Source organism: Sparus aurata, chromosome 23 (assembly GCF_900880675.1).
Source record: "Sparus aurata chromosome 23, fSpaAur1.1, whole genome shotgun sequence".
Lineage (NCBI taxonomy): Eukaryota > Metazoa > Chordata > Actinopteri > Spariformes > Sparidae > Sparus > Sparus aurata.
The window spans coordinates 15,919,051-16,059,738 of NC_044209.1; the positions used below are offsets into that span (position 1 = coordinate 15,919,051).

The 140,688-nt window shown below is 43.3% G+C and overlaps 10 protein-coding genes across 16 annotated transcripts in view; 5 read left to right on the forward strand and 5 right to left on the reverse strand.

The window, feature by feature from the left end:
- The window catches only part of hagh (hydroxyacylglutathione hydrolase), a 6,708-nt gene extending 3,441 nt beyond the window's left edge, over nt 1-3,267 (forward strand). The window contains exons 8-14 of the mRNA XM_030407406.1: nt 815-879; nt 968-1,085; nt 1,178-1,286; nt 1,529-1,632; nt 1,905-2,006; nt 2,166-2,245; nt 2,360-3,267. Of these exons, the coding sequence (XP_030263266.1) occupies nt 815-879; nt 968-1,085; nt 1,178-1,286; nt 1,529-1,632; nt 1,905-2,006; nt 2,166-2,245; nt 2,360-2,510 (729 nt within the window). The 3' untranslated portion in view covers nt 2,511-3,267. The remainder of the gene's footprint in view (nt 1-814; nt 880-967; nt 1,086-1,177; nt 1,287-1,528; nt 1,633-1,904; nt 2,007-2,165; nt 2,246-2,359) is intronic.
- A 37-nt stretch (nt 3,268-3,304) lies between these two features.
- On the reverse strand, nt 3,305-7,971 carry narfl (nuclear prelamin A recognition factor-like). The gene is made up of 11 exons (XM_030407383.1): nt 7,823-7,971; nt 6,918-7,013; nt 6,679-6,822; nt 6,468-6,597; nt 6,217-6,351; nt 5,798-5,916; nt 5,403-5,532; nt 5,247-5,319; nt 5,009-5,146; nt 4,193-4,350; nt 3,305-4,012 (listed from the first exon to the last, which is right to left on the reverse strand). Exons 1-11 carry the CDS (start codon nt 7,886-7,888, stop codon nt 3,771-3,773), a joined length of 1,431 nt encoding a protein of 476 aa, XP_030263243.1. The 5' UTR covers nt 7,889-7,971; the 3' UTR covers nt 3,305-3,770.
- A 1,642-nt stretch (nt 7,972-9,613) lies between these two features.
- On the forward strand, nt 9,614-16,375 carry e4f1 (E4F transcription factor 1). Its single transcript, XM_030407364.1, has 14 exons — nt 9,614-9,792; nt 10,064-10,197; nt 10,291-10,372; nt 10,675-10,859; nt 11,009-11,129; nt 11,227-11,379; nt 11,580-11,794; nt 11,962-12,204; nt 12,783-12,894; nt 13,097-13,314; nt 13,409-13,607; nt 13,700-13,863; nt 14,584-14,646; nt 14,812-16,375. The coding sequence occupies exons 1-14, from the start codon at nt 9,696-9,698 to the stop codon at nt 15,181-15,183; spliced, it is 2,358 nt and encodes a 785-aa protein (XP_030263224.1). The 5' UTR covers nt 9,614-9,695; the 3' UTR covers nt 15,184-16,375.
- Nucleotides 16,376-18,046: 1,671 nt separating this feature from the next.
- grid2ipa (glutamate receptor, ionotropic, delta 2 (Grid2) interacting protein, a) lies at nt 18,047-49,130 on the forward strand. 5 transcript variants are annotated; one of them, XM_030407351.1, is made up of 23 exons: nt 18,047-18,524; nt 20,020-20,273; nt 20,365-20,697; nt 20,787-20,941; nt 31,749-32,024; nt 33,381-33,466; nt 33,893-33,962; nt 34,454-34,750; nt 35,198-35,349; nt 35,559-35,720; nt 36,168-36,274; nt 36,369-36,516; nt 37,839-38,164; nt 39,345-41,747; nt 42,402-42,489; nt 43,111-43,200; nt 43,348-43,544; nt 43,660-43,815; nt 44,222-44,338; nt 44,440-44,569; nt 44,773-44,891; nt 45,013-45,177; nt 46,653-49,130. In XM_030407351.1, exons 1-23 carry the CDS (start codon nt 18,443-18,445, stop codon nt 46,731-46,733), a joined length of 5,994 nt encoding a protein of 1,997 aa, XP_030263211.1. In that variant the 5' UTR covers nt 18,047-18,442; the 3' UTR covers nt 46,734-49,130. The 5 variants fall into 5 exon arrangements, with proteins under 5 accessions (XP_030263211.1, XP_030263213.1, XP_030263212.1 ...); XM_030407353.1 differs by having other exon boundaries at nt 44,252-44,338; XM_030407352.1 differs by having other exon boundaries at nt 39,357-41,747.
- A 287-nt stretch (nt 49,131-49,417) lies between these two features.
- Nucleotides 49,418-58,821, forward strand: slc5a11 (solute carrier family 5 member 11). Its single transcript, XM_030407367.1, has 16 exons — nt 49,418-49,675; nt 51,316-51,467; nt 52,347-52,418; nt 52,726-52,830; nt 52,912-52,971; nt 53,057-53,161; nt 53,276-53,381; nt 53,476-53,556; nt 53,635-53,840; nt 54,975-55,110; nt 55,272-55,379; nt 55,473-55,623; nt 56,432-56,600; nt 56,905-57,120; nt 57,998-58,172; nt 58,260-58,821. Exons 2-16 carry the CDS (start codon nt 51,327-51,329, stop codon nt 58,490-58,492), a joined length of 2,064 nt encoding a protein of 687 aa, XP_030263227.1. The 5' UTR covers nt 49,418-49,675; nt 51,316-51,326; the 3' UTR covers nt 58,493-58,821.
- Nucleotides 58,822-58,862: 41 nt separating this feature from the next.
- arhgap17b (Rho GTPase activating protein 17b) lies at nt 58,863-84,453 on the reverse strand. 3 transcript variants are annotated; one of them, XM_030407361.1, is made up of 21 exons: nt 84,024-84,453; nt 77,578-77,617; nt 72,186-72,290; nt 71,700-71,776; nt 71,442-71,553; nt 71,036-71,112; nt 69,759-69,861; nt 69,408-69,476; nt 69,169-69,250; nt 67,874-68,001; nt 67,125-67,236; nt 66,960-67,041; nt 66,676-66,756; nt 65,303-65,416; nt 65,112-65,203; nt 64,690-64,828; nt 63,593-63,871; nt 62,893-63,014; nt 61,572-61,964; nt 60,687-60,738; nt 60,021-60,155 (listed from the first exon to the last, which is right to left on the reverse strand). In XM_030407361.1, exons 1-20 carry the CDS (start codon nt 84,074-84,076, stop codon nt 60,731-60,733), a joined length of 2,268 nt encoding a protein of 755 aa, XP_030263221.1. In that variant the 5' UTR covers nt 84,077-84,453; the 3' UTR covers nt 60,021-60,155; nt 60,687-60,730. The 3 variants fall into 3 exon arrangements, with proteins under 3 accessions (XP_030263220.1, XP_030263222.1, XP_030263221.1); XM_030407360.1 differs by lacking the exon at nt 60,687-60,738 and having other exon boundaries at nt 58,863-60,155; XM_030407362.1 differs by lacking the exons at nt 60,687-60,738; nt 63,593-63,871 and having other exon boundaries at nt 58,863-60,155; nt 84,024-84,451.
- Nucleotides 84,454-88,312: 3,859 nt separating this feature from the next.
- Nucleotides 88,313-90,493, forward strand: aqp8b (aquaporin 8b). Its single transcript, XM_030407408.1, has 5 exons — nt 88,313-88,671; nt 89,295-89,421; nt 89,624-89,838; nt 90,092-90,226; nt 90,324-90,493. Exons 1-5 carry the CDS (start codon nt 88,412-88,414, stop codon nt 90,364-90,366), a joined length of 780 nt encoding a protein of 259 aa, XP_030263268.1. The 5' UTR covers nt 88,313-88,411; the 3' UTR covers nt 90,367-90,493.
- Nucleotides 90,494-92,037: 1,544 nt separating this feature from the next.
- LOC115575371 (meteorin-like protein) lies at nt 92,038-98,738 on the reverse strand. Its single transcript, XM_030407396.1, has 4 exons — nt 98,517-98,738; nt 97,643-98,061; nt 95,450-95,509; nt 92,038-94,277 (listed from the first exon to the last, which is right to left on the reverse strand). Exons 1-4 carry the CDS (start codon nt 98,600-98,602, stop codon nt 93,955-93,957), a joined length of 888 nt encoding a protein of 295 aa, XP_030263256.1. The 5' UTR covers nt 98,603-98,738; the 3' UTR covers nt 92,038-93,954.
- A 2,373-nt stretch (nt 98,739-101,111) lies between these two features.
- On the reverse strand, nt 101,112-104,132 carry cbx8a (chromobox homolog 8a (Pc class homolog, Drosophila)). The gene is made up of 5 exons (XM_030407395.1): nt 103,881-104,132; nt 103,715-103,758; nt 103,224-103,289; nt 102,717-102,783; nt 101,112-102,302 (listed from the first exon to the last, which is right to left on the reverse strand). Exons 1-5 carry the CDS (start codon nt 103,947-103,949, stop codon nt 101,472-101,474), a joined length of 1,077 nt encoding a protein of 358 aa, XP_030263255.1. The 5' UTR covers nt 103,950-104,132; the 3' UTR covers nt 101,112-101,471.
- Nucleotides 104,133-110,335: 6,203 nt separating this feature from the next.
- Nucleotides 110,336-118,689, reverse strand: cbx4 (chromobox homolog 4 (Pc class homolog, Drosophila)). Its single transcript, XM_030408439.1, has 5 exons — nt 118,008-118,689; nt 117,817-117,860; nt 117,123-117,188; nt 115,205-115,271; nt 110,336-113,231 (listed from the first exon to the last, which is right to left on the reverse strand). The coding sequence occupies exons 1-5, from the start codon at nt 118,074-118,076 to the stop codon at nt 111,834-111,836; spliced, it is 1,644 nt and encodes a 547-aa protein (XP_030264299.1). The 5' UTR covers nt 118,077-118,689; the 3' UTR covers nt 110,336-111,833.
- Nucleotides 118,690-140,688: the final 21,999 nt, after the last annotated feature.

A 140,688-nucleotide genomic window follows, 5' to 3' on the forward strand; every position in this document is an offset into this window, starting at 1 on the left:
AATATGTATGATTACAATTAACATCCTGCAGTTATTGAGCTTTAAACTGGTGTTAAGCTGAATGTTTCAGGGGACATCTTTTAATTTTGGCACACATGTTTATGTGTGTGATTGTATGTGTAAAACAAAACACATTATTCCTGATTTTCCTTATTGTTATTATAAGTGATGCACGATAAATATATATTTTGATATATACATGTATATTTTAAAACAATTTTAGAGGGAGACAACATGATTTGTTTGCAGTACATGTTCTGCGAGGTATCCGAGCTGTTGAATATTAAATAATCCGTCTTTGCTCACTACGTCTTAGTGTTACCCTCAGGTTTTCAGAAATTACAGGTACGGATTAAAAAAAATATGTTATTAAAAAATGTAAAGGAAAAGGGTAATTAAATATGGGAACAATCGATTGGTAAGAACAAGGGCAGAAATACTAAATAAATGTATCCATTTTTTATATGTTATTAATATAAATGAGTGTTTTTTCATTGATTAATTACACTGACTGTTATTTTCTTGAATTTTTGTGTATAGTTTAAAATGATCTAATTATACATAACAGCCCAATCCTAAACTACCGATAATGATAAATGTCAATATTAAATAGCCCAAAATAATGTAATGGAATTGCTTGTTTTGTCCCTTTGACAATCCAAAACCTAAAGATATTCATACTCTATGTGATATTCTGATATTACATAGACAAACAAAAGCAGCAAAATCCTCTACATTTAGAGGCTGACACCATGAATGTTGATGCTGATTATTCATCTGCTGTACTTACATTTTTATTTTATTTTTTTTACAGCTGCTAGAAATAGTGAAGAGAGAGGGCTTGTCTCTGACGGCCATCCTCACCACACACCATCACTGGTGAGACTGTCGGGCAGCTGTGACTCAAATCAGTAATACCAGAGCTCCAACACATTAACCCCTGAACTAACCTGTCTTCTCTGATCAGGGACCACGCTCGGGGGAACGAGGCCCTGCTGAAGGAGGTTCCCGGGCTGAAGGTGTACGGGGGAGACGATCGCATAGGGGGTCTGACGGATAAAGTCACCAACAGCCAGGAACTCAAGGTGCCCACTACCAGTTAAGATCACAACGTGTCAGTGATAAGTACATCTGTTTTTTCTCCGTCTCTTGATAGTGTGTTCTCTCCATTTTGCAGTTTAACTCCATCAATGTGAGGTGCCTGTTCACTCCCTGCCATACCTCTGGTCACATGTGCTACTTTGTGTGGGAGGATGAGTGCACTGACGCCCCTGCTGTGTTCACAGGTCTTTGTCTGTAAACATGAAGAGCTGGTGAACCAGTAGTAAAGTACAATCCTTCATACAGCTCATACCTGTGCAGCACACTCACTGTCACGTCACATGGCACCATTTATATACATAATAACGTCATTCTGAGTGACTAGAGATATGAGTCCTCATTGACCAGCACATTGTGCGTTGTTCTTGTTGTGTGGGATGACGAAGACTGACCACCGCCTCCGCTTGTCCTTGATTTTGTTTCTCAGGTGATACGTTGTTTATTGGTGGGTGTGGACGGTTTCTGGAGGGCACGGCAGAACAGATGTACCACAATCTCACCCAGGTGCTGGGCTCCCTACCTCAAGACACGGTGAGTGGGAATAAAGAGACATTTGTCGTAACTCTCACAGGGTTAACAGCAGCTGAGATGACCTCAGATGCGATCTGGTGTAAGACTGAGTCACTGCGATGAGTAAGCACACGTACAATGAAGGGACTGAGTGCAGACTGGCTCTCTTCTCCCTCCTTATTGTACAAACATCGCAAAAAATGGCGCAAAGCCCAGAATGACCAAGAAACTCAAACTCTACCGCTGTGTTTTTGTGCGAGCTAACGAGGTTAAATCATGCTGTTTGTCCGTAGAAGGTGTTCTGTGGACACGAGTACACCATTAAGAACCTGAAGTTTGCCATGCTGGTGGAGCCCGAGAATGAAAAGGTTAAGGAGATGCTGAGCTGGGCCAGGGTGAGCAACACAAGGAAAACTGCTTCGAGAAAAAAAGCTGGAAATATTCTCTATTACTGTCAACCAAAGACCAAAACCTAATTTGTTCACACCAAATCTTTGAATGCTTAAAAGAAATATTTATTTTGCTGAATTGTCTGACAGACTTTGTGTCTGCAGGCCAGAGATGACGACGATAAACCCACCGTGCCATCAACCCTAATAGAGGAGTTTGAATACAACCCTTTTCTCCGCCTCTCGTGAGTTTGGATATTTATACATGGAACATTTGAATGTGTGTGACAATCCATGTCTTGTTACGGTTTTACTTCGTCTCGATCATTTATCTGTCTTTCTAACACTCCCTACTGCAGGGAGGAAGGAGTACAAAAGTTCACAGGGAAGACGGACCCTGTAGAGGTGCTGAGGGCCCTGCGGAAGGAGAAGGACAAATTCAAGAAGCCCAAGGAGAGGCTTCCTCCCCACGCCATGCTGGCTCTAGAGTGGGGGCTTCTCCGACCCTGACGCCTAGCTTCAGAGCGCTGAACATGTGACACACTCAACCATCAGGGAGGAAATTACTGAATGCAGCAAGACACAAGACTGTAGGGTGTTTGTTGCTTTAACATTACATTTAATCAACTTTCGCCGCTGCCCCCCCCTCCATGTGTGTTGTTTTTAGTAATTGTAAAACGATGTCTGCACACAGAGGCCAGTATAAAGCTGTTCTTTTATTTCATAATTCTTAAAATTAATTTGACAGCTGGTCGCCCAAGTCTGTCAGGCACGAACTAACCGCGCCAGGTAACTTCTGTGAATATAAACTGCTGAGATTTTATGTTTCATTTGTATTTAGTGCTTTAAAGAACTGGTTTTGGGAGGGAAATAATTAATTTGTGTTAGACTGTTTCATTTCCTTGACAAACATGTTGATCTCTTTATAGATGTTTATTTTCCGTCCGGTAACCTTGTGACTGCCGGCACTTTTTACTTCAAGTTAACCCTCTTTTTTAAACAATTTTACAATTGATTTACTCTCAACGTATAATTAAGTAAATGTTTCTGTACTTTAAACTGCGCCTTATGCAAAGCACTTCGGAACAGGAGTCTGATGTGTTGCACTATAATGTACAACACGGTTGGAAGAACAATGCAAACGTGTACGTAACTACGATGGTAAACTGCTGCTTTTCATCTCAAAGTTTACATCCTCACTTTGTAAGAGCTTATAACTGTACACCAGAGTCAAGATGCTCAATAAAACATATCAGTATGAATCAATCATCTGGCAGACATATTCTTCACAACTTATGAAACAGTTATAATTAAATAATGTCTTTATTTTTCACTCTCTCTCTATATATATATAATCACATGGTTAAATAAACAAGGAATGATTACATTTTGCTTTGTGCCATTTCAGCTCACATTTTCAAACTGTAACAGGTCCCGTACACATGATTTGTTTGCTGTTTATGCATGCGACAGGACGATCAGAAGTGGAAGTTGTCTCACCATATTAGTTTGGTTTGACTTCAGCATTGTGTCTTTTAATCTACAGCTTGCCAGGCACACAACTTTAAATGAAAAGTGGTTTAAAGGGTTGTTGGCACTCATCACACCTTTATATTCGACTTAACGCTTTTCTCTGCAGAGAGACAGAAATAGTCGCATACTGTATATTTGGACGGTTCATTCATCACTGTCTGAAAAACACTTGTGCAAAAGTAAAACTCTGCTAAAACATCCTGTCTGCTGATCGTGGATTGCGGCAAAGGACATTATTCACCACTTCATAACCAGTCCGTTGGTCATCTTCTCCACAGTGTGGTACTGCGTGTGCAGCAGCTCTTTGGCTCTCTCCTCCCCGACGCTGTGAAGCCACGACTGGTACAGCTCAGCCACACGAGCGTCGTCCTCTGGCGATAGGGGGCGCTCTGCTTTGTAGAGCTCCTCAACCTTCCGGAGAAGCTCCTTCGGGTTCTGACCAGGTACAGGCTTCACCTGTCCACCACCATTTAGACAGCCTGAACATTAATAAAGAGGTGCGTAAAGATGTCAATTAACACAGCTTTTCTGAGCGTCGATAGCATTACATTTCTCTATCTCTGGTGTGGCAATCATGCTATACCAATGGAGCAAAAGCGCTATGGCACACACAAAGAAACACATTTTGAACCTTTATAGATCCAAATATTTAACTTTACCTGATGGACAGGCCATAACTTCCACAAAGTGGTATGGCGACTTCCCCCTCTTGAGCTTCTGCACCAGGTTCTGGATGTTGCGGAAGCCGTATGTGGACGCAAAGCACAGCACAGCTACTCCGTCTTTCTCGAGAGTCGTTTCCTGGAAGTCATTATTCCTGTAGTGGGCGGATTGTTGCAGACATTTTACATGAGGTTTCAGTAAGCTGGCACAATTGAGCCTTTTTAAAAAGCATTCTGGCCCTGCACACTTAAAGCAACAGTTAATGAGCTGAGATCCAGGTTGAGTGACATTATAATTCAACATGAGCTACAAGGGGAGCTATTCTGAGATCATTCGACTAAATTAAATGAAAAGGAACTGTTCTTCAGGTCTGACTCTTCCAGAAGGCATAGTGAGCACAAAGCAGTTTAGCTTCTTAAAGGGGCAGTTCACCTTCAAATCAATATTACATATTTTTCCTCTTATCTGTAGTGCTAATCCATCTAGATCATTTTGGAGATGCCAGCCTTAAAAGTGTCTGCCTTCTCTCTGTTATGATGGAACTAGATGGCATTTGGCTTGTTGCATTCAGTTAGTTAACTTAATTAGAACCATTGCGGTCAAGTTTTTAATTAGTATTTTTGGGGCACTTTGAGCACCACAAGCTGAGTGACCATTATCCTCGAGAGAAGACAGACATCCCCAATACTTTTTAAATCCTGGCAACCCACACAAACACTCTAGTTGGGTACATAGCACTACTGGTAAGAGTAAAAATATGCATTTGTGATTTTTGAGTGAACTGTCCCTTTAAAGCTGCCAGACACACTCACCTGAGGGTCTTGTAGGTGAGCTCCTTCACCTCCTCTCCAAACAGCTGCCTGGCAGCATAGGTGAACACGTGATGGAGGTAACCCCCTGACCCGCTCCCAGCATGGCTCAGGAACTCACCCCCACTCACACTGCTGAACCTGGGTCAAGAATAATACACAGTCTCTGAGCCCATTCCGGAAATGTGTGTCAGGGCTTTTTCTTAAAGGGTTAAAAAAGACAAAATGTCACAGAGCTTACATTTCATCAAGGGGTGCAGGTTCCACATCGCTCAGAGAAACATTTTTCTCCTCCAGCATTTTCTGGACCTCTCCTGCATGAAACAGTGAGAAGTATAAATGAGAATATACTCCACATTCATAAACACAAAGAGCATCATAAGAGTACTTACTGTACCTGAGGTGATGACACAGTCCACTTCTCGAGTCTCAGCTTCTTTCAGGTAGAAGTCTGACCTCGAGGCTTCGAGTTTCTTGTCAAAGCAGGGCATCACCGCCACATGATAGATCTGCTGCGGACTGAGCCTCTGACAATTCACAATAACACAGCTCAGTGGCACGTCACCATTCTCTCTGTTTCGATAACTACACATCAACGCACATTCCTAGCAGTCAACATCAGGAAGGGGTATGTTTTATATCTTTGAAATTATAATAACAGTTGATGACAGGCCACAATGCTGCTATTAAGATGTAAACTCAAGGAAGACATTATAAAAGGGAAACAGTTTTAACCCCTGCGATGGATCACACCGTTTGACTGCAATATCTGACATTCAAGTGTTCCTGTACCTGTTTTTCAGCAAAGTATCCTTTAACCAGAGAACCCATCATCTGCTGGGGGGAGCGAGTGGTACTGATGTATGGAAGAATGAACTCCCCATGGGTCTTCTCTGCATAGCAAATCCAGCCTGAACAAAAACAAACACGTACACACAATTTAGGTTAATGATATTCTACATTTACATTATATTAATCCATGGACTTTCACAATATAAGAATAAAAATATGTCCGTCTACAATTAAAACACTGAAAGCTCGTAATTTATGAAAACTGATTATAATGAATTCATATTTAGCATAATAAGTTGTCGATAAAATAAAACTGTTCCCAATTATTTAGTAGTTAGATTGTTCATTAGAGGTTTTTTGCTTTCTTTAGTCAGTGGACCGTAAACAGCTGACCGGATACTGGGAAACACAAGGAGTACCTGGACAGGCCGATGTCATCATGGGCAGACACTTGCTGTCCTGCTCCTTCCTCTGGAAACGCTCCACAAACTCCCTCTGGCTCTCCAGCAGGCTGAAGGTTCGACTAAAGCTCGTCTCAAACACATGATGAACCCCTGTGTCAATGATAATAACATTCAGATTCAGAAGTGACTCCATCTGCCTCAATACATATCCGCTTTCCACATCTTGTTTTACTTGTATAGAGCAGAAAAGTCATATTTACACTCACCAAGGCCTTTGAAGAAAGACGTAAGCCTCTTGCCAGCTTCTGTGCTGCTGAGGTCATACCGTGCAGCGAGGGAGGCTCTGGACTGCGGTGAGACCGACACCACCACCACCTTCTGCTCTGTAGCACCAGCCTGTAGAGTCCAAATGATGCACAGGTGAATACACAAGGTCCACCCAAGTTATCGCGACCAGAAACTGTTATTCGTGTCTACCTTGTTGTTGTGCAACACTTTAAAGAGCTCCTCGTGGCTCTGCTGCGTGATGAGGACGCTCTCAGCCGAAGTGATACAGCCACTGCAGGCCAGGCAGTCATTCAGCGTGATCTTTGCTTTCTGCAGCTTCTGCTTCCCACCATCCTGCAAACACATGGCACATTAAATCGAGGTAAAGAGCAGAGCAGTACTTTGGTTTTACTCTTACACACAAGTGTTGATCAAGCCTTTATACCCACCTGGTTGACTTGGACGTAACTACCATCGTCTTCTATCTGAATTTTGGCCACAGATTTGCCTTGTTTCTTCTCTACTTTGACAGGTTTGACACATTCCTGCAAAACAGAAACCACACTTGAAAAAAAAAAAAACTAGAAGATAAACATAGCAAATTAATAACAACATCCAAAGGCAGCTGACAGAACTGAGCAAGACCAACAAAGAACAAAGCAACATACAAGACAAGAGTCATTTTTAAAGGTCAACACTGGTGTCATAGACAGACCCATGTCTTTAACCAGCGTCGACAGCCATAGAAGATTTGTTGTCTTTAAATATCGCAAAGATAACTTGAGATGACTAAATTACTCATGGCAAGATAGAACTGAGACGCACATTAACATCATTCAGCACATAGATCTATATATCTAAATAAAGTGGCTAAATGGACATTAAACTTGGGCAATATAGACAATAATTCAAGCTGCAATATCGTTAAGTCTATTGAGATAGAGTAACGTTATAGCTTGATCACATCCACTAGGACCAAGTTATTGCCAGACACAACGCTGCCTCTATTTCACCACAGTTACATCATTGCTAACATTAGCAGCGAGCTAACTGCTAACCACGCATTTAATATTTTGGACATTTTAGCGGGTTTTACAATTAATACCACTTCAACCAATTAGTAAACAGAACATTGTTTTAAGCTTTAGTAAAGATACATCCATGGTTTCGGTTGTTTTTGTGCTGTTCACTCTCACAACAGCGCTCACGGGAAACAGCTAACAGTAAGTGAGCATGTTAGCTTTCAGGACGTTTTCGCCATTCGTTGAATTCAAGCGTAAAGTGAATAATAAGCGAAAACTACGTCATTATGAAATAAATCGGATGCAATAACGTGTTATAATAGTTTCGCTACCTGTGAGGGGGTGATAAAATCATCGAGATCTGTCAACTGCAGCACACCGCTGAAGAGAGAAGCCATAGTTACTGCCGTAAAGTGTTTGTTGTTTACTCTTGTGTCGTGAATAGCTCCTCCTGACTCCGGCAGAGACAAACCTCCCTATCAATCAGGTGTTACTGTGCAAATCTGTAATCTCTTTTAGTATGGATGTAAGTGTATGTTTTGAACGTACTATAATCTCACAATATGGCGAATACAAAATCTTAAAATTCTGATATAAGTCATATTCACTTCAAGCAAAGTGGAATAAACTGTCAGGTAGTGGGAACGAGAGAGGTGACGTCAGGTCTAAAATGAATAGGTATTCTAGGTATAACATTTTATCTATGAAGTATAAGACTTATAATAATAATAATAATAATAATAATAATTAACTTATTTCATACTTTATGTAGCTTCACCCACTCACCCTTGTCAAACTGGGACTAGTTTTACTTTTAAAGTGTCAGTAAACTACTCTATGTAAATTGTGTCCCTCTTTTACATGTTTTGTTTATTCTTTTTAAGTAAGTCATATTTATATTAAATTGCAGCAAGGAATCAATGAAGAAGAAGAATGTAATTTTACCATTCCTACAGTATAGCCTCTTGTTTTTCAAGACAAAATACAGTGCCAACATTAAATAGACTTCTGTAACTGATTTGTCAACTTGTGCTTCTGTGTGTTGATAAATCATGTGCCCTTGTCATTAATTAATGCTCATACATGACCATTTGGGGAGCCTTTTTGAGGAGTAAAATTGACCATGGGCCCCTGTTCTCCCCAAGATATGTCACTGCATGCCATCAAAAGTTTGCTATGTCTGTCCTCTAACGACTTATCTTTTCATGGTTGATTGTTTGCTTTTTTGGCCCTCTCATGTCTTGTAAAAGGGCTGCATTGAGAGATGGGAGAGGGGGTGTGACATGCAGCAAGGGGCCAGAGGTCTCACTTGAACCTAGGGCTGCTGCAGCAAGGACAAATGCCCCTGATAACAACTCATCAGCTGTAAATGCATCTGTTTTAAATAAATATACTATTGTCCAACATAATACAATACAATAAAATACCGCAAAGCAGCAGGTAGGAAGCAGGGACACAGTATTGACAATCCCTCTCCTTAATAGGTGAAGGAAAAAAACTGAGAAGCTTACACCAATTATAATATAATGACGACCCTTGATTTAGCAGAAATTACCATAAAACAGACCTTAAAACAAAATGTTGTCAGACCACAAGAAGCGGTGATGGCTTGAAGGATATGCACATTGAAAGCCATTTATTTATAAGCCTTCACGTGTTGTGATGTGAGTTAGAAAGAGTGTAGGAATTCTTCTTTATGCTCTGTTGCACTAAAATACGTCCCAAAGATGCTCCACCTTGTCCATGGATAATCTAGGAATGGATTACCTGGATTAAATAGATTGACTGATCAATCTAAAGTTGTTCTGTCACTATTAAACTAATTCATTTGAACTACTGCATACTGCTGCACATACAGATCTTGTTTTATTAATACATTAATATAAATAATAATTATGTTTTGGCCGTGAGAGCAAAATAAACATGAACAAACTGTGAATACATTCTTTCTAATAACAAATATGGATGAATGGAGGCCATCTATAAGATTCATATCTTAAAAATATATATATATTTTAGACCGATGTTTCAACATTTCAATAATAGATTTTACACAGGATTCAGCGTATTTTTTTATTTTCCCCTACTCATCAATGAAAACACATACGCACGCGCCCTTTTGTTGTTATGACTACGGGGTCGTAAATCCGCCATGTTTGCTCTCCTTGTAGCAGCGTTGCGACAGAGACGGAGAATTCAAACGACATGAATGTAGAAAATAATCATACGGCAGAAACAGAGAGGGAGCAAACGAAGAACGGCAACGAGACAATCACCATTCAGACCACGTTAGGAGACGAAGGTAAGTCCTCCTCCGAACTGAAACAACCATGAAACATTTATCTAACATTGTGTTTGGGCCTAGCTAACTTCCTCCATCGTGAAATGTTGCTAGCGGCTAGCTGCCGTTAGCAACAACATTAGCTAACGTTAGTTTGCTCGCCGCAGCTTTGCGCAGATTAGAAGTCCAGCCCCGGTCAGCAGTTTTTACAGAAGTTGACACAAGCTAGGTGGTACCCGAGCAGCGCTGTGTGGCTTCATGAAGTTGTCTCACGCTGATATGTGTTGTTCAGATGAAGATGTGCACAAGTGTGGACGCTGTCAGATCGAGTTCTCCACGCTGGAGGCTTTCATCCAGCACAAGTTGCAACAGAGCTGCAGACGCGTGGATGCACGGGAGGCGAGCAGCGAGGACGCCAGTCAGGAGGTACGAACTGGGATGATGCGTGGGTTTATTTCCAGTTACTACAATAAACAGCAAAGGCAGGAAAACTGAATGGTTATTTCTGCGTTTTGACAGGTTACTGCAGCCAATGAGAGTTCATCAGAGGTGAAAACAGCTGCAGGAGCAGCCTCAGATGAGCCAGTGAAGAACTCTAATGGTGGGTCAACACTAGGACTCTAATTAAATACTTAGCATCAGTTAACTTGCTGTCCTTTTTCCTAATTTCTATTATTTTTAGCTCATAAAATAGGGAAAATGGTGATAAGGTGACCATCAATCCTAACCCCAAACATTTCAGATTACTGTGTTATATGTCACAGAAGGGAATAAAATCCACTCATCTCATCTTGATAAAGGATAAAAGCTAAACAACTGCTTTAGCTTTACCCAACATAGTTTCAACCTGTGAATGGAATCTGCAGGAGGCTTGAAATGTAATGTTGTTTGTTTTTCACACAGACCAAAGCAGTGCTCCGTTGGGTCGAGGTCGCAGGAAGAAAATCGTTTCACTTAAAGTCACCGATCAGTCAGATGGGACTGCTGAACGATCCATATCTCAAAGTGCTGTCAGTGACAGGCATGTTTACGAAGTCAACCAGGATGGACGCTACATTTGCCAACTTTGTGACAAGACATTTAAAACAGTGAGTGTCACATTTAATTTGTGTGTGCCTCTTGTATCGAGAAATGAATTTATATTTTCCTCCAAGGGTACCTGACATCATTGGCTGAGTGTTTATCCAAATAATGTGCAGAGTTTTGTCTTTTCTTAACATGTTTTTTCGCCCAACAGACCAACATCTTGAGAACTCACATGAAAACTCACAGTGACCAGAAGAACTTCTCATGTGACCTCTGTGGGACCTCCTTTCGCACGAAAGGCTCCCTGATACGCCACAATCGTCGCCACACTGGTACGGACAGTAAAGTAGGACTGTTTTTGTCTTAAATGGACGTCCTCTCATAAGTTTTATCCGATAATAACGCTGCTGTCTTCCTGTTCTCTTGCAGATGAGCGGCCATATCGCTGTAACCTATGTGGCCAGTCCTTCAGAGAGTCGGGTGCCCTCACCAGACACCTTAAGGCCCTCACACCCTGCACAGAAAAGATCCGCTTTGTTCAGTACAAGGAAATCTTGGTCAGCAAAGATGGAGTACAAAAAGGTCAGATTTATACTGCAAGAGCCAAGTGTGTTAATGTTGAAGAGTGTACAATCTATGCAAAGCAAAGCAGTTATTGATTGATTGAATACTCAAGAATTTTAAAACGTTGACTATGTATAACTGGATCTGAAAGTACATTTAAAATAGCTAAGGAAGTGAGAGTCCATTGAGGAACTGACAGGTCTGTATGAATTGTCAAGGAGTTGAAGATGACCGCGCTGCAGTGGCTGGACATCAAGAGGTGGTGGTTGTTGAGCAACAGCCAGAGGAGGAGGAGGAGGAGGAAGATGAGCAGGAGGAGGAGATGGTCGAGGCTCAGACTGCTGTCGTCAGTGTGGTTGAAGCTGGTTCCCAAGAGGTCCTCCATCAGGTCCACTTCACCATGGAAGTGGATGGAACAACACAGGAGCAACAGGTGAGGGGAGGAAGGGTGCACATTTGGCCAAAAGCCCTACAAAACACATGCTCTTTGACAGTGTTTTTTAGCACAATTTTTGCAATGATAAAGAAAAAGGTGAGACATAAAGATTTGATACTCTCTTACGAACTGTTACCTTGACTTGTTGCTCTGCCTCTGGCCAGGTGGTGGTAGAGCAGTCTCAGGCGGAGGCTTTGGCTGCTGCTGCAGCAGCAGGCGACAGCCTCATCTGCCAAGCCATCATCAACTCTGGCATCGCCCTGGGGACGGAAGAAGCTGTGGTTGAGCAGACCTCGCAGGCAACCGAGGAGATAGATAAAGTGGATTCTGACTCTCCTGATGCAGATGAGGGTGTCACTGAGATCCATGTTAAAGAAGAGTTTGTGGAGGTGGAGATGGAGGCAGAGGTAAGGAGGAAACTAATATGTTGCACTGTGTTTGAAGACATGTCTTGCATTGCTGACTTTTTAAATTCATTTTGATTGATATAGATATCAGTTTGTCCTTTTTTTTTAACTCATTTCACATTTATGAGATCTAGTATCTGACTCCAGTGATAACAGTCTTTTTACCGCCCTTTGTCCCCAATAAAATAGAAAGTAAAACTCCTGACAGTCTTTGCAGTGTGCGTATGATTGACTATAAAACTGAAAGCCAAGCCATTTCCCTGCTGTGTTCTTGCTTGAGATTGAGTCTGACTGCCTGAGCTGCAGAGAACAGTGCACACAATGCTTCTGCAAACATTTCTATCCTCTGCTGCTGGTGTCATTCAGCATCCGGGAGGAGTGTTTTATTCATATTTTGATTTGCTTTCTACGGGGAAGAAACAGAAAGCTATCAGTCACTCAAGAGAACTGATGGAGAAGACACTGACCTGATCAGCTCTGAAAAACATTTGAATTTGTTCTCAGCAAAACTGGGCGTAGGTTTGGTTTTGCAGTTATTATTTTCTAGTGTTTCATATCTGCTTTTGTTTCTCTTGCAGGAAGAAGGGGATGGAGACAATCAGACAACCTCAAAACTGCACACGTGTCCACACTGTAATCGCTCCTTCAAGGGACTGAATTATTTCCGCTTTCATGTCAAGGGCCATTTGGGTGAGTCTGTAACTATTGATGTTGATTCACAGCATTAATTTACACTGCCCCCTTAAAATGCTTTCATCGAAAGTTGTCAAAATGTGAAATCAATCCAACATTTGCCCCTTTTAGGAAATATATTTGAATTTTAGCAAGTTAATGAGCCTTTTTTGTTTGACAAATATATAATTTTCTCTGTGTATTTTTTGTCTTGATGCAGGTTACAAGCCCTTTAAGTGCACACTGTGCCATAAAGAGTTTCTGACTGGTTACCTGCTGAAGAAACACATGGAGGTCCATGTCAGTGAGAGGAGGTACAAGTGCGGTGAGTGTGGCAAGCTGTACAAAACCATCGGACATGTACGTGAGCACATGAGGGCCCACTCGGATGAAAGACCCTACCACTGTGCGAGGTGCAACAAAGGGTACAAAACCAAGGTGATTTTGTAGACACAAATCCCTGTGCTGATTTGAACTGGGTCATAAAAAGGCATTCTGTGCAATTTCTAACTTATCTCTTTGTCTTGCTCAGAATGCCTTGCAGGTGCATCAGCGGACACACGGTGATGAGAAGCCCTATGTGTGTGAGTTCTGCTTGAGGGGCTTCAGGGAGAAAGGATCTCTGGTGCGACATATCCGCCATCACACCGGAGAGAAGCCCTTCAAGTGCCCAAAGTGCAAGCGAGGGTTTGCCGAGCACGGGACTCTCAATCGGCACATGCGCGCTAAAGGTCAGTCTTAAGTGCGACCAGTGGACGACAAAACTTAGAGAAAACAAGTGTTAGCACACAGAACTAATCGCTCAACCTATGATCTGCACCAGGAGGCTGCCATAAGGACGATTCTGGTGAGCAACAGGGCACGGTAACAGAGGAACAGGCATCGGCGGACAGCCTTGCTACAGCAGCCATCATCTCAGAGGATCCTCACGCTGTCCTGGTGGAGTTCTCCTCGGTGGTGGCAGACACACAGGAGTACATCATCAAGGTGAGCCTTATGGAAGTGGTGTCAAGAGGTACATGTTCACAGACAGTTTTGATACCTATAGGTAAATCATCAGTGTCACAGCAGTTGTTTTCTTTTACTGGAGAAACATTTAAGCAGTTGTGGTCCTACAAAACACAAGACCACTTCTAAACCCCTGGATTCATGTTTAGATTAAAAAAGTCTCTAGAAGCTGCTGTAAGACATTAGAGTAGTAACTGAATTTGCATGAATTTCTTCCTCTTGCATTTGTTTTAGTTCAGATACAAAACAAACGCTGAACAGGAGCTATGAACAAAGCTCCTAAAGGAAAACTCCTCTCCCTGCGAAAATGAATGGTCCAAAAATACATCTGATCAGTGTGTAGGTCTGATCCATGGCTGCAGGAAACAATAGTGTTGGAGCTATCGATCGTTATGTGGCTCAACCAATTACTAACTCCAAAGCCTTACATCACACTCTGTGCTATTAACGACTAATTGACTGAGGATGAGACTAGAATTTATGGGCACCTTTTTATAGTCATCTATTTTGAAGGACTTCAGCACTTATAATTTGTGTTGGAGAAATAACACGTCTTAAGCACAGCAAAACGAAAGTTCTACATAAACAGACATGAACGATGTCTTTGCCACATATCACAGACAAATGCTTATTTTCTCCTTTTATTGTAAGATAATTGAATATGCTGTTTTAATGTGCTGCTTCTCTCATATCCTCTAGACTCAAATGGAGGAAGACGTGCAGGAAGAACAGGTTACACTCATTCAAGACAGCCAAAACGAGGTCAGTACACACCTGAGACCATCTGTATAATCTAAAGCAGTTGCAGATCGTGAGAATCTCGGGTTAATAATGATTCACCAAAGCATCTAATAAGAGTTGTCAATTGGATTTACATAATCTTCTAATTTCATCTCCACCTTTTTAAATCAAACCTCTCTCTGGCAGATGGGAAACCACATCATGAAAGTCGTGCAGCGAATCGTCAGCCAGTCGCACGGCGCCGGCGGAAGCGGCAGCCGGCAGATCATCGTGCGCAACGTGGCCGTGAACGAAGAGGGAGCGTCTATCTCTGACTGCGGCGACACCATCACCATCGCTACGCCCGAGAGCCTGACGGAGCAGGTGGCCATGACGCTGGCCTCCGCCATCAGCGACGGCACGCTACTGGCCACGGCGGGGACCGTGGAGACACCGGAAGGGACTGTTACTATTACCACAGAGGAGGCAGTGGAGGAGGGAATACAGGTGGTGCAGCAACAAGAGGAGTATGTCATCACCTCCCCAGAGGAGGTGGAGATTCAGACTGTTATCGTATGATGAAAGAGAACACTATGGACTGTGGCTCGACTTTACCTGTGTAGCCAACTATTGTAGAGGTTGTACGAGCTTGATGTGGACATTTGAGTACAAAACAAAGGCCAAAGTGTTAATAAGGTTCATAGTTACAGAAACTGAACAACTACCAAGAAATGTGTGTGTGTGTGTGAAGCATAAAAGAATGAGTGTTTATGAGGACTTGCCCCATCATGGGTTTAATTTTTGTGGATTGATTTACTAAAATTAACCTCTGCTAGCTAATTTCTGAACTTTTTGGTGCATTCAACTTAGTTGCAATATGTAAGATATGGCCAGAATTTTAGTTTAAACTGATCAACAAATCAACTGAAATGATCAACGGATTGTGATTGAAGTTTGTCAAATGCGTCTATGTATGGTTTTTCAGTGATGTCTACTGAAGTTAGCGTGCTAGTCAGCTATCAGGCTCACTTTTTTAGTTCAATAAATGAACAAAATACACTCTGAAATGTGAGGAAATATTTTTACACTAATGTTCCTGATTACAAAGAAAAATAGAGCTGCACTCCTGTGGATACTCAGGTCAGCTAAGGTCCACTAGCTGCACGGCTAACTAAGCTAACTAGCTAATGGTAGCTAGTAGCTACAGCCATACGGTAGATAGCTAGATCAAGCAGTTTGTGGTTCTGTTGATATGCTGCCCCGATTTGTTTGCAGTGACCTTCGACAGTTGGCCAATTCTTACACATTGCACCTTTTTTGAGATAATAATGAACTAAATTAATTTTCTAAGGTTTTTTGTTTTAAAGGTCTGAACAGATACATATTTCTTTTTATCTTGTACAAACTGAACTTGTCTTTGCTTTTTTATTAGTTGAAGCCTGGTCTCTTCTTCTTCACTGCTCAACCTTTCTTTTACTACCTAAAAGGACGTCAGTTAATTGCAGTTTCCACTTCTGCTGTCTGATGTCGTCTCCCCTCTGAAATGTGATGCCATTTAAAGACTGACCCGTCGTGTGTGTGTGTGTGTGTGTGTGTGTGTGTGTGTGTGTGCGTGTGTGTGTGTCTGTGTGTGTGTGTGAGTGGCACAGTGTTGCTCTCCTGAGCCAGTCAGTTTGAATGCATCTTTAAGCATGACGGATACACCCGATGTTAAAAATGTGTTCAGTTTACAGAAGCAGTGTTTGCATCAAATAAATGATATATTCTTATACAGGTGGCTCCCACGTACCTTTGTTGGTATCCTGTTTTTCTATAATTGAGAATGGTGACCTTCAGTGTGTGATTAAAATGTGCATTTGTTGAAAGCGAGAGGAAGCAACCACGTAGAACTGTGTCACGGTCGACCCCCGACTGAGAGCGTGTTTTAATCCAGCAAATTCTAACATGAACCTACTTTTTCTGAAACGGTATCTGAGAGAGAGAAACTTTCAAGATGGGATACTTTTAACCTCTGTCACTGTTACAGAAATACATACCTATGGCCTTTTGATATGTTTTTTTTCAGTCGTATCGCCAGAATAAATGTTTGCTATGTACATTTCTGCAAATCCACAGATAAATTTAAAGTTTCCTTATTTTGCAACTTTATATTTATTAAGGTTTTCTATTTTTCCCCTGTCGCAACACTGTGCTTACGCTCTGCTTAAGTGTCGGCACAATAACCACTTGGTCGGGGTTAGAAAAACATCATGTTTTGGTTTAAAAATCACCACAATCAGATGCAGGTGATCCAGCTCCCCTCGAACAAACCTGTTTTTTCCACTGGTGTGACTCGAACTGCGCTCAGCTGTTGGCTTGTAAATCACCACCCCCATTGTTCCCTCCTCCTGATGTGAAAGGTGTCTCATAAGTATATAATGTGTACGACGTTTGGTACAAATGTCGACCTTGGAGGTATCTGTGGTTTGCAGAAACGTTTGCTGCTAACATTACATCCTGGCGACTATGAGCCGGTTGGTTTCCACATTCATAGTTGTGTTGCATCATGTCATGCCTTTGTTGCTATACTGTATTCAAGTGTTAATGTTTTTTTTCATTGGTTCGATCAATCTGTCAGTTATTTTCCCGAACAATCGATACGTTGTTTGCTTTATAAAGTGTCCGAAAATGGTGGAAAATGTTGATCAGTGTATAAAATGTCAAATGTCCACAGCCCAAAGATTCAGATTCAGTTTACTGTCAAGTAAAGAAATCTGAAAATGCTCGCTTTAAGAAACTGGTATCAAAGACTTCTTCTAAAAACAAAAAACAACTCAAACCAGTTATCTAAATAGCTGACAAATGACTTAATAATAGACAAATGATTGATTGTTGCAGCTCTCATTATTATTCCAGTGTTTCGGTCACATTTCATTTCTTTTCCTTGTTTTTCTTTTTTTTTTAGAAGTGTGTGTGGCAGTAGCGTGAATGTCATCCACCATCTCATCATGGGAATACCAGCTGCTTTAAAAGCACACACACCTGCCAGGTAAAACACAGCATCCACCGCTCCAGCTCCCTCTGGGACTCGAGCACACCACAAGGCTCGTTCTGACCGACACGCTGAGGACCCGAGCCGTGCTGTTTGTCTTGTGTTACTCTGGTATTTGCAATCCTCTGCTGATTTCCCCAATATCTGGCTTAGCTGAAATACGGCTGCATTTGATGTAACCTTGAGCATATCTGCAGGCTCCATCTCTGTAACTGGTGCTCCAGTACTGAGGTTAACACAGCCGCTATAATCAGAGAAGTGTCCCTGGCTGGTACATCACACAGTTTCTGGGTCAGTCCCCAGCCCTCTGAGAGGGGCCCCATCTACATGAGCAACCGAGGAAGACAGAGAGTGAGGGTGGGAGAGAGAGAGGGAGTGGGAAAGGTATTTATAGAAAAATGGGGCTTCGCAGTACCTTTTCTTGCAAAGAACCATTTCAGGACCAAGTGAGCGTGTCCCAGTTTTCTGGTAGTCGCTCAGCCATAGGGTTTGGACTGAGGCTGAGGCTGGACCGCCTCACCCACGATGGAGAGCCTGACATTCAGAAGCTCTCCCCTTTCCTCCGGCCTTCCTCTCCTCGGCTCCAGACCGCTGGTTCTCTGATTGAGAAAAGGAGGCGTCCAGAAAGCCTGCAAATGTGACCTTTCAGGCGCACTTCATTTGGCTAGCTGGGTAGAGGCTTTTGGAGGCAGTGAGCTCAGGTGAGGAGCAGCGCGAGGGTGTCGGACACTCCGTGGCTGCGTCGACCTCCAGACCGGGGGTGCAGGGAGGCTGGCTGGAACGTGCCCTGCCGCAAGCCGGGCAAGGATGAGGCGTTTCCTGAGCAGAAAGGGCCGCTTCTCCCTGCGCCAGAGCAAGTCTGGAACCCGGAGCGCCTCCAAAGATTTCTGTAAGTCTCTGAATAATAGTTTTTTTTTACATGAAATGTTTCATCTGCTGGAGGTGAGATGAGGAGGAGAGCGAAAAAGGAGCTGAGATGGTGTATCTGGGAATCAGGCTGGAGAGAATGGGACAAGTCTTGACGGGTGGGGAGAAAAGATTACGATCCCCGGCTCTGTGTCAGTGATTTCCCAAACTATTTTAGATCAATAATCAGCTGCGGTTTGATGTTTCCGTTCAGCAAGCTGACACCAAGTTCTGTGGCTCTTTTGAGCCGTTCGTTTTGATATATGTTTTATTCACTCAGCCACATCTCACCCTGAATATGAAGCCCTCGCGCTCCAGTCAGATCTGATTCCTCTCCGCAGCAGATCTGACATTCCCGCATTTCTTTGTCTTTGCACAGACTTATTTTCTCACTTCTCGTGCACTTTTTTTTGTTACTTTTCTTACTTCCCGTCTCTAATTTAGTCTTTTCCCCGTCTGTCTGACTTTTCCTCTGTCTCCCGTCTTTGTGAGCCTCTGATCTGCTACAAAAGGAAAAAGGCAGTTTGGCGCTGCTGATTTGAAGGATGACTGCATGCAGTTTGTGTATCTGCAGTTATAACACACACTCTGTTATATTTACCAATGTGAAAATTAGAGGTGTCTGATTTTCCACTTTGGAGCATTTTCATCATATTATAAGGTTAAAATTCAAGGTGGGAGTGGGAGTGCTGCGTTGACTTGAGGCAACAATGTTTCAATCCGATGAGTTGCGTTCAGGTATTTTCTGCTTTTCCACAGAAATCTGACATAAATACAAACGGAGGGTTCATTTAAGTTTCTAATTCTGCCATAGTGACCGTAATAATGATCTGAAAACTGCAAAAGCCAAGAGGAGCAGGGCAGGAAGATTGAACACGATGGATAAACTACATGAAACAAGCGCAAGTGTTGTTGACTTTCATTGAATTTGGGCCAGAAATCAACATGAAACATCATGAGGTGGACTGACCGATCCATACAATGTCCTACATATATCTTTGATGTATCTAGTTGGCTGTAGATGACAGGATATGGAGTCGAGTGAGCCTGTCGGGACACTTTCTGCTGCTGTAGAATGAGGCCAGTGACCAGGGGAAGGGCCGCAGTTCAACGTGTGGTCCAGAAATAACCACCTTTTGATTTCCTGTTTATTTTCCTTTTTGCTGTCGTTCGGTTTAAAGGAAACCAAATATATAAACCTGAAAGTGCTTTTTGAGGAAACGTCTGTGTCTTTATATGTGTGGCTTCTCTAATAGACCAGTGTACCTGTAGCTACAGGAAGTCGGCCCCATCCCTGAGCTGCCCTATTTAAACCAGCAACCGTTTGACCTCCATTTTACAGCTCACTACATGCTCGTCTGAATGAGCAGCTTGCACCAGATTAACAATGTTCCTGCGTCCTAATGTGACACACTTATCCAAGAAGTGAAACCTTACTACCAAATTAGAAAGTGTTTAATCTTCTGTCCATCTTCCAGACCTTGGCCTCCCAGCCACCAATCAGAACTGGCCTGAGGCTTTTGGCTTCCGACTAGGTGGCACTGGGCCCAGCTACATCCTGTCCGTGGTGGAGGGCAGTAGTGCCTACCTCGCTGGCCTGCAGCCTGGAGACCAGGTGGTGGACATAGAGGGCCAAGACGTGACCAACCTCAGCACACCGGCGCTGATCGCTCTGGCACAGACCCTCAAGACTGTGCCACCAAGCATCGGAGTGGTGTCACGGATAGAACAGGTCAGCCAGCGAGCAATCATCCACATTTTTTGTGTTTAAATGGCGGAAAAAAACCCACTAAAAACACTCCATGCTTGTACGCATTCCTCAGATTGACATCACCCCTGGCCCAGATGGCCGCTTTGGCTTCACCATCGTTGGTGATAGCCCTCTGATGGTGGAGGACTGCATGCCCAGCGGTCCAGCAGGTCGCAGTGGCCTCAAAGCCAGCGACTACGTCATGGAGGTCAACGGCATCCCAGTGAAGCATCACGAAACGGCAGCGGCCATGATCAAAGCAGCCCAGGGCCGGCCTCTGCGCCTGGGCGTGCTCAGCATGGCTCGACGGCCCAAGCGTCTGAGCAGCAGCATGAGGGTGCTGTCACAGAGCGGGGACAGCGTCCGGGAGAGTCGCGCCCACAAGGCCATGGAGTTCAACAAGAAAGTGGGTGTCAAATAGAAGCTGGTTCCAAAGTATATTTACCTGTTACATGAATTAATATATTCACATCTGTGCATTTATTTATCCTTCAGGTGGAGGAAGTCCTCGGGGAGGATCCAGATATAAAGGAACAGCTGTTTGAGGTGCTCAAGCAGTACGCGGCTGAGAGGGACGTGGAGACACTGGCCGAGGCTCTGCCCGACATCTTGATCATGGAGGATCATCAGCAGCTGATTGACAGCGTCAGGTAGCCAGTCAGTTGTTCAGCCACAGGGTTGGATCAGATTACTTTTGATTACTTTGCAGTCAGTTACTGAATAAAAGTTACACGTTCATTTTTGTAATTAGCAAGGTAAACCATTTGATTACTACAAAAAATGTAATCTGAATACTTTGGATTACTTCAAACACTGAAAATATTTGCACCCAAATTCCACAAAAACACATTCTTTTGTTTTGCTGGGGTTAAGTATTTCACAACACTTTTGATGAAAATAAAATGCATTATACACATTCAGCATTTACAGTTGGTCAAATCAAATAACTCTTGACTGTACTCTGACAGTACTCGCACAAACTATATGTGCATTTTGTGAACTCTACAACAACATGTGGGACGCTGTTTCTTTTGTGGAAATTTTTGTTGCTGCTGTTTTTCCTTTAACATCCACATGAGGGACTTTGTCCTTGCAACACAGAGTTGAACACTTGTGAAACCTCACTCCACATTCATTAATAGGGCTTGTTTATCATAAAAATAGCTTTATTATTTTAAAGTGACATATTTTAAAGGTGCCCTACGTAGATTTGTGGAAGACAATTTAATCAGGCATTTTTTATGCCTTAAAAACTATATAAATAAACAAACTGACCTTAAGGGACAACACGGTTTCATACTCTTTTACTCTGTTTATATTTGGCGGACACTGCCACCTTTCTAGCTTCAAACAGTGCTCTGGGGTCCTTATTTTCTTCTGAGAACAGCTTGTTTATTCAGTTGTGGGAAAGATAAATATTTTTGATTGTGTATGATTACTAGGGCTGTCAAACGATTAATTTGTTTAATCGCGATTAATCGCATTTTGTCCATAATTAACTCATGATTAATCGCAAATTAATCAAACATTTTTTGGCACATTTCTTTCTGTTCTAAATGTACCTTAATGTATTTTTTTCATGTTCTTAATACTAGTTCTTAAAACATAAGAAGGGGAAAATATGCTTGCTTTATGAAAATGTTTATTCAACACTTCAAATCATGCAGGATAATAAAAGGCTCAAAAAATATCCCCTTACCCTACATGGGATCAAAACATGGTGATGTCTGCTTTTGGCGAGGGTGGGCTCTCTGCATCTGCCCTGTGTTTGGCTTGCACATGATATTTGAGACTCAACGTACTTCAGTGGTAACTCATTTCATGTCGACAGTACGTGCAGATAACTTTTGTCCTATCGACCGAACCATCTGGCAGTGTTTTGAAAATGAATTTGCCGTTCATAAGTCCTTTCTCCTTTTCCTTTCACTTTCGCTTTTCAGTCAACTGTGTTTTTCCCGAACCGCCAACCCTGCTTCTTCTTCTTCTGATTCCCTTTCTTATTATTCTGCCACCCTCTGGATCAAGACTACAGGTGCCACCGACTGCCGTAAATCAAACAATGCGCGTTTCTTTGTTTTTTTATACCGAGCGTTAATCGCGCGTTAAAAACATTAAAGGCGTTAAGAGGATGTTGCGTTTGACAGCCCTAATGATTACCTTATTAATATTGAAATATTTAAAGAGTTTGAATTTCTTCTCCAACACTACACAGTGTCCCTTTAAAGACATAATCAAAAAATCAAGTAATCCTGGAAAATGTAACTATAATCTAATCTAACTTTTAAATGTGATTGTGGCTGATTATAGCTACTCATTTTCTGTAATGTGATTACATAATCACAATCAAATGCTACTACCCAACCCAGCTCAACAGTGCGAGGCAGATCTCTAAGTCGAACACGCCTGCATGCATATTGTGTGTTTCTAGTTTAGATCCTGCGTCACTGACAAGTATTTTGGTTCTTCTCTTGCATTGATTTAAGAGGCCTTGTCACATATGAGGGAATGTATTATTACTGTTACTGTCATTGTTCCCTCTGGCATCTGGCTTTACATCTGGCTCATATCTGTTACTGCCGCTGATGCAACCGGGACAGTTCATTAATGTTTCAGCGAGCAGTGCTTTTTTTCTAGTCTAAACTCTCTAAGGATCTAGTGTGTTCTCATTAAGAGCTGTACTTTAGTGCCTTCATTCATTGGGAACTAATTGAGATGTTTATTTGTGTGAGAAGTTTCTTTCTAATGACCAAGCGACCGAAACTATCCTTGCGCTGGTTTTGTTTGGATTGATCGCTGTTAATTAGATAGTGGCTAAAAAATGTCTTTAAATTCCTGGAAATGAGCTTCACTGTAACTGTAAAACATTAACGAAACACCGGAGCACAGTTGTATCAACCTTGTGACATATTCCAACTAATTCAAATTCTTTATAAATGATTAATCGTCTAAAAACTTGCTTACAACTGTTTAGTTGAGTGGGGAAATCAACACCCTACAAGGGCTGCGTACGATTCAAATAGTTTTCATCATTGTTTTTGGAGACGCGTAGGAGTACGAGGGAGAGTTATTGTCCATTGTGTTTTCTGCTAATAGTTCAGTCCATGCATCAGGGGCACGGTGAGGAAAGCTTAAACCCCTCAACTATCCTATTAAATCAACAGTTGTATCTCCCCCTCTCAGTATTTAAAATTAATAGCACATATGAGTAACTATGGCCTGATGTTGAGCACTGCCTGCTGCCTTCGGGTGCTTGAAAGTCACTTTGTTCCTCCCCCCTCTCAGGTACAGTACACAAGGGTATTCTTAGAAATTCACTGCTGAATATTGCATTTCTTCCTCTGCAGCACTGATCAGAAAATCAAAACCCAAAACACAATACCGCCACACACACTTGCAAATTGATTTGTCAGTCCCCTCCCTCCTTCTATCTTTGACTTTCTCACTGTTGGTCTCTTTCTTTCTCCGTTCTCTCCCTGTCAGCCGTGATGCACTCTTTGATACCGGCACCAGATTCTCTAGATGCTCTTTAATTCCCTCCTCTGCGTGCGGGTCTGAGCTGCTGTAGCCAGTGTTGCTGCTGGCGCCTGAGACATGCACACATACAGTGCAATAACAGAACAACATGCAGATGCTTAGGCTGCATGCGCACGGCATCGTTTCTCACATGCACATGGTCCTCGCTTTGAAGTTCAATGCTGGGAGAAATTATGAACTGCTGCCTCAGGTGAGTACCCCGAAAAAAACTATTTGGTACTGTGCATTTTGTAAGAGTTGTGGCATGCTCACCGGTCGTTGACTTTGGGTGTCAAAGCGATCTCCAGCGTCATTTATAATTGGTCATGTAGAGAGCCGTGGTGCAGTTAAATCGCGCCATAGCAGCATTCTCAGCGACTCATTTTTCGAGGAAACAATCTATCCTCCTTCCAGCCAGAAAACAAAGCTGTTGTCCAGCCATCTCGGTTTCCTCTGACACAGCTGTCTCTATCCCAGCTTCGATTCCGCGTTCCCTTCCTTAGAAAGCTGCCTGTAAAAATGCTTTGTAATGTTTGATTTTGCTCAGAGTTCCCATTAATTATGCATCAGCTTGATCCATTGAGGACTGAGAACTGTTTTTCCTCACCTTTAGGCTGTGAGAAAAGTACAGTAGCTCTCCCTGATAAGAGTCCAAATCTCTCTTTAAATAAACCCACTTCAGAAAACTGTAGATACCAATAATTCCTCCCCATGCGTTGTCACTGTGATGTTGTCATTGTCAGCTCAGTGTGTGCGATTAATTGTGCTCCTTAATGCTGCACAAATCTTACAGGGTATTGTTAGGTTTGCATTCTCTGGAAAGGTTTCTAATGGCTCTTGGTTGTTTACAGCAGAATCTGGTGATGTTTCTGCGCTTGGAGCCTTGGGGAGTTTTGGTTCCAGATTGTCCATGAGCCCTGCCTCGGGGTGCTGTTGGTGGATGGCTGCTGCTGGGCACTGAGTTGCTCAGGCGTCTGGGGAAAAGATCCACTGTGAGAGTTCTGTTTTCTTTGGGAGATGCCGCTGCTGCTGATATTTTTAACAGGCGTGTTTCAGGGCTGCCTGTCATTGTTTCTGTCATGCTAGAGGCGCAGCTGTAGGGTTAGCAGTCAGTCTGGTTTACCTATCCTAGAGATGTCTCAACAACTATGCCATGGATTTCCATGAAATGTAGAACAGATAATCATGATTCCCAGATGATGAACCCCAATGACTTTGGTCCAGGTTGACATTTGTGGTGTTGAGTAAAGTGTATTGGAAACTATTACATGGAAAGAAGAGTTGGGAGACATGGTATTGCCTCCCTCATAATGAATTGTAATAGGATTGGTGACCCCTTTACAGTATCATCAGGTCAAATTTTTAATTAGTCCAATGCAACCAATCACTAACCTGCTGTGCCAAATGGTTTTGCCACACAGAACCATCTGGCAAGTCGTCCTTGTACACTTTAAAAAAATCTGTTATGCAAAAAAAAGCACCCAAACACAAGCCACGCACACAAGCAGGCAATAAGGCAGTCAGGAAAATACCAGAGTCATATAAAAGCTAAGAAAACCACGAGGAACAAATCAGGAGCATAAGGAACACAAGAGGACCGCAGAATAGGAACAGGAGCACGGGGGACGCAGGGATGAGGGGGTAAAATCAGGCTGTGGAAGGAGCACAGGAGACCCACTGTCCAAGAGGCTAGGATGTGTCGATGTGTCTGCAGCTGAAGCTGAATCTCTCTTTTATTCACTTGCTGTCTCCGCCCCCTATTTCTGTCTCTCTCTCTCTCTCTCCACCTCAGTCACTGTCACTTCCTAAAACAGTCGCACACTCGTATGAAAAAAAACTCTCCGCCCTGCCCCGCCTGGTCAGATAATTGCGAGGTATCAGAGGATGTGAGGTGTGCTTAACGGGCTTATGAGGTCATTTTATCTGCGCGTCTTGTAAAACTTGACCAGCTGGGCCGCGCTCTGCTCAGTCTGCCTCTGTCCCCTCTCTGATTTTTGCCTCGCCCTCCCACAGGACGTGTTCTATTTTTAAGCAGCCTATTTCTTTTAATAAATTCTCTCTTAGGTTTCTGACGCATTTCGCAGATGCCGATTCTTAAACGGCTCTGAAACCCAGGGGTTAGGGAGCGCCGGAGCAACTTGTGCAGAAGACTGTGTATCAGGAGCGTCATTAGAGGCAATCTCAGAACATCTATTAGCTCTTTTGTTCTTGCAGTTCTGTAGTGATATGGTAATTGAATGCAATTACAGTGAACTGTAGGCCTCCGTCTGATGCTGTATCTGTATATAGACTTCAAAGATGTGAATTAATTAGACTGATGTATTCTAAAACCCAGGGTTAAGGATGCAGTGCAGCTTCCCGTTGTCTTTTGCAAATGCTTCCTTGATCCGTAAAGTAGTTTTGGGGCTGGAAACGCTTGGAGACAGTGGGAAAGTTGTCGTCATACATGTTGAAATCAAGAGTTCTGGATGCTGCGAGTGAACACGTGTCGCGCAGACATGACTGTCAAAGCTCCTGTGCGTTCCCTCCTGCACATTGTTGCACACTCACACAGTCATTGTGCTGACCTGCCTATGAAATTCCACCGGGGCTCTCCTCACTTCTCCACTTCTCTCCTCTCTCCCTCCTCACTTACTCCTCTGTTCATCTCAGTCTTTCCTTCCTCCTCCACTGAGGGAAGAGAAGATTTGTCACTCACTTCCCTCTCACTGCCGAATGACGGACGATGACAAGGATTATCCGCTGACGGTGACGGAGAAGAACCCCCCCCGTGTTGACCTTGACCCCTGGCTTCTTTGGGAGACACAAAAGATGGGAGAAAAGAAGGAGTGCTGCCCCAGACATGAAGTTGGAGAACAGCTGATGATGCCGCCCGAGGATGTTTTGGAGGTGCGGAGGGATGTGAACCACAGCCACTCTTCCAGCCTGCTCCCTCCCTCTCCCTCACTCTCTCTCTTCCTCCACCTGGCTGCTTTCCGAGCCTACAGCGAGTGCTTCTGAGATCCAGGAACACCTTACCTTCTTCTTCGTCTTCTTTCCCCGCTTTGTCCGGGAGAGTTTGTTTGTTTGTTCAGACTAGATGGGGACTCACCGAGATAGAGGGAAAGGCATTTGCATTGCTTAACTGAGCTCAGGCACTTCCTCAACGCCCCAAATAACCATGGAAAGGGACAGGAGCCTTTCCAGACACTTTCGGTATGGCACTTTTCCTTTGATCTCGGCAGTGTTGGCTGCGCTTTGTGTTGTTTCTGCTGAAGTTGCTGAAGTGTTCTTGTGCCGCTGCTCTGTGTGTGTGTTATCAAAGTTTCAATTGATGATTTTCTTTCTAGAGTTTTTTCTCAGAATGTAAAAATATGAAAATCTGTGCTGGCCCTATATTAGTCTCCTGAGTGAAAAACTTCAGTTAGATTTTTAGAAAACCTCAACTCTCCTACTGCTTGTAGTGATAATGACTTCTTGTTATATTCTTTTTCCCGAGGCTTTTCTAATTCCTCTCCCTGTTTTCGAGCCACGCTCTGTGTTTGCAAATTCATAACTGGCTCAGCTGTCACGCTGGCCGATCAGAAGTGGGTCTGATAATAACGGTTCTTGCGATGAGTTTCCCAGCTGATTGCAATTGTCATTCATCCCTCTGTGAGCTGTGCCCTTGATCCACCCCTCCTTCAGACCTAATTATAGACTCCTCTCGCCCTCCTTTATAATTGAGGGCATCCCAAGGCCTACATCCAACTTCAATGGAGGAAATCTGTGAAGTTTCTTGCTCACTGGTTTTGGCCGGGTTGCAAGATTGAGCAGGCGAAATGTTCGCGACATGACGTAAGTGTTCGAGCTAATAGAGGCGATTGACCCAAGGCCTTTTGACTATCTTTAATATGCAATTAATGGCCCCATTCTGTTTAGTTTTCCCTATCCACCGTTTGTCTGAGCAACCATGGTGATGTATGAGTGTTGTTTGGAAAAGTTCTGTGCCCTACATAGCCTGTGAGCATATTCTAGCCTGCCTCATTCCCTAAAGTTACATGACCCTGGCCTAGAAAGAGCTCTAGTTCTCCACTTACTCTCCTTTCTGTCATATTTAACTGCTTGTGTCTTCCAATCTATCTCTGGAACTTTTTCTGCTATTCCTCATATCGCTTCATCGCCCCTGACAGCTTGTCTCCTTGTCAGTCTATCTTTCATCATCTTCCATCTCTATCTCTCTTTGTCACTCACTCTGCCTTTTCTACGGGCCAAGTTTACCGAGTGTAGACTTTTTACCGGGTAGCGTTGTCTTATTATTTCTTTAACTGGAGTTGTCATAGTTCTCCTCTCGCTATACAAAACTTCCCCTCAAGATTTAACATTTCAGAGCACGCTGGTGTCGCAGATAAACACATCCCTCGTGGGAGGCGTTTGTTGCATTACCATACCCTGCACTTAATCACTCTCACCTACGTGCACCACCTCCCTTGGCTTTTATTTAAGTTAATGCCTCCATAGTAATCAGATGTAACAGTATCAATTGAAGTGATTATCATCTCAGTGATGCCTACGCTGAGTGACCAGGGTTGTACTAAACCTTTTAATGCAACATCTCTGCCATCTCAGTATCTCCCGTGTAAAGGTATTATGGCATCTGGTGTGAAATTAAAGTCTTTCTCTTAGAGATACAAGCATGAAAAAGCATCTGACATAATTTTTGCCATTTTGTCACCATTTAATCATGTCATACCGTGTTTTTGACTAAATGTGTTACTCAAATGGATCTAGTGGATATCTGAGAATAAGAACAGACAGTTTTTGAAGCGCTCCTGAAACACCATGACACTTTATTGGTGAGTTGGCAAAACTTCATACATGCTAGTTTGTTAGCTTGTTTGTCTGTTTTTTGATTTTACCTCCCTGATGTGGATTTATCCTAAAATGAGAATCTAAGCTGTGTAACGATGTATGACATGACTTTACACTTAAATTGAGGCTTATTTGTTTAGCTGTGTTTGTATTGTTTGGCTAGACAGTGGGCCACGGAGTTTAACAGAGATTAAATAAAAAGGGGACCCACAATTAATCCCTGTGGTACACCATAATAACTTAACTGTTATTGCCAGATGTTGAAAGGCGTCGAAACAATTAAACATAATGCCAATCAGCATTTTGGTGGGAAAAAAGTAAAACCTTTCTAAAATGATCAACAGAATGTAAAGGAATAACAGTTTTGACATGAAGATGTCTATGCATTTTTACAAAGCATGTTTAGCAAGCTAAACAGCTAGTTCTGGCCTGTCCCAGTCCAAAGCTTCTGTGCTGGCAGTGCAAAAACCCAGCGCTTCAAGCCGGCTTCTAGTTGTAACTGCTAGCTGCACGGCTAACTGAGCTAATTTGCTAATGGCAGCAGGTAGCTGTTGCTCGGGTCATATGCTGCCTCCCATTTGTTGAAAATGAAATAAACAGGTGGTCAGTGAAACAAAGTAGGTAAAAAAATATGATCAAAGGAAGGCAGAAATGAATTAAAGAAAAGAAAGAACAATCAATCAATCATGAAAAACATTAGACACAGACTTATTAAACTGGGGTGTGTTTTGGTGCAGTGGAGAAAACGTGACCTGGAGTGCCCTCCCAGTGGAGAAAACATGATAAAGTGCCCTCTAGGCTGTTCTTCCAGTACCTTTTCTGAGTGCTGGTGCCCTTTTTATTGTCCGGACCCTGCCCCTGAGTCTGCCACTAACTCAAGCAATGTATTCAGGTATGGGTTTCCCAGAGAAAACATTACATGCTAATCCAGTGGCACACACACACACACACACACATAATTATTCGGCTGTTAACTCAAGACTCCCTTTATGTGACTGTGAAGTGTGTGTTTGACTCCACAGGATGGCGACCAGGATAAATTGCGGAAGGAACAAACTGTACTTTTGCTGTGTGCTGTTGACTTAATACTGTTAAGGGACAAACGCTCTTGCAATATACTCCCAGAAATGAGATGCAACTGTGTCACGCTATAATGGGACAAGAGGATAGCAAAGCAGAATACCTGCCAAGGGATATTTATACTGTTTGTGTGATCAAATGCTGCTGATAATTAGATTTAGAAATCAGTTAATGCTGAAGGGAAATGCAATTGTTCTCCTTTTTATCTGAGATGGGTACTAGCTTTCCTTAAATATTTATTTATGTTGCATTTATACACAGCTTGGACTTGGATATGGTCTCTGGTTTTATTGGATGTTTGTGTGCGTGTGTGTGTATGCTCGCTTGCTAAAGCTTATTAACTTATCAACTTCAGTGAGTCAGAATTGTGTCTAGGTAAGAAGTCCCTAGGGGGAATTATCCATTCACTACAACTTTGGACTGTGAAATATTGATATTGCGGCAGCTCAGCCTTATTCGTCACTCTTAATTCAAACCCAACGCTCGCTATATGCTTTCATGAAAGTGTGGAATCATCTAATCCTTGCCTCGGAAACAATGTTCCCAAACGTACCTGCAAAAAGGGACTGTGGCAGCTTTGAAAAACTGCACCGCCAAGCCTTATCCTCAACAGTGGCGTTTGAGTAAGGAGTTGTGCTGTGTATCCGGATGCACTCTGAAAAGGAAAAAAAAAACAAAGCGCTCTTTTCTCCTCTGCACAGTGGAAGTACTCAGGAGATTCATGTTGAAGACAGATAGACAGAGGCTTGTGTTGAGGATGGGGACAGCGTCGTTTTGTAGGCGGGATGGGGAGGAAGATATGCAAAAGAGAAAAGGGACAAATGAGGTGCGAGATGGAGGTTTGCTTGAGTTTGTGTGTGCAGACCACAGATAAAAGAGAAAGAAAAGAGAGGGAGAAGGCGTCCTACATTTATAGGGAAAAACACACCCTAAAACACTTTTACGAGACACAGTTATTGGCGATGATTCTTACATTTCTGGGTCATTTCTGTTGTTTTGTTATGTAATTTCATCTCGTTCTTGCAGATAATTGGCCAAATATAAACAACAAGCTGCAGACAGCAGGGCTGCAAGAGAGCTTAATGGGAGTACACGTCTCAAACAGACAGAAACATCAGTAACGAATGTCAAGACTGCTTTTATTACAATTTGGCGCCGATGCGAGACAACCTTACAGGGATGAATCTGTCATAAAGAGGCAGCAGAAGCAGCCAGGGCATCTGAAATAGAAGCCTTCTTTGATGAGTTTGATGCAGACACAGTTTTTTTAGCCAACACTATTTGTTCTCCCTCCAGTCTGCATTTTCAGTGACAGGACAGCTTCTTTTCATCTTCATGTGTGCAGCGTACGAAACAGGCTGGAGGGAGTTGGGCACACCGCGCCCACAGAACCACACACTAGAACACACAAACTGATATCTACGAGTGGCTGAGGGTGGGTTTTTCCTTTAAGGAGGAAGAAAAAAGGCATGGGGAGCTGATTATGGGAGGGGAAGATAACACCAGCAGGGCGAGTGGAGGAGCGCTTCCTCCCAGAGGTGGCTCTGAGCTTCCTCCTGTTCGCATATGAGCTTTAGTTAGTGAGCACTCTCACCTGCAGCTGCTACTGTGACAGGACCACACAAACACAGCTCATCTCTCATCTCTTTCATGCTCTCACACACTAATGGTGGACCAGCCCCTCCTACCTGCCTCGGCCCTCCCACGAGACGATATGGACTGAACTATTTTTGAACCAATTAAGTGGATCCTGCAGCTGGAACAATACGTAATCAGAGCAAGGATCCCTCTTTTTTATTTTTTGGACGATGGATGCTTTGAGAGATCAGGATGAAGGATTTGGGATTTTGTGGGGATTTGGGCTGAAACGCTGCAGTGATGTGATTTTGTTGTTGTTTTCTATTTGTGATATTTTACTTATGTCGACATTAAGAATGGTCTTTTCAGTGAAAGCTGGACATCCCGCCTCCTCTGCTTTCCTTGAGTTTTTCTTCTCAGTCTGAGCTTTTTCTCTGAACCCACAATGTTTGTCAGGATCTTCATTCCCAAGAAGCACCGGGAGCGTTTTGACGAGGTGGTTTCCCAGAGCCTGATGAGCCGGCTCAAAGGGCGGAGCTTCAGTGACCCCAGCCGTAACCACCTCCGCCGCAGCCGGAGCGAGGATCACCCCGAACGCCTCCTGGTCTCCACCCGCGCCAGTTCAGTGCCACGCACCCACGCAGAGGAAGGCGTGGCCCCCCCAGCCCGTGGCATGCGCAAGACCACCTCGCTCATAGCTGGGCACTCCAGCGGCACCACCACCAACTGCAGGTCTGTGTTAAGTGTCATCACAGATGTGTATTTGACATGATTTTCTTCTCTCCTCCTGTCTATTTTAGTTCCTGACACAGCTTTTATTTCCCATCAGCTCATCATTTTTAGCTTTGAAAGAAAACACCTTTACTTGAAAATAACATTTGTCAGATCAAATTTATAACCCCCCCACACACACACACACTGTGACAGGTCTGCCCGTGATAGCCCGGGATTGACTGCATGTAATTTAAGATGAGTAGGAGTGAAAAATAGATCCCTCTCTGGGTACGCCAATGGAGCATAAACCTATTTAGAAAGTCATGGCTGTCCTGTGGCTCAATTCATATGAAATGATGTTGCCTCCTGTTGTGTTTTTATGAAGCAATGACAGGCAAAATGAATTAAAAGATATAAAAAAAACAACATGTAAACAACATGATTACAAATATTATAAACAACATCTCTTCAAACTGCAGGAAAAAAGACCCCAAAGAAACTGTTAATCTCCTCTGTGGCGCTGGCTGATGAGGATGTCTGTCTGTTATGGCTCCCTCGGGATTTACTGTCCATATTTAAGTAGGGTTGTTAATGCAGGATGTGAATTTAAAGTAGTCTGCTGAATATGGAAGTGGAAATCTGCAGGAGGTCACAGTCAGGCTCAGTTTCTTTCAGGGCAGGAAGAGAAACATATTAGTTTAAAATTATTTTATTTGTCTCATTGCAGAAAACATTTTGGGACAGATTTTTGAGCACCATGTGCAGCGAGCCGTCGAGATGAATGCATTTTACTACCCTTACTTACACTTGCTTTGTGTCCACTATGTTTAACAGAGCCTCTTTGTTTATTTATTCTAGATTAAGTCTAGACAATTCATATTAATTTGAGTCACATTTGCGTAATTTTTATACTTCTTAGTTTTTGTCAAAATGTTTTCTCTCTTTAAAGTCACATTATGTAACTTTTTCACCTTAAGATAATAGCTTCGAAATCATGTTGATGGTACTGTGTCTTGTAATAGGGTGAACGGCGTCTGTCTCAGCCACTCCGCCCCTTATCTCTTGTTTCTGCACGATATACATAATATTGTTATGACGTAATGAGCTTTGTTTGCAGTGAGCACCTACATGATGTCACCTAGATGTATTTTTAGATTGTTGAGTCTTGCATTAGTCTATTTTCAAACAACAAAATGATAGTAAACTCTATGGTAAACCAAGTCTTATTTAACTGTAGGAAATCATAAACACAACCTAATGCAGCAATGACCTGAGATAGGGCTGGGTATTTTTACCTGCTTTCCTTTAACTTCGTATGTCATCTTGTTATTTGTTCATCTTGTCATTGACAAAAGCTCCTATTTGTCTCTTCAGGACGGTCAGAGTGTGTAAGGGCAACATGAGTTTTGGGTTCACTCTTAGAGGCCATGCTCCAGTGTGGATTGACTCTGTCATCCCCGGTAAGTTAAAAGTGCGTTTATCTGTGTGTAAATAATCGATCCGTTGTCGTATATGAGTGGTTATAGTTATTACATTTTTATAACACTGCTATTACATTAACCAGAGTAATAACACTTTAAAGTATCTCTACAAAGCTTCCAAACTCCACCACTGAGGTCCTCCTCTAGTTAAAAGATGTGATTTTCTTCTTGTTCCGACAGTTGAGTATTTAAGTTTCACTGTGTAGAATGACATACCTGCAGAGTTTGACGCTAGTAGGCTGTTTTTTCATGTTCATTGCTGAAAGTGTACATTTTCTCTGTATTCACTGAAAATCATTTTCAGGATTTTAATGTGATAATTATACTTTTTTCAACAAAATCCATGTAATACATTCAGTACATTAAAGAATTTGTCAAATCAGATGTCTTTTACTCTGTCTGCAGGAAGCCCAGCAGACAAGGCAGGTCTGAAGCCAGGAGACCGTATCCTGTTTCTTAATGGACTGGACATGAGGTGGAGCTCTCGCTCGCATTAACTTTACAAATTCTGTCAAATTTGTGCCCAAACTCTGCATTAAAACATGCTTTTTCTAAACTGAATCAATACAAAAGGATTCAGATTTCAAGTAAACATAAATATTGTAATACATTTTCCCCTGCTGAAGATGTTTTGCTGTTTGAAGAGCTAACACAGTTGTTGCTGGGATTGAGAATCTCATTTCAGATGGGTTTGATAGAAAAGCAGCAGTTTAAAGGAAAAAGCTAAAAGAAATAAAAAAGATGAGGCCCTCAGAGAATGCAAAATGTTTTTAAGCTACAGTGTATGTAATGCGCCCTGCGGAGTACAGAAGGCTCTTCATAAGTTGTTTGACACATCAATAATGCAAAATGTCTGATTACTACATAGTAGAACTTAAACTTTTAGAGTTTTTTTCTTTGTGTGTGTGTGTGTGTGTGTGTGTGTGTGTTCATTTGTCTCCATGCAAATCATGTGTCTACCTGTAGGACCTCCTCCCATGAGAAGGTGGTGTCTATGCTCCAGGGCAGTGGTGCAATGCCCACTCTGGTGGTAGAAGATGGTCCACCGACTTTAACTCTAGCAGAGCAGGAGCTTGCAGGGGGCGGTGGTCCCACAGAACGTGCCCGCTCACCTGTGCTCAGCTCACTGCAGTGGGTGGCAGAAATTCTGCCCCCCAGCATCCGGGTTCAAGGCCGGACCTTCGGACAACAGCTGGAGCACCTGCTGACAATCCAGGAGAGGTACACCATCTGCAAGGCTCTGGAGAACTTCTTCCAGCACAGGTGAGAAAAGGAAAAAGGGGGAGTCGGGTAAGAGAGACTGGATATGAAGTGATATGCAAACCAGACAAAATAATTGTTATATTTTGTACAAGCAACACGACACAGTAAGATATGACACCATACAACACGATACAGTTCGATATGATACAATACAATACAGTACAATGCGATACGATACGATACGATTCAGTGATATCGTTTCACACTGACTGTGGTTTACCAACAGCATAGACTGAAGTATAATTCTTTACCCTGTTGTGTTTAACCGGTAGAACTGTAAATTCTGTTGGAGGGCAGAAGTTGGTATTCTCTGATTAGATCATGCAGTATTTTTAGTTTTCACTCTCCTCACATTGAGTAAATGTAACTCTGTCTCCAATAATTTGTGTCCCAACTTTGACCTGCCAGGCAATCTCTCACACCTTGCCTTTTTTTCCATGGCTTCAGGAATGTTGACACTCTGATCGTGGACGTGTTCCCGGTGCTGGATACTCCAGCCAAACAGGTGATCTGGCAGTTTGTTTACCAGCTGCTGACGTATGAGGAGCAGGAACACTGCCAGAGCAAGATCTCACGCTTCCTCGGATACAAAGCGCCAGGTATGTTCAAACACTTGTCCTTTTCCAACTCTTTTGATTTTTCTCCCTTTTTAAGGTCTTTATGTGTGTATGAATGAAAGCGGGAATGTGTGTGAAATGAACGCTGTCATGGGGGAATAAATTCACCGGCTCAGATCGACTCAGATGCTGAAGCCCTTCATACACCTTTGCCTCTTCCTCTGCATTGCCGATATGTGTGTGTGTTCCAGTTCCACCACCACCACCTCCTCCTCCCCCTCCTCCGGAGCCCGAGGTTGCCCCCGAGCCCCACCGGCGTAGCAGCTCCATGAGGGTGACAGGGACCACGTACAGGAGCAGTGTGAGGGGACGTAGCTCTGATGACCTGGTCATTGGCACACACTTGGGCATGGGTACAGATCTTCATTATTTTCATTATCATCATCAGAGGCTGCAGTAACACTATGACCACCATGATTCTTATCAACACCACCATTACTAATCTCAGCATTCACCTTATCCTGCCATTTTAATTTTATAGCACTGTTTGCTTTTGTTTGCAGCTGTAATTCATGGTAGTTTTGTTAATGCTGTACATAAGATTTCATATAATAAGTAATGGATTGACATGTAGACAAAATCACTTGGTTCACTCCTCCATTATTGTTCCAAAGATAGCGTGATCGCTGCTAAGTGGAGCTCGGCCCAAATCAGCCCAAGCCCTCATCCTAAAAAGCGGGCCAGAGTTGGCTCCTTTTTAGCCCTCTGGTGTCAGACAACAACCAAATGTGCTCATCTACAGTCAGCTAACATGGCTACCTGGGTTGTAATCGCTCGTACTAATGGGTGTATTGACCTAGGCCTCCGGGCAGAGCCAGTGCTGGAGACAGGGATGAGGTTGGCTCCGGGAGAGAGACAGTCAGGAGATGGTACTTCCCTTCCCGAGACTCCCAACAACCTCACCAACGTATGTAGCGAAGTCCATCCTCACGGGAATCAGCTTAGAACTCATCATCATTAGGGCAAGAGGTCTTACTCTGGTTTCTCTTTCACCATACAAGCTGTCAGCAGTGTACGCTGAACTGGAGAACATGTATTCATCCAAGAGATCCAAGTCTCTGAAGAGTCGTCCCCCTCCTGCCCCTGAGAGTTTGCTGGATTTGGAGCCTCCCTCGCGCACAGCCTCCCCTACAATACATGCTAATACAGGTAGCTGAAAGTATACATTTACACTAAATTCATAGCAGCTGGAATTAGCTGATATACTGTATATAATGACTAGTGTGAGTGAGTGAGTGAGTGTGTGTGCGTGTGTGTGTGTGAGAAAGAGAGAGAGAGGGGGATAACAAAATGTTAGAAACGTAGCGCAGTGCTAAATTATAAATCCCAAGGCAGCCAACCCATTTCTGACTCAACCAAATATCCTTGAATTTTAGTTTGACAGAATTCTTGATAATTCGTGCTGTACATAAATACAGAGCATGGAATGCAGAGCTTCAAAACAACCAACTGCTCTCAGTCTGTGATCGCTTTTAAGTTTTGTTAAATCTGGACCTGAGTAAGAAGGGTCAGAGCTGGCATCACACATGTGGGGGAGGAATCCACTGACACCTTGATATCGAGCAATTCTTAATGTGTTGCCATCTTTAACTTAATTGGGCCCATTGTTTGTCTCTCTGCAAGACTGACCTGGCAGTATAAAAGGGGCACATGACATTGCATACTAAACCAGAAGTGACGTTCCTCACATTTTCCCACTGACAGTGGGATACACAAGTAGACACCTTTTACAATAAACTCGATTCAGAGACACTTTTTGTCATTGTGTGACTGTTTTGTATTACATTTTGTTGTAATTTCTGACCTGTACATTTTTTTTTTAACAAAGTTGCTCAAAATACAAAAAATCTTTATTGAACCAAACTAGATTTTCCCTAACAATGGGTTACAGTCAGGTAGAAGGTCGTCATATGTAGTCCAGAAACACTGAAGCTCCTACGGAGGGTATGGAGATGGTGGAGGTGGAACTAGAAAACGCACAGTTAAAAACCCCTTGCAAGCAAAAATGTGTTTTCTGCAATGGTTCCTCTGGGAGACATGTCCGGTGTACCTTTGTACACAACCAAATTCTCTGAATGGGTAACTTTTCTTTTTTTTACATCGTGGAAGAAAAGCCTCTTCTACCTTACGTGGAACAGTTTGTTATATTTTGGTGTACTTTGTACTTTTGAGTGGAATGTGCGCAGATAATAAAAAAACAAAACAATATTGACTGGTTCATGAAAGACAAAGTATTTATGTAGTTCTTTCTGTCTGTACAAATACGGTTTGAGAAAACTTGACCACACCTTACTGAATATATCAACTTGACCAAGATTTTCATTGAGACTTCTTATTTGTTTTATTCTTTGTTCTATTTAAACTGAAAGTCAGCAGAGAGATATTTCTAAGAGGCATTGCATCTAAATGATGCTTCAGAAATTTACCTGTGTTTCTATAGCTGGACACTGTTTATCTCTTCCTTATTCCAGGTAGCCGTAAAGGTCCCCCTACATCCTGGCCAGAGCCTCTCCCCAGCCCCCCTCAGTCTCAGTTCTATCCGCCAGGGCTGACAAGCCAGACAAGTGGGGAGTCCAACCCCTACATCAGCTTGGACAGTCCCCCTCCTTCACCTCCAGAGCCCCCTGATTATCCCTCTAGTCCCCCTGCCCACCGCAACAACAAGCGGCGTTACACCTTCTCAAAACCACCCCGGTCAGAAGACACAGATCGCTTTCTGGATGCACTGAGCGAGCAGCTTGGACAAAGGGTGGCCATCGTTGATGACTTCCTGACCCCTGAGAACGACTATGAAGAGGTAGGTTCACAGGAATGCATGTGTTGCATGCATGTTATGTGAAATACCTCTGAATTCTCATTTAAAAAGATTATCTTATAATCTGACTACTGCTGATTATGTGTTCAGTTATCATGTAACTATAATTAGATGTTATTAGTTCTCATGTTAGGAGTATTATGATCTGAATCATTACCTTTATATGTCTGCATGCTGCACCTGACCGATTATTTTATTACTTGAAATGGTAGGTTAACTAACATCACCTGAAGCGAAATTTCATATCAAGGTTATCTAAAAAACTAGTTTCCAACATACAGCCAATTCTTTGTCATCTTACTGAGACAGCCTGTACTCTTTGTATCCTTTCATGTAGTGCTAGCGGGGTAATTCCCCATGGTACAGCACTGATCCCCAGTGGTACTCTAATGTAAGCCCTGCGTAAAATAGGACAGACCTTTAAACACACAGAATGGGTACAGAACATACAGAACAAAATGAGTGAAACTAGGTTAAGAGAGGAGTCTTTTGTGTAAAATACAAACCTCACTTAAGAGATGCAACATATTTATTTCCCTGTATATTCTACTTTATATGGTTTGTGTCCCTTCATGACGTTTGTGGTTGGGACTTCTATCTCTAGTCAGCAGTCAATATTACACTTCATAAACAGAACTGACAATGGAAGTCATCTCTGCAGATTGCTGCTGCAGTCAGGTTGATAAACAGGAGTGAAGATAAATCCCCTTTTCTAATCCCAAAAGATTAAAAGTAATCTCAGAGTTCTTCTCCCATCAGTAATTTCTTGCCCTGGATCAAAACAGAATCTGGTGTGACTGTGGGTGTTTGTACAAGAAGGTTCAGTTCATTGACTTTGTGTGTTACTAAAATTGGCTTCCTGTGGGAACACACCATTCAAGTTGTCATCAAAACCTGCACAGAAAGTGTTTTTGATCAATATGATTTATGTCTTAACCATTTTTATACTGCTTTTGTAATTAAATATGTTCAGGAGATCTTGTAGAACCTGTCCAGTTTTAATAGAACTTATATGTAATTGAAGATTTTGCATTTGTATAATAAACAAAGTAAAAAGAATCAACACATTTTTTATATGCTCATTTAGCCTGTCGTGTAAAGAATTGTAAAGTTCAGCTTTGGCATAATTTGGCTAATGAAGTGTAACTGGTGTTAATGCCAGGATATTGTGCAGATGGGCTTCCCAGATGAGGATGATGAGGACAATGAAGAGGATTTGGGGGTGGATGAAGATGAGAATGGTGGATTTGTTGCACCAGAGCTCAGCAGCCCGAGCGATGTGCAAAGCAGCAGTGGAGAAGAGAATGCCTCTTCCCTCACCTACTCTTCCTCATCCGACCACATCCCTCCGCCCCCGATGACACCGCCACCACCTCCGCCTGTACAGTTCAATGACCCACCTCCTCCCCCTCCACCACCTGCACAGACACAATCTCAGCACCAACAACAGCAGCAGCCAATCAGCTACACCCCTGAACACTCTCCAAGAGCATATGTGCCCATTCGGAGGAAATCTGGACCCCCTCCTCCACCTCCGCCCCGCAGTAATCCACCACCTAAACGACACTCTTTACATAAAGTGATGCCCTCAAGAGAGGACCTGCAGGTCCATGCTACCATACAGGAGCTAAAAGCCTATCAAGAACAGCAAGTCTACCAGGAAAGACACGCCTATGAGGAGCAACAAGCATATAAGGAGAGGCAGGTGTTTGAGGAGCAGAAAGCCTATGAAGAACAACAACTGTTCCAAGAGCAGCAGGCCTATCAGGAGAAACTTTTCAAAGAGAGACAAGCTTATGAAGAGCAGAAAGCCTATGAGGAGCAAAAAGCTTTTGAAGAGCAACAATTGTACCAGGAGCAACAAGCCTACCAAGAAAGACAAGCATATGAACAGCGCCAAGCTTACCAAGAACAAAAAGCATATGAGCAGCGTCAAGCTTACAAGGAGCAGAAAGCATTTGAGGAGCTTCAAGCCTACCAGGAGCAAAAAGCTTATGAGGAGCGTAAAGCTTATGAGGAGCAGAAAGCTTTTGAGGAGCGTCAAGCCTACGAGGAGCAACAAGCGTACCAAGAGCAACAGATGCACCAGATCTACCAGAGCCACCACTCGATGCCTAACCAGCCAACGCAGCAGAAAGCCCACTCACCACTGCCTCTCCAACAACTCCACCAGTCCTTACCCCCACTCCCCTCACCAGACTCCACCCATCACCATGCAAACCATCCTCTGTACATGATGCGCCAGGCACAACAGCAACAACAGGCCCACCAGAGTCATCTTAACCGACGACAGTCCCGTTCTGCCCCACCTCCTCACCAGCCATCACCCCAACCAACAGCCCACCCCAGCCAACAAGCTCAGTATTCTGAGGGCATCTACCAAAGCCACCAGGGCATGAGACCCCAGCCCCACCATTCTTCTGCGGAGATGCTCCACCAGATGCACCAAGCCCCAGCCCATCACTCCTCCACAGAGATGCTCCATCAGTTGCAACAAACCCAGGCTCACCATGCATCTGCAGATATGATCCAGCAGATGCAACAAGCCCACGCACATTACTCATCATCTGAAATGCTCCACCAAGTGCACAAAACCAAGGCCCATCATTCTTCAACAGAGGTTCTGCAACAAGCTCACCAGATGCAGCAAATGCAGCCCCACCACTCCTCAACCGAACTTCTCCACCAAGCTCACCAGATGCATCGGGGACAAGCGCACCATTCTTCAACTGAGCTGCTTCATCAAATTCACAAACCCCAGGCCCACCACTCCTCCACAGAACTGCTCCATCAAGCCCATCAAATGCATCAAACTAAGCCCCATCACTCCTCCACAGAGCTTCTGCATCAGGCCCAGCAAGAGCCTGCCTCCCTCCCAGTTCAGCTAAACCGGGACAGCCACTCCCACCAGAGCCGGAGAAGTCTAAAAGGTCATGGTCAGGGCCAAGTGTCATCACAAGGGAGACACCAGGAGCAGCAGAGCCACCAAACCCATCACCCCCAGCCCACCAAACCCTCTCCCCAAAGACCCCACTCTATACAGCAGACCCACCACCACTCCAGCACACCTCAGATCCACCACATCCATCATATGACCCCACAGCCCCCTCCACAGGACTACCAACACCAGATTCATGTCATCCACCCTCCCCAGCAACCCCACAGGCCTCAGCCTCTCCTCTCCACCTTTCAGCCTCTCCAGCCACACCAGACCACCCTCTCCACTTTCCAGCCTCTGCCCCAACACCATCAATCCCAGCACCAAGTCCAGTCCTCCACCCAAGCAACCCGTCCCCAGTCCCAGCCCTCACATCACCTGCTGCAGTCGCCACACCAACCACAAAGCCAGTCCCACCATAAACAGTCCCAGCCCCAGTCCCTCCCCCATTCACTATCTGACCCCTCAGAGCACCTGGAGCCCCCTCCGCCTCCACCTCTGCCCCCACCCTGCTCCCCTCCACCCTTGCCCAGAGCTAGGCTCTCCAGGATGGACTCCAACCACATGAGTGTGAAGAGGTTGCGCTGGGAGCAAGTGGAAAACTCAGAGGGGACTATCTGGGGACAGGTGAGCTGTGTGGGGCATGGGGAGCTTGGCCTCTAAAGGTGCAATGTGTACTTTATGGCCAGAATTTTAGTTTAAAATGTAAAAAAAAAAAAAATAATTATCAACAGAATTTGAGTATCAGTTTTTACATTATATCAAAGATGTCTTTATGTTGTATTGCAGAAATTGCCACCGAAGTTAGCATGCTAACCAGCAATGCACGGCCCACTCTGTCTCATAGTAATAATTTCTAACTGAACAGAAGATAGTAGTATAGTTTTCATAGTCTGGTAAATAAACCAAATCAGACTCAACATAAATAAATGTCTTCTCGTCCTGGGATTTAGACTCCTGATTGGAGCCTCTGTAAATCACCTCTGTACTGTGTCCCATGGCGCCAAATTGACCTCTGTTATTCTGCGTTCGCGCCTAGATTTACTGTACTAACTGGCTATCTATAGCTAATGTAGTTCTGGCCAAAGATAGTTACTGCAAAGAGTATAGTGAGCAGCAGTTGACGGTTACTCTGGTTATATGCTGCCTCCTAAATCTTTGAAGTGACAGGTGGCCTTATCTTACACATTGCACATTTAAAGTGTAACCCAGTCCAAATTGATAACAGTATAACAGTCATGAAAATGTAATTGATGTAGCCATACATTTCTTCCTTGATAGTTGGGAGCAAATTCAGACTATGACAAACTGCATGACATGGTGAAGTATCTGGATCTGGAGCTGCACTTTGGGACACAGAAGAGCTCCTGTGAGTACAAGTGGCTGTGCGCATAACTGCAGTGCTTTAAATGGAAACAACTAAAGATCATAAGCTAACATGTAAATAATTTCGGATTAATGTCCCATTCATGTCAGAAGTATATGGTAAATATATTGATCTTAAGCAGTTGGACAACAACGACACATACAGTTCAGTTCAGACATATTAGTCATATGTAGGTTAACACAGAGTCAATGACAGAATGAAGTGTGCTAGAAAAGAAAACAGGTCAGCTCAGCAGTAAGAGCCGCAGTCGCAAAAACAGCACTAGTCATATAAAGATAAAATGACAAGTTAAAAAAGAAAACTTTAAATAGAAATGGAATGAGATTAATAAAATATATGACTATATAAATATATTAAAACTAGAATAAGGATTGCATGAGGATTTGCATCATTATTCCTCAGCAGATCATTATCCGGGTTCTTGAGTTGGATTATTTAGTTCCTGGTCTTTTCCCTCAAATTTCTCTTATGCTAATTGTGGGAAGTTTATTCCGCAGCTGTAGTCCTTGTAATTTGCAAACTTTTTCCCCGTTTATTTCTCTTCCGTCTAATATGTACCTTCATAACATCCGAGCATTTTACTAACAATGGTCCCATTTTTAGTGCCTGCTCCAGAGCCAACCCCCCAACTAGAAACCTTCAAGAAGAAAGATGTGATTGAAATTCTCTCCCATAAGAAGGCCTACAATGCCTGTAAGTATATAAAGGCACATGGTAAATGTTGTTTTAAAACTTTGTCATTTATCCATGTCTTTTTTCTTAGTAGCTCAGATTTAGAGGCTCATTTATGCTTTGCAGTCGGGAATTGTAATCCCTCTTTATCTCCCTTTTAACCTGTAGCCATCCTGATAGCCCACCTGAAGCTGTCTCCTGGGGAGCTTCGTCAGGTGCTGATGAACATGTCCACTGACCGCCTGGAACCATCCCACATCAAACAACTGCTGCTGTATGCGCCTGATGCAGAGGAGGTGAAAAAGTACGAAGAGTACAGACAGGACCCCAGCAAACTCAGTGAGCCGGACCAGTTTGTGTTGCAGGTACAGTCTGTTGGTTTGCATGTTGCATGTTGCAAGTATTTTCATGAGTTACCTGAGTGTGTGTCATTGCCCATGTGCTGTATTTGTGTTTACCATCATGTGTGTCCTCCTTTAGATGTTATCCGTGCCAGAGTACAAAACCCGTCTGGAGAGTCTCCTCTTTAAGTGCTCTCTGCAGGAGAAGACGGAGGAGCTGAGAGGATCATACGACTGCCTCTACAAGGCTTCGCTGGAGCTGAAGACAAGCAAGAAGCTGGCTAAGATACTAGAGGTAGTCTACCCTGCTGTGTTAGTGGTGATGTGAAAGTGCTGCTTTGAGACACCTCAACAGACAACCTCCACCTGCACAGTGGGAGGAGGTGTTTATCCCTCAGCTAGAACAAGACATACAGCAAAAAGAGTTGCAATGGTTAGTTGATTAATCAATTAGTGGATTGAAAGACATCTAGACTGAAAATAAATTAATTGTTCCAGTCATTCTCCAAGCAAAAATACCCAACAGTTACTGGATCCAGCTTATTTAATGTGACGTCTTGCAGCTTTTCTATTGCATGTATGATAATAAATTAAGAATCTTTGGGTCCCTTGCGTCACTTTGGGCTCTGAGAAAGTGTGATAATGAAAGTTTTTCAATTAAAAAAAAAAGATTATAAATTAGTTGTTTGACATAGATACAGTTCTGCTTGCTGCGTCCTGTCTTCCCTCAGTTTGTGCTGGCGATGGGGAACTACCTGAATAACAGCCAGCCTAAAACCAACAAGACGACAGGCTTCAAGATCAACTTCCTTACAGAGGTACATCATACAGTACACTAACCAAATGTTTGTGTTTTCAAAGCAGTCTTTCTCATCATATGTTGCCTGTACAGTTAATAATGTCCTTGTGTCCTCTGCAGTTGAGCACAACTAAAACAGTGGATGGGAAGTCGACATTTCTTCATATTCTGGTTAAATCATTATGTCAACACTTTCCTGAGGTGTTGGATTTCTCCAAAGATTTAACCATGGTTCCTCTTGCATCCAAAGGTAGATACTGTCCTTCAATGTCTGTTCTGTATCTTAAAATCTTGTGTCTGAAATTTCTGTTTATCTTAAAACACATAGAGCTCTTATTCAAGATTTAGGTGTTACTGTTTAGTTTTACTCATGTTTATCTGTGATTTGAAGTCTTCTTTCCTTCTCCATTTACTTCCCTGTTACACACACACACACACACACACTGTTTATAGTAAACCAGAGGACTATCACGTCAGATCTCAACGACCTGCATACAACCATCCAGGACATACGCTCAGCCTGTCAAAAGATGCCTGCGACTGCTGAGGACCGCTTTGCTGTCGTCATGAGTGTATCCTTCACAAAACTGCTAAAGAGTGGCATGACATTAAGACGTAGACTATTTGAAAGACGAACCCATTGTAGTCGAAGAGATGATGAAACTTGTTGTCCCTTGACTCCAGCATGTGCAGAACTTCTTGGAAAACAGTCACCCAGCTGTTCAGTCTCTGGAGTCCCTGCAGCAGAGAGCAATGGAAGAATTCAGCAAAACTGCCTCTTATTTTGGAGAAGACGGCAAAGCCACCAACACCGAGGCCTTCTTTGGTATCTTTTCTGAGTTCATGGCCAAGTTTGAGGTGAGCAAGAAAGATTAAGACATTGATTTGTTTATAAGAAAAACTCCTGTTGGCAACGCATCCTTTGTGGTTCCTTTTCAGCCTGCCCTCAATCTATTTAAATAATGGTTTAAAAACGCCTTCATTTTCTCTTGATGCACAACTTTAGTAGTTGCAGATAAACACTTGCACTGTGTCTGATGATTACCTCATTAGCTCCCTGAGTATACTCTGCCAATGTTTTGTTTTTTGAGAAAGACCAATGCAGTGTGTTTAGTAATGAGCACTGGCTGCATTTCATCAAAGATGTAGAGGAAAAGTCTGCAAGGCTGCGGAGTTAGTAATGAACTACATACAGGATCAGTATGATGACACTGAGTATTCAGCACTGTGCTGCACCCTGGCAGGCCTTCATGACTGAAAGGGCTTTTTTTCTCTCTAGGAAACCGGATCTAAATAAAAAAAAAAAATAATAATACTTTGAACCAATTCATTACAAAAAATAACAAACAGCAGCTCTGAATGAGCATAAAATTCAGATGTATGTATTATTCACATTCAGCTTTCTCAGGCACAAATTGTTTTTATTATTATTATCCACTTGTTTTAATAGTTGGGTCATGAACCCTGGAGTTAAAGGTGTACTCGTGTGTGGGGGTTCAAAAGCCACCAAATATATATTACATATACACTACCAGTCAAACGTTTGGACACACCTTCTCATTTAATTGTACTTTATTTTCATGACTATTTACATTGTAGATTCTCACTGAAGGTATAAGAACTATGAATGAACACATATGAAATTATATAATAAACAAAAAAGTGTGAAATAACTCAAAGCATGTTTTATATTTTAGATTCTTCAAAATAGCCACCCTTTGCTTTGATTACTGCTTTGCACATTCTTGGCATTCTCTCGATGAGCTTCATGAGGTAGTCACCTGAAATGGTTTTCTACTTTGAGGAATCTAAAATATGAAATATTTAAAGTTATTTCACACTTTTTTGTTTACTACATAATTCCGTATGTGTTCATTCATAGTTTTGATGCCCTCAGTGAGAATTTACAATGTAAATGAAAATAAAGAAAAACATTAAATGAGAAGGTGTGTCCAAACTTTTGACTGGGAGTGTATATTATACAAAAATATTGATACTTGGATACTTCTTCAATACCATGTTTAAATCCAAAATCCACATTCTCTGTCATTGTAAATGGTTAATTAATATTATTTGGTTGCTTTAGTTGACCTCTATCAAGTTTTGATTTATGTTAATGCACTTTTACAATTGTTCATAAATGATTTATAAAGCATTTCCTATTTGTTAACAGTGAAATAACTGTTTAACTTTGAATTTACCATTTATTAATGATGGTCATCATATCGTGTTACTAAATGTACACACAACATTACCGTACCTTCCACCAAAGCTATTTAAAACAGCAACATTATATATGTTGGCTTACAAACCATGTTGTTTCTTCACCACAGAGAGCTCTCAGTGAGTGGCAAGCAGCAGAAAGCCTGAAGAGCCCCCGAAGTCCACGAATGGCCTCCCCACTGGCCTGGTAACACACACACACACACACACACACACACACACACACACACACACACACACACACACACACACATATGACTATTATATACATGTACACACATGCACAATCGCACACATGAATGCACAGTTCTGAGCAAAAAAACAGGATTTTATGTATTAATGTGTTGTTGGTGAAATCAAGGAAGGGAGAAACTTTTACATCAAAGATGGACGATTTCACTTTATACAAGTGGTATTGTATCTACTGTACGTCTTTCAAAATCTAACAGAGTTTTCCTAAGTCTAAAACCTAAATTGCTTAGACGTCTTTACCTATTTGGACAATAGATACTCAGTAACTTCTCATAGTTTAAGTTTTCTTTCTTTAAACCTGAGTTCAGGTCTCCTCTGTAAGTGTGATATCACAGTTCTACAGTTAAAACCTTGTCATATATCTATGAATAAGACATAGATTTACAAGAATACATTTTATCCTGAAATAGATAGTTAATTAAAACCCATTCACATTGACACGGGGTTTGGAAGAAACCCCTGAAGCAGTTTTCCTGTTAGTTTACATGTGTATTTTTGTAAGTTGCCCACCACACTGAATGTAACATAAGTTCTTTACAGACTAAGTGTAGCTTATTTGGATTGTTTAATATATTGCATTGTCTCTGTCAGCTTTTGTTCCCAAATTCCTGCCATAGCAGTTACAGCCATATATTAGCTTTTTTTCTAAATGGTATTTCTCTTGTATGATACTTAACATCGAAGGCTACTACTTTGTATATACAAGACAGTGTCAGTGGGAAGTTGGCGCTTAATATTTGTTTTTATAAAAAGACAATTTAAACTGCTCTGAGGATCATTTCTAACTTGTCTGTGGTCATTAGCGCACTAATTACAGGAGGCAGGAGTGGGATTATGTGGAGCCAACAGCGGGCAGTGTGCAATATGTGAGGAGTGTTTAGCTGTGTGCCACTGTTCCATATTATACTCTTCAAACTGGAACAGAGATATCGTGTTTGTACTGTACAAAGGGTGGATGTAAAGATCACTGGTACAATATGTATAAAGCACTTTGTTATGTGTATGTATAACCCAAATATTTCTTTTATTGATTGTGTCAAAATGGACTGACGACCATGACAGCAAAGTCATTAAAGGGGCAGTTCCCCCCAAAATAAAAAATATGTATTTTCCTTTCACCTGAATTTCTTTTTTTTCCAATACATTTTTATTGTTTTAGTGTAACTGAATTTTGTATCCGCTGTGGAGATGTCTGCTTTATCTCAAACACAATGGAACTTTGATGGCCCACAGCCTGTAGTGCTCAAAGCAACAACAACAAAAAAGAAACAAAATACATTTGAAAAACTCGCCAGCAATGTCTCTCTCCAGAAACCAAAATAATCTGACGTCCTTGATGTGAGCAACATGAATATGCTCACAACAAGGTCTGTGGATTATCTTGAGTGATCAGGTCATTATTTCCACAAAGAGACATTTCTGTTGAGTCCTGCCTACTTCAAATATACTGATGAGAAAGCCGACATTTCTATGACGAGCCTTTTCCTAATCCCAGCACATCAAATACTGCAGCCTGGTCAGTGGCCTTAAGACTTTTAACTCTGTACTTACACCTCCAGCATAATTTCTTGCCGTTCTCAATCAGCGTAGTAGAATGAAGAGCAAGAAGTCGGTTAATGGTTGGGATTGCTGAGCTGGACACACGCAGGTGTTTCACGTCCTGTGTTGTTTGTGCCCAAACAAATAATTGTTTTGTTTTTATTGTCACATAAAGCACAATGTTTTCCTAAACCTAACCAAATAGTTTTGTTGCCTTAACCTAACAAAACGTCTAACTCCTGATGCCAGTAACAGTCTTAAACTTAAACGCGGAGTGTCATTGTTTGAAGCTTAAGGCCACTGACCAAGCTGTCGTATTTGATGAGTTGAGAGTGGCCAATATCTCCAGAACTCACACAAAAACAATCTAGAGGGATAAAAAGCCCTACAGGTAAGAGGAATGTATGTATTTTTAATTTTCAGGGGGTGAACTGTCCCTTTAAGTTTAATGTGGCTGATGCAGCATTTTACATCATTTTCAAACAGTTAATAATGCAGCAAACCAGCTTCTGAGACGTGCCAGTGCTGTGTAAAACATAAAGCTTAGTCTGCAAGAGATGTTTTATATGATAAGGAGAAATTATTACTATAAGAAATAACGTGTGCAGCTCTTAAAGAGTCAAAGCTGTTTTTTTTTTCCTGATGATTTAAGTTGATTTTTTTTTTTTTTTGCTGAAATGACAGAATGTAAACCTCTGAAGCATCGCTGTCCATTAAAAGGCCTATAAAGAGTTAAGTCTGTATTTTGTATTGTATCCTAACAACGCTGACGACTATAAAGAGTGTTATGAAATCTTCCCCTGCCTGGATGTCTGTGATTTATGATGGAGTTTTGTTGTCTTACAGAGAGGTACAACTCTTTATCTCCTAGTTTATTATTTACAGTACAAAGTAAATCACAGCTGCTGCCTTCATTTTTACTTGCTTCCGCAACTGTGTCTTTACAGCTGCTGCTGACACACTTGATGTCGCTGCAATTAATTTATCGACCCTGATGTGTCTTGTCAGGATATAAAAACACCCTCACTAATTTCGTATGTCTTTCATTGTAAGGGTTTGTCACGTCTTCCGTGTAATTGGACTGCATTTAAAACTCATTCAGCAATCCTTTAACGGGTCGTGTAAACACCGCTCTGTTGGGAAGTAATAAATTCCTTACAAGTTAACTAAACCCTTGTAGTACCTTAGGTGGAAGTGGAGTTTGATCTTTGTGGGGGGAGCTTTCGAGAAAAATCATGAGGCGCCTGTTATTGTCCTCGTGTTATTTGTGACACGCTGCATTGTTTGGAAAAATCAGCTCGAGGCGACAGGAGCGATCCACAGCCTGACAACTTGCTGAAAGGTGAGTTCATTTATTAGATAATAACCTCAGGTAAAATAATAAAAGAGCCTGAAGAGGGAAAGAGTTGGAACTTTTACCAATATTTGAATCACTGGGAAAATGTCACTACATTTGTCACTACTTTCTCACAAAGTGTTACTTTATGCCACCTTTGTAGAGCCACAACTGTCAGAAAGTGCTTCTCAAATGTGTTGAAGCATAAAATATGTATGTCTTCATCTGCTGTGTGTGGTGTATGAGTCTAGATTTAAATATTAAACTGTGTTCAACTTGCCAACATTTACCTGCTTGTAACAACAGCAGGTCCCGTAAACACATCCGCAGTTATGTAATGGTAAGTTAATTTAAAAAAATACAGAATATTAGAACATTTTGGCTTTAAGGTCAGAATGTGATACAGAAAAGCCAATCAGTATTTTATTTCAGTGAACATAAAGAAGTATTGTCAGCTAAATGTTCATAAAGAATAGGTGAAGACATCTCACATCTCATCCGAGAGGCTTCTTCAGTTCTAACTTCATGACCAGTCAGAAGTTTGAACACGCCTTCTCATTCAGTGTTTTTTCTTTATTTTTATTATTTTCTACATTGTGGATCAATACTGAAGACATCCAAACTATGAAGGAACACATATGGAATTGTGTAGTAAACATAAAAGTGTTAAACAAACCAGAATATGTTTTATATTTTATACTCTTCAAAGTAGCCACCTTTTGTTTTGATGACAGCTTTGCACACTCTTGGCGCTCTCACATTCAGATTCGTGAGGTAGTCACCTGGAATGGTTTCCAAACTTTTTATCTGGTAGTGTTCTCACAGAGTCACTTGTGGGTTGTTAGCCTGACCGGCCTTAATGTGTGTTGCTAAATCTGAGCCTTTCTTTAATATCTAATATCTATATCTGGAGTTTGCAGTATGACTCCTCATAGACTTTACCTTGTGGTCTTGTACTGCTGGATTATTATTAACAAATGCATTACGCATGTAAATATTACGAACAGAGGCGGAAAGAAACTGCATTTACTCAAGTATTAGTACAGTTTTGAGATATTTTCATTTAATACTACCTCATACAGTATCTTTACTCAACTACATTTTTAACAAATATTGTACTTCTTACTGAACTTACATTTTTTTAGACAAATATAGTTAAAACCAGGTCCTTTTCATGTTAAGATTGTATGTATGTATATATAAATATATATATATATACATCAGCTAATTAATATGCAACATATTCAGAATTGAGTATACACCAGGTCTTCCAAACCCGAAAAGAAAAATTAAATCAATGTCTAGTCGAAGCCTCTTGTCGTGTTTTAGATGTGTATGGTTTGTGGAAAATAGATTTTCCCTCTAAAAGTCGCAAATTGTTTGATTTAATTTTGAGACTGTTTATGCTTCAAAGTGGTATCCATTCATCCAGTATCCAAAGATTATACAAAGTCTGTAAAATTAATAAAATGGGAGAGCTTTCTGTATCAGAAGTTTGTCTATTCTTCTCTGTTCTCAAGACCCCAAAGCAGCAGAATTGTATACAAGTACATATACAAAGTTTTATTTTTCACTTTTATTCATTCTGCCTTTTTGTGAAACTATTCTAGAGATTAAACATTTGATTACTGCCCTGACTATCACAGCAGAGGACAGAATGGAAACAACAGAAGGCCCTGTAGGGACCAGCATGCCCCCTTCTCCATCACCCCCTACAGGGGGCAAAGCTACCCTGGTCACTGTGGACATCGTGGTGCTGGTCATCTACTTTGTACTGGTTCTGGCTGTTGGCTTCTGGGTAAGTAAAACAGGTCTCTGTTCCACTAAGTTCACCAGGCACCACTTCCTTATTTCTTGCCAGATATACTGAAGTGTGTTGTGTATGGCACATTGTTCTTGGTTGCTATGAATATAAAGAGATAATGACTTTAAATCAAAATGTACACACAAGTCTCCTTGTTCTGTTGCCTCTTTGCTATCAAGCGAATGCTACTAATGTCAGCAGGAACAGAATCAGTCTGTATCACAAGCGTTTCACTTTCCAGTCCTACTGCTTTGCATTTTCTCCCCATGCTTCATGAATATGCTGAACTTTTAAAGAAAATTGTTGATTCCCTGTAATGCAGATATAAATTAACTACTGTAAATCATGAGAAAACAAAAAAAATGTATTCTGCTTGTGATTTAGAATCACTGTCTGACCATGTACCTGCAAAAAGGCACATGATCCTTGATTACAAACACAGGAAATTCCTTTTTTTTTTTGTTTGTGGTCTACCCAACCGTAGTCTACTCTACATTTTCAGGACATCTGTTACTGTATGTAACACAAACATACAAATGCAGAGCAGGAAATATGTTGTTCTTCATAGGCAGATCACAATGAAAATGAGCAAACCCAACAGTTGTCACATCCTGGTGGTTAACATGAACCAGGGGTCGGAGAATGCAGAATTTTGGCGACAGAATACGGCACACAACTCTCACATGGAGCAGTTTCTAAGTGCTTCACACTTTACACTCCCTATAAGGAGGAAGAGTTGCTTCAAGTTGTTTTCTCTATTTGAGGTTCTTCATGTACATTCAGTGAGGTTTGACAGCAGAGCAGCAGCAGAACCACTTTCATGAATCAATATTATATAGTATTTCAAAGAGGTTTTCTTATTTTTTCTGTCAGTCCATGTTGAGAACAAAGCGCAGCACCGTGGACGGATACTTCCTGGCTGGGAAGAACATGACCTGGTGGCCGGTGAGTCAAACACGGAGACCACTGTGAAGGAAAATATTTGATGAGAGTCATATATATACGTTTTAGCAGATCTGGTCCAGAAGAAGTATTCATCTCAAATAAAAGGAGTCACCAGATAATTTTTTTTTTGTGTCATAAGGCTTCCATAATGTGGACACCTTAGTGAATTACATTTATTTGATTATGTATCACTATATACTAACTGTAGCCTGATCAGACTTTAAAAGTCAGATGGAGGCAAAATGTTCTTTAGTTCAAAGTCAAACACAGAGCCGGTCCTGATTTGGACTCTTTCATCTATATTTAGGTGGGCGCCTCGCTGTTTGCCAGTAACATTGGCAGCGGACATTTCATCGGAATGGCAGGGTCAGGAGCTGCGGCAGGAATCGGGGCCATCGCATACGAGTGGAATGTAAGAGGTTCTAATATAAAAAAAGTTTGATATGTCGAACACAGTCTGAAGTGTTCAAAGCTGATGTCTGGTCTCTGACAGGGTATGCTGATGGTGCTGCTGCTGGGATGGGTCTTCCTGCCCATTTATATCTCCTCAGGGGTGAGGCAGCTGAAATATCACACATTGTGCACATGCGTGATTTTGCCCATTTATTCTATCTCTGAACTCTCTCTCTCGTCTCCAGGTGACGACCATGCCAGAATACTTGCGGAGGCGGTTTGGGGGCAGGAGAACCCAGTTGTTCTTAGCCGTCCTCTACTTATTTATTTACATCTTCACAAAGATATCGGTATGATCCAAATACACAGAAATTCTTCATTTCACATGTCAAAAACATATATATTTATATTTTCTACCCTATATCCACCACACGTGTGTCTCACTGTGTGTGTTTCTGGCCCAGGTGGACATGTATGCAGGTGCAATGTTCATTCAGCTCGCCCTACAATGGAACATCTACCTGGCTGTGGTGCTGCTGCTGTCCATCACTGCTCTCTACACTGTAACAGGTTGCCCCTCACTTCCCCTTGCCATTTTAAACACGTGGAAATAGATGTAATGTGCTTGTTCTGTATGTCACTGACTGGCGTGTGTCTCTTCCAGGTGGTCTGGCTGCAGTCATCTACACTGACGCCGCTCAGACTGCAATCATGCTGGCAGGCTCTCTCATCCTCATGGGCTTCAGTAAGTCCAACTGCTGTGCTCACGTCACCAGCGCTTGATATCACGGTTTGTCTGACCCTGCTGCCTGTCTCTCGTCAGGCTTCGCCGAGGTCGGAGGCTGGAACGCTCTCATGGAGGGGTACCCCAACGCCATCCCTTCGGTCCGCATGCCAAACTCAACCTGCGGCATCCCTCGAGACGACGCCTTCCACATATTCAGAGACCCGGTGAACTCTGACCTGCCATGGCCCGGCACCATCATCGGCATGTCCATCCCCTCCATGTGGTACTGGTGTTCTGACCAGGTACTGTAATGAAATAGCACATTTCCTTACAAATAAGAGTTGAGAGAATAAGATTCAGTGTCAGCCAAATTCATTAAAGGGCGAGTTCGCCCAAATTGAATATTCAGTCATTATCCTCTCACCCTCAAGCCGATGGAAAGTTGGGGGAAGTTTTGTGATCCACAAAATATATCTGAAGCTTCACAGCAAAATGTTAATGACTCAAGAAGATGGGGACTTTTAAAACATAAAAAACACCCCTCAAAGAAGTCCAACTTGGCTCCGCACAGCGCATCCGGCTTGATCCAAGTCCTAGGAAGCCCTAAGCTGTGTGGTCAAGCTTGTGCACCCAACTCAGATGGGTATGCGCTAAAACCAAACGCCTTTTGCGGCTACAGTGAATATCTCACTCGACAAAATGTAAGTAACATCTTTTCAAATCAATTTGAGATCTTGGGGCTTCCAGACACTTGGATTACGTTGTACAAGCTGTATGGTGTCATATTATATTTCTTTGTCAGAGGTTTTTTTTTTTTTACAATTTAAAATAAGTCCCTGTCTACTTCAGTTGTTAAGGAGAATGCTACAACACTGTTTTGCTGTGAAGCTCTGGAGCATATAAGGGTTAAGAGCATATAAGGACCCCAAAGTTGCCGTCATGAATCTAAAGTTTTTATTTTCATTTAATTCACTTGTAAACTGTCAAGGAGTCTTCCATCTCTAACGATGAAAGTGTAATTTAGTGTTTTCTGATCTTGTTTATGCTGCCCTAACAAATTCCTCTGAAGTTAAATATGAAAGAGTCTTCATCTGAAAACCCAATTTTTGAGAATCTGGCATGTTTTTCTGGCTCTTCGGGGAGGTTCAAAATTCCTTTTATACACTACAGAGTGTTATCAGAGCGACGGTTTGCCCACCAGCCAAACCTGAGACAACAGAAGGCACGGGAAAGTTTTTAATGAACATTTCCTGTCTTCTCAGTTCAGCCCTTGTAGCTAATTTGTGCGCATAAACATTTACCCCACTTACCTGCCAGCTAAGTGGTCTCCTCATCCATTCTCCTATCAAAACTTTGCTTACAAACAGCTGCAGATCATTATAACTCATTAACCAGTGGCCCCTGGGAGTTAACTGAGGGTCCGTGACTCTCCGCAGGTGATTGTGCAGCGATCCTTGTCTGCAAAGACCCTGTCCCATGCAAAAGGTGGCTCACTGCTGGCTGCTTATCTGAAGATTGTGCCTTTTTTTGCCATCATGCTGCCCGGAATGATCAGCAGGATACTTTACACAGGTACAGTATGACATGACGTTTGAATGAATTAGTGGGGATGACTTGCTTCTGTTAAATTTATAAAGATACTCAGTTCACTTATGGGTTTTCAGTGGTGGACAGACGGTCACATTCAGGTTGCATTTCTGTTTTCAATAAGATGTTTTAATGATATTGTCCAGATGACGTGGCGTGTGCAGATCCTGAGCTGTGCAAACAGATTTGTGGAAACCCGGTGGGCTGTTCAGACACCGCCTACGCCAGACTGGTGATGGAGCTTCTGCCTGCAGGTGAGATGACTTCCTGTCCCGCCTCCTGCCTTTATTCGCGCATGCCTGTCTGCATCCCTTTTAATGCCAGTCTCTGTGTGTTTTCCCTTCCAGGCCTGCGAGGGCTGATGATGGCGGTGATGATCGCTGCCCTCATGTCCTCTCTGACCTCCATCTTCAACAGCTCCAGCACCATTTTCACCATGGACCTGTGGAAGAGTTTCAGGAGCCGTGCATCTGAGTGGGAGCTTATGTTAGTGGGCAGGTATGTGAGGTGATATAACTCAAAATATGGTCCTGGTTGCAGCATGTATGCTCTGTACTGCAGTACTGGTTTGAAGATGCAAGATGCGAGAATCTCCCCACCTCAAATTCATACTTCAAACAAATAGAAAGCTTATTACCAGGGTAAACGCTGCCATTAGCTATTTAGCTCAGTTAGCCGTGCAGCTAGTGGTCCAGACTGGAAGCTTAGCTGTAACACTCATAACGACAGCTGTCCAAATGAAACCCACTGTTACCTTGAATAAAACTACAATTTCTCTGGGTATGAACACTGTTGAAAACATTCAGGATAATGTTAGTACACAACTCAACACAATATATAACAAAGGTCTTGTCATTATTAGACATTTTAATGGCACAAATGTTGCATTTTTACAATTATGCCTTTACAAGGAACCAGCGTCGCTACAGAGAGCAGCCTGCTGTCTGCTGTTTCCACGGAGCTCTTGTGTTAAAGGTTAAAGTCTTATAAACCATGTTGAATATTTGATCCCCACTCGGGCCGTCTGCATTTAACAAGTAACCACACGTGTCATTATAATGCACTTTGGATGAAACCTTCCAGCAAATTGCATGTTAAATTGTTACATTCTTCTGTCATGCTCGCCCAAACCGTAACCTCTCTGTCTACAGATTCCTAAATAACGACTTTACCAGATTTACTTTTCAGACCAACACACGCACACACACACACACACACCCTCTGCTTTCCATTCCCTTCATGTCCCTGCAGAACTGAATTGAATAGTCTGGCATTAACAACACAGGTCTTATTGCTTCACTTGCAGGGTGTTTGTGCTCGTGCTGGTGGTGGTGTCCGTGCTGTGGATTCCTATCGTCCAGGCCAGTCAGGGCGGGCAGCTTTTTATCTACATCCAGTCCATCAGCACCTACCTCCAGCCCCCGGTCTCCATCGTCTTCCTAATGGGCTGCTTCTGGAAGAGGACGAATGAGAAGGTGAGTCTGTGTGGAAATCTGTTGTTTGTGTGGCCGATGGAACAGGTCAAATTGAAGGAAATAAATGTTTATTCGTTGAGATCTGAACGTAAGAATTTGACTCTTTTCACGGTTATATGATGCCATATACATTCATTTATTTCATTATTTTTCTGCTGTGCACTGGTGTGATAGCAACACAGCAAAGAATTCAGATCCTGGAGCGAACCTAATGTCATAGAAAACTCTGTTTCATGTCCTGCTGCGATCTGAAGATGAAGTGTGTGATTGTACTCATCGTATAACCTCCCCTCCCTCCCCTCAGGGTGCGTTCTGGGGCCTGACTCTCGGCCTGCTGGTGGGCTGCATTCGCATGCTGTTGGACTTCATTTACCCGGCGCCTCTGTGCTACGAGGTGGACGACAGGCCTGGGGTGCTGAAATATGTCCATTACCTGTACTTCTCCGTCCTGTTGTCCTTCATCACCCTGGTTGTGGTGGTTGTAGTCAGTCTGGCTACAGAGGAGCCCAAACCAGAGCAGGTGAGGCCATTTCTTTAGATCTAAATTTAAGTTTTTATTTCCTGCATTGTTTCATTTTCATATTCTGTGACAGGGTTCAGAAAGATCTATTTTTGAGCCACCGATTCACACAAAGAAATCTAATTTAACTTTCCAGTTTTCATTGTTTAAACCTGATCTACTGTGTATTTCCTATTATAGATGACTGTTTTGAAACATGCACTGCTTGTTTATTTACTAATCAAATTCTTGCATAAAACGTGGAGAGATTATGAAATTTGTTTTTTTTATAAATTAAACAAGGCAACCGTTTAAACAAGTACATTTGAAATGATAACTCAATCAATTGGTGAAGTGACCGAAAATAAATTAGCAGATATTTTGAAAGTCTTATGTCATTTTTCATGACAAAATATTTAGTGGTTTCAAGCTTTTCTAATGTGATGATTTGCTGATTTAATTATTATATTAAAAGTTTATTAATAATTATTTACTTGTTCAATTAGTGAACATGCAAGAAATGCCATTTTAACATGAATTTAAATAATTAAGCTGTCACTCTGTGTAATTGTTAAGACATTTCTCACCATTTTCAAAATGTATACAAAGTAATCAATCAGTTGATTAATGGAGAAAATAAGATTAATTCATAATGCAAATAATCATTACTTGATTAGCACTGTGTGGGGTGCTGCAGAGGGAAACTCATGTCAGTTTGCAGCACACTTTCAAACTCTGACCAGATTTATAGTTATTGTCTCATTCATAAAGTACATCTTTATCCATTTATGCTGCAAATCACATTTGACTTACAAGATAAACAGTTTTGTGTCCCGGCTGAACGTATTTAAATTCCCTCTGTAGTCTGCAGGAAATAAATCAGATTTTTTAAAAACAGGTTAGTCGCCTCACCTGGTTCACCAGGTTTGACCCTGTGGAGCCCAAAGAGCAGGTCCCACCAGTGGAGCAGAGCACTAGGACCTTAGAGGAGATTACTATACAGACGAATGAGACGGATGCCAAAGGGAGAGAGCTAGAAGACAGCAATGGGAAGGCGTGTCATCACAGGAAAGGTGGGTCTCTGTCCGGTTTGCTGTAACACTTTTCCATTCCACCATGTGTCAGTCTTGCCCCTGAACGCACCCTCTCCCTCTCTCCAGACTCTTCGGCCTCCCTGTCCAGTGTACGGAGCCGGTCCCGGCTGATTTCTGCCCTCTACTGGCTGTGTGGGATGGAGAGAAGGAAGGAAGGAGATAATGATCCTGTGACGCCTCCTGCTCCTGACCAGCCTACCTGTTCCCTGGAGGAAAAGCCACGTCTGCGTACCATTGTTAACGTCAACCTGATCATCTGCCTCTCTGTGACTGCCTTTATCATCGGCTACTGGGCTTGACAGGCCAGTTAAGACACTCTCAATGGACAGATGGTGTATAGTCTTACATTTTTCTTTTGTTGCTCCTTAAACTGAGTGAGATTTGTAAAGTGCGATTGGTCCATACAGCTACGCCATTTCCTTTAAAACACATGCCGCTAAAATTAATTATACGCCGAATTCCATTAATTGTAGCACGGTTTTACATTTGTAATCTTTCATGGAAGGAATGCACACATCTAATGTTGTGATAAAATCTCCATTTATACTGTGAACTGAAAAACAAACTAGTCTTTTAAATGCTTTTCATCCAACTTTGTTAAAAAAATTTATTAAAAAAAACAATGACATTTCTTGACAAACAACTGATGAGAAGAAGCTGACAACACTGTAAAATGTTGAACCATCTTTAATTATCAAGAGTAATGATGCATTGTATGATGCATTATGTGCAGAAAAGCCAAAATACAAATGCTGAAGAAAAAAAAAGAAATCATAAATCAAAGAAGCTGAAAAAAAAACACCCCAACAAGGTAAAGATCATCAGCTGCATTAAAAAAAATAATAATACACAAAGAGGAATTTAATTATCATTTGGCTGCATTTGATTGTAGCTTTGTGCTCGAGTGGGAGTGATCAGGTATAAGTTATCACAATCAGTTTGTAAGAAAAAAAAAAATCCCTTTTAATGATAAAAAGCATCCAAGAAATAAATTCCGCTGAAATCAAATACAATTCAGATGAAAAACTAAATAAAATTCTACCCTTACTGGATCATGAGAACTACCTGGAATACCAAAAAATTACAGCATACAGGTATGTGCTGCGGAGAGGACACCACTCGAGGACAACTGCATTGTTATATTGCACTCTCGCCAAAATATTTGGTCATTAGCAACCATGATACAAGCCGAGCAGCTCTCAATTTAGTCAATTTTCCTTTGGCCCATTTCTTTGGTCCTTTATGTTGAAGTGTTTGGCACGTATTGAAAAGTGGAAAGTGATTATGAGAATGCCGGAATGTGATTGTGTTTCATGGTAAATAAATCATCAGCGATCACTGCACGACTGTGCTGCTGAATATTAAAATACTGGTGGTCAGGTCTGACCTTGCGCTAAAACCAGATTTCCGTCTCCAAAAAACATTCATGGCATTGAGCCTGCAGCATCGATGGCGACATTTTTAAAAGGCAGCAGGAGACTCACTGAGTTCAGCTGCTGTCCCATGAACCCTCGAGTCTAGCAAGGCTCTGCAGTCCAATCTTAAAATACCCAGCAGTATACAGAACAAAGGGGGGGTTCGATATGAAGTATAAAAGCTGGACAAGAGTTGTGATGTTTATAGCACCACTGCAAGATGAGGTTTCTGGTTTGAGTCTCGGGGGGAAACTGAAGAAAAGGCAGCCGAGTCTGGCATCGTGTGCGTGGAGCGTGAAGAGTTGGAGCGAACCAAGGAGTTACCTGTCTGATATTTGAACATATCTGTTCAAAGGAGGGTTTCGGATGATCCCTCACAAAATAGTGCTCTCTGTCTGGATTTGAGGGTCTAGGGGCGGGGCTGAGGTGGTGGTGGTGGTGGTGGCGGCAGCAGTGGGCTCTTGTCCAGCAGAGCCTTCCCCTTGTTGGTCCTCAACCACCTCGGGGATGAGGGCTCGTCCAATCCCCTTTAAGACCAGGCCTCCGTCTGTGCAGGACAGTTAAGAGTCAGAGTCATCACACAAATCGGTGTTGGGCTAGAGCTCAAGCAAAACCGGGGGCACACATGCCAGCTGTACACACTCAATAAGACACCAAGGATTGATCTTTATGTCAAATTTAGTCAATACAGCATAAAAGTACCACATTTTCAGAGGCGTAGCGGTTGTTGAAGAGTATCCTTGGTGTGTTAATCTTTTAATGCGACACATTTCTCCATGTTCAGGAAGTGCACGTACAGAGTAACAGCACACGGTCACTTTGAAGTTTTTCGGTTTAGTATGTTTAAACGCATGTTAGTTAGCACAGAAAACAGGAGGGACTGCTTTGGGAATTAAAGCGTGTTAGTTTTGTTGCACAGCAGGGTTCAAGTGCAAGAAAAGGCACATTTGTATACATGTATATATGTATACAGTATGTGCACAGCCAGCAATCGCACACAATAAAAAGGAGCAAACGCCACTGACACACACGCATGCAGTGTACACAAAAGCGAGGCATCAGCCAATCAGATCCTTACCGTTACCTGCCTTGCAAAGCTCATCTTACAGGCAGGCCAGCAGCTCAGACATCTGCAATATTTACACATTTTCTGTCATGCATTAGATCACCACAGTTACAATTTAGTGTGTGAGCCACTATGACACACTGTGAAACCAAAAGCCAAAAAGGAAACTACACAGAGTAACGCCCTGAGAGGAGGCTGAAATCACTCGATACTGAATATAGTATCGGCAGATGAGCAGCAAGTGATTTCAAGTCGTGGCAATGTCTGCAGAAAGAAGATCGTGATCAATGATGTTAAACTGCACTTAAGAACACAAGAGCTGCTCACCACATCAACAGGAAGGTCCTTGTTTCTCTGACTTACTGCATTCTTGGAACAACTTTGCTACTTTATACTTCTCCACCAAGATTCAGAGGGAAATATTGTTCTGTATGCACTTTAAGTTGATAACTTAAGCTGCAGATTTAGATTATAAATAGAAAATAAGATCACCAAAATAAGATCAACCTAAATTCTAATATATTATTACAGGTAAAGATAAAGGCTATTGATACCTGTGGAGAAATTCACGTTAGAGTAAAACAAAGCAAAGTAGATCATTACGCATCAATAATTCCAATATAATAATATGTTGTATAGGATTCTGAAATGGGCCAAACGCACTCATTGTGTCTAAGGTTCACCTTATAAATGGCCAAATGTGCATCAAAAGCATCAGGAGGCTCGCCCAACTGCCTTGACTCCCGTACTTCGACCTTGTTTTGATATTGAAGCTAAATGAAGACCCAATGGCCATAGCTGCAGAACCCCTTAACCAAAAGATCTGAGTTCTTCTTCCACCACGATCACCCCACTATCTGTATTATGTAATTTTGTAATCACAGGAAGCAGTTGTACCTGTTATGATCTTGGAGGCGGAGCTGCAGATGCCATTACCATTGTCATTCGCAGCAGGTTGCGGGGGTGGCGGCATGCTGGGTCTGGGCCGCGGTCTGGGAGCCGGTCTGGAGGGGCGAGGGAGAGACCCGGAGTGGTGGTAAGACAGCGGGCTGGAGTGCGATCCATCGTGAGGGGGAGTGTCAGGAGGGGTGGGAGTGTTGGGAGGGGAGGGCTCCGACTCCCCCTGTGCTTGGTGTGCTGGTGGAGGCTGTGGGGGTGGGTGGCTCGGGGCGTGGATGAGGCTGTCTTTGCTGGGGTTGCGTCGCGGCGTGATAGGCGGGTGGGTGTTCCCAGGCTGGGAGGCGAAGGGGCTGGCCTGTTTGGGCGGGGCTGGGGCCTGCTTCTTGGTGCCTTCAGAGGTAAACATAATTATCACATGATATTAAAGATATGCTACTAAATAAGGGGGATTAGAGCTGCAACGATTAATCGACAAGTTGTCAACCATTAAATAAATATCTTCTAAAAAGTGCAATATGTAAGAATCAGCCTCGAAAATGTATTCTGCAAACATATCAGCAGGGTAAACGCTAACTGCTGCTACCTGTAACTGTTAGCTAATTATCTTAGTTAGCCCTGCACCTGGCTGTCCGGACTTGGTAACTTGGAGTGGCATAATGACAAAAGACAAGCCGGGGCTAGCTCGTTGGCATGCTAACAGCAGATATCCATGGAACACCCTGCTGGAAAAACCAGCATAGACCAGCACCAAAACACAACATATGCTGGTCTTGCTGGTGACCAGTCAATGCAAATCACCAGCAAGACCAGCATATATTGTGTTTTGGTGCTGGTCTGTGCTGGTTTTTCCAGCAGGGCACAATACGTCAACATCTTTCTTCACATATTGTTAATAATTTTAGTTAATTTTTAAATGTATTGAACAAAAAATCTTACATATTGAACCTTTAATTACATTTTTAGAATAGGAGATTAATCAGATTCCAGCTTTTTAAACCTACTGCTAACGTTAGCTAGTTAGCTTTGCAGCTAGCAATAGGGTCACAGCTTTACATGCATGTATATTTCTAGATAAAAATTTTCAACACACAACATTGTTATGACGCAATGAGTTTTGTTTGTAGTTAGCACATATATTACGTCTAAAACTGTGGAGGGCACCAAATTGCACAGAATGCCAATTTCCACTTAATGTTGCTTTAAACCAAATATTCTTGGATACTGCACCTTTAATCAAGAAAATAATTAAATGATAAAATAATGAAATAAAAAATGTTGGTTGCAGCCCTAATGGGAATACGAATGCACATTCTCTCACCTCTGCGAACCATGTGTGGACTGGGCCCCCTGGATCCACCCTGCGAGTGGGGGGTTCCTACTGTAAGGTGGAGTGAACCATTCCTCTGGGGAGGGGGTGTGGACATGAGCTCACGGGCTGGGCTGTGGAAATACAATGAATCTAGATGTTACTCCACCAACATGTTGTCTATGCTTTACAAGCAAGTGCTGCATTGGTGCAAGAATTCATGCATAGAGTATAAAGACAAAGATATTTACAGTCAAACAAGGGTTATCACATTAGAAATAGCTTCACAAAATCTGTGAATTTGAAAAGAGGATGCAAAAATCAGAAGTCTGTTCAGTCATGTGTTACATGCAAAATAAGACATCGCCACAAAAAGTTGTCGCTCAGACAGACACGCTGACAGGCAGGCAGGAAGGAAGGGGGTATGTTTTTTTTACAAATGGACTGAGCTTGGGCAATCATCACAACAAGCAGGATAAAAGTCGTCGGTAAACAAAGCGTCACGTGATTTTTGTTGCGTTACATTCTTAATTTGTTAAAAATGAAGGCAAATTGAAAGCTGTGGACGTAAAGACATTGTTTTGAATTTTCTGTTCTATGACATCTGATTGGGGAACTCAAAGACGAATCAAACACATAAAGGTTGACTCCGGGTGATTGGCTGCGAGCAGGCGGTGGAGTATTGTTGCTACCTCAGCTCACTCCTCCTTACCTGCTCTCCTCTGCGCCGAGCTGGGTTACAACCTGAGGTTTCACTGTGGCTACCTGGACCCCACCACCCAGACCACCTCCAACACCGCCACCACCACCGCTCAGGAGAGGCTGTTCAGCCTCTGTAGCCGGGGACGGAAACTGGGGCTGGGGCTCAGGCTGGGCGGGAACCCCGGCTTCCAGAGGGGGCAGTGGGGGTTGGAAGGTGGGTGAGGTTGGGTGCTTTCTATTTACAGCGCTGGCTCTACGTGGAGCGGGCTCCGGCTGTTTGTTAACAGTGCTAGGGAAGGGGGGGAGAGGGGAGAGAGTTCAGGAGGGCAAACCATACGCCTTCAGACAGAATGAAAGGGCAGGAGACCGAGAGAGACAAGAGACAGACAGAGAGAGATGGCGCGAGAGACAGAGAGAGACTCCACTTCCTGAGTTCAAAGAAACCAGCTCAGAAACAAGAACCCAAAGAGGACATAAAACCACATGACAGTGACCTTTAAAATAGAACAACTTTGAGCTGCGACATCTCTGCGGAGACAGAGGAGAGATAGATGCCAACACCATACAAACAAAATGCAACAGAGGAAGCCCACAAAGAACATAAAACCAGCAACCTACAGTGTGACCTAAGCTTTAATTGGAAAAAAAGGCGATAACACAAGAGTACACAAGAGTAACACACGAGAATTGTAGCTATAGACAAAAAATGGTATCCAGTTGACACTGAAAACATAAAAAAAAGGCTAAAAGAGAGAACTGCTTTTTCATCATGTTCAGTATGAACCTTGAGGAAAACAACACTGATCAGATTGTGCTAAATAAACTAAACATAACAGAAATGGGGTGCAAAAATCATACATGACATCATTCCCTTCTTTGACTTGTCAGTAAATTAAATTCATGGGAGCTACGTTGAACTACGGCACAGCTTTGAAGTCTGGACTGGGCAGATCTTCAGTGGGCGTTTCAGTGACTGTGATGGATTCGTTGGCCACTACATAGAGGGCCGACACGGCCGGGCCCCGCGACTCCTGCCTGCTCAGTGTCTTGGGACGGGACGGGAGGGTGAGGGGCAGGCTGAGGCTGAGGTTGGGGCGAGACAGGTACCTGTCTTTACGGGGGGTGTGACTGTCCCCGTCCTGCCCAACCAGGCTGCCGGGGCGTTTCCTATCCAGGCTGGGTTCGGGATCTGGGGTGGGCGGGTGGGAGGGCAAGGCGAACATGCCCGAAACGTTGAATTCCACCTCTGGAGGGAAGACAGTGGGAAGCAAACAGAGAAGAGATGGTGAAAAGTATGAATATTAAAAGTGATTTTCGAATGAGTGTGGGATGGTCAGTAGATTTAATGTTAGTTATTTTCTAGCCATGCTAACTAAAAACTTTGATATAAACACAAACACACACACACCTTGGAATGAATAGTTTTACAGTAGTAGTAGTTTTAGCAGACAGGTATTAAGAGGTACAAGTCCTTGAAGCTTTTCAAAAAAAAAAAAATACTTTGCAAATTAAACAAACAGATGTTTTACCTTCAGGGAAGAACCAATCAGCGTGCTGGATAATGGGCTCAATGATGGCGACCACGTGGACAGATGTAGCTGCTGCCATCTCTGCCAGCGTCCTGAACACGACCACACACAGACGGGATGATTTATCAGCCTCAGCTTCACTTTGTACTCAGGAAGTTAACATAAATGAGGAAACAGATCAGAGTTATTACCCCTCTGTTTTAGCCCAGAGCAGGTTGGGCCCCAGGACGATGGCGATGTTGCTGGGGGTCATCTTATTGATGTCGCTGTCCTGAGCCAGTCTGGCCAGAAACTTCACCAGATACCTGCAACAGAGTCCCCTTGCTTTAAAAACCTCTAAGCTCTGGCAGCCATTATTTATTACATGCTTGTTGGCTAAATCGCCGACAGTTCCCAAGCTTGACCTTGGTTAGCTGGTTAGCTTGTGCTGAAAACATACAGAATTGTGGTGCGAGAATCACACAGAACATTAATCTTTTCTTTGACTCATCAGTTATTCAATTCATGGACTACAGCACAGCTTTGAAGTCCAGACTGGGCAGATCTAAGCTACAGTAACAGCTTTACATTACATGCTTTTCAGCTAACTGATATGCTAAGCTAATGATTCCCAAGCTTAGCCTCCGGATTGGCCTGAAAGACCCTGCTGTACGACATAAAAGCATTAATCAGAGAGAAATTAGAATAAACTAAAACAGCACCCAGTAGAGCGCATACCTCCGCCAAGGCCCAACAGTCCCCTTTAATTCTATCAAGCTTAATCCACTACCAAACTCAAAAATGTCAACCAGCAAAAAAAATGGACACGGGTGGAAACATAACCTCCTTGTCCGAAGTAATAAAACATCATTTAGTAACACTTTTTATATCATCGTTAACAAATGGCAGCTGTTTTATTATTATTTATTTCACCTGTAATAATCACTTAATTGTTTAATAAACCACTTATTAAGCAACTGCTTGCAGCTGATGTTTACATACTTTTACAGTTGCTCCATAAATGGATTTTAAAGCATCACAATTGTTTGCTAACAGTGAAGTAACTAACTGTTAATCATTTTAATTATCTTCTACTTGATCTTTTTCTTTAGTTTCTATGATTCCAGACCGCCTAAAGTCAACTGAAGCTCATTACATCCTAGCTTAAAACTTTACTGTTTCTACGTTAGATTCTTTTTCTTAATCTGTATCTTTAATTTTAGTGTCTTATTTGAATGCATTTCAATGTCTCTGTAAAGCACTTTGAATTGCCTTGCGTCTGAATGGTGCTATAAATAAACCTTGCTTGCTGTGCCTCGCCTTAGACGTCTTGTGAGGTCATGACCGCACGCAGGTTGAGAAGCAACGTTCTAAGTAGAATGGAGCGCTCTGCTGAGATGTCTAATTAGGCACCGTGTGACTTGCGCTGAACTAGTGAGACAGGTTTCTATTGTACGACTCGTTTAAATCTGCTGTGTCAAAAACAGAACAGAAATTAACTCTATACATTCAGCTCGGTGCTGATATGCTTTTAGAAACAACACATCATCTGAACAGAGCACACTGGAGCTGAAGATGCTCTTACCTGAGGTTTGCCTTGTGACTCTTTGGCAAACCGTCACATGTCACCCACAAAGCCTGAAGCCTCTTGTCAGGGTCGGAAACACTGAAACCACACAAACACACACACAAAATATAATCACCTTCATGCACAAGTGCTAAAATATCTAACGCAACCAGAGAGCACACATGGCCTCAGGTGCGTGTTTAATGCTTGTTAGCACAAAGCGCATGTGTGTGTGTGTGTGTGTTACACGATATTAAGAGAGTCACGTCTGTCTCTTTGTGGGTGTGTGTGTGTCTTCTCACTTGGAGGCCTGTGTCCACTCGTCGTACAGGCCAAAAGTCATTAGAGGTTCAGGAAGTTCCCTGAGGTAGGACTTCAGGGCTCCTGTGTGTGAACAGAAAAGCAATGAGAAAATGATCTGGACCAGATGGTTTTTACTCTTTGCGGATTTGTAGAAGAGGTTGTACCGGCGACGGCGTGGGGATCGGAGTAGAACTCCTCGAGCTGCGAGGTGGAGCAGTCTAGTGCCGCTTTTAGCTTCTTCAGCTTTGACGCTCCGGCAGCTATTCTGAAGAGACCCTGTGAGGAGAAAAAAAAAAAAAAAAAAGAGGTAAATGACTGGACAGGGCTTTGTTTTGATAGGTACAGGTGACTGGTTTCAATCCTGAAATTAGAGAAGTGAGTACAGGTTGGTATGAGAAAAGGAGAAGTTTATAACCGGTCTGCTGTATGACCGAGAAAGACGATGGAGATGTGGCTCTTTCGGGATGAGCACCAGACAGAAATAGAGCAGGACTTTTTGTTTCCGTTAATAAAAATGTCTTAAACAGTCCTTCTTGGGGAGTCTAGTGATATAGTTGAATTTGAGTAATAGTGAGCATGATAATGTACAACAGATGCCTGCACACACACACACACACACACACACACACGCACGCACACACACACACACACACACACACACACACACACGCACACACTCATAACGCAGCCTCAAGACTAACTGACCACAAGTTGGCTGCAGATGTTTCCAGACTGTACGAGCAGTCCACACGACCCACATCTCCTGCCAGCTCCGACAGAGTGGAGCGGGGAAGTTTTACGGGTACAAATTTATGTCAAGAAGACATTTCTGGTTAATTAAAACTTTCAACTTTGCCCTACTTTACCAAACTCTATCCTTCTCCTCGCTCTCCTGACATGACTCCATCCATACCTCCTCCTTCATGCCGGTCTCCAGCAGCATCATGACGCAGGCCTCGATGGGCAGAGCGATCTCGCGGTTACTCCTCTTCAGGTGCTCCTCCAGAGCCGTGCCGAACGCCGGCTTCTCCATCCAGGAGTCTGGAAGAGAAGAGCATCATCAGCCAATAAGCAAGGGTTTATCTTCACTTTTAATTACGTTGAGACCACGTACGTGGTTTTAGTTTAAGTTGGACATGGATAACCCAATGATTTCGAACCAAAATGAATTGCTCTGTGTAACAATCTCTCCTTTGCCGTCACACCTTTCTGCGGTCTTTATCGTGCACATGCACACGTGTGGAAAGCAGATTAGAAACCAAACTCTGCGGCCAAGAAACCGGCTTTCTCCAGGAGAAATCTAGCCGGAGCAATCCAGTTTGTTTAATCTCCAACACCAATTACACAATTTCTTGTTAACATGACAAAATTAAAAATCAGGTTACTGCAGAAAGCTGATTGTAACCTGGTTGCTCAAGTGCATGGCAACCTTAGATAGAAACTGATGAGATGAGAGGTGATTTAAATCATGTTTTCTGAGAAATTTACTGATTTTGCTCTGCTTCATCACCATCACCTGCAGCATGTGTTTAGAATTTGATTGCACCAGAGAATCACTACGGGTGTCGAGAGATAAGTTTGCTGCTGGCCTTCATGAAGGAAACTAAAGCTTCTCATTATACTCTAATCTAAACAGGAACATTGCCAGCTTTCAGAAACATATTTCAGTGTTCCGATTAGCTGTAATATAACGTTGTTTGCCATTACCTGGCTGCTTTACTCTTTCAAAACAGACTCCCAGCCAAAACCAATCTACCCTTTTCTCTGTTTTCTCTGGTCACGTTGCACCAACGTCAAAAACATCTGTGTCTTCTCTACTGCTGAGACAGCCCAGTTTTAATGCAAGGGCCATCGCTCCCACTGTGACGAACTTCTTTAAGAGTCTGAGGCCGAAATATGCAATTCCCATTACAACTGCAGTGGTGACCAAGTTACAAAACTTGTACAATGTGCCAATTATTCAATTGTTTGTGCTTTCAGAGTGTGAAATGCTTTGCTTCTGCTGAGCTGGCTCTGTTTTCACTGACTTTATTTGCCCTTTGGACCAAACAAGCCATGACAAGTTAATCTGCATTTCTAAGCCGCAACTGTGGCTGCCATCTCCACAACTACATTGGGGTTAAATGAGGAACTAAAAGCAGACATGCAAAGGTTGACTTTTGTGTCATTGCTGGCAGATTCACTGAGTGTCCGTCTCGTGCCGTTCACCTTGCTGTATTTGGATAGTCGGTATAGCTGCCTCCAGAGCTGCCAGAGACCTCCGGTGGTAGTCTGCCTGGGTTTCTAATAACTGACACACAAACATAAACACAGGTCATATGCACAAATCACTGGATATACTGAGGCAGACAGCACCAAACAATATGGTTATAGTGGAATGGACCATATTTGAATCGCATTTCCATTTTTCTTTCAGGGTCATTAACGTTAAACTGAGGAGCACCCACCGTGACATAATAGCGTGCATAGTCTCCCTCTTTGGAAGCAAAATTGTACATGTCTGCAGAGAGCTGGTCCTGTGAGGGGAAAACAACATATGTTCTATACATGGCAAAACAATATAGCGACCTTAAACCTTCTGCTTTACTGTACACAGAAAGTTTTCATTAAGAGCAGATAAACTCCAGATGACAAAGCGATGACCTTTATAATGACATGCTCCTAATAATGTGCATCGCATGTTTTTACCTGATCTGCTCACGATACAAGGCCTCCTTTGTTCAGGCGGTTCATAAGATGTGATCCTAACCTGATGAAGAGGCCCTGCCTGGAATGTAGAAATCCAAAACAATATGTACCTTGCATATTTCTACTTTGTTGAGAGCCTCGTCCATCTCGTCTTTGAGAGAGTCGGCCTTAGCTGCCATGGTCGGGTTGTTGGACTTGGCTGCCTGGTAATACCTGCACACAGAGGAATTATTGGGACTTGTGCATGTCTACAGTAAGTATGAGTGTACTGCTCTTTTACAACAGTTCATTTGGGTAACATCAGCTCATTTTTTAGCACAAGACAAATACCTACGAAAGATGTTACATAGACTGACTAGATACATATCATTCCTGCTGTTCAAGCGATGGAGAGAAAAAATTTTCTCTTAATTTTAAGGGTGTTAAATTCCTGCGATACTGGCTCAAACATATGAATTGACATGTATATCCATCAGTACAGTGGTTGATATCAAATAGAAATAAGCTCAGCCATTCTCTGAGATTAAAGGTGCACAATCATTTACATAAAAAAGCAAAACAAATGTACCAGTCAAAAAACTGTCTCACAGCATTTTTGTGTATGTAAAAAAAAAAAAGGTGCCAAAGGAGGTTTCCCTCTCCCATAGAAAACATTGTGTGTCACTATGTAACAGACGTTATATAATTACACATTGTTATATATTCATTATAAAATATACACACTCCAGTCAGTCAGCAGACATACAGTTGCTACTGCTGTAGCTGCGTTATTTTAGATCACACTAGTTTGCTCGGCACGCCCAGCCCTACTCTGCCTCTGACTGGCATATGAGAAAAATAATGTGTTTTTTGAAAATGTAAGTTTTCTACTAGGACCGGAAATAAACCCTGTAAACTACTATAATATGAGCCTCTTTTAAGTGTATCCCTGACACATGCAAGAAGATCGAGAGAGGTCAGGAGATAGAGTGATAAAAGGGAAGTAGGCTTGTCATGTTGCAAGCATTGAGATTTCAGAGATTTCAAGTACAGATTTGTACGTGTAAATTCACAGGGTCGAGTAAGATGCTGGTGGGTTATAACGACAGTAACTCGTGTCTCCTCTCAGCAGAGTGATTGAATAAAAGATTCTGTCAAATTCAAGTTCTGGATGTGTTTGATTACTAATAATTCACCAATAACTGTTTACATACCATCCATTACTTTAATCTCAGAGAATATAAACATTTTTTTCAAGTAAATGTACCACTTTAATCTCAGATATTACAAGTGGGTTTTTTTGCAATATTACCCTAGTTTTTTTTCCAACAACAGACTCAGTATGCCATTTTGAGGTTAACATTGAAACAAACGTGGCTTAATGAATTCAAACTGTAAGCCGCTGTACCTCGTCTTGGCCGAGTCATAGTCCAGAACCAACTTGGCAAGTTGTTTTCTCTGTTTCAGAATGTTCGGAATCTCTATCTGCGAAAGAAACAGTGAGGCTCATGATTAAATCAATGTTTATAGTCTACTCTGAGGATAAAACACCATGACAACATTTTCTATGACACAAAAAGATGCAAAATTCCATGTTGAATTACACATAATCATGATATGAAAACATGTACACTCAGTTTGTCTGATCCTCCTCTGCCGGCTCACTGAACGTTTTGGTGAAGTCATTTGCTTAAAGCTACAAATATGCAAATGTACAACTTAAACACAGACACGTGTAGGTCAGAAGTGATCACCACAGTGTTAAGAGAGCTGCTGCTGTGTTTTTTTGTTGTTGTCATTTTTTTTTGCTTTACCTCTGCCAGCTGGTTGAGAGGATCCAAGATGTCTCTCTCAAGATTGACTTCATGCTGCATCAGTTCGGTGGCCAGCCTGCTCTCTGCCTCCCCACACACGTCCATCATCTTGCTGCTCGCACAAGGAAACAGGGATGTAAACAAAAACAACTTATCACTTCCTTTAGTATTTCTTGCTAATTAGGATCAATGCAATGTTTTTCTGAGACAGGCACTCACGAATGTGTCTGAAAATTGTATTTAAGTTCCATATCTCACCCAATCAGACTCTCGTCTCCCAGCTGACCGCCGCCCTCCTGCATGGCCTGGGACAGCGACGTCAAGGGCAACTTTTTCTGCGGCAAATAAAGTTCAACATGTGAAGGAAGGCATGTAAAAGAAGCGTGAAAAGTAAGATGAAGCAACATATAACATGACTCCCTGTCAGTTTTATTGTGCGCGCCTGTGGCTGAGGTGGGTCTCTGTCTGTGCAGTGATAGCTGTAGCTGGCAGCAGGCCAGTGCTGAATATTTGTCTCCTGAGTCTCTCACATATCAGCGTGTTACATAAGAGGAGACGCTACGAGTTCATAGCACAAGATAGCAGGTCCTTGCTAACAGTGACAACATCGTCTCAGTGATCCACCTTTGTTCAATGTCTGTATGAGCCGGAGAGACTACAGGTTTGACACAGAGATCCTGACTTTGCAGCATGTTGAGATGAAAAAAAAAAAATTAAATCGCGACTCAGTTGAGTGCTTCTTACATGTCTCTTCTCCGTGTCTGTGCCCAGCTGACCCTGCAGACAGGTCACCAGCCTCTTGTGCGTGTTGTGCAACACCAGGCGCACCAGCTCCATCCGCCTCTCGATCTGCACATGAAGGAAGAAAGTGTAAGAAACACAAGGCACAGATAAACCAAATCAGAAACTACTGTGAGCAGAGTTCACACATTTCCTGTCGAATAGAAGCAACAAAGGTGAGATCTACAGATTGAAAACACAAGAGGCTGCACCGGCGTACATCCATCTGTAAACTTTCCATCCTGCTCTTGTTACGGAAAAGATGATGAAGGATGTCGGCGCTGTTTGTGTAGCCCTGTTCTGTTACAACAGGCAGCGCTGACAGACAGATGGAAGGACTCGCGGCCGATAAGCAACACAGGCAGATGGATTGTGGCCTTTACTGAGAACAGGGGAAGCTTTCTTTGTCCCGACATATGAAGACTGCACACAGAGATATGATGAAGGAAAACAGATAAAACATTACAACTGCAGGCCTGAGGTGGCCCGATCTACTGGTTTTACTTCATCAACAGTTATTTAGAATATCGATTCGGTGTTTTTTTGCGGATCATTTCTCAGGTCATGACATACGTTTATTCAGAATGATTGTCCATGTTTTTTGTTTGCACCTAAATGAAAACTTGAGAAAAGATACCCAAGTTGAAAAAGAAGAATCTGAATCATTTTAACATTCAAAAATGCCGTTGTCAGGACCAATAGCTATGCCAAATAAAAGGAGAGACACCCCAAAAAAGCACTAAAATCAACTAATTAATTTCCAAATCATAAACTAAATTGCAAAGTAAAATCTCTGATCTCAGATTGTTGAATGCACCATCAATGGGAGAGTTTATGGCTTGTGCTCGCAAAATTCATGACCATGTGACAATTGCCAGTCAAAGTCATATCACCAGATTATCTGCTAACTGCTGCCAAATGTAGCTGCTGTTAACGAGTTAGCTCAGTTAGCCATGCAGCTAGCGGCCCAGATTGGGGAGCTCAACCAGGGGAGTGTTGGTGTTTTGGAAGCGAGTTCAAAACAATTATTTCTTCACAAGCTGTTGATGATTTTAGTTGTTTTTTTTTTTTTATATTTGAATGCTTTGAACTAAAATGTCTACATTTCCCCCTTTAACCTTGCTGTTCAATATCTTTTACCAGGAAAATTGTCTTCAGTCATTCATAAAGCAGTCAGGTTTTGTATAACAAAACATTTACAACAAACCAAACAAACTGTTCGTGATTTAAGTATCAACTTCCTCTTCCTGTTTCGGTGTAAACATCGCGCAGCGTCACTATTCCCCTCCTCATTTGCAGTCTGATCCCCATCTTGCTCTCCGTCGTCTTCCTTCACTCTCATCGCCGTCACCCTCTCTCTTCCTCCTCCCTCTCCCTGCACTCTCTCCTCCTCCCCCCTTTCCTGCAGCTGTATGCTCCAGTGCCAGACCACAGCTGGACTCGGCTTCCTCGCCTGGATCCAATTGATTCGCTCGCCATTCAGCTGATCCCCGGCTGCGATTAATACATGGCAGTCTAGCTCTATCTGGTGACTCCTCGATTGGATCCAGACCTCCCAAAAAAAATCGTCGCCAGTGACTGCAGTGACTGGATAAGGATTGTCTCTGCTGATGGGAAAGTGTTTTCCATGAGTGTAAATCAAAAGTACAAAATATCATGCCTCTGATACTGTATTACAGTCTGTTGTGCTTAAAGTTTCGCTCTTCATCTCTATGTAGCTTATCTACTTCTTTTGACCTACACTGTGGAGGCTGTTATGACATATTGGCAAAGATTCAGTCATTAAAAAATACTCCTTAACCTCCTTTTAACCCAAAAACTCATTACGAAAAGAGAGTCATAAGATCTTAACCTTCAATTAGCCAGTCTCATACAGCAGACATCACTGTGCTCACAAGAAGAAATCTGGCCTCGGGGGGGGGGGGGGGGGGGGGAAGAAACTCAATTATGGAAACAGACTCTCTCTCATACAGAGAAACACCCTGACAAACTGAATTCATGGAGTTGAAAAGAGGGGAAAAAAAAAACACTCAGGAAAACTCCCTGATCATAGTAACAGACAAGCGCACACTCCACTCTACGATCCCTTCCGCCTGCCTCTCCAGTTATGGAGCTGTCCAAAGGTTTACAAGCCACTCACTGCCATCTTTTTTTTTTTTTTCCAGGCAGTGAAAACAGAGCGAGCCGACGACCTCTGACCCGCCATAGCAGAAAATGTGGAACGTCGAGTGAGTCACAGAGGAACAGGGCGGGTGGACGCAGTTTTGTTTTCTGGCTCGGAGCTGCTCCGGCTCGCTGGCTGACCTTGTTGGCAGGATGGCCGACTAATTGTCCGGCTGGCTGATGACGGAGCAGAAACATGATTCAAACGCAACAACAGTCATGTTTGCTTCAGGAAATAGCTTTGACATTTTGGGGAAAACACTCCTTCTCTGTGTAGTCTAGAGTTAGATGAGAAGATCGATACCAATCTCATGACAACGCGAAGCTACGGCCAGCAGCTAATTAGCTTAGGTTAGCATGAATACCTAAAACAGGGGGGAAACAGCTAGCCTCCTTTCTCAATTGATTTCTGGGTAATAGTGAGTGAGAAAAGGGAAGCTTGTGCATTTTTGCAATAACTTCCACAATAACTGACATTTATAAAACAGAATCAGGCGCACACAGCATAGGCTTTATAAATCTGACTTAAAGAATGCATCTTTGTGCGTTCACACAGTTTGAGTCGTGAATATACGCAGCGTTTTATATATATCTGGTCCCAGGAAGTAACTGTGGCCAGCCATGAAATAGTGCAGCACATTCAACCCCTATACAACTGCAAAATGTCAATAAGGTCACATATCTGCTTAAGATACAGTCTCAGGTACTAAGTATGGCCCAATCACCCCAACAGTAACAGCCCATTGTGTATTATTACTGTAGTTGCACTCAAGAGTGGAAGTAACCAATCACAGCTACTCTTAGTTACTTTGAAAATCATAACTGAGTACGGATTAAAATTCGAATCGACATCTAAACCATCCAACTGCTGTCCGATCACAAACAGGCCCATGAAAACTGTGACGTACGGACAAAACTGCTGCTTGAGTACAGACTTCCAGCGCTCCTCTCCCCTACTGGCTGTCTACTAATATCAAGATGTGGGACCAGTTCTAGCCTGACTCTCTCTGCAACGTATGAGGCCCTGCAGGTCTGAGAGCCTCCTCTACTTTCCCACTGAGGCAGGACGTGTCCAAACAAGATGAGCGCCCCAGCCAAAGCAAAGGACTATGGAAAAATGGAAAAAGAAAAGACTACTACAACACCATGGAAATCATAGTGTCAAATTTCAGGTTGGACGGTTCAGAGAGCGGGGACGTGTGGGGAGGGGGGGAGGAAAAACTATTCTTTCTCTGCTCATGTTTGGAAAGAAGGGGAAAACCTTTCCCAGCGAGTCTGATTAAATCAAAATGTTGAAACTGATTCACTGGTTTGTGATTCAGTAAACCGCGAGCAGCACATTTTACAGAGATGACTGTGATCAGGTTTGCATATCAGTAAAACTGGCTGTGAGCAGCCTCCTGCGTCCTGATTGACTGCCGAAACCACAGATTCTGACATTTTGGAGCTCAAGTTGTTTGTTAAGCCGAAAGACGCGCAGCCACTTCCACTATGCCGACCGCCTGACAGTCACATTCCTCGCTGAGAGCTGGCGCTGAAGGAATGTCTAACGCAGCACAAAAGCTCCTGTCGCTCAGGACGAGGACCAAAGACGAGAGGAAGCATTCTCTGGGAGGGCTGGGTCAGTCTGTGCCGAGTTATTATCACCATCAGCGGAGCGAAACACAAGCCTCCGATGATTGTCTCGATCAAAGCAAAAACAACTGCCTCGTGTGTATCTGCTTCTGCGACAAGAAATAATCATTTTCACTGGCGCCGACTGTTTGTGCTGTTCGTCACTGTGTGCGCAGACCACATGAAGTCCATAGTTCACCGCCGCATGTCATAAAACTGGAGAGGGTTGAGCCTTCACCTCTACTTTCCCCTGTCACAAAACTGCCTTTCTTCTGTACACAGTCTCAGTCTTTTTAAGTCTTCTTCACACTATTCTCCTAGCAGTGATCTCACAGTTTCACCAGCCAGAGTGAGTCTGCTCCCATCCCCCAACACACACACACACACACACACACACACACACACACACACACACACACACACACACACAAACACACAAACACACACACACACACACACACACACACAAACACTCGATGCACATCCAGTATGATTTCAAGATAACAGGACACTGCCAGGGTTCGCCTCGAGTGGAAAACCATGAGGCCCTTTTTTTTCCCTGCCATGCCCATGAAGCCGGCGAGGCATACTGAATGAAAGACTCCCCCAGTAATAATGTTTCTAATGCCAGCGGCTGCAGAGAGACTTGGTATCAACAAGCTGCTAAGGCATGATAGCTTTAACAGAGCCTTTTTGAGCAGAACGTGTAAGTCCTTTGATAACTTCCGTATTTTACTTATTTCAGCCTTCATGGGTGAAAGACGCTGAATTACAGTTACTGAACTGTGATCGTGAGTCTGCTGCAGGTGACGAGCGAGACGTGGCTACAACCAGCGGAGGAGTAGGCCCCTTCTCTCCGCCCCTGCACCACGAGTGGGAAAAGGCAAACCAACACTTGCTCTTTTTAAGGAAGTTGCAGGGTGGAGATATTACACTGATGACATTTTTTAAATTCTACTTAACATGACTCTGTCCTTTCTGTTTCTATGATTTGCCACTCTTAAGTCTTAAAAACAAGAGCAAATTGCCTAAAACGTTGTGGCCGTGCTCTGAGGATTAAAAGTTTACATGTTTCTTTTGTGTTTGTGTGGAAAAAGTGCCTCTTTATCGCATAATCTCCTCTTTGTTGAATCTTGCCTACCTCATGTCCAAAACTGTTGAACAGGTATTCAAACTGCCTGCTTTGCTCAATTTCACAGTCCAGTTTACTGTCACACACACGGTAAAGAAAGGCCACGCAGCATCATATTGAAACTGAAAAATCACAATGAATTAATTATGAAACTCGTGCTGATTCATTTTCGCTAACTAAATGTCTAAACGCGATCAGGCTGCAGAGACAGTTAATGGTCACACCATTACACACCAGCTCCACTTCACATACCCCGAGGCTACTTTATGAGAGTCATGTGTCACTCAACAGTGCATGTCATCGTGTTTCGAGATCTTGTGTCATGGTGCATCTTTGCACTCCGGGTGTTGGACGACCATTCCCCGCCATCAACACTGTGATATGAGTTCACAGTTTGAATCTGATGTATACATGTACGGTGAAGGATGAGAACAATGTCATATTCACCTGTAGGAGGTCATCACTCAGCACCTCGGTCTTCTCAGCCCTGTTGAGGAAAACACAAACATGAAGGCAAGATTAGATGGAGAAATACAATGTAATACAATTCAATGAGGGGAGCTAAGGGACACACCTCAAGCATCTAAATAAATGGGAGTATTTTGACATGTCTCTTTTGTATTTTTTTTTTTTTAAATGCAGCAAACAGATGTCCTGTGATGCACTCTGCTGTATTTCAGCTAAACAAGACCAAGCTCGCCGTTGAAACACGGCAAACGAGAACATTTGAGTATCCGGCCCGACCTGTCTGCAGTCTGTGCCTGCAGCAAACTCACACGGAGCAGAATCTGCTTGATCCACACATAAATGCTGATAGGCCTGTTAACACATTTATGCACAAATGCACCACTCGCTCCCTGAGGGTTGTTCTTCCACGATGGACCTGTCAGATTCCTCCACTCTCTCCCCCAAACAAACATGTCATCTCCACAGTGTTTGTTGTGGCAACAGGAGCAAGGTGTGTGTGTTTGTATGTGGAGGATTGTTGACGTCCAAAACACACTGAGCAAACCTGCGAATTGTAGCAGTGTGCGTGCGGGAAATAGCACAATGACATCACTCCAAAACTTCTAGGAAATCACCTCCTCAACCTCTGAAATAAGAGAAGGCCCTCGTGGCAGATTTCCACCAAGACTAATCATTGTTCTCTGTTCCTCGCCTTTAAATCTTGCTGAGCTGGTGAGACCCGGCCAGCCAGCTCATCGCTTACCGTCTCAATATCCGATGAATACACCAACGCGCACACGTAATACATCTGCACACACACACACAAATCCCTGAAGACCCTCCCTCCACCGGAGCAGGCCCACACTATAGATTCAAATCTCACAGGGATCAATTAACCCTCACCCACGCAAGAGTTATTACCTAATGCTGCTGTAAGATACGCCCTTTACCTCACTAATGCCTGAAATAACCCTCAGTGTTTATCGAAAACACCTTGGGCTGCACTCAGCTCAAGCCAGGAGTAGACATTTAAAAAGACGGCGAAGCTGCAAATCAGTGATAAGCCAAGATGTTCTTCGTTATGTAATCAATGATTTGCAACTATCTCATTTAGATAATCTTTTAATGGGCCGAATGGCAACAACGTACTGGTTTAAATTTCTCAAATGTGAATACTGACTGTTTCTCTTGGTCTTTCGTGGTAGTAAGTAGAATATCGTTGGGTTTTGGGCTGTCGGTTCAACAAAATAAGACATTTTTAAGACATCACCTTCAGTATCGGGCTCTTCTGACGGGCATTTTATGCTTTATTCTGACATACTATGGACCAAATGAAAATATGACAAATAACTGCCTGTTGCAGCTGTAGTTGGCATCAAATAGCTCATCAGATTCATAAAATTCTTCCCTTATTCTTTGATAGCACCAGATTTAAAGGACAGCCATTATGCCATTTTGCTTTTTTCTTTTCCTTCAGTGTTTTATAAAAGGTTCTTGTGTATGTTAAAGGTCTTGAAAGTTAAAAAGCCCAAAGTCTGCGCCAAAGCAAGCTCCTCTCTCCCACAGAAAACACTGCTCCTGAAACGCCTCGTCAGTAGTCCCACCTTTAAGTCTGTGACTTGTTGACATTGCACTAAAACAGAAAGTCACTCTTTTGCATAGTTTATGCCTATAATCATGCTAGAAGTGAAGTTAAATGGAAGCTGACAACACGGCAGAGGCGACTGCAGGACACAGCGAGCAATAGTGACTCAGGCGTGTGTGAGCTGACCAATCACAGCAGACTGGGTATTCAGAAGGCGGAGCCTTAAAGCTAAAACAGAGCGTTTAAGACAGAGGGGGAATATAAAGCTGCAGCAGTGGACAGTATGAGAATATAGGTGTGTTTTTTGAGCATTAAAGCATGAAAACCTATTCTAGTTGTAACCCAAAATAAGATTATGAACCAGCGTCTATCACAGGCTAACTTTTACCCACCAGATCAACAGTATGAGAGTGCTACAACCAGCAAGCCTCAAGCCAAGAGAACATATACATACAAAATGCTGTACAGCCTCAGACAGAGATGGAGGATAATCCATTAATTCAAGTGAGAAAGTCAAAGCTCGTTACTTAAACTTGCTGAGATTTATGACAGATGTATTGGATGCCATGAGATATGATCTGCAGCTAGAATTCCTCCACACTGATCCAACATGATCACATTGCACATTAGGGCCTCACTGGCTCGCCTCAGAAAGAGAAAGCTCACGCGAAATCTTTAATTCCTATCAATATTGAATTAGCATTGATTTGAATGGAGTGCAGCTCGACTCTGGACGGCAGCTATTGTTCCAAGAATAGACTCTCACAATGCTGGAGCCCAGGCTCTTGGAGCGAAACAACACAGAAAAAGGGAGAAAGAGAAACGAGAAAGAGTGTGTTGTGTAAACGGGACTTTTGATCACTAAGCGTTCATTTGTCATCCCCAAATCAATGTTCTTTACAAATGATTCTCTGTGCGCCTATCTCCCCACAGGTATGCAAAAAGACCCATAAACACTGCAGCCAACTGCATGTAAATCAAAACTGCTTCCTCCCTATTAATCACATGTAGTGAAACTGGCTTCCCCTTTATAAAGAAAAGAAAAACACAACCCTCTGTGACTGCGTCGATGTCCGCAGCCCTTCACTGTGTCCACGACAACAAGTGCAGAAATGCTTACTCCACAAAAAAACCCCTCCATGCCTGCCTGGCCCTTCCTGTGCCAAACAGAGAACCACATCATCACAAACACGAGGGAGACAAATTCACCGGCTTTGTGAAACAGTCGTCACAGTGCGATGGTGGCAATCGCCTCACAGTTAATGAGCATTATCATCTAAACTGGCTTTTAGTGTTAATTATGTCAGCTGTTTTTTGTTTTTTTAAAATTAAATCTCCATCTCTGCGTCAAATAGCTAGTTTTAATCATATTTAGTTAACCTCATTGTGTTTATTTTTCCCGTCAGGTTTCACAATAACAGACTAAAAGTTTGAGCAGTTCGGTCTCACCTTAGTCAAAGAGAAGAAAGAAAACTTTCAGTTTTGGGATGTTGTGATTGTGATTATCTAAGGAATGCATCCAGACATAATAAATCACTTGACGCAAGTTCCTCCGAGTCATGACTGAGCTCACGGTTGGTGTAGTCCTGACATGTCACGGACAACGCAAGAAAAGAAACTGCTGCACTGAAATTAAAAAAGCGTTATACATTTTTCATTGTCGATACAAATAAAAGAGGTTTTGTTAACTTTTTTTTCTTTTTAAACTACATATTAGTTGTAGTGGCACCGTATGTTGGCATCTGTGCTGTGCTGTCATCGTCGCGTCTTAGTCATGGAATTAAATGTTGTTGGCGGACATTTTTACTCATAGTGGTGTTGTTTGTGGAAATAAAACTAGTGTGGAAGGACGGTATTAGAGCCTGACTGATATATCTGTATCAGCGTGGAAACTGTCGATATGCATTGACGTAAAAGGAGATTAGAATGCAGAAATAAAGATGCTTGCAATAATATAATCAAAAAAGTGTAATCCTCAAGAATTTTGGTTTAAACCTTCTATAATTAACCAAAATTATCAACAGAATGTGAAGACATGACGTCTGTGTATTGTGTTACATATCTAGTGAAGTTAGCTGCACTGCTAACTGAGCTAACAAGCTAACAGCAACTACGGTCAAGGAACAGAATGCAGTCAGCGATGGTGGACAGTTACTCCATTGATACGCTGCCGTTACACTGGAAAATATCCTGCCTCTGTTACAAATCTCTGACACAACATTTGAAGAACAAACAAACAAAAAGTGTTTATATCCACCTATATATAGATATTGGAATGTTTCACTTCCTCAGATCGGTGTCAGTGGTCGGCTGAGTATGGTGCGTGATTCCAGTCACCTCTCTGAATCCAGTTTAAGCAGAATAATCAATCACAAAAATAAAAAAAATATGTTACTTTAGGCATTTTCTTGATATCCATGTGACCAAACTGATGTAGAGCTTCAACAATTAGTCAACAAATCGATTAGTAAAATGATCAGTAACCGTTCTGATAGTTTGTTCCTCAAAAACAAGAATTTTGGGGCAGATTCTGTGGACCAAATACTTAATGGTTTAATCTGAATCTTGAATAATTTATCGATTAGTTGTCAACTGTTAAATTAATCACCATCTATATTTGATTAATCTATCTATTAAATCTTTTGAGCAAAAAAAGTAAAAATTGTCCGGTTCCAGCTTCTTAAAAGTGAATATTTTATGGTTTCTTTACTCCTCTCTGACAGTAAACTGAATATCTTTGGGTTGTGGAAAAATCAGACATTTCAGTTTGTCATCTTTGGCTTTGGGAAACACTGATACAATCATCCACCATTTTTTAACCTTTTTATACACCAAACGATTAATCTTTTAATTGAGAATATAATTGATGGATTAGCCCTGAACTGCTTTTCAGACTAAACAAAAATCAGAGAAAATGATAACACTTGACATTAACGCACTGCTTCCGATCCATGACACTGCTATTCTCAGCCCTTCATTTATATAACATCATGACTCCCACTTTGTTTTAATCATGCTGCGCTCTGAATGGCACCAGAGGACTGTCTTCCATTCTACCCAGCAGCAGTAATCCACAGTGGGTGTGCGCCTCTAAACACTTCTGCCTCTCGAGTTGTCACTGCGCTCAGCAGAGTTTTTACTGCTGTTGCACAACATAAGAAGGAATGTATGTGAGGAATCCAGCGGCTACAGGCGATTGCTTGGAAAAAAGTCATCGTGAAGAAACATCATCTGCAGACACCATTAATGCAGCAATAACTGGAGACATCATCTCAGTGGGGGCCGCTGATAGAGAACACAAGGCTGGAAACCCCTGAGGGGATGGAGGAGGAGGTGTGTGTGTGTGTGTGTGTGTGTGTGTGTGTGTGTGTGTGTGTGTGTGTGTACTAACAACTAACAGACAGCATTACCATCCATCAGTAAATATGCGTTTGTGTGCAGAAATAGCAGTAACTCCAGAATATGATGTTATTCCATAAAGACAAAGCACAAAGGTCAAACTATTAAGGTCAAAGTGGGTTCTGTGTGCCCAGAATGACTGACTTCAGGCATAATGAGCAATTTAGAGCTTAATTATTCTAATTAGAGCACAAAAATGAGCCAATCAATCAAATAGTCAACTGACGGAGAATCACTTGGCAACTGTTCTAATAATCAATTCATCATTTTAGTTACTCCATTAGGCAAAACATGCCAAATATTTGCTGGTTCTGGCATCTAAAGTGAGAGAATTTACTACTTTTCTCACTTTGATATGATATCTAAATTAATACATTTGGGTTTTTGACCCATTGCCAGACAAAAAGAGACATCTGAAGAGATTGTCTTATGCTCGCAGAACCTGCGATTGGCATTTTTCTCTTTTTTTTTTCTCCTCACCAACTCGAGGTAACAGTTAATCAGTGAATCAAAAAACCACTGGCAGCTTAATCGCAGTGAATGTAGTTACATCAGCCCTGAATCTAATGAAGCCACTGACTTATTAGAACACAGACACACCATATGTCCACACATAGATGGCAGAAGGATTTCATGGGTGAAAATTGGGGGACAGGTGAGAGAAGAAGCACTTGTAGAGGAGTTTTTTTTGACGAATCTCTTTCTGGAAAACCCTTAGTTCCTTTCAACCCCTGATTTAGAGGTTTATATCTTTGTTTTATTCATCCAGATTTACTTATTGAATTCCCTGTGTTACACTGTCTGCTGTTCATATTCATATTTGCTTTTACCACCGCAATAACTTCTGATTCTTTGTTGATATGTCACACGTAAAAGCAACTTTGAAACTCTTTTGTTCTTTAAAGGTGCTATATAAATAAAGTTATTATCATTATTGTTACTTTATATTTTGACTTGTCACCTGGCGCCTGAACGTTGGCAATTCCTTTACATGCATAAAGACATGTCCCACTATGAAATGAAGCAGAAAAAATGGTGCATAAAATCAACGAAGAATCAGAAAATGAGGAGTGTGATGGTCACAACTTCCTCAGGGGGGAGGACCCCAGCTTAAAAGGACACCCACACAAACCCCACCTCCTACGCCTCTGACCAATTGATTGATTGATTGAAAGCCTCAAACTAACATCTGGAAAAGTTATTCAAGCATCGAAACTCTTTGCATTGACCTAAAATCAATGAAAACCAAGGTGCATGTGATCTTAAGCAGGTTAAGTGTCTTTGTTTTTACAACTTCAGGTGTTTATAACCCCCAGAAAAGGCCCTTTCTACGGATGACACTGACACAGTGAAATCCTGACATGCGGGCAGACAGACAGCAGCAGTGTTGTGTCCTCCCTGCAACAATATATAACAACATGACACCAACTCGCATCATCATGCTGGTGAAACAAACACCCACCTTCCCACAGTCTGGTTGGCGAGCTGCCTCATGCGGTTAAACTGTTTCTTCATGGTTTCTCTCCTTTTTCTTCCTCCTCTTGAGTCAGTATATATATTACAAAAAACTTATCGGCACCTCACTTCGTTCATCCAGAAAAAAAAAAAAAAAAAGTTGCGCGTTACGTCGCAGCCATTGTGACAGAAAACAGCTTGAACTAACAGTACACACTACAGCTCGGCGGTGCTCCCGGTCACACTCTCACAAAAGACAAGAGAAGAGAGAGAGAGAAAACAAAAAACAAAAAAACAAAAGCACAAAGTCAGATGAGACAGTTTCCAACGAGCCTCCGGATCCCCATCGCCTCGAATAATCACACTTCCTATTTAGTGTGCGGCTGGTTCGAGTGCAGCCAGTGTGGTAGGAAGAAGGAAGTGCCTTTACTTCCCTACTGACTGTAGCTGCACGGCCCAGCGGTGACATGTGATACCTTACAGAAAGAGAGAGAGAGAAAAAAAAAAAAAAAGAAAAAGAAAAGAAAAAGCTTTGACTCAGCTGTTGGGCTGTCATGGTCACAGCAAAGTCACACACACGTTTGTTTCAGGGGACTTTAGAAAGTTGTTTTCTATAAAAGTTCAAGAAAATAACAAAAGTTAAATTTAAATCACTTTAATCAAAAACAGCTTCAGGAAGGTTTCACGTGGAGGAGATTTGTATGACAGAGACATGATAAAGAGAACAGGATTGCAAAAGTCAAGATAATTGCTGAATTAATGACAAAGATTGGAGAAACATGACGCAACTAGAATCGTACCCAGGCTGGTAAGATTTTTGAGATCACCGACTTTTAAAAAAAGGGAGTTTAAAAGCCAATCAGAGCCAATCAAAGTCAACCAACAGCTGCAAAAGCTGACGTGGAAGTCGTTCAATTAGATTCCCTCCACTGATCCAGGGTCAGCCCAGCCCACTTCAGGTAACCTGTTCACTTCAGGACTGACCGGAGATCAGTCCGTCATGAAACCCTGGAGCAGAACTGTGTTCACAGTGATCTGCTGCCACCTTGTGGCTGATCTGAAAATCTATATTTATACATAAATAACTCTATAATGATTTTATTTTCAGAAAAAAAAAACAAAAGAGTGTCTATATTGTGTATCTCATAATGTTATGAGTTTAGTCTTTTTACATATTTGAATCGATTTATTTGTTTTTTATTCTGTTTTATCAAAATTTCACTCTTCATCATCGTCGTCATTATCTAATTCTATTTTTGATGAACTTTTTAAAATCATTTTTAAGTCTTATTTTTACAGTTGTTTTTTATTGCTTGTTTTATTTTTCATCTTAAAATATTTTTTATTTTCTATTATTTATTGCAGTCTTGGCATGCATTAGTCTCTAGTCTATTTCAATTTACATTCAAACTTGTACAGCACTTTGATACGTTAGAAAGGTGCCATACGAATAAAGTTTGATTGATCGATAGTTTTAAGTCGCTATATGTAAGATTTTTGTTTCAAAACATTCAAAAAGTGACTTAAAATATCATCGGAATTTGACGACATGACAGGGTTGTGCTGACTGTCTTGTGAAGCCACTCCCTCACGACGTTTCCCGCCTGGTCCAGCGCCTGAAAACCGCCCTGTCCCAGCGATCCAGAGCTCCTGTTCTGACTGTGTGAACTACAAGAACATTCCCCTGGTGGTCACAGCTCAGAGCTGCAGCTACAGGTAGCAGCAGATCAATTGTGGTGATATGCTGCCCCCCATTTCTTAGGAATATGAACATGACAGGTGAGTAATTCTTACATACTGCTCCTTTAATAAATCGACAGATTGATTTAACTTTTGACACTTCCGCCGCAGACATTTGTACAATGGAGGTGAAATAATACCACAGAGCTCAAATCAGGTGTCCCGTGTTACATTAATAGTGGATGTCATCAGTAGACCTTCATGATGTTCAGGCTCATGGTAGTTAAAAATAAAACTCCACACCTTTCTCAGCCACACCTCCGCCTTATTGACCTCTTGAGTCTATATAATGAGGGTCCATTATGGATAGATTACCTTGCTATCTGAGTTGTGAGACCTATGAACCTTATCTGTCATGGAGACTAAATGAGGCCAATAAATAGAGGAAAACATGAGGTTTGTGTTCATCACAGTGGTGAACTGAAACTTTGCTCGAGGTCCTGGTGTGTTGACGTTAAAGAACAACTATAGGCATAGTTTCACACCTGTGATCTGCTTTGAACAGCTTGGAAACAGCACACAGTCTCCTTTGTGGTGATGGAATTAGACTTATTTTGTACGTGTTTTCCCGGGTATCTGCTCCTATCAAACACCTCTGACTTTTTTGCAGACCTGCTTCAAAGTCTTGTCACTAAATGCAGCTTAGAAATGTCAAATGTTTCCACCCTTGAACCCAGACTTTTAAAATCACAGTGTCAGGTGTGCAATTCATGTGTGATGATGATGGGATGTTCAGCAAAATGGAAAGACCACTTAATATCTAGCATTTGAACCCCACAGTTAAAATATGAAAGTAGTAGAGGATGTTTTGGGGGCAGACCACTTGCCTGATTAAATTTAATTATATTATTTAGAATTGTCACCTGGCACCTAAATTTTTGTGTTTTCCTTCTCATAAATAAAGACATTTTCACAATGAATGATACAGAAAAGGCAAAAAATCGGTGCATAAAAATGAGCAGATATATTTACTTTGTTTATATGTGGCGGACTCTGCCACCATTCTAGCTTCAAACAGTGTTCTGGGAAGCTTATTTTCCTCTGATAACAGCTTGTTGATTCACTTAAGGAAAAAACACATATTTCTGGGCCAGAATTTCTTCTCCAAAGCTACATAATGCCCCTTTAATCTACTCTGGGTTTTGTTACATCTAGGGGGAACTCAAAGTTTCCTACCATGCTCCTTGGTCATGGAATCACTTGCACAGCTGTGTAGTTTATCAACCGCCACATGCTGTGTGTATGTGAAGTAACCAAAAGCTCTGATAATTCATGGTGACTGTTTAATTTGCCGCTTGTCTCAGTCTCACTCCCAAGTGGAAAATGTCAGGCTCATCGACTGCTGGTTTGATATTTCTACCCACTAATCTCAACTCCGTCACCTAACCCCTGTGAAAAGTGATCCTCCTTTTGACAATCATTAGCACTTCTTCACTTATCTTAATTATCATTGTGACGACCCTCCCTGCTCTCTCTCTCCCTCTGACATCAGCAGGGTCGTCAGCAGCATTGGCACCACCTGGGCTGTGAGAGTCTGGGTGCCTTTATCTCTCTCCTGGAGCTCAGTCCTTTTTTTGCTCTCCTCCCAGAGACACCTTGTTCAGCTTTTGTTTGGCATTTTGGTTTCTGTACATCCTTCTTACAGCATTACACATACACACACACTTCTCCACTCATGCATTCACCTACACCACTGATTCCACTGACTACACACGCCATGATTAGTTTAGGTTACTTTTTAAGTTACTTTGTCTTCAATAAATAATTAGTTAATTGTTTCACGTGTGCATCTCCTTGCTTTGTCATGGCCGTGCGGCCCGGTTTGTGACAATCATTCATCCAATAAACAAAGTATCTTATAAGAATGGCAACAGATTCAAAGTTCTAGTTTTCTTTTTCTACTAGATCTTCCACATAAAGATGTCTATGTGGCCATGCACGTGCTCCGTCATGTGTGTGGGTTTTTTTCATTTAATGTGTGATCTTCTTTTGGGAAATGATTAATTAGTCAGTGAAATCTGCTCCAGAAGGAAATTATAAAACGTTACTCACAGTTGGTCTTCTTTTTTTCCTATTTACAAACAAAGGAACAGACTTTGCTCTCAGGTAATGCAGCAAGAGTTCTGACTTGCATTCTTTATGTTTTTGATAGTTTTATCAACAGAGGGATTTAAGAAACATGACAAGTCCCACTGCATCTTAATCACAGTAGGAGGAAATGTATTCACCTGCAGCTTCAGTGTTTTCCACATAATTAGTAAGAAGCCTTTGGCTTAGACTCTGCTCTGTCCTGCTTTAACACTGTAGTGGAAAATCTGAAAACATGTTTGCTTTTAGGGAACAATCATTGACATAATCTAGCTGGTTTTTAAACAGCGCTGGCACAGTTCACCAACCTGTCAGCATGAAATATTTACCTCGCAGGTGCACTTTCCGTACTGTGAAGGCATGTGATGAACAAACCGTCTTGCGTTATTAAGAAAAAAGGGGTCAGTGGGTCTGTGACAGGGCAGTGGGGCAACACCAGGCTCTATCTTCACACACCAAAGTCCATGTGATTAGCAGGCATAAAGATATTTGCAAGCACCCTTTCAAGGCTGTCACACTCAGTGTCCCATCCTCAGCTCGCACAACACACACCTCAGCAGACACACAATGACGGACGAGAAGATGGAGATGGCTGAAGTTGGGACGTCTCTCGTGTCCTCGGAGGTGAAGACCCCTCCGGCCAGACCCCCCAACAAGTTTGAGAAGGTGTTTCAGCCGTGCCTGGGCGAGCTGGTGGGGACTGCTTTCTTTGTGTTCATCGGTTGTGTGTCGGTCATCGAGAACGTTGAGAATGTAGGGAGGCTGCAGCCGGCTCTGGTGCACGGCCTGGCTGTGGCTGTCCTGGTGGCTTGTATGGCTGAGATCAGGTGAGGCTCATCTTGAGTGTTTGATACATATTATGCAAGTTTTATTTCATCTAAAACTTTTATTCTTAGGAATTTAAAGCATTTTACATAGTTAATTGTTTGCCAAAAATGTGAAAAGAGTGCAGAATAAGACTCATTTTTCCAGGTTACATTAGACATTTGTGCTACTTTGAGTTAATTTTTCTTTTACATGCTTCTGTTTACACAACATAACACAATTCTTGCTAGTTAGGGAGTTATATTCAGAAGAGGAGCCATCTGAATAAATCAGTCCTTGCCACCCATTTACCCCACATATCCTTATTCATAATTTTTTTTTCTATCAATAAAAGAAAATGTTTCAAATTAAAAGAAAAAATAAATTTCAAACTGTATAAGTACTTTACTATATAACACTTTAATCTGTATTCTATATGTGCTGCTGTTTTTGTTTCACACCTACTTTGGTAATGTAAATGTCTGTGTTCCCAATAAAACCACTTCAGATTGATTTGAATGGAATTTAATCATACTGACCTCAATTAAACTGAATAATGCCCCCAAACTCTTAATTATCGATCACTTTTAAAGTTGATGACATTGCCTTACACTCAGAGGTTTTCTCTCTGTTCTGGCCTCTCCAGTGGCTCCCACTTCAACCCTCCGTTCACCCTGGCCATCTTTCTGTGTGGAGGGTTAGACACGTACATGGTGATCCCATACCTCGCGTGTCAGCTGGTTGGCGGGGTGCTCGGAGCCGCTATGGCAAAGGTGAGCCTGTCTCATTTCGGTGCCATTAAAGCATGCATCATGTACTCCAAATTCTATGTAAATAGAGCTAGAGGGTTAAGGCCAGAGGGTTAAGGCTAGAAGGTTCGGGCTAGAGGATTCAGGTTAGAGGGCTAGGGACTAGCTCTTATACTCTCTTCTATGCACATAGTGCTGAATTAATGCTGGATTATAATGTCAACAGGCGATGACCTCGATGGAGAACTACACCAAAGCCCAAGGAGCTGCATTTGCTCTGCTGCAGTCGAACGGTGAGATAGGACGCGCTCTATTTGCCGAGGTGGCCATGACCTGCCTGATCACCATGGTGCTGCTGCTGGGGGCTGTCAACGTCAAGACCAGGAACCCCATGGTGCCCTTCATGGTGGGCTGCACGGTCATCTTCAACATCCTGGCTGGGTGAGCGTCTTGTTTAGGATGACTACGAGGCATCATTTGCTCTAAAGTACTCTGTGTATATGATTTCATACATTCATGGTGTCTGACAGGTTTGTCCAAGTGAAACAATTCACACCTCATTAGCATTTTTAACAAGATCTCACATTGACTGTGTGGTACATCAATTAGATTCAATTAGGACAGAAAATTACAATAAATATCGTCATTCTCCATATAAATAACCTGAATAGCTCCTACCAATCTGTTTTATCAGTGGAGACATATCCGGCACCTGTATGAACCCAGCCAGAGCCTTCGGTCCGGCTTTAGTGAGCAACTACTGGACTTATCACTGGGTGTACTGGGTGGGACCCATCGCAGGAGGCCTGATAGCAGCTCTGCTAGTTCGGTAGGTGCAACAAAACATATGTACTTATCCTTTTGATTCTGACTGCGTTGGTAATAAAGACAACAAATGATGGAGTGTTTTTACTGTTTTTTTGCAGACTCCTGCTTGGAGACAGGAAGATGCGACTCATTCTGAAATGAGGTCCTCTGTACGTGACCTTAAAGGGGACAAATCATGAGTGAATATGAAATATGATATAACTGCCTTGTTTGTACACGATTATACTTCCTTTCTATACAATAAAAATGACTTTTTTTACATACTTATATTTGTTTTTTCGGCCTTGTTATGTGTGTGACTTGACCCTTCTGTATGAGTTTGATGGTTATGGAACAAACGTGGGAGCGTGAACAGGATGCAGTGTTGTTCTGAGTTTACAGATTATGTTAATGTGATACTGGTCCCGTCACTCTTCTATAGGCCCACAGTTAAAGTTAAACAGAGCCATAGATGTTTTGCGAAACTGAGTTAACTCGTTGCTCCAGATCGAAGAAAGATATTCTGGTTTTGTCATTCTGATGTCTTGACTGTGTGTTTCATTGAAGGACGTCAGGAAAATCTAGTTTTCAACCAGGTGCTTGAGACCCTTTAGAAAGGCTCTCTCACTCATTACCTTTTGAATTGAGAAGAACATTTATAAAAAAAGCTTCAACCAAAATTCAATTATCAGATTTTCAAATGCTGCTCACTGTTAAAAGGAGACCAAATGGCAACCTTTTCAAAGCCAAGAGACATCTCTGCTGCAGCTTTGTCTTCCTGCTACCCCGTGCCTGCTCTCTATAGCCGGGGCACTGAATGCCTCCTCGGCACTGGAGGGTATCATGCTGTTTCCATATTGTACCCCTGGGCCTCCACGCAGCAGTGGCCCACATGGGAAAGCAGGCCAGGCGGTGGGATAAACCAATTACCCCCCAGTCTGGGTGGACTCCTGCCGGCGCACCACGCAGCAGCTCCGGGCCAGGCCCTCCCGGGCTCGCTCCCTGTGAGAGCCGGCTGGAATTCCCAGAGATGAGAATTGTGTAGTTTGAAAAGCCTGCAGAGAGGCTATATTTCTGCTTCGAAATTTGACATGGTGGCCCCTCAGGACAATACTGAGGGAGGAGACTTCAAACTGAGCTTCTGTGGGCAGAAAAAAGTTTGAGGAAAGCTTGATTTTTGGCCAACATTTAGAAAAAGAAGCTCTTTTTGCAACCTTCAGCCGTGTCAATGTCGAAAAGACATCTCCAGATATTCCCAGGAATTGTTTTTCATTTGACTGTTGATTGCTAGAATTGATCTAAAGTTTTTTGTGCCAGAAATATAATTGTATTATAGTTAAATATGGAAGTAAACTAACTGTTTTGGTTTTATATGACTATATTATTGAACCATTGGACTTCTAGATGGGCAATGTGCTCTTTTTGTTCTCACCATAACTCAAAATACAGGCCTGTTTTCCCTGAAAAGTAAACATGTGGTTTTAAAGTGCGTCTAAAACTCATGTCTGAGGTTGCATAGTGCACTTTATAGGATTATGAAATGTATTACCCACTAACTGAAGATTTGCCTTCAGTTTCACCACAGAACAAGCCATAAAAACATATGTGTGACAATGCATTTATGGAAAGGGAATGCAAAACGCACTAAAGCGACACCTCATCCATACAAATCAATAAAAAGAACATTCACAAAACCCAGATAATATACAGAAGATACAAAAGTTCGAGAAATTAACCTGAATAATGCAGCAAAGTCACAAGAGCACCATCCTATATACATAAAGTCTTCGTCATAAAATAAAGGTGTAAAATGCGCAAAACAATACATAGAAAAGCCTTGAAGTATGTTTTTATTAGCCGAGATGTCTGAAAGATAAAAGATGCTGTAAAAAGAAAAGCAATAGACAGAAAATAACAAGAACATACAGCAGAAATACCCGAAAGGACTGAGAGTAAAGGCAGCGATCGCCCCTCCTCTGGCTTCATGAGCCCTGATGGTTTCTAGATGAGAGCAGCCGTGACAATGGTCATTATGTCTGCCTGAGGCCTTGTCACTGCGGGGCCTTTGTGTGGGCCCCATTCACCACACAGTCATTTACACTTTCATTGGCAGCTATTTAGTCCTCATAAAAAGTTCAACACACCAATTTGTGAGCCCTGCTCAGCCAAGGAGAAGTGGGGAATAGGCTAAGAAAGCAGTTGCTTTAAAAGTCAAATAATTGTTCCCGTCTTGTGGGCGGGGCTGAGGGGGAGGATCCCCAGGCTTTGGGGCCCCACATCTGTCCATTTGTCTTCCCGAGCAGTGATGCAGGGGCCAAACGGCTCAAAAGAAAACGTCCAATTCAGTGTGCTCAGGGAGTTTAGCCGTCTGAGGAGATTTTGTATTTCATTTTCTGGTAGGGCTATCCTATTATCATAAGAATCTGATTACAGGGGGAAAGATGGGACGCAGAAGGAAAAGGGGCGAAATAAGCTTGTCGGACACTTCAGCGCTAAATCCCGTCCTCCAGAGATTATGCGGCATATGATGGGAAATGGGGGTGTAAGTTCATTTAAGCCTTTAACGAAGCAGCTATCAAAAAGAGCACCGAAGTCTTGAGGGGCCAGAGCATTCTTATTAACCCGAGGACCTCATGAAATTTAGATTTTTATGCAGTGTTCATGAGGTCTGTTCACTTGTAAACACTTCATCAGACACAGAGATATATGGGGCTGGCCATGTTCTGTTTGGAAAAGTAAAAGAAATCTCCAAAATTGGAATGTTAACAATTTTCTTTTGTATGTATTGTGCTGCCAAAATTGCAGATTTGTATCTGATAATAAACATCAAATCAGAATGTACTGACCACCATGTTGTATGTATTCCACAAATCAGATTTTTGGATAGTTTATTTGAACAACCTACAGTCAAGATAAATGGCAAATGAACTTTCTCTTGCAGACCAGGGAGAGAGAGTTAAAATATGAAAACTCAGTCTTACTGATGAAAAAAGACCATATCTGATTAATTACATCCTGTCAAAGTAAGCCAAGTTAAGCTTTTCACCACGTTTCTCCTTCACTAAAAGCTTTCATGGAGTCTCTTCATGGATTTCAAATTGTTAAAAAAAATATATATATTTTTTGCCATTTTGAAAACAAAGAGTGTGTATATCATAGCTGAAAATGCACAGCATGTGATCACTACTACAGTGGAGTCTTCAGAGGATTTATTTTGCACTGTGAGCACAATAACACTGATGCACAAATATTAAGTTCAAAGATCATGTGTAAAGTACAACATTTATAAATAGACAACATGAGACTTAATCAGAATAAAAATAACTTCTCGGTCATGTATGTACAAGCCTTTGCACTGAGACAAATAACAAATGGCCGTGCTTCGGTCTCCCCTCCCGCCTCAGTTCAGAGGGTCACACAGAGCCAGCAAAGTGAACGACGGCTGATGCTGGGAGAAGCACAAAGAGAGCGCAGCAACTCAACCCCTTCTCCGTCTCCTAGGACCGAGGGCAGTGATGGGACGAGGACAAAGGCCGGCTCTCTCTGAGCCCCAGTGCAGGAGGCCCTGCTGTCTGCTCCTGTTCTGCTCCTCCAAACATGTCTTTTAACCAGCAGTTCAACAGCTTTGTCCCTGCTGGTGACGTTGGATGCCACCTTGCTGGCACATGACAGCATCATAGGGATCCCACAGTGCCAGCACAGGGGCGAGGACGCCTGTAGGGCTCAGCGGTGCTAAAACAACACACTTCCTCAGTCTAAAGGGAAGTCACAGGAATTCCGGCGTGCCGCCCAGGCGGTCTGGTAGACAGACAGGAAGTCTTTGTATCGTGGGGCACACCCTAACCAAGCTTCCCCAAAGTGTTCTGACCCCGTGAACAGAAACTCTCCGTCCCCAGGCTGCACGTGGCACTGCAGGAGCGTGTGGATGTGGCCGCGCCAAGGCGACCCGGAGGCAGTGGGTTGTTGCTCAAACACCCCGCTGCGCTGCCAGTACACCCTCGCTGCTGACACCTGCACCAATGAGGTCTGACGTGCAGAGTCGTGGGAGACGTTCTTGATGGAGCCTCGGACCACTGACAGAACACAGAAAATCACATGAAAAATCAGGGAAAAAGACAAGTTTTCTGTAGAAATTCCCTCCAAATCTCAGTTATCTCCTTCAGGCCACGTTTTTCTTTTCTCTCTTCTTTGTCTTTCTTTTTCTCCTTAGGGCCGTTAATCCCAGTGGATTTATAGCTGCCCCCCCTCCCCCAAATCTGTTTGACCTCCTCTGCACCACCAGGAGAGCTGCTGCTTTCGGCACATTAACAGACCATAAGAAGAGTTTTTAACATTTATCTTTGTAAGATTTACCAGTGGTGGAGGAAGTATTCAAAATCTTACTGGAGTAATAGCACAGACGTAGGTTCATTAACAGAATGTAAGAACATAAGTTTAGAAGTGACGTCAAAGACATCTATTTACTGTTTAGCAGAGATACTTACTCTTGCTAGGTTAGCATACTATGCAGCCAGGCGTGGCCTGTCGCCTGTCCTTTCTTACCAAACCACTCCGAGCTCTCGGTCTAGACCACTTACTGCACGGCTAACTCAGCTAAATAGCTAACGGCAGCTGAGGTTAGCAGTCGCAGTGGCGATATCTTACTCAGTATTCCTGAGTATGAAGGTGGCCTATTCCTACCATTGCACTTTTTAGAGCTCAACAGACTGCAACTCAAGAAAACACCTGCAAATCGACAAAAAAAGAAGGGTCGCCAGTGTGATGAAACAGCATTTGGAGAAATCACAACCAAATACACTTAAAGTTCAAAACTATTTCCAGGGGACACGAAAAGTGATGAATACACCCAAGATGCGCTTGTCTCCCGCCAAGAAAACTTACATTTGAGCTCATTTTACAACACTTCTTATCAGGATCCAACTTGGCAACAACAAGCGTTTCCCAGCCAGGTTCAACACTTTTAATTGTGGGTCTGTATTTAGTTTTATTTTATTTAAAAAAAAAAAAAAAACATTTTTAGCATTTTTCTAAATGCAAAACATGTGTTATCAAATTGATGAAGATGCGTTCATGGTTTGTTTTTACTTTGTCTGTAAAATTCTTAAATTCCAGTGGATTGAGCTCTCGGGGGCCACTGTTCCCATAAATGTGAGTAGAAACTTAATGGTGCTCTGTCGGTGTGTTCGAATAGAACAGTAAGAAACAAATCTTGTTGTTTGTGAAGGAAAAATGATTGTGTACCCACCGAAGTCACTGTTGCAGACGGCCATGAGGAGTTCTGTGTCGTTGCAGGGTCGGCATGAAGCTGTGGGAGCAGAACAATCCGTTCAGAAAAACGAGGAAGAAAGTTGTGAGTAAGATGATGAATACCTGCAGCAAATCATTTTGTCAGGTTCCTCCTTTTTCCCCGCCATTTTCTGTCAAGCATAATCACCCTCTCCTAAACCATACATGACCCGAGGCTCTGAGACTGACTCTGACGGATAGATGGGTGTCACATCTCTCCTCCCTCCCACTTCACTGACCTAAAAAAAAATCTGACACACATACCGACTCCTCTCATCAAAGAGAGAAGAAACCAGGCGTGGGATGAAGGAATGCTGCTCATTTAATTGTCTGCCTAAGGATAAAAAAAAACCCTGTGTTTGACTTCTATTGTATTTACCTAATTGAATGACCCTGTGCCAACGCAGGAGGCTGCAGGAGTCAAACATGGCTGCCGGACTGCCAATGCAGAAACAGATAAACCAGCAGCCGTCTATTATGGATTCAGAATGACATCACCACGCAGGGGACGGGCCCGCACACATGGATAAATGCTAATAAACAGACGCACACAATGAGAAGGCATGCACGGAATCTGCAAAGTATTTGCCGTCTCAATTCAGGCTCCTTGGCCTGGTGCCCCCTCAGCCGCCCTGTGGTCCGCGCTGTCCCTGCTGCTTTGTCCCCCGATAGAAACCAGACAGCCAGACAAAACACAGGAATGACCGGCAGCTGCATGCTCCAGTCAGCATGATCGGGCTCTGTAATTACACAACCACTATTTTTTAGCTGTGGCCCCCGCAGCTCTACAGCTTGCTCTGCTGGTTGGTAAATCGATCGGTCGGTCCATGAAGATTTTCCAAGTCTTTTTCCACCAAAGGACGCTGAAATTTGGTCTGGTGGTCGACGTTTGTGAGGTTGAACACGGACGCATACGTGTAGCCTTCTTTATTGCAGCCCTTGCAAATTAGCTTCTTCTTTCAAGGATTTAGGATTGGCTGATCCTTTGCAAATGGTTTAAGAATTGCATTCCAAATGTGATGCCACTCTTAAGGCTCACTTTATAAAGGGTTAGTATGCAGTACATAATGGTTTCTCAGCATGCATCGTGCTTTAGCGATCAGTTATAAACCATCTATAACAGATGTTTATTATTTCTAATCTGTGACAAGGCAGTTAATCCTGCTGGTAATCATTTATTAATGCTTATCAATTCGATTATAAATGCCTTTTGATCTTCATGATCCTCTGCAGCGCCTCTAGGATCACACAGGTCACTCCCATCACAAAAAAGACCTCAGAATGGGGCTTTATGACTTATAACTGATCTCTTAAGCTTAATGGTAAATTAACCATTTATAATACCGATGTTACAACTCATAATAAACCCTTTATAATGGGGGAGAGGTGCCATGTGTACATAATGGACTATTTAGGACGGATCTTGGTGAACCTAAATATGTTTTCTATTAAGGTGCCCTTTATTGAGTGTTTATAAGTAGGCTAGTAACTATTGTCTTATTTGCATGTACTATCGCTTTATTAAGCAGTTTCTAAAAGACAAATCCATCAATAAACTCAATGAGTTGTTAATCAATTTAATCAATGGATTTTGGTCCTGAGTGGTTATGCACACTTCACTAAAGGGACTTAACTTTGAGTGGCCTGTAACTGATCTATGGCGCTTTGGTTAATGATTTATCAGCCATTAATTATGCTATTTGTTACCGCATCTACTTATAGGACTGATCGGCATCAACCAGACTTTCTAATCAGGCGCACTTTAAAAGGTTTTAAAAGTGTAACTAATAGCTAATTTGCTTGCAATTCATCCCTTTATTGATCTGTTATAATAGAAAAATCCCTTTCATCCATGTTTACCATTTATATTAAGTAATAACGAAGTAGTAGTTGTTGGTATTCTATTAGAGACTATTTAATAGGCTGTTAACAAATTGAATAAATGGAAATCGCCATTTTTAGCAACCATTTTGTAGTGGGTTCCATCAGTAAAACGGATTTCGCACAACCTGGCAACCTGAAAACTGGACTTATTAATGGCTGATAACTGATCTTAAAGCTTTAGTTAATTATGCATTATTATTTTTGACAACATGGTACTAAATCAACTGTTTAGAACTTAAGTGAATCAAATTGTAGAGGGTCCACTCACTCTGCAGCCCGCTCAGACCCAGGTTCGAAGCAGCGCTCCTGTTTCCCAGCAGCTCGTATCTGAAGCCCATCGTGCGCCTGCTCCAGGCTCCATCAGTCTGCGGGCTGGACTGGAGGTAGATGACGGGCCTGTGCGGACCGTCCGCCCTGAAACAGAACACCTGCTGCTCGGGCCGCCCGCCGCCGCCGCCGCCGCCCGTCGCCAGCAGCTCGAGCTCCCCGGAGCGTTCAATGAACACACTGGCTCCTCGGAGAGACGGGGACGGCTTGATGCAGACCGTGGTGCGCCGGGCGGAGGACAGGTTGGGCTCCAGGACCACCCGGAGAGCCTGGCCCGGGTAGATCCACCTGACCGAGCCCTCAGTGCAGCGCAGCCGCACCTGGAGGACGATCCTGGAGTCGACAGCAGCTGCAAAACCGCTGGGAGCCAGGCAGAGAGCACCGAAGAAACCACATCAACTGCTGTCACAAATAACCGCTGTTATGACAGTGTCCAACAAATCATTACTGAGTCTTTTTAAGACAGCAATACGAAATTTAGGCTTAAGGTTGATCACATAGGCTGGTTTATCCTTTAATTTGTGGGGTTTAAAAGTGAATATTTTTTAAATAAATGCTCATGTGTTTCTTGGCAATAATAATGATTCAGAAAAATGAGCAGGTATAAATGTTAAAGAGACACAAATAAAGTTTTTTTTTATCATTAAGTATTACAAAAATGTATATTTAGAAACAAAATGTGCTCTTTTTAATGACCGCATTATGGAGTATTTATTAACATCAAAAGCGATCCCTTTTAAATAGACCGTTTTCCCTTTTTAGTATTTTACGTCATTTTCCCTCTTTTGAATAGAAATTGAGAGAAAGTTCCTCACCTCCCGGCCCAGTTGCAGAGATCAGCCGCGCAGTGCCGCAGCTGAAGACCCAGCATGGACATCAGAACCACCAACCTCAGCATCATCTCAACCACGCAGAGAGAGAAAATCCCCGAAACGCAGACAGGAGAGGACGGAGGCGCATCATGGCTGGAGAGGCGCGGCGGACTGACTGACTGACTGCTGCAGCCCGATGATGGCTCAGCCTCTCTCTCTCTCTCTCTCTCTCTCTCTCTCTCTCTCTCTCTCTCTCTCTCTCTCTCTCTCTCTCTCTCTCTGTCTCTCTCTCTCTCACACACACACACACACACACACACACACACACACACACACACACACACACACACGCACACACACACACACACACACACACACACACACACACACACAATGCCCAATTAGGACTGATCCAGTTGTTGAGGACTGTGCCGGCCCTCTGCAGGTCTTTGTCTCTGCTCTCTAAGGACAGCCTGCAGCCATCTGTTAACAACAGCGCGCCTCCATTCACCTCGCAGTCAAGCTATCCTTCACTCTATATATCATACTTTTTTTTTTATTATCATCTACAGGGGAAAAAAAAACTGAAATATCAGAGTAAATGATCATAATATTCTTCCCTCTAATAGTCAAACTCTAAATCAATACCTCTGCTGTAGGAGCGGTGAAGATCATCTCAAAAGTAGGCCACTTGAAAAAAAAAAAAAAAATCAAAGGGAGGAAAAATCTAAAAAAGAACTTGTGTTTCTGTGCTCGAGCTTCATCTAGTGGCGGGATGCTGCACCGCACACTCCCCCTCCCCCTCCCCCTCCCCACCCTCCCCCACACATCTGGAGGACCAGCCCAGGCCCGCAGGAGGAGGCTGTAACTCAACAGCCGCTCATACAAACTGGAAGCAGCTTTCACCAGCGATTAATCCAGCGAGGATGAGTTGGCCCGCTTGCGTTTCGACCTGCAGGGGTCCCTTTGTGCTAAAGTAATTTGGCCCCGTTTCAAGGTCTCGCTGGTGGCGACATCTTGTGGAGGGGAAACTCTGTGGAGCGTAACCAGCAGGCCGAGCCGGGCCGAGCCGAGCCGGGCTGCAGGCTCCTCTCAACGTTCAGCTTGTATATATATCTCTCTCTATATATTTAGATATAAAGGCCCTGCAGCGTCACATCAAAGGGGTCTGGGTGGATGTGTGCGTGTGTGTGTCTCATGGAGTAAATTACACTCATGTGGAGAATTAAGCCAGATGTTTTTTCTCAGCCGCAGGAGAAGCCTCTGCCGCTCAGAGGTTTGGACTTGAAAGGTGCAAAGTGTAAGAAAAGTTGGTTTTAGAGACTCATTTCCAATTCGCCAAATCATGACGCTCTGGAACTGTGTGATATCCCAAAGCGTTATCATTTGACGAGCTGGGAGTGAGACTCTGAAAATCAACTTTTCTTACGAGTAGCACCGTTAATCACATCTGTAAACACGAGTTTGCGCACGATCGCGACACACTTTGGCAACGATTTGTATCGATTTTTGCTTCAGTGCATCTCCAGAAAAAAAAAAACTGTGCTTTTGCAAGTTCAGTTTCCTACCCGAGCGTCACGTTTTTAAAAAAACAAAAAAACAAAACAAAAAACGATGAGCCAGAGAGCAGCTCTCCTCACAGGAGTACCGGCCCGGTCAGATTGGGTCATGTGTCGCGCATCTCCCTGAATGGAGGCTTTGTTGCCTGAAAGAAAGTGGCCTCTTATCGGCGCACTGAAGCCTGGATCCTTCATTTACTGGAGGCCTGTGTAAAAGAGAAAAGGGAAAAAAGAGGGAGATGCGGATTGTGTACTGAGAGGAAACTCTGTCGTTAACGAGAAGAATCGCGAGTTCATCTGGATGCTTCATAAAAATAAAATCCGAGCATCAAAAACGACATTTTAACGCATCTCCGTCCAAGAGGTCAGCGCCTGTGGTCAAACGTCTCACTGGTGCTTTCACAAAAATCATTTCCATCCTGTTTTAATTAAATCTCTCCTGGACCAGCTCGCTCCTCAAAGGCCTCACTCGCACCCTGAAGTCGTTCAGCAGAGAGTAAAAGGCCCTGTGTTAGGAGTTTTAGTTGGTGAGAAGGTTTTTAACCTCTGCAAACAAAAAGAAGTGATGGAACAGAAATCGAATAAACGCAAATGAAATGAAGGATTTATTGATCTTGAGAGCAGGGCCTTGGATGGGGTCACCCAATGTGTCTCTCCACGTTCAAAATTCCACCTGGAAAATAGACGATTTAATAAAAAAAAAAATCGAATCCAAATGAGCAGAATTTTTTGTCTTTTCTCTTCTCTCGCACGCGTTCAGTTTTATCGCCCGTGTCCTCGTTAGAATGATCTCTACAATCATTTCAACACCACTGTCAGCCCGTGACCTCTGCACAGATACAACTGGGGAGAATATATATCCACCTCAGGGCTTTTTGACCAGTCTTGAAGAATTTGAACGCTTTATTTGCAAGTCTTGATTTTCATCTACAGGGGATATCAAATATATCCAAGTGGGATTGATTATTTCGATTATTTGCTGCCTACAAAACATCCTCAACAATCAGCCTGCAAGGACAAAAAAATACATATTAAAGCCTCCAGTTTAAAAACTTTATTACTCAGGTGGCTGAAGATGTGAGCAAACAATAAAAGTGTACATTTCTAATCTTGTTTTATTGGATAAAAAACTGTCACAACCAAGTTAATATTCCACAGAGTGTATAAGGAACTTGTTTGTGATGAAGTGGACAGAAACGTTGAAATGTGCCTCTCTCTTTTTTTTTTTTGCAGCTACAAAAACACCCTGAAACTCACGATGTCACGTTGGTTTTTAATGTTCTCAGCAGCGTATTAAATATCTGTATGTACACGTTTGAAAGTTACATAGAAAAAATATAGTCTTACAGTAGGCATGTTCGTTAGTAGCTTGTTAAACGATATTTATGCGCTCGTCAGCTCATCTCTTCCCTCTGAAGAAGCCTTGGTCCGTGCTGCTCTCCCTCACCGTCACCGTCAAGAAGTTCATGGTGACGTCGGTCACCGTCACGGCGTCCACGTTGGCGTAACAAGGCGTCCAGGACGAGGCCGGACCAGCGGGCGAGGAGTCGTGGAGGGCCTCGGCCTGCAGCGGCGGGATGAGCGCAGGGCCCGGCCGGCGCTCCGTCACCTGCTGGAGTCTCCGGTGCTCCTCGGGCTTCCTGTGCTGAGGCGCCCTGCTCGCGCAACTAGTCCTGTGCTCGCCTCTGCGCACATCTGGATTGAACGCGCAGCTGCAGGACAAGCCCGGTTGCCTCTGCTCCCCGCAGGTCTTGGGTGTTATCGTGGTCTCCTCCTGAAACCTCTTGGTGAGCTGCAGGAGGCTGTGGTCCGAGGTTTCTCCGTGGTGGTGCAAGCGGCGGGGGGCTTTGGACAAACCGTGTGGCAGCGGCTCCTCCAGCAGCCTGCTGCGTTTGACGCACGGCTCGGCCGAGCTGCCTCCATCATCTCTGTCGTAATGCAAATGCAGCTTCGGTTTGCGCCCTCTCTTTTTGGGGAGCCGGGCGGATTCTTGGAGCGTCAGAGCAGCTGCTGGAGCCGGCCTGGGCCTCCTCTCCGGCTCCGGTTGTCTGATGTGGACGCTCTCGCCTCTGTTCACCGCGCTCGGGGGGAAGATGGTGGGAACCACTGCGCGTAAACCCTCCCGGGCCCTCGGTGTTATGACAGGCTCCGGGATGGGATAGGAAACCTGGATCCCCCTGGGAGCCTCTCCTCTAAATTCATACGTCTTTTCTTTGGCTTTGGCTTTGGCCTGAGGACAGAGCAAATGAGGTTTATGAGAGGAGCCTTCCCGGAGATGGAAATCTAAGTCTCCTGAGGAAATGTAAAGGTTTAAGAGAAGCAGCTGGAGATCTGTTTGGTTGCACCGAAGGCCTCTTCTCACAGCTGCTCTGAAGGAAGGTTTTTCCAATCCAAAATACAGAGTAAGAGGCCTTTATAACGGTGTTTTAATATGTATAAACACAGCAGCTAACTTAACCTGATTACAATCACGAGTAAATTTCGTTTCAGTTGTGATTTTACTACTTGGTACGGAGGCCTGAAACAGCCAGACAGTTTCGAAATGAGTTTAAAAAAACCGGAGTTGTCATGAGATGGAAATGATTCATCGCCGCCTGAGAAAAGGCGACGAGATGAGATAAAAACCAGAGAACGAGTCACCCACCTTCAAGAGAAACGTCTCAGGTTTGGGTCCTCTCTTCTTCGGGCCGAACAGCTCCCGTTCGCGCTCCCTGGTGAATGAAAATCATTCAAAGATTCGTGTTAATAGAAGGTTAAAGATGTGTGTTCATATTTCTTCATGTTTTAATCGGAAAATCTATTTATTCAAAGTGAGGGCCAAGCTGCCGAATGGAGCGAGATCTGTCCACTTTTTATGAAAGTTTTTGTTCGAATTAAGTTCAAATAAAATGAGAAGCATGTCTGAGAGAGGACGGTGACCTGTTTGTGGTGCCACAATAGCCTCACACCTCGCAGCTCTCTCAACTGGAAACGGAATCATCTCGCTCCACTCACACTTGTTACCACTTCCTTGACGCACACTGAAGTCTCAAAGATTCAAACACACTCTTGGTGTGTCATATGTTTTAAGGACTTTGTTCTGGAGCGCAGAGTGCGCGGTGCCGTCCCGGTTCTGCGGAGCGGCCTACTGCTTGCGCTGTCAAACCCTCACCTCTCCTCGAAGGCTGCGAAGAGTCGTGCATCCAGAATGTTTTCCTCCGGCTCCCAAGTGCTGTACCTTCATCACAACGGGGAGGGGAAGAGGTGTGCGTTACCACACGGTGATCTGATCACATGTCAAAGCGCTCACACGCGCAGGTTTAACACTTTTATCAGGGCGATCTCTGTGCTTGCGCTGCGATAATTACAGACTACGTAGCGGACAGTGACGCATGGTGAACCCAGCCATTGCTAACGCTACTGTGGACTCTGATACATCCCATGGCGGGGCTGCAGCTCACACATTTACAACCCCCTGGACTGCTGCCGCACAAGCCAGCTGACACGCACTAAACTGCACTACAACACACACAGCAGATGTGATTAGACGAAAAGCAAAAAGAAAGACATCCACAAGCTGAGCAGCGACACAGTGTGAGGTGGTGCAGTTGTGCGAGCGGCCAGGATGGAGCGCTGTCCTTCACAGCCACAGATTATACTCACTTCTGAGACCAGCCCTTCCATTTCACGAGATATTCCCAGCGACCCTGCAAAACAGATCCGAAACACATTCAGGTTATTAGAAGATCGCCTGTCGGCGCCGCACAGACAAATGGTTGCGTAATAGGTGTGGAGACACAGGCTGTGGGTGAAAAAAGGCAGCGAATACCCGTCTGATTCTCCGTTTAATGATGGACTCGGCTGCGAAGACGCTCTCACCAACAGCCGAGAGCTCCATGCTTCACCATGCACCCCGTTTATTTCTGTCTCTTTTATTATTTTTGGCTTCCCCGCGTCCTCTTCGGGTTGTTTAATTCCGCACATCCCATAATACGCAATCTGGGGTGGACGTCATCACGTCTTTCTCTGTTGCCAGGCACCGCGGTCGGTAGGACGGATCGCGGTGGAGCACATTGGCTCAGTTGTTGCTACGTGCTCCGGCTCTGTGCGCGGAGGGGAGGAGCCCCGCTGCTCTGGCTGCTGCACAGGAATGTCTGGCACAGAAGGGGACGAGCGGAGTCAGAGGCTCCCGGAGCGGATCCACGGACCCCCCTGAGGTCCCGGAGGGAGGGGGGCCCGTGGAGCCGGAGCAACAAAAAAAAAGAAAGAAAGAAATATAGTTTAATTTCACAAGCATTTATTTTTCTAATGAGAGACGAAGCCAGCTAGAGAGAGTGAGAGAGAGTGAGAAGACCTCACCCTCAGGCGCAGCTCTCTTCCACAAAACATATTCAAACATTAACTTTACAGCTACAATCAGGCGCAACTCGCACAATTAAACTCAAAATAATGTCCTCATAATTACAATCCGACGCGTTAAAATATATCAAAAGGGAACTTAAACACGATTTCTGATAGGTGACGCAAAAACCTGCCCCTCAGACACGCCTCACCCGCACGCTTCCATTACTCTATGCGTTCTTTATTGATTGATTAAAATGTATTTCATAAAACTTACCTTTCTTTTACAGATTAAGCCGTTTAGGGTTCACGGTGCTGAATGTGAAAATAAAAGGGCCCGTCCGTGTAATATCAAACCATGCGCAACTGGACATTTGGCACACGGACTGCGCACTTTTGCGCAGAGAGAAGACGATTGCGCAGAGAGAAGAAACGGAGAGAGGAATAAAAAAAAATATGTGTTTCAGGTCGATCTTCTTCTAATGATCATTCCTGATGTGTTATTACATACATCTCTGATCCATTTTTTGCACTGAAACTGTGAAGAGAAGTCGGTTATGAGCTGAGATCTTTATTAGATATTTAAGCAAATATGGCTCCAAAACGACCCTTTTAATATCGTCTTCTTCACTCACAGAACAAGAATAATACAGCCTTCATAAATTAAAAAAAAAGTATTCGAGCTGTTCTAACAGTTTTTTATTATAAAAGAGGTGAATGATTTTATTCAAGCTGGAACTTTATTTGGGTTTTAAGGACTTTATCCAGCAGAGGGACGTCTGATTTATCTAAAAATGTAAGTTTGGCTAAATTTAAATGCTGAAGTGCCTGTGATTAATGTAAAAGAAAATATGTATAATATATATTAAAGATACTGAGAACTTTATTCATGTGATCAGTGAAGACTTTTTGTTAATCAAGAGAGAATAAAGACATGATTTAATTTAATATTCTTGTATAAATAAGTCCATGAGGGCTTGTTGTCTCTAAGAAAAATCTATGTTTAGAAATATTGTTCTTATTACTAGCAGAAGTATTTTATGTTTTTATTTATTATTTTTGTCTGACACTCACAAATAAATTGAAGGACTTGGAATATTTTAAACATGGTCAGAAGCAAATAATAATAATTATTACTGTATTATTATTATTATTATTATTATTATCATTATTATTATTATTATTATTAACAACAACAATAATGATAATAATAATAATAATAATGATAATAATAATGATAATAATAATGATAATAATAATACTATATGGCTGCAACCTCCATTCGGAATATTAATCACACAAATTAATAACAAACAGATGAGGAGGGACAAAGGAGTGAAGGAGGTATAACTTCATTTTCTTGAGGCCCTTGAGGCAATATTTCTACATTCACCAGCTTCACATTTTAATTTGATTAATGACAATTAAATACAATGATAATAAATTTGGCTCAAATCGTGAGATCAAGAGAAAGATACGCAATCTAATTTATTTGAAAAAAATAAAAATAAGTCATCTTGCAGAAGCCTCCAGGTCCTCATCCACATCATCCGGTCACCGGAGCTGAACGGAAGGTCAAAAAAAACACCAGTTTGAAAATGAATTTTAATATATTTATTCAGGGCTTTAAACACATTTCAGCTTCGGCCCGTCTCTGGAAACACACTGTGCTCACTGTCAGGCTTGGACTCGTCTTCTTTTCTAGCTCGTCCATTTGAAATGAGCACAATCATAGAGGCAGCCTGTCTGCACAGGCCTGTAAGAGTTCATTCACAAGAAACATTTAAAAGTCAGCTCAGAATCACAGGTGTGTGTGTGTGTGTGTGGTGTGTGTGTGTTTGTGTGTGTGTGTGTGTGTGTGTGTGTGTGTGTGTGTGTGTGTGTTATGCTGGGGCTGACCCTCTGTGAGGCCACACATTTCCATTATCGCCATACGCACGAATATGTCTGATTTTTAAAAGACGAGGTGACGTTTTGAGGGAAATCTTTAGTTATTTGGCACCAAATCACCACAAATTCTCAGCATCATCGACAAACACCTCATCCAAATGTGCTCCCCCGCAGTGCTCCAGGTGTGCGCTCCTCGTTTTGTCGCGCAAAACCATGAAATCCTGACCTGATATTTACCATAAATGGCAGCTCGAGGATTACAACAGGCAGGATTTTAATTGGTTCGCCTGGTTAATTAGATTTCGGGTGGCTGGAAGCAGGTGTGTGTGTGAGAGAGAGAGAAAGAAAAAAAAATGGAATGGCAGCGCATGCACGCAGGGCGGGAGTGTGTCCTGTGGAGGAGTGCGGGCGGATCTCCTGTGATCTGCTCGTGTTCAAAGAGATCGCCCCGCGAACTGAGGGACAGATCTGCTGCTGCTCCGTGCGATCACTGTCCCCGCCGCGGAGCGCACAAAGGCGGGCTCGCCGCGGACAAAAGATGCGTTGTGGCTGCCGTCGAAATATGAACCACCATTTTGATAGTCATAGGCTGTAGACCGACATTTCCTGTCGGTGCTATAATGGCTCTAGCCTGCACGGTTTGTGTTCAGAGGGAGACAGATAGACGGCGGGGAGAGGAGGCAGCCTCGCCTCGCCTCGCACACTGCGGTTCTCTCCATATTTGGCTGTGACTCGATGAAAAGTGAGTCTGCAGGAGCCGCAATGGCGACAGCCGTACATGAATAAACAGTGCTGGCTCTGTGAGAACATTATTGGCTCTCTGGTTTCTGGGCAACTGCTGCACACAGCTCGCTGTTCACTGTCCTACTTTACCGGAGCGACATTTTCTTTTTTTGTGTGTCTGCTGAGGGTGGCTCAGACTGAAATAACCAGAGAATAAAGAAGAAAAAAAACACACAAAACCATCGAGCTTTAAAGTGCTCGCGAAATAATAAGCATCCTCTCTACAGCCCCCCATCGTCACCCCCACCACATCACCACCAGCGCTCATTTCTCAATATAACTATTCTGGGTTTTTAGGTGAGATCTATTTGTGTTCAGATAAAGACACGAGAGCAATATATTTAATAATATATACAAGAGCCTATTTGGAGAGAAGACCCAACAAAGTGATCTCACATTTAACAGGAGCCCCTCCTTTCATTTGTTTTAATCTTTATTCTAAAATATATTTCTCTCGAGAACTATTCGGTTTTCCCTGAGCCGCAGGCCTCCGCCGGGTCACACACTGGGGGCTTTAAATCTGCCAACCGATCCCGCTGGTGACACGATCCTGCGAGGCTGCGCTGCGTGTAAGCGACACTGTGCAGGCTGCTGGTGGGCACAACGATAAAGGGGGAATGTGAAACATCACACTCGGTCTATAAATATGTCCCCCTCCTGCTCAATGATGCTTCAGTTTCCTGCCGGTGCTTGACTGACTCGCATAGTTGGTGCACGGCCATCAGAAGGCCCACAGACACACACACACACACACACACACACACACACACACACACACACACACACACAGAGAGAGAGAGAGAGACGTGCCAGCTGTGTGTGTGTTCATTGGTTTTGAAATTCCCGTCATATCCCGTGATATAGTGATTTGGAGAAAGTGTGTGAACTAACGAGTGGCAGACAGTCTCCCATGGGCCTGTTTGGATTAAAACCATCGCCACGTCGTTATTATTTTTTTTTGCTCTCTCTAGACTCCAGCAGCTCACACATCCCACACAACAACGAAAACGCGTTCTTTATTTGTTAATTCATCCATTTATTCGGGTTATAATGTGGACATTGTCGGCGATTTTCGAAAGGTAGTCGGGTTGTTCTAATAAAACAGGTCACAACAGAGAAGGAAATGAGTTTAAAAATGTATTTGTTCAGGGGTGGAAGTAGTTTAAAGGTCGACAGTGAGTCAAATGTAGAAGTTAAAAGTGATTCTTGTGAAATCTTGGATGAGACTGCAGATCTTTAGTTCCAGTCATTGGCCTCCAGGAACAGAAAATCATTTTTTTCGAATATAGATTTTTACGCATTTCCCAAGCCAAGGAAAACCTGCAGACGCAATTTTCTCAGAGAAGTGACTCTGAGCAGGCAACATAATCCAGAGCACAGGAGGAGTCCAGAGAGAAGATTTCGTTTGGAAAATAGCTGGAAATGCTCGAAAACCTGCGGCAACCGTGTCACTCCAACCCCTGAAGGAGCGTTTGGTGATTGATATAATCAAGAGAGTGTGACTCAACATTTAAAACACTTTCCTCCTTGTTTTATTAACCCCAACCCTTGTAAAGATTTCCCTGTCCGCATTCTTTGATAGGCAACTCCCATGCATGACACACACACACACACACACACACACACACGCACATTCCTGGGCCTTTCTATCATTCAAGTCACTCAGAACTACAGCTTGAGATTCAGCACAACAGGTTATGTCTGCGTTTCCACAGAAGACACCTGCAGGCCTTCTAACGATCCTCCCGAATACCGAGAGAAGGTCACACGACATTTGAAAAACGCCATGAAAAGTCTATTTAAAGATTCCTTTCACAAAGGCCGACCCGTGAGCACAGATATGTGTGTGTGTATCTGCGTCTTTAAGGTCTGAATTGTACTGTGTGATAACCACGCCGGGAGAACTGCTGTGTCATGGTGACACACGCCTTTTAACGAGAAAACAAAGCCTTTTTTTTTATAACAACTCGCCCAATGTTCTGGAAACGCCACGGAGCATACTGCAGACACATTATATTTAAATGGCACATAATTGACGCCCTTCCCGGGCGCATTGTGCAGCGCCGCGCACACTTGTAACCTTCCACGGAGCCTTTTCTCCTCCACACGGCCTGAGGAATTGCATAACGGCCTTCCCCTGCCCTCCTCCAGCGATGTTGCGTGTTTACATTCCTGCTCGGGGTCGAGCTACAATAGAAAAATAATGCATGGGCAATGTTTTAATAATACGGGTGGCCGGTGCAGTTACGCAACACAGAGGGCCCTTTGTGCTGGATTGTCTGCGATTATGCAACTTGATCTGTTTTTACTATTCACGGTTCACAACCGGGAACGTTTTTTCAAGTGTTTAATGTTCCAGTCTTCGTCTACAGGGCCTCGGAACAACTGCAGGAACAATGATACATAAATCTGTCACTTGGAAGGCTGGAAAGTTTGTGCGTTCAATATATCAGGGCAACAACATCTGACAGCCCTGTGGCCAGGATGAAACGTCAGCAGCTAACCAGTTCACAGAATGTGCCACGTCAAGTTCACAGAACGTGTCTGTTACCTGCCTTTCACACCTGGCTGTGGTGGAGTCACGTGTGACCAGGCAGACAACCGAGTGACCTCAGCTGGAGTCAGTTTCAATATTTGTAAGAGTCCCAATTTCCAGCCAAGTTTGTGGCAACAAAAAACAGGTATCTTTGACAGGAAGTCTAACATTCCCGACCGTGTTTGCGGCAATAAAACCTGGTGTCTTTAACCAGACTATGGGCCAATTTCCAGCTATGTCTGTGGTTACAAAATGTAGATTTGTAAAAAAAGGGAAGTTGGGCCATCTGCAGCCATGTTAGTGGTCACAAAACCAGGTTTTGTTTTGCTTTAACAAGACTTCAGGACATTTCCAGCTGTGTTTGTGGTGACAAACGGCGGATATTGTTGATGGAAAGTCAGGCCATCTGCAGCACATGTTTTGTGGCGACAGATCCAGGTGTTTTTAACAAGACTTTGGGCCATTTACAGCTGACTTTGTGGCAACCAAAAAAGGGGTTTTAAGCCAGACCATGATGTTTTACTAAACCTAACCAAGGGTTTTTTGTGCCTTGACCTGTCCAGAGCACAAGCACAAGAGATAGAAAACTGAACCTTAAAGGTCCAGTTTGTAAGACCGTTCATTTTTGAGACTCATTCCCAACTTCTCAAAGTGAAAAGTTGTAATGTAAAGAAACGTTTATTCTGGTGATTGAGTTGATTTGCCCCACCACACATAAATGCAATGACACGTCAGAGGTCATATCTCATTCTTTATTGTGAAACATACCATCCAATAAGCTGTGCCAACGGCAATAAGTCAACCAACTTGTGGCATAAGATCCTTTATAACAATCGTATTCGAACCAAGTGCAAGAAAGAAAGAACAAAACAAAGCGAAAGATCAACAAAAAAGAGCAAACAGACCCAAATTATCTTCAAAAAGGGCAAATTACTTGCAGCTTCTGATGCAAAGAACATCTTGTCAAGTTTTATGATCAAATTAAACATCAATAAATATGCACTCTTCACTTTTATCATCATAGCTTTTTTCTTTTAGCATTCTTACTGGTTTTGTATTAAATGTGCATTGAAGGCAATTTTCTACTCAAATGTAAGTTACATCCAACAGCTTTGACATGTGAATCTTCAGCAGCATAATCAGAACAGCCTGCACTCGTTGGATCGCCTGTAACAGTATACAACAGTCAGCCTCGCAACTCACATTTTAATCTGCATAACATACTCATTAATGACCCTGGTCACCTTTTCTAAAGCAAGTAGCACAACGTGTGTTTCAGATCATATAATGAGCTTCATTAGCCAAATGAGATGAAGATCGCTAATCTGTTTCGCATCAGGAGACTCCGAACAAGACTAGCATGTTTTCATTAAAGTAACTCCAGCAATGTTGTGAGGTCAATAATGAATGAGGTCATAAATCACAACCTAATCGTGGTATGAATCAATATGTTGTCCTAACGGGAAGTCGCACGTTTTGATGAATGACATCATTTTCTTAATGGTGACTGACCTTTTAGAAAATTACATGTCGCCATTAATGTTTGCTGAAGGTGAAGTGTGCAATATACAGTAGATCAGGTTGCAACAGCATTTTTACTGACGGCTTTGATGCATCTCAAGAAAAAAAAAACAGTTAGTGATGTGGCAGAGTGCGTCCTGCAGTTTGTGTACACTGTATTCAGACGCACCTGTCACAAAACAAACCAATTCATTCCAACGATATCTGTCTGGGAGTAACAATCAGTGAAATAAGACTTTAAGGAAACAGCTGTTTCACCGCTAGTAATGACACAAACCAACATATGAAAATGTTATTAAGTGCTTTCATTTGATCTTCGATCACATATACCCAACAACTTCCTTTCTACCTTTTATCAGGACCAAAATAAGTGATATTATTCATACAAAATATGTATAAACCTTCATACATCTCAGATTATAAGTTTGGTACAGTTATGAAACAACAGCAAAAGTATCCCATTAAGCTCCGTCTGACAAATAAACTGATTTTTTTGGGTGGGGGGGCGGATGGAATACATCCACCTGAATGCATTCGCTCAAATCCTCGAGGGCACTTTCTTGGCTACAACGTCATAGAGTTACAGTATAAAACATTATAAGAAACATATTGAATTTGAATGATAAATTATAAATTTCCACATATACAAAATTCTGGTGTTTTTACATATGCACATATTAACAGGTAGTCCCATTTTACAAAAAAGGTTTCTCAGAAAGACACGTATTCCTTGAAGGTGACGGTGAGACTGTTCGTTGTGATATCAGTGATTATGATATTTCCCATAAAAGGGGAGATCTTTTTCACAGGTGCTTTTGTAGATTTCTCTGTGGATGGCTGTGTGTCCTCTACCACAGGAGGTGTGTCTTCGACAGCAGGCTCAGGCTCCGGCTGTACCTCTGGCTCCACCTGCTTCTTAGTCTTTGGGCAGCTGAGATCCATCGGCTCCTCTTGGCTGCCAGAGTCCTCGTATGTACATGTACTGCTGTGGCGTGGGCCACTGCAGTGGAGGTCCATCGGTTTGTCCTGAGGCGGCATGAGCACAGTGCTGGGGACACTGAAGCTTCTGGAAGTCAGGTACGCTTTAGAAACACCCCTGTCCTCGGTGGGATCCGTTAGCTTTCGCTTGCGGTCGGTGGGAAAAGAGGGGATCCTGATCTGGTCGACAGCTGTAGGGATCGGGGTGTTGGAGTCGACGGACCACGACGTCATGGGTGAGCTTGCGGTCAGCTGAAGGGGTAGATCGTCTGGTAAATCCGCCTGACCACGAGCCACCTCAGTGTTGTATTCCTCTGCTGTGCTCGGCGAAGGTTTGGAGAAATGTCTGTCCTTTTGGGAACACTTCATTGGATGCTCTGCGGCAGGGAGAGAGCTGCCGTTACAGAGCTCTTTGGGGATACCGTTCTCCGGGTACTCCAACATTTTGGTCGTGTGCGCTGGATTGTTCTCCGATGGTTTGGTGTTTTGAGGTTTCTCTTCGCTTGACGTTTCCCCGTGTTTACCCTTGGCTCCCTGAACCTTGTTGTTGTCCATATATTTGCTCATGACAATAACAATACGTCCATTCTTGTTTTTGTTCTTGATTATCTTCATTTTGCTGCTAATAGAGCTAGGTAGGGTTGCATCTTTAGGATTGGGCTTAAGGGCATGTTCGCTCTCAGCCTCTTTAACGGCTGGTTTCCTGACCTCCACTGCCAGCTCTTTGACCTTGCTCAAGCAACCCGTGTCTTTGTCCCGAACCCATTTCTGCTGCAGGGCCAGCGGTAAGTTCCAGCCAGGATTTGCTGGTTTACTGGCCGGTTCTTGAACTTTGACCACCTCTTTGAGCCTCGAAGCCTGTGCGTCGTACATGTTCAGGTGAGGCTCGTAGTGGTGGTGCTTCTTGCTGTTAAGCTGGTAGATGAACTTCTTCTTGCCGTTGGTTAGCTGTTCAGCAGGCACCTCCTGGCTGCTGGGCTGGTACTGATGGTGCTTCTTGCTGTTCAGCTGGTACTGTTGAGGCTGGGGGCGCTGGACCTGGATAGGATCGGACTTGACGCTGGTCTCTGCATCCTGAGATGTTTCCTCGAAACCTGCAAGGATACTGGATCTTCTGGCAAATGATGGTACCTCAAAGAAAGAGACGACACACCAAGTTTAACATGTTGTCATCCAAATCTTACTGTCAACTCAGTATAATAAGCCAAATAAAGAAAACTTAAGGAAAACAACTGACATTCTCAGATCTCTTTAAAGGTAGCCTGTGAAGTTCTTGACCACTAGTAACGCTATGAATGCAATGATTTTATGAATGGGTACCCTTTGTTTGCACGAGGATGCACATGACACAATACACATTTCTGTCAATGGTTTTATGCCACAGGTTGGCAAGAAAAGCATAATTCCTGCCTGCAAGGCAGGAAAGAGGAAGTCGTATGTAGCCTGGTCAGGTTTCTAAAATTGTTTTCACAGAAATGCATTCAATACATTTCTTAGACTCGTGTTGTGTAGAGACCCTGGTGATACTACGAACAAAGTTTCATGTTGTGTTGATCCTTCTTGGTGTTTTAAAAATAGCGATTTTGATGCTATCATAAAAGTGCCTGTAGCGCTCCCATTGAAAATGAGTTTGACCCAAAAACGAAAATACGGTAAATCTTAAAAGTGCCTCTTTCGTCGTAATTATGCTTTTATACAAAGGTTTGACTTATATACATTCCCCCCCAAAAAAAACCTAGGTTGCATTTTGGCAAGAGTTTGAAATTTAAGTGAAACGGTACTTTTTGTTTTTTACCATTTTTTTTTCTTTTGTCTCGAAACTGATGCTTACGAATGGCGGCCAACAACAACAATAATACAAAAGCATCAGTATTTGAAAAGATGGGACTGGGGCTCAAAAACAATTTTCTTTATCCTTTGAAATAAATAAAACATGGCCATGCCTTAAAGTGGTGCTCCAGCAACTGGGTATTCCATAAATTTAGGGGGGACTGAAATTTAACATTTCCCATAATGCAACCCTGTGCATCAATCTGTTTGATCCTCACTCGCTGAAAAATGCCAATGTCCCATCAAACTCTTTGTCGCAATTCTATTAAGGGCTTCATGGAATAATTTTGCAGTCTCCCAAGTCAAATCTGAAACAAACCTGATCACATCACTATGACATTGTTTATCAGATTTTTCAAAGTTTCTTTCAGATCCACCGGATGCAGCTCATGTTGAGTCAACTTAATTTTTTGGAGTAATATGTGCATGCACAAATTACGAGATAACACTTTTTGTTAGAAATTGGAATAAACTGTCCAATAAGTGCCAGGCTTATGACCTCCCTCCCATCTGCCTTGCCTTCCCCCCTCCTCCTCCCCCTGTACAGACTGACCCCTCAGGCCGTCAGAGGGGCACTGCAGCGGAACGCTCAAGACGCTTTGGCTGTGACCTGAGGTCAGAGAAGTGCCACCAGACATGTCACGCTTTATCCCTGATCGCTGGCCACGTGTCACTCTGGCAGAGTGCTATGCCTCTTAAGGAGTGACACTGCATAGCAATCAGCTCCGAGTCTCTGGAAATATATAATCACATTTGGCTCAGAGTACAGTCCTGTAAAGGCCTCAGCTAAGATTGTCAAAGTGCTATATGGGGCTACTCTCAGCCATCTATTTTCGTCTTGGAAAACATTTGCAAACAGGGAAATGAAAGAAAAACATTCCCTGGATACAGATTCACTGGTAGCGTACAATAACACTATCTCTCTCTCAAAAAGGAAAGGGAAACAATGTTTTGAAGCTATTTAACGTAAAGAAATGAGTGCACTCAAGCAGTACACGAGTAACCTCAGGCAACAAATCCAGTTTCATAATGAGTGTGGAGAGCAATCCAGCTGCAGAGCCCCATCCTCTCTTTGGCTTTTACACCACCTCTGTCAAAGAACTCTATAAATAACCCCGACCCAAATGACTGCAGCTCTAAAACACCTGACAGGACCCTTACCCTATTGGCCTCTCACTGACTGAAACTTACATAAAGGCTCGGGTAAAGCAGAGCACTTTCCACAGAAGCTATTATATCTGCGGTGACTCATTGATGATGAAGATGATAATTACCTGCAGTAAAAGATGTTTTGGTTTTGGCCCCCGTTTACGGTATCCCATCAGCTGCTCCTGCCTCTCTCTGTGAAAACAAAAAAGATAATTACATTTTCTTGCACCATGTTTACCTTCTAACCAACATCTCATTTGACAGACGGGTGATTCAACGCTCCACTTGAGAAATCTAATTAAATCTGATAGTACATTACAGGCCTTGACATTTGGAGTATTAATTCGTTTCCTTCTACCTGTTCAAGGTCAAAAGTGGAATTTTGATTCGAGGACTAATGAATGCCCACGTGTGACCTGCTGCAAAGCATTATGGTCCTTATTTGCATCGCTCTCCATGGTAATCGGCCCATTCCATATTCTCATTATACCGGAGAAATTCAATTAAGGCTACAGCAGGGAGATTCTCTCCCTGTCTTTCAGACACCCTCCCTCCTTCAGCACGCCCTTCCTCTTCTTACATTCAATCTCTAATTAGGTTCACGAGGTAGGGATGATACGGGATAAAAACAACACTGTGGAGGACTTCTGGGATGCATGCTGCTGTCGAAAACATGCAAACCACCACTGCTTGAGCAACACGACGCCCACGCTTTGATAAATATCTAACAAACATCTTGTGGAAGAGTTTTAATTGAGGGAGGAGAGAGTGAGATGTGTTATTGTAGCTGTACTGACTAGACTAAGCACCGGGCTGTCTCTGAAATATCCCTGATATAAACCTTGACTCATCATTGGCTCATAAATAACCAGCGGTGGCTGAAGGCCGACTGCACTCTGGCTGCACCGGGCATGCGTAAAGCTCAGCCCATTGTTGGCCTCCTGCTACAGATGTTCAAACTATCAAGGCTGCCAGAAAATTGCCACAATAAACAGTCGACATTTTAATGCTATAATGTGTGCAACTTCCAAACAGCATCCAGTGGGGTGACCCCCTGTTCACAGAAGATTTGGCAATTACAGCCTCCCTTGTCGGATCCCCTCCCCCATCCTCTGGGAGCCCAGAGGAATCCACACACACAGGGCAGAGGCAGCACTCCATGACCATCACACACACACACACACACACACACACAGTCGAGGCAGGGAGGCAGGCAGGCTGTGGGGGAATATGAGAGCGGTACACTGGAAATGCTGGAGAGCACTGCGTGTCAATTAGCCTTTTCAGAAATGCGAATTCCTTTCCCCAGCCATCATGTCTTTACCCAGAGCGGCCTGATGGCCTACAGAGAGAGAGTACATCTCACAGGCCTCATGGGCCCAGACAAGATGTGGCAAAGCGAGCACCACGGGGCATTCGTATTCATTGGCGTCCCAACCTTTCGAGATTGGCATGCATGCGTTTATGATCATGTCACAAGCCTCCACTGTTGACCCAAGACTGAAAGCAGATTGAGCATTTCGTGCATGTGCAAGTATAGTTGTTGCATGTCATGGTTTCCCTCTGATAGTGACAAGAGTCCCATCAGGCTGCAGCTTGACCTTCAACCAGCTAAAATAAGATCATTAACAAATATTTTGTAGCTTGATCCACATGAGGACCATTGCTCATTGGTCCAATATGCACCGTCTGGCAAAAACAAAACAAAAATGGCAGCTACTTGAGTTTTCCCCTTTGAAACTGGGTCAAGGCCGGCCGCCTGATTTGTGACGCAAAATCACGCAATCGGACCATAAATCTGTCGATGGGGTACATCCATGCAGTTTTTTGCCTCCGATTTAGGAATTCGCACCACCTACATCCCCAAAGCTTTTCCCCACAGGAGACAAGTCCTGTGGGGAAGGGGGGAGGAGGAGGAGGAGGGGGCGGGGCGCATCAGTGATCAGAGTCACTGGGTCGCCCCTCCTCCCATGCCCATATATGGCCATGGCTGAAGTGGTGAGGCTGCGCGGGGCCTCTGTCCGAAGTCCACATCTCTCTCACCTGTGTTGAAACGCGACGAGGAGGCGCGGGTCAAGGATGTTCTCCTCTGGCTCCCATGTGTTGTATCTGGCGGAGAGGAGCAAACAACTGTCAGAGGGAGACATCACGTGCACACTTCCTATTTTGTAACCGACACACAGGCCTCACACACACACACACACACACACATTCCCACATCTTCACTCATAACATAGCAGAGTGCACACAGGTGAGGTGGTCCGGCAGTTTAAACGTCAGAAAGATGTAGAATTGTTTCTGTTTTCATGCTCATAAAAAACATAAAGACCAAATGCTGTCCGCGCCGGGTGCGTTGCGACTGCGCGGCGAGGAATGTCAAACCAATATTGCGCGTGTGGGCTCTCCAAGCTGTCCTCCAGCACACATACAACATACAGTCGGCCATTTTAGCACCACTGTCTCGTAAATTCGCTGGCAGAGCAGAAATAATTAAAACGGGATTACATGGCTGTGCCTACCCCCCTTTCCCTCGCATAAATTAGTGAAGGCATCCGCGGATCCACTGAAACGCATACCGGGCGCGCTCTCCCGGTGCACGCAGGCACACACACACACACACACACACACACACACACACACGTCCTTGATGATTGGCATGCCCAAACTAACAAAATTTTCCCTGCAAAATGACGCGTCTGCTCATTGCACTGATTGGAAACGTTGCATGGAGACTTACTTGGGAGACCATCCTCGCCACTTGACCAGGTACTCTATCTTGCCCTGTGATGGTTGGAGAAGGAGAAGAAGAAGGAAAATTAATAATTGAGGCTCGTGTCAAACGTCGATGTCTCAGCGTCCGGAGCGCGATTTTTGCAAACATGCCCCCCCCCCCCCCCCCCCCCCCCCCCCTCTGTCTCTCTCTGTTACCTTGCGGATGCGCTTCTTTTCGATGCCCTCCACCGCAAAGACGTGCTCTCCGGCGGCGGGGAGCTCCATTCTCGCCTGGATCCGATCGCAAGGGGTACGACGACGGTGGGGGGGGGGCAGTAGGTGAAATGTTGGCTACGGCACCCGTCGATGTGCCTTCCGCTCGGTGCGTGCTGTGCGCGCTTGGTAGTTTTCCAGTTGTGTCCAAATCCAACTGTATTCCTTCCACCTCCTCTCTCTCCTCGCTCGCTCGCTCGCTCTCCCTCCCTCCGCACACTCCACGGTGCTGGCTATGAGCGTACAGATATTCACAGTGGTGCGGCTGCGAGCAGCTCTCCTCGCGCAATAGCTCCAGCTCCGTGCATGACGTCAGGAGGGGAGGGGGGAGGTGGAGACCTTGCACAGGGGTTGGGGTTTATCCCGTGCGTACTGGACTGCAAAGGAGGGATGTCTGGAAATTCAAATCAGCCGCTACGTTACTGTCAAAGCACAGATGCATAAAATCCACTCGTGCAGTTTTTTTTGTTTTTTTTTAATCGTTTGTTTCGATGGCGGAGCTGCTGGGGGCTCCTCCTCCTCCCCCAACAAAAAATACTCTGAGTGGTCGTGTGTGGATGTTAATTAAGAGTGCAATAGATGCATTCACTGCCATTAACACGAACATGTGAATACGAATCTGTCACAATTGCTTGAAGCATTTTTTTTTTTTAAAGCTGCAAAACTGCACCAGAGGAAACTGGATATGACCAGTTTAGTCATCTTCAAACCTCCACATCAGGGAGACTTGTTCAACAATGCTCCATCAAAGACACACCACCGTGTCAGCAAAGCTTGTTTGTTCTCACTTCTAACTGAGGCTGATGAAAGACCAGTTCCCCTTTTATTTCCGATCCCCTTGAAACAGCGCAGTTGTAGACGCAGCCCTCGTTCGATCCGCTTTACCGCGCTGTGCAAATATAGGTCACAGTCTCATGGTCGTCAAACCAGTGCCGTGTCCCCCCTGGGCTCAACTGCTGTTAATCTGACACACGGCTTCAGTCTACCTGTGGCAACTTTCTAAAAGCTCAACTCCTTCACTGCCAGGGCGCTCAGCTCGCCCCCCCCCCTACAAAAAACAACATTACAGCCTCGCAATATCTGCTGTCTCGTCTGCAGCCTGACAATTTAAATCCAAAATCATAAACCACAACACCAGCGAGTGTGTACTCTGCGCTGTAAATGTCACCCAACATTGAGTCAGCTGGATTTATGGGCGCTTAATTGGAAACATGAGGACGGAATTTGCCTCCCCGCGCATCAAATGTTGTGTTTTCCGTGCGTAGACTGCGATCCGTGCGCACGGCTGCCATCAGAAAAAGGCGCAATTCGTTCTCATATCTCGCAGTGTCGGCTTCAAAAGACGATTAACCAGGCGAAAAGCCCGACGCTTTTTTCTCGCTCTAAAAATAATTCAGCACCACAAGGGTTAAAACGAAGCCTCCAAGCAGAGCGGCAGCGGCCAGCCTATTAAACACAGGCACGATATATCTCTGCCCTGCCATATAAGGCAATGGACAAAAAGCGCCCAAATAACGCATTTTGCACTCGTCCATTCCCGAGTTTTGCGCTAGAATCGGGCACGGGAGGGGGTCGGGAGTGTATGGGTCGCGTACATGCTCGATCAAAACTCGTGCTTTTCGCCCTATTCCTGTTTTTTCCCTGCGCCCTTCAGCCGCGGCCAGGGAGCGCATACGCCCTGCTTCCCTAGCAACAACAGCATGAAAGGAGAGAGAGAGGGAGAGAGACGGAGAGAAAGACACGGATAGAGAGAGAGAGAGAGAGAGAGAGAGAGAGGGGAGGAGGAGGAGGGGGGATTTAAGTTTGTGACAAACAAACGAGCACTTGATTAAAAAAAAAAATGGCACCACGAAGCCGTCGCGTCCTCCAACATTTCGTCTTTTCAACTGATCTCATCCAATCGAAAACGCAAAAGACAAAGTATGAGAGCGCCCCCCCACAGCCCCTCCAAAAGAAAAAGGAAAAATGAGTTGGAGGTGTTCACTGTGAGCGCTGTTTACTCAGCAGGTACCCAAAATACAAATTATGGATCATTATGTGTTTGTACACTGACGGGAATGACGCTTGTAATCTGCGTCAAGAGGGGAGATCATCATTTAGAAAATCCCCTGACTCAGACTGTCGGCGGGATTTGATCGAGAGAATAAAACACGAATAGATTCGGAAACACCTCCAGAAAATCCAGAGAGTTTAGTCAGAGTGGGCTTGATCAAGAAAACGCAGGATGACGAGGTTTCTTTTCAAATTAATGCACAGACTCCGAGGATGAAGGTTTGAGGAATTAGACAAGCCGACCCGTCGCTCTTGGATTAAATGTTTTGGTCGCCCATATGTGTGAGGTCTCCACGAGAAGTTATCACATCCAGATCCTCCCTGCAATATGTTTAAATAATATTTACAGTGGTGTCGATCCTCTTTTGGAAATGCGCCCAGGTGAGCTCCCTCTCTGCACTTGTTGTTCACCTGCGGCTTTTTTTTGACAACCCAGCTGCTGACTGCGCGCCGAGCTGGTGTTTTTGATTTGGATAATTTCGATCGCCGATATTAAAAAAGCAGAAAAATCTTCAGCCGAATTCAACAAAATAAAATACACAAAAGAAATTAATTACAAAAGAGCGCGATCTGATCCAAACCGACGGGTGCAGATCGGTTAATTTGTCTGAGAGATAATCAGTGAACAAAAACTTCTCAGTCCCAGCTCAGAGCCGCTTCCCCCCGCAGTTATCTGCGGTGCGTAAAAAGCCTCTAAACCTTTATAAACGTCCACGTGTCTCTCAGAGCTCTTCTTTTTTCTACACTTGAAATGTTTTGTATTTATTTTCTTTTTTTTTACACAGCTCTGTGAAGGCTTTTTTGCATGAAATCCTCTCCACATTCATGCTGTCCTTGCTGCAGCCTGTCAAGGTCAAACGAGCTCTTATCTCCAACAGGAGGATAAACTCAGGGTCAACCGATCTGTTTCTTTATCTGCTGCTGGAGGGGGGGGGGGACTCTTTGCAAACAACCCATGGCGTCATTTTATTTCGACAACGAGCCCTCCTGGGCCGTTATTTTGACACTTTGAACGCAGGGAATATTGCGAGTTTTCTTTTTTCCTTTTTTCTTCTGTGATTTCTGCATTTCAGTTCGGGAAGCATGGAAGTGCATCCGTGTGGATGTCACTGTGTGTGTCCGCAGGGGTCAGGTGAAGAGACCCCAGCCTTGTGACCTTTTATTCTCCACCGGCAACACCACTTTCTCCCCTCTCCCTCTCCCTCTCTCTCTCTCTCTCTTCCACACGAACACAGCTGGCTCTCTCACTCGAGGAGGTAGCGAGCCACAAAATGGTGGCTCTCAGGGCCTCCTCCTCTCTCCTTGGCACCCGCCACCCACAGTGCCAGGAGTGCCAACTGAGGGAATGGAGAGATGAGATGGGAGGGAGGGAGGGAGGAGGGAGCTTGGGAAAGTGTGATTGATGCAGAAGGGGGGGGGGTTGTGCCCCCCCCCCCCAAAAAAAAAGGTGTGGTGGGAAGAGGAGCGGAGAGAGGAAAGAGCATCCGATTCATTCCTCCACATGCGGCCGACGGAGGAAGAAAAGAGTTGACTGGTTTAAGGGACATAATGCAAGGACGGAGTGGAGAGGAGGAGGAGGAGGAGGAGCACGGAGGAAGAGGGAGGAGGAGGAGGAGGAGGGTGTTACAAAAATGTTAAGAGGGCCCTACAGCCATTCTCACGGCGCTCAGCGGGCGGTCATTAAGCTTCCACTATCAAACAGGCTGACGATGGACCCCGCACATGAAACACGCAGGGAAGACATGAGGCTCCGCACACTGTTGCCCGCAAAAAAAAAAAAAAAAAGGAAAAAAAAAAAGATTGGAAACTCACACTGAAGCCCCCTCTTCAACACAGCAACTCCTTTAATTAACTACTGTAAATACATGCGCCACCATTGCGAGCGCGCAACTCTGTTCGGGCTAATTAAGCTGTGACAATAGACGATCCGCTCCTGCTTCAGGTGCCAACACAGAAATCTCCCCGTTTCCTTTGTCTGCCCCTGACATATGTTTAATTATGATAATTGTAACAAATGGAAGCTATTAGGAGGCCATTCATCTTGGGCGCTGCAGATTTTTTTTTTTTTTTTTTTTTTTTTAATGCACTGTGAAGATGTGGTGGTGGTGGTGGGGGGGCTGAGCGGAAATTCCTCCTCCAGTGTCATTGTCACGGCCATTGTTGCGCCGAGGCGACAGGTCTGCGAGAGAGAGACAGAGAGAGAAAGAGAGAGAGAGAGAGAGAGGTGCTCCTCTGCCAGGGTGGGCTCTCCAACCAACCCACCCTCTCCCCTTTCTCCATCCCTCCCTCCTCTGCGCCCCACCGCCTGCTTGCCTGCAAGGCTGCCGTCGTGTGGGGTTCACCCCCTCTCCACCACCACCACCACCACCATACGCTCCCCCCATTGATCCCCCCTTCAACCCACGAGCAGGAGGAGGGGGGTGGAGGGGGGCCTATAGGCAGAGCAGCAGGCTTATACAGGGGGCGAGAGGGCCGAGGCCAGTGGAGGAGGAAGACGCTGGTGCAGTGGAATTCTCGTCGATACTGTATTGAGCTGCAGAGGTGGAGGAGAGGCATGGATGTTTGCTCGAGAGGGGGGCTTCCTGTTCCACGGAGCTACTGCTGCTGAAAATTATTCACCCGCAGCCATCAATGATAGATACTCCACACACACACACACACACACACACACACACACACAGCTCTGCGCAGGGAAATCACAATGGCGAGCTTGTACATGACGCACAATGGTGAGCACACAATGGTGCGCCACGGAGAACAAAGGCCGAATAATCCACTGAATAATTGTGTGGATTTTTTTTTTCTTTTCCCCTCCGACAGAAGGCAGGGAAAAAAAAAACGATTCCCTCTGTGTGGTTACAGTCTCATCGGCGTGGAGACCTCGCAGCGGCAGACACAGCTCCTGCTAAATGCGCCCCTGACCCAGCCTTCAGATTTAGCTCCCTCCAGTCTAATGCCATGCTAATGATGAGTGACGCAGGCCCCTTATCCTGAGAGCCCTTGCCTCCTCTCCTCCTCCTCCCTCCTCCTCCTCCTCCTCCCCATCTCCAGGGAACAGCCTATTTGCCTGTTTTTAATTGCGTTTTAATTTACATGTAAGCCTGGAAGCACCAAGATGAGGAGCCGTCTCCCCCCCTCCACTTCCACTCTTGTTCCTCCCAGAGCTAGTCACCGGGGTAAAATGTTAGCAGTTAACCTTTCTGCAAATCAAAAAAGGTCCTTGAGTGCGTTTAGGTAACATATTGACATTTGAGCGAAACCTATCATATGATGGTTGTTAACCTGACTTTTAGGCTGACAAACCAGTGACCGCAGTTCAAGTCTGCGTTCCAACATTTGTAAGCTGGACACCTCTGGATAGAAGAGCTCCTGGTCGTTTCTATTCGCAGTTGTGGCGACAAAAAATGTGTTTTTGACGGGAAGTAAGGACATTTCTGTCCAAGTTTGTGGCAACTGCACCGGGTGTTTTAAACAATACCTCAGGACATTTCCATACGTGGCTACGTAAATTAACAATTGATATTTGTGACGTGAATTTGGAACATTTCTATCTGTGTCTGTGGCGTCAAAACCATGCGTATGTGATGAGACCTTAGGAAATTGTTGCATGTGTTTGAAAGGACAAAAAAGTTGGGACATTGCTGTCCACAATTGTGGACATTAAGCTGGGTGTTTTTAACGAGAATTTAGGATATTTCTATACACGTCTGAGGCAATAATCTGTAGATATCTTTGATGAGAAGTTGGGCCATCGCCAGTCGTGATGGTAGCGACAAAAAACTGTAATTCTAACAACACCCCAGGATATTTCCAGCTGTGTTGGTGGTAACAAAACAGAACCCCAAATATATTTGATGAGAAGTTGTGATCCTAACCAGAGTAGAAGCACAGAATTGTCACAAGAGACAAATCTGAAAGCTGACCCTTAAGAAACGCACGGCTGCGGCACAAAGAAACGCAACGTTTGGACTCTACTGTGGTTTTGCAGGAGGATCCGTTGCGATTGTGCCACGTTTTCCCTCCTCATGGAGCTGCAGCTTTTACAGGAGGAAAGAGGAAGGAGGAGGCCAGATTGAGCAACCTCGCGATTACAAACGAACACAACAAAACCGTGGCAGGAAAAGAAGTGGTTCCTCTTTATGGGGTCAGCACCAGTTCAGAACCAATCAAGTGTCCAGGGCAGATAGAGAGAGAGAGAGAGCAGGGAGGAGGGGGGAAGGGGGTGTTGCAAGTTGATGATGTAGATGAAGCGGCCATCTCGCCATCAAAATGTAATAAGGAGGAGTAACGGACAGTGAGCTTGCAGATAGACAAGTTTAATGTGCTCGTCTATCTATATGGAAATGCAGCCACGCAGGCGTTCACCCGGCTGCTGCTGCTGCTGCTTCTCCTTTTTTTTTTCTTTATCATAATTCACTTTTGGGTTTTGATTGGCTGCATGAAGAGCAAAGAGAAGGAGCTTCAGAGGGGGGGTGGGGGGGGGGGCTGAGAGATAAAGCCAGCTTTCTTTACTTGAGCAAAAGAGCACAACGGGGATTTTAGATTTGTATTAAATTTAGAGAGATAATCGAGCTGCTGCAAAAAAAAAAAAGGAAAAGGAAAAGAAAAAAGAGGTGACAATCACTCAGAAACTGCCATGCACGGCACAATATAAACAAAGGCCGCGGCTCAATATTATCTATTGTTTTCTGGCTCGTGCTCTTATTCCTATTATTCCTATTAACCCCCCCCATATTTTCTGTGCATCCCTATTTGAATAAAACCGTCCGACATTATAGAAACTTTTCAGGCTATAAGCCGTGGCACCCGCCCGGCTGTCTAATCACCTCCCACTCCCACACTTGACGGCCTAAGGCGAGCCTGTCAGGACTCATAAGACGCAGAGCTGGGAACCTGCGTCTCTCATCACCCTGCCACGTGAACCAGACATCATACACTCAACACAGGAACTCGAAGTGTGTCGCAGGTACTGCAGCTCGCCACATCAGAGCCTGCATAGGCCACTTCCTGAACACAGCAGCACAGACAGGCCTTTGTCTGCTGCATGTCCTGTACCGTCCGCTTCTAATGTTGTCACCGCGTCGCATGTGTTCAGTCACGCATTAGATGATGGGCGTACACTAATGCGGGTACTTCAACGCATAGATTCAACGCGGAGGGAAGAGGTTTTGTTAGCACTTTATATTAAAGGTGAAGTTAAAAGAAATAGTGAAAATGTAGTCCCCATCTACTCAAACCGGAGTAGATGGGGACTTGTTTCTAACATAGAAAAAAAAGGCTCCTCACAGCTCGTCCATTGTAATCTAAGTCTCTTTAAGCCAAGAGATCCCAAATTAATTTAGAAAAGAAGTTAAAAAGCCATAAATTTATTGCGTGCACTCCCAGCGGACTTGGACAAACTGTATGGAGCCATTTTATGTTTTCTCTGTATTTTATTTTTTAAACACAAGTCCCCATCTACTTCAGTTGTGTAGGAGAAGGAGAAGAAGGCTGCAACGCTGTTTCGCTGTGACGCTCCAGAAATGTTGCGTGGGTTACGGAACTTCCAATGAATTTCCATTGGCATGGAGGAGAGGAGATGGTGACTACATTTTGTTTTTTGGATGAGTTTATCCTTTAAGGTCCTTGTAATAAACCTTGATTAACAGGTTATCAGGCCTTTATACGTCTTTATGAGATAGTGTTGGATTATAAGACGTTCATGAGCACCTGTTAACAGTTTATAGAACGTTAATGCGTCGTGAGTTTCTTTCAACTGATCACGATCGCATCACAGTCACATGTATTGAGTTTTACTCACTCACCCTTAATGTCAATGTTAACTGTTGGCAAGCTTTCTCCATTGCTTTATTAATATAATAAATAATATTGCTGTGTTATGTGTTAATTAGCAATTAACGCTAACGGAGCATTCTGCAGGTATCTGATCCAAAGTAAAGAAAATGCCTTAAAGGGGTTCAAACTGTTTTTATCATGCGCTTATTAACTGTTTTTTTTAAGATGAGTTTGTGTGCTTTTATTGGAAAGTACACCTTAGTAACAAGTGGGGAGGGGAGACGTGAAGCAAAGAGTTTTATGAGTAGAACTGAGAATTCTTACTGAATCATCACATCTAAGCTACTCGTCCCACCCACTACTTTCTTGATGTGAACACAGTTACTTTCAATATGTTGTGTTTGTCAGGTGAAGAATGCACTGCTGGAAAGTTTATTTTGTTCCTGGTGAAGGACTTGAAGGCGAAGGGCTATTTTCTCAGTCTGACACCTGCATGAGCACACCGTTCGTATGCCATAAATAACAGCGTGACTTATTTGTCATTAGAGTTTCTGCCTGTGAGATGTTGAATTTGTGCTCGTATGGTTGGTTCGACTCACTGGTTAAAGCTGACGTCATATATGTCTGTGGCTTATTTAATAATAATATTTAAAGTTACAGAGAACAAAGTTTTCTGGGGACTTGCATGTTTCTGTTCTCCACATTTGGGTTTGTTTGAGAAAGTCAATTACACAATCTCAAACATGCACGACTGTCTGACCAAAACCTTTTTTTCGTTGTTTTTAAAAATCTGTCTCTCAATCGAACCAAGCTGTTACCCATCAGAACCCTGTGAGCACTGACTTGGTGATTTTAAGGTCAAAAACACATCTTTTTCTTCTCATTTAAATCTGGGAAGAATTATCTTGAAAATTGAAAACATTATTAGACTGTCTGTGTGTTTTAACAGCATTTCATTAAAGGATCACATTAATCCAGGTCTGTCTTAAAATACTCACATGCCCTGACGTGCATTGAAAGAGTGATTCGTTTGCTGTAATTGTTTCTCCTCTAAATACTGGCTCTAAAGAGAGTTAAATCAACAGTGAAAAAAAAAAAACATTCTTAAGTTTATCCAAAGCTAATGCAAAGCTTCAGCAGTCTGAGTCAAATTGAGGGGAAATCTTACAAAGTTCTTTTTTTCTTTCTTGGTGCAAAAATTCCCCCTTTTGTCTCCGGTGGAGATACAGTGACACAAATATTGCTCTATAAAAAAATTGCATTGATTTTTGGGAGATGCCCATTTTGTCACGTGTAACAAAAAAGGGACCCAAATGCAGAACTGAGACGGGCGGGGGTTGAAACTAAAAAGTCCAAAAAACTCAAACCCCAAAAAAAACAAGTGAACAAAAGACATACACAGGGAAGTCCGAGGAAAAAAAGGATAAATCAAAAACTGAGGACAAACCAGAAACACCATGAGGAACAAATGAGGAACACAGGGATCACACGAGGGCTGGCGACAAAAACAAATGAACCAACAAAGAGTGAGGGAACAACACAGGCTGAAATGCAAACTCAACTAACAACGTGTTGAGGTGCAGGTGGAGAAACAGGACGGTGCTATCGAGGCTGATGGGAGACAGGTGTGTGGAGGAATCAGTCTGGGGAGGAACACAAGGAGCACAGGAGGGAACCAGAACACCGGGAGCACAGGCGAGCAGGAAGTGACAATAAGACACAAAGATATAACTACAAAATAAAACAGGAAATAACTGACCAAAAAAACAAAACCATCACACGTTTAATTTGTTCAATCAGACCACTGAGGCCTTCTTTTAGTTTCTTCTGCGTTTCATTTTGTAAAAGTACTTATTCCAAGGTCAAGATTTAACTTTAAATCTTGAATTAAAGCCCCCCAGTTTAAAAGCCGGCCTACATCACCAAAACCACTCGCTGTGCCACACGAAACACATGCAGATTTATCGGCAGAGCCTCGGTGTGAGGAGGAATCCCTCACAACAACAAAACCCTCAGACGAGGACCCTCTGGAAAAGCCTGATTCAGCAAAGCTTAAGATAATTCAGCAGCTCCGTCTTTGTCAGACAGAAGACACGCGGTGAAGATTGCCGCGCTTACAGCGGGCGTCCCATGTGTTCCAATTCGATATGGTTTCTCCATGATATATCTCTCTTGTCCTCGCGTGATGGTTATTTAAAGGGAGAGCCATGGATTTTTTCCCCCCATGCAACATAATGGCAAATCAATAACGCAGAGCATGCAGGGGGAGAGTGGGCATTTCATAGAGCCGCTTAAAGGATGGGAGGCCAAATTGGAGTGGAGTTCTGGCAAAAAACGAATGGATGGATTTTTAAACTGCATTATGAAAATAAATGTTTAATCATTGGGATGCTAAATTTTCTAATCATCGTGGTGCCACACGGCGAGACTGGAGAATAAACCCACAGCATCACTTTAAAAAGTGGCTCTCGACGGGCTTCCTCTGACGCGAGTGAGGCTCAATTACAGCTGTGGTTGTGTATTTAGTCTGTGCTTACACACATGTGGAGCGTGAGGACGAGTGCGCCGACGTGCCTCGAGGCCCCTGTGGTGTGCGCACACACACTTAAACACACTTATGCATGTTTTTCCCATGGCAGGACCTGTCAGCCAGCAGACGTCTGACATCATGCTCTGAGCGAGGAGGAGGTTTTCCGCCGCCTTGTTACAGTGTGTGTGTGTGTGTGTGTGTGTAGGAGGAAGACGGTTGTTATCATGACTTATGGATTGGACAGCAGTTTCCTACTGGGCAGAGAGGACAGGAATGGTTACACAGAGGAATGCAGCGGAGGAGGGCTTTGCAGGAAGGATGACATGAGGAGAGAATTCAAGGAAAACAAGGAAATGAATCTCCACCAACCAGCAGCAGCAAAGGCAATAAAAAACACACACACACACACACACACACACACACACAGGGAGAAGAGATGTCAGAAGACAAGATGCCCGGAGGTCCTCCGTGTTTACACTTTCCACTCTGTCAGTCAGTGCCTCCTCCAATCGTTTTTATCTCTGACACAGCTGGCAATCCCTCAGTGACTCACCGCTCTCTGAAGTGCTGCGAACCTCACTTTGCTCGAGGAGGAGGTGGGGAGGATTGCGGATCTGACAGCAAATCCTGCTTAATCATCCCCGCCACCACCAACAGCACTACCGCCGCAGCCGATAGCCTTTAGGGTATGACAGGATGTGGATGCCGTGGGTGGGAAACACGGGAGTAAAGCTTCACGATCCAGACATGGTGACAGCTGAAGTAACAGTTTGTGACTGCTCGGCTTTACCCACGCTCCCACGCTGACAAAGGGGAGGTTGTGTTTCCTTGTGTCCCCCGAGTTGGAGAGCCATCGTCAGGGCGAAGCTCCAGCCAAACTGCTTGGGCCGGGACTCCTTCAAAGAGCCTCTTTTGTGCCAGTGCAGCCTGAGAAGACAGGCTGTCAGTGTTCTCAGTGCGGTTTGATCAGATGATGGGACCGGTTATGGCTCAAACATGCAACATTTTTGCACATGGAATCAAGTCTCACTCTCCTCAAACCATGCATACACACACACACACACACACGCAGGCACACACACACACACACACACACACACACACAAACCACAGCGGCTGGTGAAGAGCTGAGGTGTTACTTTGCATTGAGTCACTCTCGACACCTTTGCAGAAGCTGCACGCATGCATACACTGTGTGCAGGTGTGAATTCATGCAGACACACAGAGAAACTCATTGGTGCTGCAGGTAAAAGTGAATTATGGAGGAAATCTCTCTCTCACTCTCACTCTCAAACACACACACACACACACACACACACACACACACACACTTCCCTATAGGTTTTGTACTTCCTTGGGTGGGTCTGTCAGAGCCGTGGATGAGAGAGGGGTAGGGATGTGCGATGTTAATCTAACACTTTTGAGCTCGAGAGTGAGGACAGTGGCTGATCTCACACTCACACCTTCCTATCTTCCCGCTGAATCAGACTTATCACATATACTGGAAGATGCACACGCACATAGAGGGCTGCTCCTTGTGTTCTTTTGTCGCTCAGACTGCCATTACTAGGATAAAATGTCAGCCGATGGCATCTCTGCCCCACCACATATGTTCAAGTTTGGCTGCACAGCAAGATGACTTTTGCACAAAACGTGTCATATCACGTGCACATTACATGTTTATAATCTGACTTTGCATGTCAGGAAATGGAGGGGACTGTCTTTCAGCATTTGAAAATGTGAAAATACAGGATATATTTGATGAAGGACCTCAGCGTTTCCACATTTTTATAGGTGTGACACAACTGGACATTTTTATGGGCACCTGGGGTCAATTTCCAGCTGTGTTTGTACTTTCAACACATACTTCCAAACCATGATGTTTTCCTAACCCTAACCAAATTATATTTGTGCATAAACCCAATCAGGGCATATAACACAATGAGGAAAATGTGAAAACTGAACCTAAAGAAACATAAAGTAGCAACACAAAGAAAATTCAAGGTGCAATATGTAAGAATTGGTCACCTTTTGAATTCATACTCTCAAAAAAATAGAGAGAAACTGCTTAATGCTGTTAACTGTAGCTGCCATTAGCTGGTTAGCTCAGTTAGCAGTGCAGTGGGCAATATGGAATGGTAAGGCCAGGGCTAGCTGTTTAGCATGCCAATATCAGTAGATATCTCTGCCTCACAATACATAAACGTCTTTGACATGTTAAAACCCCTATTTTTTGGGGCAATTTGTTCATCAATTTGACACAATTTGAACTAACATTCTTACATACAGTTTTAACTTATCGGCAGTTCTGCAGAAATGTACTTTGCCAACAGACATTCATGCAATTGGGGCTGCATTGCTCAGTGTCAGTGGGGCAGAAAAATAGCTTGTTGAAAATACACAGTCAAATTTATGCAAAGAGATACACGGGCCTCCTGCTGCATCTGTTTGCAGCTCACTGATTAAACTGAGAGGTGTGGTGTAAAAAAAAGTTTCATGCATGGGGGGCCCCCAAAATAAGCAGGACCCCGAGGCGGACCCTATTCCGCGAGCCATGCCTGAACACTACACAGACTAGAAACACTTAAGACAGTCTATGTGGTTATCAGGCACACAAGAGCAAACACACTTCTCACTAACACACACAAACGCCATCCTCTTTATCATACGAGTTGTCATCTGCTCTCTGATATTTCTGCAGGACTGCCAGATCGTGCTGTTTATACCGGCTCAGCTCAGTACACACACATACGCTCTGAGCTACGAGCACATGTTTGAAAGCTGCGGCAGAAGAGGACTGTTTCAACGCCACATCACACACGCGTCTGCTCATTTTCTACGGGCCTCTGAAAAAAGTCAAAAGCTTCCGATCAGAAAACCGAGGCGGGCTTTAAAGTTGCAAGGAAACAGAATGATTCTGCACACGTTATAATTACTTCCACAGCCGCGCCGACCGAATGACAACATCTCAATCCAACGGCTTCTTCGAGATGATAGCAGCCATGTAGATGTCTCCCTGAAGTCCCTTAATGTGGCTGTTTTTATTCTAAGAGGGGCTACTTCGGAAATACGACGCTGTTAAGAGCAAAAGCAGGGAAGGTACACCGCTGGGAATGAGATTAGAAAAAGTGTAAAACTAAAAGAAAAAATAGCACCTAGAATGGATGCAGAAAAACGGCAGGAGGGACTTGGGGAATACACTGAAATAGACTTTTTTTTTGTTTGTTGATTTGTTGGTTGGTTGGTTTGTCAGCAGGATTCCATAAAATGGACTGAAAGGATTTCCACAAAACTTGGATGGAGGATGGATCTCAGCCCAGAATACGCCCCATTAACTTTTGGTGCCGATCCAGATAAAGGAAATGGCCCCGGCCGCCTTGGCGAAGGTATTTCACTCTGCTGCCATCTTAGTCACATTGGGGATTTATAAAGGGAAAAAAAAAAAACTGGTACAACATGACACCATGCACCGCTGTCAGATATAAAAATTAGGAAACGTAAGCCAGAATTATCATTAGTACTGACCAATGATGAAATGTAACCAAGTACATTTACTATACTTACTTCTACTTATGTCCTTTTACTGCTATTTTATACCTCGGTCAAGCTAATAAATGACTGAGACAAAGTACACAATACATATGTAAATACATGTATAATTTCCTTTTAAAATTGTGTACAAATACTGCCACATGATTACATGTGATACAGATTGTGTCCCCCCACCAGTGCTGACACCACGTCTACAGCTCTGCATGAATCACTCATCTGTTAACTTAATCCAAAAGCTCATTGACTGAACCTAGAAAAGTAAAGGCAACTGGCACGGTTTAAGAATTGTACCTAAGTGGTGTTATTGTTGGCGCAGCTGTCACAAAAAAACGACTGGATCGCTTTTTGTTTTCTTCTGGGACTGATGATTACCACCGACACAGGACACGGTGCGTTACAGTGTAGAAGCAATTAGCACCGTTTTGGAAATAAGAGAGAAGGAAGAAGCGTGTTGGCTGAAGAAGTAAAAGTGAAATTGGCATAATTTTAAATGGAGTATTGCTTTGTGTAAAACAAGTAACTACAGCAGGGGCTGAGGCAGAAGAGGGAGGGGGGGGGGGGGGAATTGGAGGAAAACAAAGCGTGAGATTACTTATTCATTTAGTCTATAATGGAGACATGGAGGCAGATAGCGTTGTCATATGTCGGGTCTTCATTTTCCCAGGAGACTTCATATCTAGTGGCGGACAGAATTTGCATAGTGAAAGCGAGGCGTAAAAGAAACCAAACTAAACGCAGACAATGTCATTACTCTACAGCCATTACACCGTGCTGTGAAAATGATCTTCAGAATTCTGAGTTAAAGCAAGAAAGATGACTACTGCTGTTTTTTCTCGCTTATCAGAAACAACTTTCTGTTCATAAAACGTCTGGGGAGCTTCGCTGCTTTCTGCAGCTGCAACTGTTTGTGAATAAGCCTCCGACTGAAAAGTTCGGTCTGTACATAAAGTCGAACAAACAGCCCAATTAACCAACAGATTGATGGTAAATAGCTGGTAAACTCCAGATAGTAAAAACGGTCGGTCTAATGACGCCATAAAACTGTTGTCAGGCCTCGGTCGCATGACCCCGGAGTCTGACTGCATTTATCTTGACGTTATTGATTAAAATGGCCACATGAATGATTGCATCAGTTGGATTATTGATGGACACGTGGAGAAGGAGTGTGTAATTAAACCGTCCCTCGTGTGTGCTCCGGTCACCCCGATGGCTATCAGCAATAAACACAAGATGGACACAACGAGGACGGAGATCAATGTCTGGGTCTTAGATTTCAAAACAGGATATCACGGCGCGTGACATGAGTTCATGGAGAGCAAAAAGGTCCATTCTGGCGTTTTTTTTGCTGTTGTGTTATCTTCAGCAGAATTTCTAAACATGTTCATGTAAATCTGAAAAATCCGACATGTCTTGAACTAATTTTCCATCATGTTTTCATGTCTAAATCTTTTTCCCTCCGGGCCTGCGCGTGCATTGACCTCTTCCATCATCTCCAGCCGAGAATGACTTTGATTCCCGTTTCGTCGCCTCATCCCATCCATCTCTCTCGAGCCCTCCATTGTCTGAGGCGTGCATTTAAATGACATTGATACATACTGCACATTACAAAGACAAAAGGTCGACAAGGCCCCAGTTTTTGTGCGCATTAGAAAAAAATGCACCGTGACAATACCTTCCACCACGGCTCGCCTTCGTGCTGCTGCATAAAAAATTTACGCGAGGCCGGGAATTTTATCGGCTCCCTCTTTAACGCCAGCATCCAGAGACTTAGCCCGGCTGAGGTGTGCGCGAGGATCCCATTAAAATGCACTACAGAAAATGAGATTTGGGGGAGCCCTGTGAAAAACCATGCATGTAATCATCTCTCTTCCCCTCTCAGTTTATCTGCGAAGGATTTGGAGGAGGCTTTGGTTCCCCACCCTCAACCTCCCCCTGTACCACACATTAATATTCATAGAGAAGATTCTCTCCTTGCTGTCTGTTGCTGCCTGTAGCCCACAGACTTGGCTTATTAGGACTCTAAAATATGGCTAGCTGACTCTCTGTTGGGAGAGACTATTGTTTTTTTCATGCAGACTTGCAATGTGAAGGGCGATACACGGTGCAAATCAAGTGAATCTTAAGTTTTAGTAACAGATCAGACTTTATTTGGCTGATCGGCGCATTTGTGAATGTGTCGCCTTGTGCTGAGCGATAGCAACTTCATGGTTCAGCGCTGCAGCGCGAGTTCACAGAGTGACTGGGTTGATCTTGTGGCTTGTTTTGGTCAAAGCCACCGCGGTGGAGTGAGTCAGAGTGAAACCGAGTGCCCCACTTTGCCTTTCCTGCTCAGGTTCATGATGAACATTAAAGAGAGAGAGAGAGACAGAGAGAGGAGGTGACTCATGCCTACCACGAACAGTCTCGGTAATTACATGCTTAGAGTCATTAAGTCCACCTTGCAGATCTCTGAAAAACAAGCTCCACAATAACTATGTATTACAGTACTTCCTCTCCTCTCAGGGTCACTTTCGTATTGTGTATTTTCTCCACGCTCACTGTGTCATACAACTGATTTACAAGTTGAATTCTCTCCTCGATTCTTTGTCTTTCTTAGAGGATCAGGTGTGACAGGATGCCAGATGTTGGCCCACATGCAATATGCAGAACTTCCACCTGTCTCACAAGCATAGTAGAGTAACTAATGATTAAGCAATGAGTTATCAATGAATCTACTGAGTAGCTACTTAGTAATCCCTCATCACTTCATGATAAGTAATAAATAAATAATGACTCATCTGAGTAACTACTCAGTATTGTTTCACTTTACTTAAGGATTAAAAAATCGCGGTTATTCAGGAATTACTCATAAACAATTCGGTAACTATCAAGTCGCTCCTGATTCATTCCTCACTTGCTCCTTCTCACATTTTTATGTATTATTGTACAGTGTTACGATCTCGAAAGATCTAGAACTTTAAACAAAAAAGCAAAGGATTTTGAAATGTGTATTTCCATAAATACAATTGATAGAAATGGTTTTAAAAGCTTTTCATAGATTTTTGCGGGCATGTGACACTAAAGATAGCCAGGAAACACGTCAGCAGAGGAAGATTGTGACTGCATGGTGAGTGTGTCTCAAACTACAAGCCACACTCACAAGTGTCTTTATGCACACTTATGGCTGAAATTGGTTAAATGTACTAAAGTTGCTTAATAAGTCACATACTACAAGACAGAACCCAGTTTCAAAATGTAAACAAAACAAATGTTGGTCAAAGTTTCTGCAAACATTTGCCTGTACCCTATCTGACCCTCTTCTCCAGAATACACTAAAGGGAGTAGAGTGCAGTCTCTCCCTCTCTCTCCTCTTTCACATGTAAATTAGTCTTTAATCTCCGCTGCTCTAATAGACAACCATGGCAACGGAGGCAGGCCTAATGAGGCAGAGACGCAGGTTAAAATCTGCCTGCATGCACGATCAACAGTTTTAAATGAACGCACACTCGGTCATGCGCACGCACATGTTTTCACGTGCACACAATTGCATGCATGCTGCACTTTCGCCCTGCACAGGAGAATGGTAAACTTCTGTTGCTCAAAAAAGAAAAGAAAAAGAAAACAGATCAGAAAGCCCCAAAAAGGTTCACAAATGTTAATGTTGTGTGTTATGAACTGAACTTCAAAAAGTCGAAGCTGGAGCCTTTAGAAGCTGTTTTTGCATGAAATTAATCATAGGCCGACTCTGTGCGATGTGTATGAAAACAAAGCATGAAGCGTTCGCTGGGAAAAAAATCATAACAGGAAGTGAACTCGAAGACATGAAAGAAAAAGCATAACCAAAGACATAACTGACCACAAACACATTCAACTGAGTCTGCTGAAAGATGCTGCAAACACACGCACGCCGCCGATAAATCTTTGAATACAGCGTTAAAAGCCACTCAAGTAAGGCTCATTTCCATGTGAGTGGTACTGATGCTCCAGCACTCTGTTGACTGTAATTTACAGCCATATTAAATCCATTAGACCAACATGTGTTTTCAGAGCAGCTCAGCCCGCAGACGAGCATCTCAGTGTGCTGCAGTTCCAAACCTCAGACTCACACTCACACTCACACACCCACACACACACACACACACACACACTTCATGTAGGCAGCAGCGAGTTAAGAAGATCATTGGGGGATGTGAGGCTGTGTATGCACGTCTTGTGCACGAAAGCCACAATACAACAGGAGTGTTATGCAATTTTTTGATTGCTGTTCTTAAAAACAATCCTGTTTTACTGGTTACACGTGGAGCAATCTGTTTTTTAGCTTCACGAGTTTCCTGATTGTCACTCAGTCACATTCAGGTCACAATGTCTCTGTATAACCAACAGTCTGTACTGTATGGGACACTTGTACTTTATCTCTCTCTCTCTCTCACACTCTCTCTCTCTATGTATGTACATACATATATACGTATACATATATATATATATATAAATATATATATATATATATATATATATATATACATATATATATATATACATAGAGAGAGAGAGAGAGAGAGAGAGACTCTTTCTGGAGTTTTCATTGCTTGTGTTTTGTTTGTTTTTTTTACTCAAAATGTATTGCTGTGCTGCAGAAGTTGTGTGCGCACACATTTGGACTGGGTTTTCCCCATATCTTAAGGGATTTTTCTTCAAAAAGTTCCTTTCCTTTTCCTGTAAACCATAGATATATTTTTTTGTTACGTTTCACACTATCGTATGAAGATTTATATTTTATGTCAAATATGTTCAAATCATCTGTACAAGTTGCTTTGCTCACCAAAAGGTGGTCATAGTGGTGTGACGGGAGAGGTTATTCAACAAACAAAACCAGGACATTTTCCAAAATTTTTTTGTGGAAACAAAAGCAGATACATTAAGCCAAAACATGATCTTTTCCTGTCCTGGTTAAACATCACCAGAAAGCAGCAAAAGGAGTAACTATTGATGAGATAATTAGTTATTAACGAGCCAACTTAGTAACTACTCATTATCAAGTTTAATTTACTTGAAGGTACGCAGAAAGAGTAACTAATGATGAAGTAATTAGTAATTAAACTTAACCAGACCTTAAGCCCAGCATTGTGACAACATAAACTGAAACTGATACGCAAAGAAACTTAAAGTTTCAATCAATCAGTGACATCACAGTGTCTTTGTGTGTGTTTCCATCGCTTTTCACTGGGTTTTTTAATGTAGCTCAAAATACGCCGCTGACCTGCTGAGGATGTGTGTGTGTAAATTTGGACATGGGTTTTCCCCAGACGTTGCATTAGCTCATGGATTCTTCCTGCAAAGGGCTTCTCTATTTGTTATTGTTTCATATGACCTTTAAAGGATTAAAAAAAATATATATTTTACAAAAATCTCATTAAACGTACATACAGACGTAAAATCATGCCGGCTATGATAAATTATGCAGCTAGCTATTGTGTGAGCTTTCATGTAAAAGAAGAGAGAATGTATTTCATGCTGGTGAAATGTAATATTCTCTCTGTTGTTGCTCTGAAAAATCTCTGTATCGACTATCGTACCAATAAAGAACATCCTGTCACATCTCTGAGAGCTCCTCTCACGAAAAACCTTCTCCTGTCTTCCAGCCACACGGGGAGCAGATGTTGACACGCTCCTCCAACACCTTTCATTGTAATTATTCTGTGTACACCGACACAGTGCCATCACCTCACACAGGGGTCTGTTGCTACACCAGCCTAATTAGCAATTAACAGTCATATAGTCATGAAAACACTGTCTATTGGGATTCACTGGGGGATAAAAGGCTGTAAATAAGAAAAAGATGGAAAATCGGGAAAAAAAAATGAACAGCATGAATATCCTCTCCATAATATATAAGATATGCAATGAGTAATAATTATTGGATTCGTGAAGGAGGTGGAGTGTGTTGCATGATTGTAGCATGATTGTGGCGTTTTGTTCTCACGGAAAGTCGTAGGCTGCTGAAAGACAGAACACACTCTGTCTGTCTTTGGTGCAATGTTATTTTTGCCCTGAGGCCCAACACAATTAACACCCACTGCAAGCTGGTAGGCTGTGTGTGTGTGTGTGTGTGTGTGTGTGTGTGTGTGTGTGTGTGTGTATGTGTTGTTAGCACGTGCACGCATGTGTGTGTACATGCATTAATGTGTCTGCTCCAGAAACATAAACCAGTTTAATTTGTTTATTCATTCAGGCAGAAATTACTGTTTTTTTCTTTCTCTCTAACAAAATGTGCCTTTTGCCGTAATTACAAACACACATACATGTCTGCGGATACACCACCAGGGTAATTTCCGTTTGATTGATTTAGATTTTCATAATTTCCGGCTCCTAATTAATTGCTCTTCAGAAGTTAATTTCTCAGTCATTGCAAAATAAACACACGAGGAAAGCTGTGTTTAATTTGGCACACAAAGAGGGAAAATTGCAGCCGCACGCTCACACAACAAACATGCTCGGCTTGTCGAATGGCATCCGTTAAAAAAAAACAAAAAAAAAAAACAGCACAAATCTCCCCCAGATTGATCACTCACAAGCAAATCAATGGCATTTGGACATTTTGGAATGTGTCAGTAAATCAATTCAACCCCCCTGCAACAAGAAACAATAAACCTTTCTGCAGAGGTAATAAAACAGTACAGCCCATTCCGTTAATTTATTGCCCTCCTTCTGTGTGTGTGTGTGTGTGTGTGTGTGTAACTGAAATATGAGTGGATAATCACAGGCCAGGAATTCTTCCGATGGTCCGTCAGGCAGGTTGGTATGCTGTTGCGGAGGAATGCGGAACCTGGTAAGTCAAAACAATGTCGGGTAATGGAATGAGGAGGAAAATGACGAAGGACGTGAGGAGGACAGGAGCGAGTGAGGAGAGGGGAAAAAAGGAGTGGCCAAGAAGTGGTGGTGGTGGTGGAGGGAGGGAGGGAGGGTTGGGCAGAGAAGGGAGGAATGAAGTGGGGAGGTTTTTTAATCTCCCTGGAATGAAAATATTCCCCAACCTTTTTTTGGTGGGGGGCATCCAAATCTGTCAAAGTGAGAGTCCAGATTTGACAGTCCTGGAGCCAAGAACAATCCACCCTCCTTGAATGAACACGCTTTTCAGGAAACTAAGACGCGCTCTGTTGAGGTGTCCTGCTTATTATGAGGCTCCAAAAATCCTCCCATAAAGGGGGTTTACCACAATAATCACTCCTGTTCTCCACATTCTCCCTGCCTCAAACCTCATCCGTTTTTGTTTTTTTTCCCGGAGCCTCCCGTGGCCCTTCCAGAATCGCTCTAAATCTGTGTACATACGGAAATGCTCCAATTTCGATGCAAGCCGCGGAAGAAAAGATGCATGAAAAGATGCATGAGCCCCATAACACAATGCAATTCAGAGGTGTGGAAATCTCCCCTCCTTAATCCAGAAATCTACGCTGTGGAAAGAGGGATTTGGGGCTGTCACCGCTAAGCTCCTTGTCCCCTGGTGTATTATTGGAGCCGCGGCATAGAGGGAGAAACACTGGGAGGATGATGCCGCCGCTCACTGCATTGTAAACAGGTTTTCGGTGTTTGGGAAATAAGCACCTTGCCATAACAGAATTTCCAGGAGCGACGTGGGAAGAATGATGGCATCGGCGGCAGGGTACCCTTATCTGTGTGCTGCATCTGCCTTGCATGTGCAGCTCCGACTGACTGCTGAGCTGCAATCTTAGGATCGACAATACAGTACGCGGTGTGGTGGAAAGTGGGAGAAAATGTGCGCAGAATGCAAATGAGCGCGATTATTTACTAGTTTGACAATGTCTTTTTTCAGCTCGAGCAGCAGAAAGGGTGACACACGCCACCCGGGAAGATAAACTGCGCTCCCATTACTCAAGAAAACTTTGACAATCGGCACTCAAAGCATCGTTAAATACATGGCACGGTTTGTAATTTTCTGAAAATAATCTTGAAAAGGAACTACGTGTCGTCGCGGAACAACAGGAGAAAACGCGCCTACATGCATAAGACGTGAGCTGTGTCGAAGGGTGAGTGGGTCGCAGCTCAAACCCTGAGCTATTCATAGACCCTGCCGATAACAGGTTGACTTCTTTGGGAAAGCAGCAGGCAGGGAGAGGGGGAGGAGAGGGGGAGGGAGGAGGGGGGGGTTGGTAGACGAGAAACAAAGGAGGGAGACTGCTAGAGAATTCACCTGTGGAAAGAAACAGAACAGAGCTGCAAACGAGAGGAGGATGTTTTAGGCTCGGAGCGAAAAGGATGAAAGGGAGGATAACGAAGAGGAGGAGGAGGAGGAGGAGGAGGCATCCACACACAAACACCTGCACATGACAGCTTCACATGTGATTGTCAATGACAGCAATGGAGGAGAGAGGGAATGCCAAAGAGAGGGTTGAATGAAATGGGGGTGAAAAAAAAAAAGGAAAATTGGTGAGTTTCCATCCAAACAGACATCCACATGTCAGCAGCATCTCAGCGCGTAGGCCCGGAGGAAAGATGCTCCATCGCTCCGTAATGTGTGAAATAAACTTGTGAAATCACATGACGGCGACGCAGACAGATGCCACATATCAAACCGGCCTCAATCAGCCACGGTCATGTGACCTGGCGTGACCAACTGATATCATGTCATCCGTGATAAGCCCTGTGACTACAGCCAGTATGCCTGCAGCAGCGTTCTCACACATATACTCCAATCTCAGACCCCAAGACAGGATGGAAACG

Bases quoted from the DNA above. Each gene is read 5' to 3' on its own strand.
- narfl (XM_030407383.1), bottom strand. From the start codon at position 7,888: ATGGCTTCTCTCTTCAGCGGTGTGCTGCAGTTGACAGATCTCGATGAT. The intron at 4,351-5,008 runs GTGAGTGTGTCT...CGCCCACTACAG, and splicing joins CTCACCTACAAGACCCTCAG to GAATAATGACTTCCAGGAAA. The intron at 4,013-4,192 runs GTAAAGTTAAAT...ATTAATGTTCAG, and splicing joins AGTTATGGCCTGTCCATCAG to GCTGTCTAAATGGTGGTGGA.
- e4f1 (XM_030407364.1), top strand. From the start codon at position 9,696: ATGAATGTAGAAAATAATCATACGGCAGAAACAGAGAGGGAGCAAACG. The intron at 11,130-11,226 runs GTACGGACAGTA...GTTCTCTTGCAG, and splicing joins CCACAATCGTCGCCACACTG to ATGAGCGGCCATATCGCTGT. The intron at 11,795-11,961 runs GTGAGGGGAGGA...GCCTCTGGCCAG, and splicing joins GAACAACACAGGAGCAACAG to GTGGTGGTAGAGCAGTCTCA.
- grid2ipa (XM_030407351.1), top strand. From the start codon at position 18,443: ATGAGGCGTTTCCTGAGCAGAAAGGGCCGCTTCTCCCTGCGCCAGAGC. The intron at 41,748-42,401 runs GTGAGCTGTGTG...CTTCCTTGATAG, and splicing joins AGGGGACTATCTGGGGACAG to TTGGGAGCAAATTCAGACTA. The intron at 43,816-44,221 runs GTAGTCTACCCT...ACATAGATACAG, and splicing joins AGCTGGCTAAGATACTAGAG to TTCTGCTTGCTGCGTCCTGT.
- slc5a11 (XM_030407367.1), top strand. From the start codon at position 51,327: ATGGAAACAACAGAAGGCCCTGTAGGGACCAGCATGCCCCCTTCTCCA. The intron at 53,557-53,634 runs GTAAGTCCAACT...GTCTCTCGTCAG, and splicing joins TCTCATCCTCATGGGCTTCA to GCTTCGCCGAGGTCGGAGGC. The intron at 55,624-56,431 runs GTATGTGAGGTG...CTTCACTTGCAG, and splicing joins GAGCTTATGTTAGTGGGCAG to GGTGTTTGTGCTCGTGCTGG.
- arhgap17b (XM_030407360.1), bottom strand. From the start codon at position 84,076: ATGAAGAAACAGTTTAACCGCATGAGGCAGCTCGCCAACCAGACTGTG. The intron at 69,477-69,758 runs GTACATATTGTT...TTCCCCTCACAG, and splicing joins ACAAAGTAGAAATATGCAAG to GACCAGCTCTCTGCAGACAT. The intron at 64,829-65,111 runs GTAAAACATCTG...TCTTCCCTCCAG, and splicing joins TGATTGGTTCTTCCCTGAAG to AGGTGGAATTCAACGTTTCG.
- aqp8b (XM_030407408.1), top strand. From the start codon at position 88,412: ATGACGGACGAGAAGATGGAGATGGCTGAAGTTGGGACGTCTCTCGTG. The intron at 89,422-89,623 runs GTGAGCCTGTCT...TAATGTCAACAG, and splicing joins TCGGAGCCGCTATGGCAAAG to GCGATGACCTCGATGGAGAA. The intron at 89,839-90,091 runs GTGAGCGTCTTG...CTGTTTTATCAG, and splicing joins ATCTTCAACATCCTGGCTGG to TGGAGACATATCCGGCACCT.
- LOC115575371 (XM_030407396.1), bottom strand. From the start codon at position 98,602: ATGATGCTGAGGTTGGTGGTTCTGATGTCCATGCTGGGTCTTCAGCTG. The intron at 98,062-98,516 runs GTGAGGAACTTT...CCTGGCTCCCAG, and splicing joins CTCTGCAACTGGGCCGGGAG to CGGTTTTGCAGCTGCTGTCG. The intron at 94,278-95,449 runs GTGGGTACACAA...GTGTTCTGTCAG, and splicing joins CGTCTGCAACAGTGACTTCG to TGGTCCGAGGCTCCATCAAG.
- cbx8a (XM_030407395.1), bottom strand. From the start codon at position 103,949: ATGGAGCTCTCGGCTGTTGGTGAGAGCGTCTTCGCAGCCGAGTCCATC. The intron at 103,759-103,880 runs GTATTCGCTGCC...TCTGTTTTGCAG, and splicing joins TTAAACGGAGAATCAGACGG to GGTCGCTGGGAATATCTCGT. The intron at 102,303-102,716 runs GTGGGTGACTCG...CTCTGTCCTCAG, and splicing joins CTGAGACGTTTCTCTTGAAG to GCCAAAGCCAAAGCCAAAGA.
- cbx4 (XM_030408439.1), bottom strand. From the start codon at position 118,076: ATGGAGCTCCCCGCCGCCGGAGAGCACGTCTTTGCGGTGGAGGGCATC. The intron at 117,861-118,007 runs GTAACAGAGAGA...CAACCATCACAG, and splicing joins AAAAGAAGCGCATCCGCAAG to GGCAAGATAGAGTACCTGGT. The intron at 113,232-115,204 runs GTAATTATCATC...TCTTTCTTTGAG, and splicing joins CAAAACATCTTTTACTGCAG to GTACCATCATTTGCCAGAAG.